General features: G+C 35.3%; 2 protein-coding genes, 1 long non-coding RNA gene and 2 pseudogenes across 5 annotated transcripts; 4 read left to right on the plus strand and 1 right to left on the minus strand.

Annotated features, from left to right (window-relative positions):
• Nucleotides 1–7,020: 7,020 nt before the first annotated feature.
• LOC148597451 (uncharacterized) lies at nucleotides 7,021–40,249 on the plus strand (annotated as a pseudogene). The gene is made up of 2 exons (XR_015918992.1): nucleotides 7,021–7,059; nucleotides 36,910–40,249. The product of XR_015918992.1 is annotated as an uncharacterized LOC148597451 (transcript).
• LOC148597452 (uncharacterized) lies at nucleotides 8,082–10,677 on the minus strand (annotated as a pseudogene).
• Nucleotides 30,667–53,040, plus strand: LOC148597453 (uncharacterized). Its single transcript, XR_015918993.1, has 4 exons — nucleotides 30,667–31,179; nucleotides 31,602–31,668; nucleotides 45,960–46,021; nucleotides 50,886–53,040. It is a non-coding gene; the product is annotated as an uncharacterized LOC148597453 (long non-coding RNA).
• Nucleotides 53,041–54,650: 1,610 nt separating this feature from the next.
• On the plus strand, nucleotides 54,651–67,993 carry LOC148597454 (atrial natriuretic peptide receptor 3-like). The gene is made up of 9 exons (XM_088563235.1): nucleotides 54,651–55,899; nucleotides 57,524–57,635; nucleotides 60,557–60,749; nucleotides 61,209–61,344; nucleotides 63,313–63,404; nucleotides 64,483–64,621; nucleotides 65,501–65,587; nucleotides 66,765–66,852; nucleotides 67,790–67,993. Exons 1-9 carry the CDS (start codon nucleotides 55,509–55,511, stop codon nucleotides 67,803–67,805), a joined length of 1,254 nt encoding a protein of 417 aa, XP_088419361.1. The 5' UTR covers nucleotides 54,651–55,508; the 3' UTR covers nucleotides 67,806–67,993.
• A 2,154-nt stretch (nucleotides 67,994–70,147) lies between these two features.
• LOC148597455 (atrial natriuretic peptide receptor 1-like) lies at nucleotides 70,148–107,607 on the plus strand. Of its 2 annotated transcripts, none has more exons than XR_015918938.1 (10): nucleotides 70,148–70,226; nucleotides 71,502–72,505; nucleotides 73,439–73,550; nucleotides 76,276–76,468; nucleotides 88,074–88,209; nucleotides 90,752–90,843; nucleotides 92,807–92,945; nucleotides 99,001–99,185; nucleotides 99,829–99,913; nucleotides 106,736–107,607. XR_015918938.1 is itself a non-coding variant. In XM_088563112.1 (10 exons), exons 2-10 carry the CDS (start codon nucleotides 71,830–71,832, stop codon nucleotides 106,749–106,751), a joined length of 1,530 nt encoding a protein of 509 aa, XP_088419238.1. In that variant the 5' UTR covers nucleotides 70,148–70,226; nucleotides 71,502–71,829; the 3' UTR covers nucleotides 106,752–107,607. The 2 variants fall into 2 exon arrangements, 1 of the variants encoding a protein (XP_088419238.1); XM_088563112.1 differs by having other exon boundaries at nucleotides 99,105–99,185.
• Nucleotides 107,608–109,495: the final 1,888 nt, after the last annotated feature.

Here is a 109,495-nt window from a genome sequence, read left to right on the forward strand (position 1 = left end):
ATATAAGTAGTTGGTGTGGAGGCAAAAAATGTAATTGCACTGCTTGCGAGTTTCAACCTGTGCTGTCTCGTGTCTGATTCCCCAGTTTCTGATCTGATCATGGTTTTATAATTTAATATGATATCTGAATTTTAATTATGTCTATAGCCTTATAAAGTGTGGTTCCCCTGACTTAAGGATCGGTATACAGAGTGGTGCTTACTGCCTGGTACTTGATCCTTCTGTCTGGAGCACCACATCTTTCTATGATTAGTATGTTTTACTACGTATTATTTATAATAACTATGTAATCTGTATGATGCCATGTATTGTTTTACTGTTTTGTACATTTTATAGTCGGTTAAAGAGCTCATAAGAGCTCGTGTTGATTTGTTAAAATGTATGTATGTGCCGACTCTAAATAAAGTTTACTTACTTTCTTACTACTTACTTGATAATTCTGTACTTTGAACCGCATCTTTTCTTTGTAGAAATCCTGAACCGAAAAATTTAAATTTATTGCGATCGGTCATCGTTCACAGATCAGTCATCAAACCGTCCAACAGATCCATAACACCGGTGATCGCATCACGTGACCAATTGGCAATAAATATATTTTACCGATTCCGTTGTTTTGTCCGTCAATTTAAACACATATTTACTTAGTGCAATATATTTAAACATCAAATATTTACTTTTCTTTTACATTTCTTTAATTAATTTTTACAATTTGTGCATTAAATCTCCTAAATGGTTCTATATTCGATTCGTTCGAATGCAAATTCTCAAGTTTACATGAACCGCTCAACGGTCACTTCACATAATGAAACTGAAATCAGATCGGTTACCGGTCATCAGGAATTGTATGTACAAGTAGATATAACATAAGTTCCATGCTGAAAATTTATTACATTTTGGTAATAAAAACAAATATTACTTAACCGTCTTTATCAACCAAAATAAAAAAAAGAACAAAAACAAAAAACAAAACAGAACAAGACAAAATCCGTTAAATAATCAGAATTTGTGTTGTATTTGAAAACAGGCAGTAACACTAAAATAACAATATACTATTACCACCCTTTCTCTATTTATCCACACACCTTCCTATTCAGCCGACCATGAAGAAATGTATGTATAAGTTTGTTTTTCGCTGAGCTTGACATAAAGTTTATTTTCTTCATTACATAGATATGTTGATTCCTGCTTTGCAAATATAACTGTCAATCAGATGGCAAGTTCACGGAAATTATTTTGTAGAGGCGAAGGTTAATGGGTCATACAGTGAAGGTTTTTTTTTAAACAAACCCCTTGGGAATGAAAATTAAGTGTTAAAGAAATTTGGTTTCTACGTGTTCAAAATGTATAAATTGTAATTAAAATCAGTCAATCCTTTTAATTAAGACAGATAATCGGTATAACCAGGGTTCGGTAAAGATATTTGTAACTGCAATCATTATCGCATAACTCGGATGCAATTGATTTCTTTGTTGTACTAAGCGAGATCTTTGCATGGAATATATCCCTTCAAAAGTTAGACAATATTACAGTAAAAGATATATATCTGTCTAACTCTGAATCTTCCGGTGGATACATGTTTTCTTTTCAATTTCATTTACTTAAAACATTTTTTTATTAATAATTTCCCCATAGAAAAGGCTATCCATTGTAAGATGCTTCCTGCGAAAATCATTGTACATTTTACAAGTTGATCAACTTTATGTGTACTTTTCTAGATGCTGTCCAGGTAAGAAGAACCTTAAGCACAACAATAAACTCATTTGTAAAGGATTTACTAAATTAGTTATAATATTTGGTATAATATTTATATACTTTGATATACCATTTATGAGGTAGTACTAAAATGAACACTGAATAAGCACGGTTTTTAAAGCGAAAACTCTAACCAGCATCATTAGAATCAAATACATAGTAAATTCTAATTCCAAAAAATGAATTTTAGTCACATTGATGCAGGGAGTTTAAAATGATATGTATACAGCAGAGGCATTGCAAATAACAAGTATTTCCCTATAGAATTTAGATATTCCTTATAACCTAACAATATGTAACTCATATTTTACCTGAGATAAGGTAACCAATTAAAATGGGCTGTCAAAAGTCTTCATTAAGTAATACACATTCGTAAATATTTCTACTTAAATTTTAATTTTATAATATGGTCTGTTTAACATGTAAGTGGACGAAGTTATTAGCTAGTCAGTCATGTCACTTATAATAAATTCTATCAGTACATTCGTCATAGTAGATCTGGTACGACGTGTCTGCAGCCGAGTTGTCCTAGATGTCGACTTTCAATATTTGTACCATGTGATGTGAAGCAGGTCACTTTGTGTCATACCAAATCACACCCTAATAGATTATTAGGTTATATATGTATGTTAATGTTTTACCGCCCTCAGGATTTAATCCTCTTTCGCTTTTTTTAGCAACAGCGTTTTGAGCAAAAATATGTAGCATTTAAATTTCGGATAAATATGCCAAAGAGCGTTATACGATGTCAATTCCTGCTTATTTGAGATACACTATCAAATTTGTACATAAAACAAAATTAAGTTCAATTCTCAAAGCATTCACAAACCAAATTATAGTGATATTTAAGTTTAAAACCTTTCCGAAAATATTTCGTTATGTGATTGTGATTTTTTAATAATAATAAACCCTTCCTGATCACTATGAGGTGTTTTTGAAGTTTGATAAAGAAGTATTTAAAATTTCATTCTTCGTGATAATCTTTCACGGAGGGGATGATTTGAAAAAAAAAATAACATAGAATTAATGTCCTATTAAGCTTTGTCATCTGTTGCTATATAAATTTTCCTAAAATATTATAACACAGGAAGGTGTATCTTCGACCCTGCTTTTTACCCTTTGACCTGAAGGACGTTCTTCTATGGAAACGCAAGTCACCTGATCGCAATCCTGTTTCCCCGTTTGCCAAATACTGATAACAGAGTGGTGTTGAAAAAGAAATTGTATCGAAACTATGCGCTAATTTTCTTGAATGAAATGTAGAAACTTTTAAGTAGAAAGAACACAATTTTACTACGTCTGCCATTTTTTTTTAAAGATAATACACTTATTTATTTCGCTCTTTATCCGTTTCTATTAATGTTGGGGGTTATCTGTTTAGACATTGCATACACTTTCAAAGGCTTTCACTCGATCGAACTCAAGAAGGATAGGCGCAAGCTCTAACTGCACGAAAAGCATTCTAGGGGTGCTAAGAAGATTCCTATTTGAGAAATTAAATGCTAATAAGAACTAAAAGGATGGACGAATCCAAAATTTGTAGAAAGGATTCGTTATTGTTTCATAAAAGAAAAGAAATATAAATCACTCATGGTTCTTACCTATAATCCATACATGAGTAATAAGATTCCAAAGATAACAAATTCCCGCCGCTCATGTGAACACGTCTACTGGATTTGCATCTCTACAAGGTATTAGTTGCCAAGTAACAGACGTTCATGTTATCATGGTTATAAAAAAGATGATTTTTTATCTAAGGTTTTATTTGTGGACCATCACAAAATTTATTTATGATACACGAGGAAAGGAAATCCGGAGAAAATTCAACAGTATGTAAGTCGAGAAGTAGTAGTCCTCGGAGGGAATGGCAAATTTAAAACTCCGAATGAGAATTTCGAGAATGGCTGTATAAGTCTTGCTGTGCTTTTTGATCGAGATAATTTCATTAAGGTTGATCAGACAACGGCAATAGTGAAAGTCAGCAACGGAATATTTCACTAGACTACAATAAGACGTATAAAGGTAAAGCGATAGATGAACTATTATTGAACGAGACTTATATGATGGAAAAACTTGTTGAGAAAAAAAGAGCATTTATTCGCCAAGAATGTTTTTAAACGAATACCGTCATTATAGCGGTCAAATCGGAAACTGTATTCCGTTAAAGAATGGTAAAAAAATCTCTTCTCCTGTAATATTTTAGTTAGATAAGTAACACGATGTCAATATACATATTCACGTTTAATTTTCTAGGGCAATATTCGATCTTTGTTTCTAAATTTCTATGCCCAAAGAGTAATGAAGAGAATGAAGGTTATAGCGGTGATCAAAAGAATGTAATCAAGGGACAAAGACCAGACATGGAAAACAGACATACACAACAAAGAACATAAAGTAACTAAAATCATACATACAAAGTAACAAAAGTAAATGAGCAACTCGGACTCCACTGAAAACTGGGAGCATGGACCAGCTGCACCAGTAGGGTAAGCGTCCTAAAAAGGAATTGATCTGAAGATATAGTTACTAAAATCATACCCACAAAGTAATTAGAGCAAATGAACAATTCGGACTCCACAAAAAAAAAAAAAAAATCAAAAAAAAAACTGGGAACATGGGAGCATGGACCAAACGCTCTGGTAGGGTTCGTGTCCTCTGCTTTTCTAGAAACACCGGCCGATTTGCTTATAAAAAGCCATCCCTTTCTTATCAATCGAAAAAACCAACATATAATGACAAGTTAATGCGATGTCAAGTACACCAAATCTTATATTTTAACCAACTGCATAGTAAACACACATAATTTATCTCAGATTTCAATACAAAATAAACAATCTTTCCTCAAATCTTTCAAATCCTGAACCAAACAATTATACAAAAGAAGGGGGGTATCTTCGTCAGGCCTTTTGGATATCTGGTGGTAAATTCCTATTCCAAAGCTTTACATTATTATGTTGTTCAAAACCAAAACCAGCTACAAGAAAAATCTGAAAAAGTCCCTAAATGACTCCCCTTACAATCGTACATTCATTTACTCAAAAAAGTGTTGATACACTTAATCAGACGGAATATTTTAATAAGACACAAGTCATCTGTGCCTAAAGTGCAAAAATATATGCTATTAAGCAATGTCGTGTGAACAAATGCATATGAACAAAAACAATGATCATACAAACGCAGATAACTAAAGATGTCTACAAAGGATTACGGTCTTATTTATGAATGACAATTATTACTTGTTATATTGCGTTTATACCCCATTACATGTTTATAAAACAAATTATTATTTTGACTATGTGGGTTAAAAAGTCATCAATATAATTATACATGTTTAATACATCTCCTATTAAAGTTCTAGATGCGTATCTTGGTCTTATGTAATTGCTTCTATATCTGTATCTGTCGTTAAAGTGATTTAAAGTTTACATCTCTTAGCAACAACCAAACTTGACCTACGGTCAGTGGATCAAGCATAAGCCAAATGTACTTTTCTTGAAGACAAAATTGATTGCGTACAATAGTATAAGTTTGTTTCAATATCATAATAAGAAATATCTATAAATATCATGACATCCTCCCTTCCCATCTTGAAAAGAAGCTTTCTTTTAATAGGACGAACAATACCAGATTTTGTGTCGATTTAATGTATGATAATATCACAAAAAATCTCTTGTTAAGTTGCATGTAGCTTTTGTTCCCACAGTCTGTTGACTTGTAAGTCAAAACGGAATTTTAGGACAATTTATTTGGAACGAATTTAGATATGACGTAGTTAAAAAGTAGAACTCACTAGAATACGCTAACTGCTTTTGTTCAAAGATACGATTTGTGCATAAATTATACTCGTAAGAGTAATCAAGGGAAACAAGGCTATAGCGGTAATCAAAAGAATGTATTCGAGGGGCAAAAACCAGACATAGAAAACAGACATACACGACAAAGAACATAAAGTAATTAAAATCATAATACGGCTATATATCGTAATCACCTTATTCGCCGTAATGTATGTCAGTCTACTTTTCTGTTACATATTTCTTATCTTCAATTGGAGAAAATACTTAGATATTTTGTATGTAGTTTTTTTCCATGATGACTTTTACATGTATCGTGTCTTCCCTTTCCGCGATTCTCGTTTAATTTTACTGTACGACTTTTTAACCTTTGTGGTTATGTATAAGGGAAATTGTCAGCTTCTATTGGAAGGTTTTTTAAGTGGTTTATTGCTTTTGTTTGATTACCTGTATCATAGCTACATTGTAAAAAATTCAAAGCCCTTGTATGGATTGTTTTTGAAATTTAGAATAGGAATATAATGGAAATAGCAAAAATGAAGGTCTTTGTCCTTGGATTACATTCTTTTGATTACTGCTAGAACCTTTGTTTCCTTCGGACTCCACTAAAACTGGGAGCAAGGACCAGGTGCACCGGTAGGGTAAGCGTCCTCTGCTTTTTATAGAAACACCCGCCGAGTTGCTCATAAAAAGTCAAGTCTGGGAAAGAGGAAAGGAAAACTATGACACAAATCAGTTTTAATGGCGCAGATGGATACACCGTAACGATCCACGAGTTCATGATGACGACCATAAAACTTTTGTAGTGATGACTTCAATATTGTAGCAAAATATTTGTTAGAATTCTAACGCAAAACAACAAGTCTGTGTAGTCTCGGCAAGCTCTTGCATAACTTATGAGTTGTGATATGAACACTCCATACGCAGGTGCTGAAGGGATGTTGCCACAGAAGAAAGAAAAGTTGACAATTTTGAATGAAAAGTCGTCACGTTTATCGTAAAGTTTGGTCAATAGTTTTCCTTTACCATCAATTTCTAAGTGTAGGTCAAGATATGAGGCTGACTTCACAGAGTCTAGTATCCTTTATCTCCTGTTTTTTTTTCTTTTGGTAGATGCGATGTATCAGATCCCCAAAATTAGGATTGTTTAAGGATAATACGTTATGTACATAACGGACACTGAGATTAAAGGATCTAGCGAAACGATATTCTTTCTTTCGGATCAGATCAGCCTTAAAAGAGTGAAGGAATAGGTCAGCAAGTAAAAGAGCAATTCCAATTGGAATGCCGACCGACTGTTGATAAATGCGTCCACCACACTGGAAGAGAGTAGTCAAAGGTACCAAGAATATATTTCAAGGACACAGACTAGACCAATAAATCAGGTTATATAGATTTATATAGATTTCTATTTATAGTAATATATATGAATATAATAGCGTTGTATGAACGGGCTTTGTCAGTCGTTTCTTTGGTTTGAAGTTTGACACAAGGATAGGAACAATGATATAATAAGGTACGCACAATCTGTAATTATAAAGACAAGGAAATGGGGTTTGATAATATTCTATTTTATACTGTTTCCAGCTTTATCTACTTGTATTTTCTAGAGTTCTCTGTAACCCTTCAAAGGAATTACTAATTGAAATACTGCTCATTAATAAATTTGCAAAATAATGAATAAGTTAGAAAGTGAGACCCGAATGAACGAATTTACGACATTCGTCATAGGCGAAAAGTACTTAACTATTCCTTAAGTATGATACCTTACTTTATCATTTGATACAGATTGCTGCAACAAAATATACATACATGTCATTCAAAAGTGTTCCGGTATTGCTTTCCAACTGAAAGAATGTTTCAGTTTAAACAAGGCCTATTGAACATTTTTGTGACAGATTTCTTAGCTTTCAATTTTTAACATTCATCTAAGTATCTTCAGTAAGACGCCACCCCCACTCGATTCGAATAATCCATGCAATGTAGAAAGCAAATGGGTATATTGTGTAAATACTACAAGAAACAACTCGATAGATTGTTCGGTAGCAATAATGTGCACCTATGGAGGACGCGCCAGTAGTAAATTTGTTTATATAACCACACAATTCCTTAAATTAACACATTAATTAACAAAAGTATTTTTGTGATGGCATAACCTTTATTTACGGTTATTAGCTGTAGTTTTTGGCCAAATATTAGAATGAAATGTAAACAAACCAAATTTTAGGTTTATTAGGGACAATTCGAAGAAGGGTGAAAAAGTCTAAGTCTGCGTCCATGAAAATATGTCAATATTTGACAAGAAGTATGAAGAATCAGTATCTACTGCTCTGTACTTTATCATGTTTATGCAGCCCTTTCAGGTACAGTCTGCAAATCATTTTTGTTCTATGGCATCCACCATTCCCTGCCCTGTCAGTTCACACAGAACAATCTTTTAAGTAAGGGACTTTTCTTAATGATATTCTCCCTGTACGTCGTCTTCAGTTTACCGGTACAATAATATTTTCTCTAGAAGTCACGTGTTCATTTGCAAAATTATCGATGATACATTGAATATATTGAACATATATTGGTCTTTGTGTTCTGTCGGTAGAGAATGTTAGAAGTTATGACAATTCTTTGAATGCCATTACAGGGTATTTGTTTCCAAACCTTATACGTTTTTCTATCATCATAATAGTGCGTAACCATCATGTCCGCGAGGTCAACTTCTCCCATGCTTTTCATTGTAGAAGTTAAGAACTTTTATCAAATGCATCCTGGACTGCTTTCTCTTTATTTGTAATATTCATCACGCACGTTCCCTGTACCCACATACCTAAACTTGACCTTCACGGGCGTAATTGTACTCTTCCTCACCTAGCTGCGTATTTTTGATCGTGGAATGTACATGTTTCTTTTTGTAAATCTATTTAAAAAATTTTGATGTTTGAAAGTTCGCGCTCAAATAGCATTGATGAAAAATGCTATCACAGACATTATGATAATATTTATGCAAATGACCACTTTTATTAAGTAAATATTTTACAACATGGGATCCTTTAGTTCTTCCCTGTCGTATACTGTCGAAAGTTTTACCGCGGTTCTTAATAAGGTAATCAATAAAGCCAATGGCTGCTTCCGTAAGCATCAATACCTTTACACCAAACTTGGCAATTTTGATGGTATGTACTGAAGCATGGATGTCCGTCCGCTAGTGCTGATCACACTTTCGTTGATAGACAGATTCTGGTCTAGTGTATAATGGTGTTGTGATTGTCGATTAAAAGAGTGATCAAGGGAGCCAATATTTTTGCGGAAATCAGTAGAATGTAATCATGGACCAAAGCCCAGACATGGAAAATGGACAAACACAACCAAAAACATAAAGTAACTAAAATTAAACATACAAAGTAAATGAGCAACTTGGACTCCCTTGAAAACTTGGAGCATAGGCCAGGTGTACCGGAAGGGTAAGTGTCTTCGGCTTTTTTCTAAAACATCCGCCGAGTTGCTCATAAACAAAGTCAAGTTCAGGATAGACGAAAGGGGAAAGGAATAGATCTATAAAAAAATTTTAAAAATTGAAATTTAATCGTTCGATTGTATTGTGGGTAGTTGCGGTCACGAATCTCTGCCTTATTAACCTAGTGGAAGAATTTTATTAATGATTGAAAACATTTCCGACTGAACATCAGTTGTAACCTGACGATCTCCTCACTCCGAAACTTGCTGTTCCAATATTCTTCAACAGAAGGCTTTTTAATCAATCCCAGAATCAACACCATGGCAATTCAACCTTTTATTTCCGATATTGTTGTTTTTTCCAACTCCAACCTATTTGTGCAACCGGGAAAAATGCCGAATCATCTCACGACTAGCAATGAACTCTCAAGCATATATGGATGAAATTTACATGTCCTTACTGGTCAAAAGCTAACTTTTCAACCGATCGTATTTGCATCTTTCATGGCGTGCATTATCATATTTTTCTTTGGATATATATTCTATTTTTATAGTTTATGTTTCTAATAAGTGCGTTCCCTATACATTGTTTGAAGGACAAGGGCGAATTTTTTAAACTTCAAATGATATTTAGATTTATATCTACAGGAACTCAAATAATGGAACATATCTTCAAATAACTGTTTAAACATAAAGTAACTAAAATCATACATACAAAGTAACAAAAGCAAATGTGCAACTCGGACTCCACTAAAAGCTGGGAGCATGAACCAGGTGCACCAGTAGGGTAAGCGTCCTCGGTTGTTCTAAAAACATCTGCCGAATTTCTCATAAAAAGTCAAGTCCGGGGAAGAAAAACGAGGAAATGAAAACTGTGACCATGAAATGAAAAAAGAAGATGGGTCACAAGGATAATAGGGTCGACAAATTTTGATTGCCACTGGAAATAGGGAGATGGGCAAGGTCGGGCAATTTAGCCTCCTGTAGCGGAGCGCAAAGGTTCCTACTCCTATCGAATACCACAGCAGGGTTCTTTAACGTGCGAGGAACGTGGCATCTTTCCAAACACGGTGCACCACTATGGTTTGCAGTCAGGTTTTCCGTATTATAGCCTGACAACCCCAACATGTAACAGGCCAGGGGTACCCCATTCCACCACCTGGGGCACACATCGCAGTTGCTTTGTGGGCAGAGCGCCCTAGCCACCGGCTAGGGTTCTGTGCACTATTTATTCGCCTTTTACGACAAGCTTAGCACTGCTGCAGGCTTATTCTTTTAACACCCGGACCTGCACGGGGCGACTGCAGTTGAATATAATACATTAAAAAAAATTGAGGTTTTTGAGACAGTGCCCTTGAAATGTTCATGTGCAAAGAACTATAATAAATAAAATGAAAAATCTTGATTCTGATGGTACAAAATATCAAATATCAAATTACATTTTTGAAAGGCAGGGTTTTTCTAACATGTTTGACATACACACTTGCTGATCCCTATACAGAGACTGACACTTATATGTAACAATATATCCACGAAAAATTATATTGACATGAGATGTATGAGATATTTCAAACACACTTCTGTTGTTAAATGCTCGGCTATTATAAAGAAAAAAAGTTTGTTAGTGTGTCTTATTTTTTAAATAGACCTACACGTTCAAATAGAGAACATGTACATTGTACTTCATCCTGTATAATTTACTTTTAAGGACCACATATGTATAAATGAAATACTAGTAAGTGTGTTATCTTAATTAGATAAAAATGATGTAAAAAATAATGTCATTTTAGTAAGATAAAAGGCCTCATTGTGAGTCAAAACATATTAATTTGGGCGCGTCAAAACAATAGCCTTTGCTTTATGTTCACGAATCAACGGCATTTCATTGTATCCATATAGTTTTATGGGAACATCCAGCAGTTCAATAAGCCGAATATTGAATACTTAATATGTATCTTTATGACCAGGTGTAGGTTTTAAACTGATATAAAACCACTGATAAGTCCGTATCTTGAACGGCATCTTTTCACGATACAAATCCTGAACCATATGTTTAAACTTACTGCGATCGGTCAGCGTTCACCGATGAGTCATCAAACCGTCCAATAGATCCATAACACCGGTAATCGCATCAAGTGACCAATAAGGTATTATATTCGATTTGTTCGAATGCAAATTCTCAAGTTTACATGAACCGGTCAACCGTCACTTGACATAATTAAGCTGAAAACAGATCGGTTACCGGTCATCAAGAACTGTATGTACAAGTAGTGTATTTCATAAGTTCCATGCTGAAAAATTTATTACATTTTGGTAAAAAAAAAATATTACTTAACCGTATTTCCAGGGTTTTCAGAGGTTATTCTATGCACGATTGTTTGTTGGGGTTTAGTGTCCCAGCAGCAATATTTCAGCTATATTCAGACAATGAACATGAAATTGATGATAAAATGAACATGAAATGATGGTGAAATGAAAAAGGGATGGGACACAAGGACAATGGAGTCGAATTTTGATTGCCATTGGAAATAGGGAGAGATGGGTAGGGTTGGGCAATTTAGCCTCCTGTGGCGGAGCCCTATGGTTCCTACTCCGGGGGAATACCACAGTAGGGTTCTTTAACGTGCAAGGAACGTGGCATCTTTCCTAACACGGTGCACCACTATGGTTTGCGGTCAGGTTTTCCGTATAATAGCCTGACAACGCCAGGGGTACCCCATTCCACCTCCTGGGGCACACAACCCAGTTGCTCTGTGGGCAGAGCGCCCTAGCCCCCTTGCTAGGGTTCTGAGCACTACTTAGTCGCCTTTTACGACAAGCTTTTAAAATTTAAAAAAATCATTCATAATTCAATGCAATATAAATTACATGCGTTACTAGGTATAGACCATTCGTTCAGTAAATTGGAATATTACAAAGTCCACGACACAAGAAGTTGATATCATTAAACAGCTTGATCAACTTAATGTGTACTTTTGTAGATGCTGTCCAGGTAAGAAAAACCTTACGCACAACAATAAACTCATTTGTGAAGGATTTACTAAATTAGATTTATAATATTTGCTATAATATTGATATACTTTGATGTACAATTTATGAGGTAGTTCGGGGTACTAAAATGACCACTGAATGAGCACGGATTTTAAAGCGTAAACTCTAACCAGCATCATTAGAATCAAATACATAGTAAATTCTAATTCCAAAAATGAATTGTAGTCTCATTGATCCAGGAATTTTAAAATGATATTAACAATATATGTATACAGCAGAGGCATTGCAAATTGCAAGTATTTCCCTATAAAATATAGATATTTCTTACAATCTAACAATATGTAACTTATATTGTCACCTGAGATAAGGTAACCAATTATATCTGGTACGACTTGTCTGCGGCCGAGTTGTCTCAGATGTCGACTTTCAATATTTGTACCATGTGATGTGAAGCAGGTCACTTTATGTCATACCAAACCACACCCTAATAGGTTATTAGGTTATATATGTATGTTAATGTTTTACCGCCCTCAGTTTTGTTTGTTGGGGTTTAACGTCCGAGCAGCAATATTTCAGCTATATTCAGACGATGAACATGAAATGGATGATAAAATGAACATGAAATGAAAATAAAAGGATGGGACACAAGGATAATAGGGTCGACAAATTTTGATTGCCACTGGAAAAAGGGTGATGGGTAAGGTAGGGCAATTTAGCCTCCTGTGGCGGAGCGCAAAGGTTCCTACTCCTATCGAATACCACAGCAGGGTTCTTTAACGTGCGAGGAACGTGGCATCTTTCCCAACACGGTGCACCACCATGGTTTGCGGTCAGGTTTTCCGTATTATAGCCTGACAACCCCAGCATGTAACACGCCAGGGGTACCCCATTCCACCACCTGGGGCACACATCCCAGTTGCTCTGTGGGCAGAGCATGAAATGATGGTGAAATGAAATATGGGATGGGACACAAGGACAATGGAGTCGAATTTTGATTGCCATTGGAAATAGGGAGAGATGGGTAGGGTTGGGCAATTTAGCCTCCTGTGGTGGAGCCCTATGGTTCCTACTCCGGGAGAATACCACAGTAGGGTTCTTTAACGTGCGAGGAACGTGGCATCTTTCCTAACAGCCCCGTGCAGGTCCGGGTGTTAAAAGAATAGGCCTGGAGCAGCGCTAAGCTTGTCGTAAAAGGCGACTAAATAAATTTCATTCATTTCATGTTCATTTTATCATCCATTTCATGTTCATCGTCTGAATATAGCTAAAATATTGCTGCTCGGACGTTAAACCCCAACAAACAAACAAACATTAATTTAGATGTATTTTGAACTTAATATCTGACCACACCGAACAATTCATACATACAATGTAACATAAGTAAATGAGCAACTCGGACTCCACTAAAAACTGGGAGCATGGATCAGATGCACCGGCAGGGTAAGCGTCCTCTGTTTTTCAAGAAACACCCGCCGAGTTGCTCATAAAAAGTCCAGGCCGGGTTAGACAAACGATGGAAGGAAAACTGACACGTTGATTAAAGCCCCGTGCAGGTCCGGGTGTTAAAAGAATAGGCCTGCAGCAGCGCTAAGCTTGTCGTAAAAGGCGACTAAATAGTGCTCAGAAACCTAGCCGGGGGCTAGGCGCTCTGCCCACAGAGCAACTGGGATGTGTGCCCCAGGTGGTGGAATGGGGTACCCCTGGCGTGTTACATGCTGGGGTTGTCAGGCTATAATACGGAAAACCTGACCGCAAACCATAGTGGTGCACCGTGTTGGGAACGATGCCTCGTTCCTCGCACGTTAAAGAACCCTGCTGTGGTATTCGATAGGAGTAGGAACCTTTGCGCTCCGCCACAGGAGGCTAAATTGCCCGACCTTACCTATGCCCCTTTTTCCAGTGGCAATCAAAATTTGTCGACCCTATTATCCTTGTGACCCATCCTTTTTTTTCATTTCATGTTCATTTTGTCATCCATTTCATGTTCATTGTCTGAATATAGCTGAAATATTGCTGCTCGGACGTTAAACCCCAACAAACAACAAACAAACACGTTGATTAAATCAGTTTGCATAGTGCAGATGGATAAACCATAACGATCTACGAGTTCATGATGACGACCATAAACTTCTGTAGTAATGACTTCAATGTTGAAGCAACATAACCCTGTTCCAGTATCCTATTTGTTAGAATTCTAGCGCGATACGAAAAGTCTGCTTAGTTTCGGCAAGCTCTGGCATAACGTATTCGTTGTGATATGAACACTCCATACGCAGGTGCTGAAGGGATGTTGCCACAGTTGAAAAGAAAGTTGACAATTCTGAATGAAAAGTCATCACGTTCGTCTCAAAAACTGGTCAATTATTTTTCCTTTACTATCGATATCTAAGTGTATGTCAAGATATGAGGCTGACATCACAGTATCTGTAGTATCCTTTATCTCAAGTTCTGTGGGCTAGATGCGATATATCATATCTTCGAAATTAGGATTGTTTTAAAATAATACGTAATCTATATAGCGGAAACTGAGATTTAAGGATCAAGCCAAACGATATTATTTCTTTCGAATCGGATCAGCTATAAAGTCAGCCTCATAAGAGTGAAGGAATAGGTCAGCAAGTAAAGGAGCACAATTTGTTTCCATTGGACTGCCAACCGTTTGTTGAAAAACACGTCCACCACACTGGACAAATATGTTGTCAATTAAAATTCCAGCATTTTGCAAACATCTTCCTATGTATATTTGGAAGATGATGTGGCATTATTTCTTACAAAGTATGATTGATTGATTAATTGTTTGGGTTTAACGCTTGAGCAGCACTAATTAAGCTATATTCAGGGAATGAACTTGACATGGGTGGTAAAATTTACATGAAATGATGATGAAATGAAAAATGGGATGGGACACGAGGATAATAGGATCGACAATTTTTTATTGCCACTAGACAAATGGAGGGATGGGTAGGGTCGGGCAATTTAGCATCCTGTGGCGGAGCGCAAAGGTTCCTACTCCATCTTCAAGGTTCTTTAACGTGCAAGGAACGTGACATATTTCCCAACACGCCAGGGATACCCCATTCCACCACCTGGGACACACAGCCCAGTTGCTCTGTGGGCAGAGCGCCCAACCCCTGCTATGGTTCTGAGCACTATTAAGTATTCTTGTACGATCAGTATAGTGCTGCTGTAGGATATTCTTTTGACAAATGGACCTGCACGGGACTATAAATTAAAGTATGAGGAACTCTACCTAGAATTATATATTTGTATCTAGGTGTACATTTAAAAAAAAACAAAAACCAACGATGTATTTTGTTTTAAGTCGAGATTTTAACTTAGTATGGAGAATAGAAGTATACAGTGTTGTAAAATCATAGAGCCCCGTGCAGGTCCGGGTGTTAAAAGAATAGGCCTGCAGCAGCGCTAAGCTTGTCATATAAGGCGACTAAATAGTGCTCAGAAACCTAGCCGGGGGCTAGGCGCTCTGCCCACAGAGCAACTGGGATGTGTGCCCCTGGCGTGTTACATGCTGGGATTGTCAGGCTATAATACGGAAAACCTGACCGCAAACCATAGTGGTGCACCGTGTTGGGAAAGATGCCACGTTCCTCGCACGTTAAAGAACCCTGCCGTGGTATTTGATAGGAGTAGGAACCTTTGCGCTCCGCCACAGGAGGCTAAATTGCCCGACGTTACCCATCCCCCCTTTTTCCAGTGGCAATCAAAATTTGTCGACCCTATTATCCTTGTGACCCATCCTTTCTTTTTTTCATTTCATGTTCATTTTATCATCCATTTCATGTTCATTGTCTGAATATAGCTGAAATATTGCTGCTCGGACGTTAAACCCCAACAACCAACCAACCAAAATCATAGATTTTAAAGCTATTGTATTTAGATAACAGTCTTAAACTGATTTTCTCCAAAAGATCTTTTGATTTTTTATGGTTCCACATTGCATTAACATCACTACGTGAGTGACAAATGTTGTGGTAGGACTGCACACCCTCTTTGACAGTTGTGAGTATAGAGGTTTTGAAAGAGTTTGGTAAAACGCCACACTGACAAAGATATTGTCGAATAAAAAAATTCCAGCGTTTTGAAAATATCTGTTCTTCGGTATAATTGGAAGATGAGTTGAAATTGTTTAAGTATAACAATTTTTTACTTAGTATTTCATATATATCTGTATCTAGGTGTACCGTCTTTTCAGCAGTAATAAAAATGTGTAGTGTTTTTGAGTCGGGATTTAAACTGAGTATGGAAAATAGATGTAAACATCATAGGTTTTGATGTAATTGTATTCTGTTGATAATTAACATGTATTGAGGGTTTCCAGAGGACGTTTCAAATGTTTCAGAATCCACATCGAAATAATACAACAACGGAAATAGTTAGCGCCGTGGTAGGACTAAAGGCACTGTTTAAAGCTCTGAGTATAGGAGTTAAAAGTCTTAAAAGAGGTTTACTGGTACATTTTGCAAAATTTAAAAGATGTTTCAAAAGAAAGGTCATTCTTTTGGAATGTTGGAGATCTTGAAGATACCGTCAGGTGTTCCCTTACAAAAGGTAAATTTCATGACGTTTTTAGGGACATGCTTGAAAAAGTTAAGAATGTAAAGTTAAAGGACATGATCAAAGATATTGAGAGAGACAATGACAAAATGATGCAAGAAAGTGATGGGCGTGAAGAAAGGAAGGAAATATGATATAACGCACCTTTTAAAAATGTAAATAGCACGGCATTCATGAATACGACATGATTAAATTAATCCATTCTATGATGAATTGCTCCGGCATGTGAGGGTGTTATGCTGAGCTATATCATCTTGTTAAGTTGTTAAATGTGATGGAATCAGCGACAAAAATGGACAATATTGGCAATAAAATTTTGAATAAGACTCTGCTGACAATCACTTTTTATTTTACTCTCTTTTCTTTTCTCAAGGATAAGATTTCTATGATTCAAACATTGACATGAAGAAAATGTTCATGTCATAGATAGTGGGTGAAATGTGGTGATGCCTTTAAACACATGGCTAATATCAGTTCAATGTTTGATCAACAATCTTTGTAGTACACGTTTAGTTTTGTAGATTGCAATGAATTAATTATTAAATTAAACAAACGCGGAAAGGATATAAAGTATATAAGACAAGAATCTGGATTAGAAGTAAGGCCGTCATATTAACAGCCATTATTTTTCTTTCGCTTTATATACAGTACCCTGTAAATACATACAGGTATGTAGTTTCATATAATATATATTTTCAAATCATCTTCCAAATATACAGGACCCGTGCAGGTCCGGGTGTTAAAAGAATAGGCCTGCAGCAGCGCTAAACTCGTCGTAAAAGCCGACTAAATAGTGCTCAGAACCCTAGCCGGGGGCTAGGGCGCTCTGCCCACAGAGCAACTGGGATGTGCCCCAGGTTGTGGAATGGGGTACCCCTGGCGTGTTACATGCTGGGGTTGTCAGGCTATAATACGGAAAACCTGACCGCAAACCATAGTGGTGCACCGTGTTGGGAAAGATACCACGTTCCTCGCACGTTAAAAAACCTTACTGTGGTATTCTCCCGGAGTAGGAACCATAGCGCTCCGCCACAGGAGGCTAAATTTCCCGACCCTACCCACCTCTCCCTATTTCCAGAGGCGATCAAAATTTGTTGATCCCACTGTCCTTGTGTCCCATCCCTTTTTCATTTCATCATGTCATGTTCATTTTATCATCAGTTTCATGTTCATCGTCTTAATATAGGTGAAATATTGCTGCTCGGACGTTAAACCCCAACAAACAAACAAAACCAAATATAGAGGAAGATGTTTACAAAATGCTGGAATTTTCAATCGACAACATATTCGTCCAGTGTGGTGGACGTGTTTTTCAACAAACGGTCGGCATTCCAATGGGAACAAATTGTTCTCCTTTACTTGTTGACCTGTTTCTTCACTCTTATGAGGCTGACTTTATAGCTGATGTGGTCAGAAAGAAAGAATACCGTTTGGCTAGATCCTGCAATCTCAGTTTCCGCTATGTTGATGACGTATTATCTTTAAACAATCCTAATTTCGGGGATTTGATACATCGCATCTACCCAAACGAACTTGAGATAAAGGATACTACAGACACTGTGAAGTCAGCCTCATATCTTGACCTACACTTAGAAATCGATGGTAAAGGAAAACTATTGACCAAACTTTACGACAAACGTGACTTTTCATTCAGAATTGTCAACTTTCCTTTCATCTGTGGCAGCATCCCTTCGGCTCCTGCGTATGGAGTGTTCATATCACAACTCGTACGTTATGCGAGAGCTTGCCGAAACTACGCAGACTTTTTGTATCGCGCTAAAACTCTAACTAATAGGCTTCTGGAACAGAGTTATGTTGCTACAAGATTGAAGTCATCACTACAGAAGTTTTATGGTCGTCATCATGAACTCGTGGATCGTTATGGTGTATCCATCTGCACCATGAAAACTGATTTATTCAACAGGTCATAGTTTTCCTTTCCTCGTTTGTCTACCCCGGACTTGACTTTTTATGAGCAACTCGCCGGGTGTTTCTAGAAAAGCAGAGGACGCTTACCCTACCGTTGCACCTGGTCCATGCTCCCAGTTTTTAATGGAGTCCAAGTTGCTCATTTACTTTTTATACTTTGTTTGCATGATTTTAGTTACTTTGTGTTCTTTGTTGTGTATGTCTGTTTTCCATGTCTCGTCTTTGTCCCTGGATTGCATTCTTTTGATTACCGCTAATAACCTAATAACTATTAACAAAAGATAAATGAAATGTGTTTTATTTATAAACAGTTCCTGCATCAATTAATTTAATGTTACAGGTGTACTTGATCTTTCTTGTATAAAACAACCATTATATTTGACGACTTGACCCTTCTTCTATAAAATAACCGTTATCCTGTACCGACTTTTACCCAGATTTAACACAGATGTTTCAAAATTGTCCAGCGAATGTGAAGTCTAGTCGAAATCCTGAAACATTTGCCTAGATCACTAACAGAATACATTTTTGTCTCAATTTTAAGGTCAGGAGCATACTGTTTTGAGAACCCTTCATTGGAGTGAACTGATATTTGATATATTGATCCAAGAATGTTGTCAAGAATATTTTTTCCCGATTTCAGTTTAAGTTTACTTCTGTCTGTAGCGTCAACTTTAATGCATCAAATAAATAGAAAATAACTTATAATGTAAAATGCAAATTTCGATATACCGTAAACGTGTTTCAATAAGTAACCATCAACATCGGCATTATAATCAAATATATAGAAAGATCTCAATCAAAAAACATAATTATATACACAAAGTACTGAAGACCAGAACTCTTGAAATAGGAAGCCAATCCATTACCAAAATATTATACCACGTGCAGTACAATAAATGAAATCCTTCAGTGTTTCAAGTATTTTAAGTTTTGTGCACATTTTGATAAATATGATAAATAAAATCTGATATAAATTAGTGCGAGACAAGTCTGATTACTGGGTTGGATAATAAAAGTCCCGGGTTGTTTTATTTTGTGATGTGAATTTTGAAAGTGTATTTTACTTTTTTTTTAAAAAATGTCTGTTGAAATCATTTAAAAATTACTTAAATATGATTTTCAAATGATTATAATGCCTTGAAAATCTTTCATTTAAAAGCACACTATTAACAAATCAAGGAAACCAAGGTTCTAGTGGAATCCTGGGACGACGACCCGGCATTGAAAACGGACACATACATGAAAGAATATAAAATAACGATAATAAGACGTACAATCACCAAAACACAACTCGGAATCTATTAAAAATTGGAAACATGGACCAGGTGTACCGGTAGGGTAAGCATCCTCTGCTTTTTCTAGGCACACCCGCTAAATTGCTTCTTAAAAACAAGTCCGGGAAAGACAAAGGAGAAAAGGAAAACTTTTTTCATGAAGCAGAAGGATACACCGAGCAAGATAATCCTCATCCAGAAGCAGAATTACAGAAAGTCTGCGTAGTAACGATAAGCTTTAATATTAATCCATACGCTAGTTCTCTATGTTCCCACAGATAAGAGGCTACTTGACAATGTGGAATCAAATGTCATCGCCTTTGTCATATGTTTTGGTAAATAGTTTCTTTTTCCGTCGATCTCTAAGTTCAGGTCAATATATATAAATTCACAGTGTCTGTAGTATCTTTATCTCAAGTTCGTTTCGGGCATATACGATGTATAAATCCCCAAATCTAACATTTTTAACGATAATACTTCATCTATACAGCAGAAACTGAGATCGGAGGATCTGGCTAAAAGATGTTACTTCCTTTGGATCGTATCAGCTAAAGAGTCAACCTCATAGAGTGAAGGAATAGGTCAGCAAGTAGGGGAGCATAATTTTATCCCGATTGGAATACCTACCGTTTGTTACAAAACACGCCTGCAACACTGACAAATAGTTTGTCGACCAAAAAAAAATCCAGCACTTTGGAAACATCTTTTCTTCGGTATATTTGGATTTGGATGTTTTTGAATCTTTTTTATTTAAAGTATAAGGAATTTCTAGCAAATACTAAATACACATCGGGATCTTGATGTACCGTCTATTTCAGAGTAACAAAGATGTATGATGTTTTTGAGTCAGGATTTTAACTGAGTATGGAAAATAGAAGTAAACATCATAGGGGCTTTGATGCAATTATATTCTGATAAAAAGAGGGTTTTCAGAGAGACTTTCTAATTTCCCCCCCCCCCCTGTGGATCGCTATCCTTGTCGTGGTAGGGGGGCTTGCGTGCCTCAGTGATCCTAAGAGCTATGCCAGCTGGAGTTTTTTTCTTCTGGTAGGGTTACCCATGCTGGAAAGGTCAAAGGTTAGAGGCCAGACTAAAGCGATCCTAACATCAACCGTGGGCCCGGTGTTTAAAATAAAAAGTGGGTTCACCTACTTGTTTGCCGTGAGTTGCAACCCGTGAGTTATTGGTGGGCGAGGAGGTCCTAGTGGATGAAGGTCGTATCTAGACTCCAGTCGTGACGTAACCCCCGTGTCATCGATGGCTGGATGATCGAGGATACGGCTGTATATGCCACTCGGCTCTTAGGTCATCTAAACGGGAGATCGGATGGACCCGGTTCGATCAATCGGCTGGTCACGCCATGCCCTTCATTTGTCCACCTGCTTTACTGATGGCATTTTGTTAAATCCAATGTTTCTAAGATTTTCAAAAGCTTACAAATGGTAAATGAAGAAGGCGGTGGCTCATGGGTCAATCGAGTAGTACGCTGTCTATGCGCCATTGATAGATACGCTCTGTTCGAGTATGTCGTCTCTGGAATCCCTGATGCTATCTGCTGGAAATCCGTAGAGTCCTAGCATCGCCCGTGTTGGCACTCGGTGGCGGGCGGGGAACAGAGACGATGAAACTTACTAAAACTTAACATGGCGACAAAAAACAACGGGGAGTCCAATGTTTCTTATTCAAAAAAAACGAAAAAGTGATGTCTGCAATTCTTCTGACGAAAGTGATAAAAACTGGCCAAGATTTATTGTAATTTCTGCAAAAGATAAAGACAAAAATGTTAATGACCTTTCTCCTTTTTTAATACAGAAAACTATCAAGGGTGTAGCTGGTGATGTTAAAGATACAAAGAAAATAAGATCAGGAATTTTAATTGAATGCCTCAGACCTGGCCAATCATCAAATTTGTTAAAATTAACCAGGATTGGTGACCTTGATGTGGTTTCATCTGCACACAAGTCACTAAATCAGTCACAGGGTGTCCTTAAATACCGGGGTCGAGACCTCGACGCCTTGACTGATGAAGAGATCTGTGAGGAAGTGAAATCACAAGGCGTTAAGTCAGTGAAAAGATTTACTTCTCGACGTGCAGATGCAACCACACCAATGAGAACAATCCTGTTAACATTTAGTTCCACTTCAGTGCCATCTCATGTCTACATTGGTCCATACAGGACAGCTGTCAGTCTGTATATTCCTAACCCACTTCGGTGTTTTAAATGCCAGAAGTTTGGGCATGGAAAGGGCCAGTGTAGAGGAAAACTGTTGTTTCCGATGCTCTGAAGAAGAACACGAGGGAATCGACTGCAGAAAAGATCTGAAATGCAGAAACTGTGAGGAAGCTCACATGTCATCATCTAAAGATTGCCCTCTTTATAAGAAAGAAAAAGATATTTTAAAGATAAAAACTGAAAACAAAATTTCATATAGTGAAGCTCGCCAGAAGTGGTCCCTTTCCAACAATTTTCTTGCATCTGGCAAAACATCTTATGCTAGTGTTGCAAATCGTGCTTGTCTGTCCTCGACTGTTGAGGTGCAGACGATCATGAGTTGGAAAGAGGATATCAATGGTCTTGCCAAACTGTTACTTCTAAATGTCCTCCATGGGAGCTTCCACATCCTTCTTTCATTTTTGATCTGCGTGAATATAAAAAGTCCGATACCAATCCTTTATTTTTACAACAAAATTTTTCTGAAATTAAAGCAAATTATCCGGATTTTTCGACGGTGTATACAGATGGCTCAAAAGATGGCGATAGCGTTGCATGTGCTGCTGTCCATGGTGACAGAACTGTAAGTGAACGGTTGCCATCGAGCGCTTCCATATTCACAGCTGAATCTCGAGCCATATTGTTAGCACTTAAATTGATTACTCAATCTAATCTGTCACAGTTTATTATTTGTTCTGACTCTTTGAGCTGTCTTTCGGCAATTAAGAATCACAAACTGAAAAACACTCTTATTTTACAAATTTTGTATTTTATTCATCGACTTCGGGAATTTGAAAAAGAGATTGTTTTTCTCTGGGTACCCAGTCATGTTGGTATTCAGGGGAATTCAGTTGTAGACAGGGTTGCAAAAAAGGCATTAAATGAAATAATAAAGGACGTTAGTTTGCCATACACCGATTTTAAACCTTTAATAAGGAAATATATTTTAAAGATGTGGCAGGACCGATGGGACGGTCTTGAACACAACAAACTCAATTCCATAAAACCCGATCTAGGCGTTCATCAATCCGGGTCGGGCAATCGCAATGAGCTAGTGGTCATGACTAGATGCCGCATTGGACATTCTAGATTTACACATGGCCATTTGCTTATTGGTGATCCTCCACCTGAGTGTATCCCATGTGATTGCCCTTTCTCTATCAAACATGTTCTTCTAGATTGTGTGGATTTTGCCAACACCAGGCAAAATTATTTTGACTGCGCCAATATGTTTGATTTGTTCAAGACCGTTTCATCTAAAAACATTATCGATTTCTTGCGGGACATCGGTTTATTTAATAAAATCTAAATTGGATACCTTCCTTAGTTTTTCAATACTTTAAATGTTTTATCGAATTTATGTTTCTATAAGTATTTTATGTCTTAGGTTCACCTTTTATATACCTTTTTATATGTAAATAGCTGCTTGTTTTAATTTCTTTTTTTATGAAGAGACTTTGATCGCTTTTAATATTTCCATTTCATTCAATGTTCTTGCCCCCCTGTGGATCGCTATCCTTGTCGTGGTAGGGGGGCTTGCGTGCCTCAGTGATCCTAAGAGCTATGCCAGCTGGAGTTTTTTCTCCTGGTAGGGTTACCCATGCTGGAAAGGTCAAAGGTTAGAGGCCAGACTAAAGCGATCCGAACATCGACCGTGGGCCCGGTGTTTAAAATAAAAAGTGGGTTCACCTACTTGTTTGCCGTGAGTTGCAACCCGTGAGTTATTGGTGGGCGAGGAGGTCCTAGTGGATGAAGGTCGTATCTAGACTCCAGTCGTGACGTAACCCCCGTGTCATCGATGGCTGGATGATCGAGGATACGGCTGTATATGCCACTCGGCTCTTAGGTCATCTAAACGGGAGATCGGATGGACCCGGTTCGATCAATCGGCTGGTCACGCCATGCCCTTCATTTGTCCACCTGCTTTACTGATGGCATTTTGTTAAATCCAATGTTTCTAAGATTTTCAAAAGCTTACAAATGGCAAATGAAGAAGGCGGTGGCTCATGGGTCAATCGAGTAGTACGCTGTCTATGCGCCATTGATAGATACGCTCTGTTCGAGTATGTCGTCTCTGGAATCCCTGATGCTATCTGCTGGAAATCCGTAGAGTCCTAGCATCGCCCGTGTTGGCACTCGGTGGCGGGTGGGGAACAGAGACGATGAAACTTACTAAAACTTAACATGGCGACAAAAAACAACGGGGAGTCCAATGTTTCTTATTAAAAAATAACGAAAAAGTGATGTCTGCAATTCTTCCGATGAAAGTGATAAAAACTGGCCAAGATTTATTGTAATTTCTGCAAAAGATAAAGACAAAAATGTTAATGAACTTTCTCCTTTTTTAATACAGAAAACTATCAAGGGTGTAGCTGGTGATGTTAAAGATACAAAGAAAATAAGATCAGGAATTTTAATTGAATGCCTCAGACCTGGCCAATCATCAAATTTGTTAAAATTAACCAGGATTGGTGACCTTGATGTGGTTTCATCTGCACACAAGTCACTAAATCAGTCACAGGGTGTCCTTAAATACCGGGGTCGAGACCTCGACGCCTTGACTGATGAAGAGATCTGTGAGGAAGTGAAATCACAAGGCGTTAAGTCAGTGAAAAGATTTACTTCTCGACGTGCAGATGCAACCACACCAATGAGAACAATCCTGTTAACATTTAGTTCCACTTCAGTGCCATCTCATGTCTACATTGGTCCATACAGGACAGCTGTCAGTCTGTATATTCCTAACCCACTTCGGTGTTTTAAATGCCAGAAGTTTGGGCATGGAAAGGGCCAGTGTAGAGGAAAACTGTTTTGTTTCCGATGCTCTGAAGAAGGACACGAGGGAATCGACTGCAGAAAAGATCTGAAATGCAGAAACTGTGAGGAAGCTCACATGTCATCATCTAAAGATTGCCCTCTTTATAAGAAAGAAAAAGATATTTTAAAGATAAAAACTGAAAACAAAATTTCATATAGTGAAGCTCGCCAGAAGTGGTCCCTTTCCAACAATTTTCTTGCATCTGGCAAAACATCTTATGCTAGTGTTGCAAAGCGTGCTTGTCTGTCCTCGACTGTTGAGGTGCAGACGATCATGAGTTGGAAAGAGGATATCAATGGTCTTGCCAAACTGCCCACTGAGGTATCCACCAAAATAATGAAACCATCCAAAAAATGTTTTGAGGAAATTAAAAAGGCCAGAGCTAAGAAATCTCACCATTGTTCCCAGACTCAGTCATCCCAAAATTCCGGATCATCTTCAAAATCATCTCCATCATCACAACAGTCATCGTCTTCCAAATCTCAACAGAAGAATGTCCAACCCCCAAAAAAGCTGGGGAATTTCCGTGTGGAGGACTTGGAGAAATCCAAGTCTAGGCGACAGATTGTGTCGCCTGTGGTGTCGGACTCGGATTCCGAATCTGACATGGAAACAACAGATCATGGACTTTGTCCAGGTGAAAACTGGCTGGGTCCCGACCTTGATCAGATTGACCAAACAGATCCTGTTGCCATGAAAAAATACAAGGAGCAATTCGAATTGACCTTAATGGTGGCACTCGTACTAGAAGGTCATCGAGTCGTGGTCGCGGATCCAAGTCAGAGAAAATATCCCCCATTCGTCACCCATAAAAATGGCCAAATTACTTCAATGGAATTGTCGAGGTTTAAAGGCTAATATTTTGGAATTAACTCTTCTTGTTCAGTCTATTTTACCAGTTGCATTATGTCTCCAGGAGACTCATTTAAAAGAAACGGATCAAATTTCCGTAAAAGGATATACAATGTATAGTACATTTGCTGAGGCAAATGAACGAGCTGCTGGTGGATCTACCATTTTTATTAGGGACAGAGTAATACATAGTTCAGTTCCTTTAACTACCGATCTACAAGCAGTGGCCGTTCGGTTATCCCTTGATAAAACCATAACCGTTTGTTCCATTTACATTCCCCCAAATTCAATTTTGTGCAGAAATAAATTAGTTGATGTGGTTAAGCAGTTGCCCAAACCATTTATTATTTTGGGTGACTTTAATGCTCATAATCCTTTATGGGGAAGTAATCATACGAATGATAAAGGTAAAAAAAGTTGAGGAGCTCCTTCAGCAAGAAGATTTGTGCATATTTAATGACGGATCTTCAACGTTCCTTCATTCAGGCAATGGATCGTATTCTTCTATTGATTTAAGCATTTGTGATCCTCTCGTACTTTCAGAGTTTACATGGCGAGTTCATGATGACTTGTGCGGGAGTGATAATTTTCCAATTATTTTGGAACATTTATCCTCCAAAACGGAGGAACGTCAACCTCGTTTTAAACTTGAGAAAGCAGATTGGGCTTCATTTGACGAATTACGATTAGAAACGATGAAGGATGTTGAAGATCCCATTTTATTATTTAATGAAAGACTGACATCAATTGCTAATAAAACAATACCTAAAACCTCGACAAATCCAAAAAGGCCTAGTAAACCATGGTTTACTGATGAGTGCGACAAAGCGATCGAAGAACGCAACAAGGCCCATCGCCGGTTTGACAAAAATCCTACACCAGCAAATCTGTCAAACTTCCGAATATTTCGAGCAAAAGCTCGACGTACATGTAAACAAGCCAGACGAACCTCTTGGAAAAATTTTGTTTCTAGTATTAAATCTCACACTCCCCTCAATAAAGTTTGGAATTTTATTAGAAAAGTAAAAGGAAAAAAATCGAATTCTTCAGTGAAACACCTTAAAGTTGGTAATACCACTCTAACCACCGAAAAAGATATCGCCAATAAGCTAGCTGAAACATTCGCTAAACATTCATCCTCAACTAACTACAAACCGGATTTTCAAAAAATTAAATCATCTGCAGAAAAGACAAAATTAAACTTCAAGTCAAATAATGCTGAATCCTACAACTCTCAATTTTCTATAGAGGAACTAAAATCGTCACTGGCTAAAGCCCACGATACAGCTAGTGGGCTAGATAATATTCACTATCAACTTTTGAAACATCTTCCTGATCCATCTCTACATATACTTCTTGCGTTAATGAACGAGATATGGACTTCTGGTAACGTCCCGTCCATCTGGAAAACGGCTTCAGTTGTCCCTATTCCAAAACCAGGAAAGGATCATACGGATCCTTCAAATTATCGCCCGATCGCATTGACAAGCTGCGTCTGCAAGGCTGTGGAACGAATGGTCAATGATCGCCTTGTGTGGTTCCTTGAGAAGCACAACTTACTCACTAATATTCAGTGTGGTTTTAGGCAAGGCAGAAGTACTCTTGACCATTTAGTCCGGTTTGAAACGCTCATCAGAAATGCATTTGCTAAAAAAGAACATGTTGTGTCGGTCTTTTTCGATTTAGAAAAAGCCTATGACACGACGTGGAAATATGGTATTTTAAAAGATATATTTGATATGGGGTTGAAAGGAAGACTTCCTCTGTTCTTGTCTAATTTTTTGTCAGATCGTCATTTTAATGTGAGGGTAAATTCGACTTTTTCTGAGGAGAAGGAACAGGAAATGGGTGTTCCTCAGGGAAGTATTCTTTCTGTCACTCTCTTCAGTACTAAAATTAATAGTTTAGCCCAAGTTTTGAAGGACAATATCGACGGTTCCTTGTATGTAGACGACTTTTTGATCTGCTACAGGGGACAAAATATGAGTAATATTGAAAGGCAGTTACAACTTTGCCTCAAAAGAATTGAGCAATGGGCTTTGGAGAATGGGTTTAAGTTTTCTACATCTAAAACTGTTGGTATGCACTTTTGTGGAAAGCGAAAGCTGCATCCGGACCCAGATCTCTTTCTTTATGGTAATAAAATCAAAATAGTAGAAGAAACAAAATTCCTTGGATTACTTTTTGATAGTAAACTTTCTTTTCTTCCCCATATCAAATTACTTAAATCTAGGTGTCTTAAGGCACTAGATATTTTAAAAATGGTGTCCAGTACCGATTGAGGTGCTGATACCTCAATTTTATTAAATTTATATAGATCTTTGGTTAGGTCTAAACTTGATTATGGATCTATTGTTTATGGTTCCGCCAAAAAATCTTACCTTAAAATTTTAGACGTTGTTCACCACCAGGGGTTGCGACTTTGCCTTGGTGCCTTCAGAACCTCTCCTATTGAGAGCCTTTATGCCGAGGCAAATGAACCATCCCTTGGAGACAGACGTTTGAAATTAGGTCTTCAATATGTAAGTAAACTTATGGCCTACCCAGATAGCCCTGCCTACGACTGTGTCATTAATCCTATTTATGTCGACATTTATCGAAAACATGAAAGCAAAACCCCTCCTTTTGGAATTCGAATAAAACCTCATTTGGAAGCAATTCATCTGGAGACCAATGCAGTGACACCTGTTGTTACTTCGAAATGCCCTCCATGGGAGCTTCCACATCCTTCTTTCATTTTTGATCTGCGTGAATATAAAAAGTCCGATACCAATCCTTTATTTTTACAACAAAAATTTTCTGAAATTAAAGCAAATTATCCGGATTTTTCGACGGTGTATACAGATGGCTCAAAAGATGGCGATAGCGTTGTATGTGCTGCTGTCCATGGTGACAGAACTGTAACTGAACGGTTGCCATCGAGCGCTTCCATATTCACAGCTGAAGCTAGAGCCATATTGTTAGCACTTAAATTGATTACTCAATCTTATCTGTCACAGTTTATTATTTGTTCTGACTCTTTGAGCTGTCTTTTGGCAATTAAGAATCACAAACTGAAAAACACTCTTATTTTACAAATTTTGTATTTTATTCATCGACTTCGGGAATTTGATAAAGAGATTGTTTTTCTCTGGGTACCCAGTCATGTTGGTATTCAGGGGAATTCAGTTGTAGACAGGGTTGCCAAAAAGGCATTAAATGAAGTAATAAAGGACGTTAGTTTGCCATTCACTGATTTTAAACCTTTATTAAGGAAATATATTTTAAAGATGTGGCAGGACCGTTGGGACGGTCTTGAACACAACAAACTCAATTCCATAAAACCCGATCTAGGCTTTCATCAATCCGGGTCGGGCAATCGCAAAGAGCAAGTGGTCATGACTAGATGCCGCATTGGACATTCTAGATTTACACATGGCCATTTGCTTATTGGTGAGCCTCCACCTGAGTGTATCCCATGTGATTGCCCTTTCTCTATCAAACATGTTCTTCTGGATTGTGTGGATTTTGCCAACACCAGGCAAAATTATTTTGACTGCGCCAATATGTTTGATTTGTTCAAGACCGTTTCATCTAAAAACATTATCGATTTCTTGCGGGACATCGGTTTATTTAATAAAATCTAAATTGGATACCTTCCTTGATTTTTCAATATTTTAAATGTTTTATCGAAGTTATGTTTCTATATGTATTTTATGTCTTAGGTTCACCTTTTATGTACCTTTTTATATGTAAATAGCTGTTTGTTTTAATTTCATTATTTTATGAAGAGACTTTGATCTTGCTTTTAATATTTTCCTTGCATTAAATGTTCTTGCCGTGATATGGCCCTGGTCGCCGAAACGGCAATAAACAACAACAATCAATCAATCAATCAATATTTTAAATGTTTTATCGAATTTATGTTTCTATATGTATTTTATGTCTTAGGTTCACCTTTTATGTACCTTTTTATATGTAAATAGCTGCTTGTTTTAATTTCATTATTTTATGAAGAGACTTTGATCTTAATTTTAATATTTTCCTTGCATTAAATGTTCTTGCCGTGATATGGCCCTGGTCGCCGAAACGGCAATAAACAACAACAATCAATCAATCAATCCGGATTTTTCGACGGTGTATACAGATGGCTCAAAAGATGGCGATAGCTTTGCATGTACTGCTGTCCATGGTGACAGAACTGTAACTGAGCGGTTGCCATCGAGCGCTTCCATATTCACAGCTGAAGCTCGAGCCATATTGTTAGCACTTAAATTGATTACTGAATCTAATCTGTCACAGTTTATTATTTGTTCTGACTCTTTGAGCTGTCTTTTGGCAATTAAGAATCACAAACTGAAAAACACTCTTATTTTACAAATTTTGTATTTTATTCATCGACTTCGGGAATTTGATAAAGAGATTGTTTTTCTCTGGGTACCCAGTCATGTTGGTATTCAGGGGAATTCAGTTGTAGACAGGGTTGCCAAAAAGGCATTAAATGAAATAATAAAGGACGTTAGTTTGCCATACACCGATTTTAAACCTTTAATAAGGAAATATATTTTAAAGATGTGGCAGGACCGTTGGGACGGTCTTGAACACAACAAACTCAATTCCATAAAACCCGATCTAGGCGTTCATCAATCCGGGTCGGGCAATCGCAAAGAGCAAGTGGTCATGACTAGATGCCGCATTGGACATTCTAGATTTACACATGGCCATTTGCTTGTTGGTGATCCTCCACCTCAGTGTATCCCATGTCATTGCCCTTTCTCTATCAAACATGTTCTTCTAGATTGTGTGGATTTTGCCAACACCAGGCAAAATTATTTTGACTGCGCCAATATGTTTGATTTGTTCAAGACCGTTTCATCTGAAAACATCGTCGATTTCTTGCGGGACATCGGTTTATTTAATAAAATCTAAATTGGATACCTTCCTTAATTTTTCAATATTTTAAATGTTTTATCGAATTTATGTTTCTATATCTATTTTATGTCTTAGGTTCACCTTTTATGTACCTTTTTATATGTAAATAGCTGCTTCTTTTTAATTTCATTATTTTATGAAGAGACTTTGATCTTAATTTTAATATTTTCCTTGCATTAAATGTTCTTGCCGTGATATGGCCCAGGTCGCCGAAACGGCAATAAACAGCAATAATCAATCAATCAATCACTAAACGCCAAGAATATTTACATTATTTTAGAGAAAGAATGACATGATGAAATATTAAATAAGGTTCTTTAACGTGCGAGGAACGTGGCATCTTTCCCACCACGGTGCACCACTATGGTTTGCGATCAGGTTTTCCGTATTATAGCCTGACAACCCCAGCATGTAACACGCCAGGGGTACCCCATTCCAGCACCTGGGGCACACATCCCAGTTGCTCTGTGGGCAGCGCGCCCTACCCCCTGGCTAGGGTTCTGAACACTAGTCGCCTTTTTACGACAAGCTTAGCGCTGCTGCAGGCCTATTCTTTTAACACCAGGACCTGCACGGGGCGGGTTTAAAGTTTGACACAAGGATAGGAACGATTATATAATAAGGTAAGCACAATCTGTAATTGTAAGGACAGGGCAACGGTGTTAGATAATATTTGATTTCAAACTGTTTCCAGCTTTTGCTATTAGTATTTTCTATGAGATTCTCGACAACCTTTAAAATGATTTACTATTTGAAATACCGGTCATTAGTTCCTTCCAAAAAAGTTGAGTAAGTTAGACCTTACTTTATTATTTGATAAAATATTTAAAGAAATGTTAAGTACTTGAGTACTGTTCACCTAAGACGCATTTTGTAAATTCAAACATTTCACTTGGATGTTATTCCTTTTCCCATTTATATTTGTTTTTTTGTTGTTCATTTATTTATCATACTTATAATAATATTTACAAACTTCGATATAGTAAGTAGTTTTGAAAGTGAAATTAATAATATATGCATACAGCAGAGGCATTGTAAATTACAGATATCTCCATATTAAATTGAGGGATTTCTTACAACTTAAAGAAGTGTCACTGACATCTCGACGTAAGGTAAGACAACCACTAATATTCATGTATATCAATATAGCAACATTTAAATTTAACCAAGCTTTGTTTAAAAACCAAGCAACCAGCTAATAAAGTGATACAAAGACAAGTCCTGATAAGAGGGGAAATTTTGGTTATTCTATAAATAATCGAAGTATTGACATACCTAGTCAATGAAGGCCTTCATACTTTGCTCTGTTCACATTCCAAATTATAAAAAAATGGATTGTATAATTTTCGAATAGAGAAAATTATTTTAAACCCCCACTCCGTTTTGTCTATGTGTCTGTGTTTCTGTGTTTCCATGACACCCTTTTCCGTCACAGGTAGCGATTACTCATCACATCTGCTTGAACGTTTAACACATTTATTGTGTAGTCATGCCATATAGTGATGTCCATTTTGGAAAAAAAGATCGACAACAAGTTCCTCTGGACGGAGGACTGTATATTTTTGACATTACATTTAGTTATGCCATGTAGTTTGATCATTTTATTTTTGAAAAAAATCGACAACAAATTCTTGTTTACTTATACCTAGGACTTTGTTTATTTTTTGTACTTAATATTTTGATTTCTTGTTAAAGTTTTCATTCATCTGTTAGCCACAAAGCTTTTTTTTGCTGCTTCAGCAATTTCACTTCATGCCATTTGCTTTTGCTTATTATTGGATGAACCAAATATTTTTACATGTATGTCTAAACGAACTTTAATTTTAAGGTTCGCCCAAAGTCATAAAAGGCCATTGTAGGCTTTTGCCCTTATGTGATTTAAAACTTTAATTTAAAGCTAGATACACCACAGTTGAATCCTGTCAATTTTGCTTTCTAAATTTAGCAAATGATAATAAAATCAGGCATCAAAACAGTAGTCCTATCAGCAGGTAGGACTTTCCGAGTACCAAAAGGCCAACTCTACTAAAATCCGACAAGGTAACGTTCCCGAGAAACTCAAAGGGTATCCCAACAATTTGTATCTTTCCGTACTTTTGAACTCCTTATACTTGTTCGATAGGTTAATCAGTTTGTTTGTTTGTTGGGGTTTACGTCCGAGCAGCAATATTTCAGCTATATTCAGACGATGAACATGAAATTGATGATAAAATGAACATGAAATGATGAAACGAAAAATGGATGGGACACAAGGACAATTGGGTCGACAAATTTTGATTGCCACTGGAAATAGGGAGAAGTGGGTAGGGTCGGGCAATTTATCCTCCTGTGGCGGAGCCCTATGGTTCCTACTCCGGGAGAATACCACAGTAAGGTTCTTTAACGTGCGATGAACGTGGCATCTTTCCCAACACGGTGCACCACTATGGTTTGCGATCAGGTTTTCCGTATTATAGCCTGACAACCCCAGCATGTAACACGCCAGGGGTACCCCATTCCACCACCTGGGGCACACATCCCAGTTGCTCTGTGGGCAGAGCGCCCTAGCCCCTGGCTAGCGTTCTGAGCACTATTTAGTCGCCTTTTACGACAAGCTTAGCGCTGCTGCAGGCCTATTTTTTTAACAACCGGACCTGGCGTGTTACATGCTGTTATCATCCACTTCATGTTCATCACCTGAATATAGCTGAAATATTGCTGCTCGGACGTTAAACCCCAACAAACAAACAAACAAACAAACGTTTTATTTGGACGTTATTCCTTTTAACCATTATTTTTTTGAAAATTTATTTATCATTCTTATTATCTTTAGATAAATGATATTTGAGTAATTGGATATAATGAGCAGTTTTGAATGTCTGAATTAATTATATATGCATACAGCAGAGGCATTGTAAATTACAAATACATTCCTATTAAACTTAGGTATTTCTTTACAGCCTTAAAAATATGGACATCTTTTCTTGATATTAGGCAACCACTTACATTAAAGGATATTAATGCAGTAAATATTCAATTTTAACGAAACCATTTTAAAGTATCAAGCATACTGTTATATATCATTTGGAATATAATGTCCATGAGTATATAAGCACTCCTATGGTGAGTTTAATAACAATGAAGGAAAATGCTGGTGGGATTTGCTCTTCAAACTCAACTTTCGTTTTACCTTATTATGCTGTATTTTTATCTAGTTTTTATTGGACATTTTCCTGCAATATTCCTGCGTTGTTTTGGTCCTGTAATTGTATTCTATGGTGAAAAATATCAAATTTACGATGGGAAAAGATAATAAATTCTATCATTTTATCTAAGCTCTTGGACGCGGTGGTATAATAAAATACGCTAAACCTGTTAACGTTGGGTGGTGCTCAAAACAAAAAAAAATTAAATAAAACAGGACCCAGATGCAGTACGTTTGATATTCGACATTCAAACTTTTCAATATCGAACTGAATATCAAACGGTAAAGTTGTACTGTTTGAATTTCGTTACAGGTTCAAACATGCTATTTTTGTTCGATATTCAATTTGATCATCCAAGCCGTTCTATATTCATTATAACCCGGAATTGAAAATATGATTGATTGATTGATTGATTGTTGGGGTTTAACGCCCGAGCAGCAATATTTCAGCTATATTCAGGTGATGAACATGAAGTGGATGATAACAGCATGTAACACGCCAGGGGTACCCCATTCCACCACCTGGGGCACACATCCCAGTTGCTCTGTGGGCATAGCGCCTTAGCCACCGGCTAAGGTTCTGAGCAATATTTAGTCGCCTTTTACGACAAGCTTATCGCTGCTGCAGGCCTATTCTTTTGACACCCGGACCTGCACGGGGCGGAATTGAAAATAAAAACAAATATCGAAAAGACAAAAACAAACGTTGACATTCATTTGATATTCATTCAGAGTTCACATTCTTTAGTTTGACCAGAAATTAATATCAAACGAATTTCAAACGGTGAAATATTACCGTTAGATATTCAGTTTTATACTTCGTATACCAAACATACTTGATATGGTTATAACAGGGGACGATATTGTCAATATTCATTAATAAAATTCCAAGTTGAAAAGGCGAACCAAAAGTTACTTATAGTTTCTTTGTATGTATTATTTTAGTTGTTATATGTTCTTTCTTGTGGTTGTCTGTTTTTAATGTCTGATCTTTGGATCTCCTGGATTATATTCTTTGGATTTTCACTGGAATCTTGGTTCCTCATGATTACTCTTAAAAACATCAATAGTGTAGTGGAACGAAAGCGAGAAATCTAGCATTAGTTTATAAATAATTAAAATACTAGAAATCTACGGTGAAGGTAATGTATAAACAACTGACGAAGATGAAGAGGTCACCACAGAAAAAAAAAAGTAAATCAGCACATAAGCAGTTATTAAATGTTTCTATCCTCTAGCGGAAATCAAAAGAATGTAATCTAGGACCAAAGACCAGACATGGAAAACAGACATATACAACAAAGAACATATAACAAATAAAATAAAACATACAAAGTAACAGAAATAAATTAACAACTAAAACTTCCACATTACATGTTTTTACGTAGAAAATAATAGCAGTGATAAGACCTATACCGCTACCACACTCTCTAAGGAAGAGATGGTGGAAAACCATAAATCTGTGCTATCCTCTTTTAGTCTCTCTACCAATAACGATGATTGTGATTTATAGTCCATTTCTGGATTCCTTACGTCCGCAAGAATCCATACAAACAACGTTTCATAGCTGGATTTGCACAATGTTCCACCAAACCTCTTTCAAAACTTTTAACTTCTATACTCACAACTGTCAAAGAGGTTCTACAATCCTACCACCATACTTGTTACTCTCGTAGTAGTATTAATACAATGTTGATCCTGAAAATTCGAAAGATCTTTTGGAGACAATCAGTTCAAGACTATTATCTGAATATAGTAGCATTAAAACCTATGATTTTTCAACACTGTAAACTTCTATTCCCCATACTTAGTTAAAGTTCCGACTTAACATCATTATACATCGTTGCTTTTTCCAAAAAAGATGGTACACCTAGATACACATATATAGTTCTTGGTAGCGATTCCTCATACTTTATTATAAATAATTTTGAATAATCTTCCAAATATACCGAGGAAATTGTTAACAAAATGCTGCAATTTTTAATCGACAACATATTTGTCCAGTGTGATGGACGTGTTTTTCAACAAACGGTCGGCATTCCAATGGGAACACATTGTGCTCCTTTACTTGCTGACCTTTTCCTTCAATCTTATGAGGCTGACTTTATAGCTGATCTAATCCGAAAGAAAGAATATCGTTTAGCTAGTTCCTTTAATCTCAGTTTTCGCTATATAGATTACGTATTATCTTTAAACAATCCTAATTTCGGGGATTTGATACATCGCATCTACCCCAAAGAGATAAAGGATAGTACAGACACTGTGAAGTTAGCCTCATATCTTGACCTACACCCCCGGCTAGGTTTCTGAGCACTATTTAGTCGCCTTATACGACAAGCTTAGCGCTGCTGCAGGCCTATTCTTTTGACACCCGGACCTGCACGGGGCACTTTAATTTTAGTGTCATAATTTGGCCTTACCTGAGAAGAAATATCCCTTCATCTCCTGCATATGGTGCTTATATTTCACAATTGATTCGCTACACTAGAGCAAGTACTAATTACTCTAATTTTCTTGAACGCCATAAATATCTGCGTAATAGACGCCTGAATCCGGGGTACGTGGAAATGCGTCTCTTACAAAATTCTTTTTAGATATCAGTCCTTAGTTGAAAAATACTCAGTTTCTTCTAAAACGATGAGAATTTTTTTTTGTTAAAATGTTCTTTGTGCTGATGTGACCGCTGATTTACCGATTATGACAAAAGCATGCAATAGCTTTTTAATCACCACTGGTATAGTCACGACGCAATGGAAGAGGACGTTTAAGTGCGCCGTCAAAACTAAATTTAACCAACCATTTCGTCTGAATTGCCTGTGCCAAGTCAGGACCAGTGCGGTATCAGCTGCTCTGGTGGTGTAATATCTATTTTGCCCAGATTTATTTTGGTCTTGACTTGATTAAGAATCGAATTAGTGTTCGGTACCTTTGTTTTTACCCTTATAGGAAAGAGTGAATATAATATGATCGGGAGTACCGACGTTTGCCCTATACATTTAGTTTACACTTCTTTATTAGGATGCAGTCACGTTTTCATCAATGACAGAACTGAAATAGATATGTATTGATACGGAACCATAAACGAGAAACTATTTCATAAATAGTAAAACAAAATCTCGCCTTTGTTAACATTAATCTTTTAATATGCTTTTTTGGTATATTTTTGTAGATGCTGCGGTCTATGTGTTTCAAAAATTTCATCAACTTTCCAGGATTTCATAATATAGAATTTAACAAAGGTAAACCAACTATTTTCCTAGGTGCAAACTCAACCGGAAAATCAAGCGTCAATGAGATGCTAAGGAGATGCTTAACTAATGATTTAAATGCATCGGTTTCCACCTTATCTACGTCTTTAGCGTCTTTTACATACCTGAAGAAAAAGAAGGTGCAAACTTGCACAAATTGGAGTTGGTTTGTTCAGGAGTTATTAAAACTCCAAGAAATAGACTCATTGCAAAGATAGTGTTGTGGAAAAAACACAATAGTGATGTCTCCAATTTATCAATATGTACACTAAAAATAAAAAACGGAAACAATGATGATGAACACACTAACATCGAAGATGACGAAATAATAAAACAAATACTAAGAAAAATTTTAAAGATGGATGAGAACCTAATAACTGCGTCTCCGGAGGAAGGTAAACAGATGCTTGAAAAGATAGAGTCAACGTATGTCGCGACACTACCTCTTAGATCTATTGGAGTTTGTCAATGGACTCGTAGTGATGATTTTCTTCTCAAAGACAAACATTACAAGATTGCCGTGAAACGTGCGCAGATCCTGCGAAAACTATTAGCCTATCCTGATGATAAAATTAACATGTCAAAAGCAAATGAAGTCTTCAAAAACATAACTTATCCTGCGAATTTCGAATTCAAGGTAAAAGAAAATGGAGAGCGAATCGAAGTACAGGATACGAAATCCGACAAAAGTTTCCACATACTTAAAAGCCCAGAAGGAGTGTTAGCAGCTAAGACATTTTCATTACTCATAGCTCTGAAAAACGTCTATACTTTATGTTTAGAAGAACCTGACAGAGGAATGCACCCACAATATGCGGAAAGGATTCGTAATTGGTTGGTGGCGGAAAGTAAAGATAAGACGCTTCTAATTGTGACCCATAACCCTTACATGATAAATACTATTGTTGCCGAGAATGCATTCGTCTTTTTCAGGCAACCAACCCACTATCTTGACAAAACGCCGTATGGCTTTGTATCTATTCAAGATATTAACCGCCAGATAACAGACGTAGATGAAATGAAGAAGGTGATTTTTGCATCGAATATCTTGTTTGTTGAAGGTAAAACAGACAAGATTATAATAGAAGGTATTTATGATTGGTACATGAAGAGGACGACGAATCTGAAGAACGTAAGCCGACAAATTGTAGTTCTTGGTGGGAAGCAAAATACGACTGTGCCAAGGAACTTTTGCAAACAAATCTTAATAAATTATGCTTGGCTCTTTGATCGGGATAAATATATACACCTGGACAAACGTACAAAGAAAATAAATGAAATTACATTCTCAAGTGCTTCACCAGATTACAGTGGATATATAGATAAATCAATAGATGATTTATTATCGAATGAAACTTGTATGAGTCAATTGTTTCAGGATGCTAAGAAAGAAAGAGCCTTCTTTTGGAAAAATGGTGAATTAGAAGATGCCATCAGGTGTTCTCTGACAGAGAATGCGTTTTGTGACATGTTTAGCAAAAAACCTCGAGATATAAAAAACAAAGAAATGAAGGATAAGATCAAATCGATCGATAGAGAAAACTTAGATAAATTGATTGGTTCACTTCTGGCAGATATCGGTAAAGAAGATGATACTAGTAAAAATGAGTTTTTTCGCTTTCATAAGTTCTTACAAGAAATGGAAGAAGCACCGATTGACAATACAAACAGCCAGACACACAGTACAGAAGACATGGATCACACAGAATTAAAGACGTTCATGGGGGAATGGCTAAAATTACCTGATGGTAATGCTGAGCTGTCTGGAATTGTTAAGGTTTTAGATGCAATGCAATCCTTAGATGATGCGCAATATATTGAGTTAGAACAGTACAACGGAAGGAAGACCATTAACATTTTGAAGAACTTCATAAAAGTCAATTTTTCGGTTATGTGCTTACTTCTTTTGACTAGGGGAATGTGGGAGCTTTTGTCGAAAGCATATATGTCTTAAAGATTTGTTTTGGAACTTTTTGTAAAGCGTTTTTGCTAATTCGACTAACAGAAGTTCATTGAAGACCTTAAACGAAAATACTTCTTTATATAAGTAACACATATTACTCACTAAATAAGTTGACTAAAGTGTTAAATGGGATAATTAGTACGGAATAAAGTTATGATATAGTTATCAAATCGTACAAGAGAGCATTTTGTGGTAGCATCATTGATTCGCTTATACGGTCTTAATAAAGAAACAGGTCCGGGTGTTAAATGAATAGGCCTGCAGCAGCGCTAAGCTTGTCGTAAAAGGCGACTAAATAGTGCTCAGAACCCTGAGCAACTGGGATGTGTGCCACAGATGGTGGAATGGCGTGTTACATGCTGGGGTTGTCAGGCTATAATACGGAAAACCTGACTGCCAGCCATAGTGGTGCACCGTGTTGGGAAAAATGCCACGTTCCTCGCACGTTAAAGAACCCTACTGTGGTATTCTCCCGGAGTAGGAACCATAAGGCTCCGCCACAGGAGGCTAAATTGCCCGACCCTACCCACTTCTCCCCATTTCCAGTGGCAATCAAAATTTGTCGACCCTATTGTCCTTGTATACCATCCCTTTTTCATTTCATCATCATTTCATGTTCATTTTATCATCAATTTCATGTTCATCGTCTGAATATAGCTGATATATTGCTGCTCGGACTTTAAACCCCAACAAACAAAGAAACAAACATACTACATGTATATTTAAAAACAGTTTTCGCCATGACATGGGTTGTGTCATAATTGTAGTATTTACGATGTACCAAACGGTGAGACTACATACGATGAGGACATAACGTTTTGTAGGTTTAAACTGGTCAAGAGCTGTCATGTCAATTAATTATTAGTCTATTGTGTGTGCATTTGCGTAACTATAATCAGTCTCTTTATTTCTGTTATGACAAGGGACTTAGACTTTTTTGAACGAATCTTAGGTGTGTTTTATTTCGTAATAATTTCTACTGTGGTCAAAGTTAAAAAGGGAGAGAGAAGTGGTCACGCCTAAGTACTTTAACCCCGCTGTATTTTTTGCGCCTGTCCCAAATAGGGCAGGAATTTCTATATGTAGTGTTATTATTTTTTTACTCTTAGGGTTACTTTTATGTTACTGGAGATTGTAGAGACAACTATTTTGTTGTATCTGTGTATAATGATGCTTTAGGGCAAGCTGTAGCATACCCCTTGTGAGGGTTTCCTCGTCCTTCATCGAAGACCCATGTGTGGTCTTGAGCTAATTCGCGAAAATTTAAACGCCGCAAAAATAAATACGTTTACAAAGTTCACCATATCCATTCTTGTTATATTAAGATGATATCATAAAATCTATTGTTTCAAATCTAATTTAGGACAAAGTTAAATCACAGTTAAAAGTACAGTTACCTATGAAATGAAAATCTAGTTTGAACACAGACATGTATTTGTCTTTCACCGCAACCAATGGTCATTGTTTTTATCATTTTTATAGTTAATCACAATTTACTCTTTTAAAAGAACATAATACATCTTAATTTGACCTAATCAAACTTTTTAGATGCATTTGGTGGTATTGAAAAGTCATAAAACGAAAGAAAATTAAACTGACAAATTTTTATTTTTATCTTTTTTTTTAAAGTCATTTGTGGATGATAATGCTTTTAAAAGAGAATGGTCACTATCCAATTCCTCAAGTTTAATTTGTTTTCTTAAAAATTTAAATCTTGCAATTCAGTCCGCTTATCAAAATATCTATGATTTGCCAGGAAGTCTTGTTAATTGAACATTACAATTGAAAAGAGTAATCAAGGGAACCAAGGTTATAGCGGTAATCAAAATAATGTAATCCAGGGACAAAGACCAGACATGGAAAACAGACATACAAAACAAAGAACATAAAGTAACTAAAATCATACATACAAAGTAACAAAAGTAAATTAGCAACTCGGACTCCACTAAAAACTGGGAGCATGGACCAGGTGCACCGGTAGGGTAAGCGTCCTCTGCTTTTCTAGAAACACCCGCCGAGTTGCTCATAAAAAGTCAAGTCCTGGGTAGACAAACGAGGAAAGGAAAACTAAAATCAAATGATCTAAAACAAATGATCAGTTAGATCAGAACTTAATATAAGCATTATATCGATAATAAGTAGTGTTGAAACAACACATACACCTGTCAGTCGTTGAAGTACACGAATATTGGTTACTTTATAGTTGAACGATACCTAAAATGCATTATTTTGTATTACAATGTACCTGTATATACAGAATATCACGTGCCAAATTCTGTTTCAAATGCTGCACCAACTCAAGACTGCTATGTCACTCAAAGGGTCACCGGCCTGCGGGATGATATAAGGTCAAGGTTCATACGGCATGTTATACAGATTTTGACACCTCTTGTTTATTTTATCATATAGCCCCGTGCAGGTCCGGGTGTTAAAAGAATAGGCCTGCAGCAGCGCTAAGCTTGTCGTATAAGGCGACTAAATAGTGCTCAGAACCCAGAGCAACTGGGATGTGTGCCACAGATGGTGGAATGGCGTGTTACATGCTGGGGTTGTCAGGCTATAATACGGAAAACCTGACTGCCAGCCATAGTGGTGCACCGTGTTGGGAAAGATGCCACGTTCCTCGCACGTTAAAGAACCCTGCTGTGGTATTCGATAGGAGTAGGAACCTTTGCGCTCCGCCACAGGAGGCTAAATTGCCCGACTTTACCCATCCCTCCTTTTAGCAATGGCCATCAAAGTTTGTCGACCCTATTGTCCTTGTGTCCCATCCTTTTTTTTCATTTCATGTTCATTGTCTGAATATAGCTGAAATATTGCTGCTCGGACGTTAAACCCCAACAAACAAGCATATACAACTGATATTTGTTTAAATAACTTTATATGATATATATGTTTCTCAATATGATTTTGTTGTTTTAACTTCTTGGACGGCTACATAACTTGCACACATTTTTTTATAAATCCTGATTGGTCGAAAATAATACTGTGACGTTTATAATGGTTTACTCCGACATTATTGGTGACGTCATAGATCATGTAGAAAAAGGTTTAATGACTCGTGAAAATTGATTATTGCCAATGTAACTTTCACTCATTATGAAATGTATTATTCTTATATGAAGTCCTTAAAAGGCTACGAGACCACATTTGCTGTTGATTTGCTATTGATATATGAGGACCACACGACTAATTGGGCGTGGCTTATGTGTGTATAAATCCATATTCATGAGTTCATGTGCGTATATACATTACTGCTCATCGTAAATCATGTATATAAACTCACGTTTGTTTTTTATTCATTTCTGTAGCGTGAATGAACATCAAATCCATATTCATGAGTTTATGTCGTTACACCTAGAACCTAAGAGGTTGGAATTCCGTCACTCAATAGATGGCAGAAATCAGTAAATAGCTTTGGAGTAAATTTAAGGGGCTAATGGAGACTTTGAGATGAAACATAAGTCAATATTGACGAAGCATGGCTGTAAAGGGTCATCGCTTCTTTCATAGGGTTAAAGTAACATTTCAGTGTAAGTGTTTGTAAGAATCAGACAAAATGGGAAAAATCAGAAACCCTACCGATGTGACAATGTAATATCACTCAACGATGCTTTCTCTGTTTGAAAAACTATTATTTGATTTCTGCATCACTGGCAGAAACATTTTAATAGAATCTTAGATAAATGAGGTTTTTGACACAATTATCTGCCCTTGAAATGTTCATGTTCAGTGCATTTCAATGAAATTGTAACTCAATGGTGCAGCATGATATTGAAAATCTTGTCTATTTGTCCTTGATTTTGATGGTGCAAATAGTCAAAATATACTATCAAAAATGATGGGCTTTTTCATACTATTTTTCACCGACTGCTTGATTCTTGCAGGGACTGACACCTAATACAATAGTAAAAGTTATGATTTAGAAAAGTTATATTATATTCTGTAAAAATCACACGTACACGGTAGCACTCGTCACGTGCCACGTACGCCACCATGTATGAAAACAAATATTATCAATAGTCAATGATTGAAACGTTTAACCTGTCGATGTGTGAACACTGTTACCTTATAATGCACACGACTATCGGTATCGCTCGGGGAAAACTAATGTGGCTTAAATAGTCCGTGGTAAAACAATAATAATCTTGAGTTTCCGTGATTAATGTTTTAAATAAAGCATTTTTTCGACATTATACTCACGTCTGAGTAACAAGCACCATGTTTACAAATATTACTCCTCAAAGCATTTTTAAAATGTTATTCACAATATTACATGTCTTTTCTTGTAGTTTATATATACATTGTACAATAGTATTTTTTTTATTAATTGTTTTTGGATTTCACTTACATTAAAAACCAGATTGTGTATCTTATTTGAGCTTTCAAGTTTAATTTGTGATTAAATAATACAACAGACATAAACTGTATATCTTTCTTTTATTATTTTCCCTTTTTATTGAATTCATGTCCGTGGTTTTAAAATATGTACATTTTTGGATTTCGAAGAAACAGTATATAGAAGTATGGTATCATGTTTTAATGAACATGAAAAAGATTTCTTAAGCATGCAAGGGGAGATAATTCAAATCTACATGTAAAAACTCGTGAATACAATTACTCAAAAAGCGTTGAATAGATTTCTATGGTGTTCATTCACGAGCACGTCTACAGGAATCTACTGTATGGTACAGTTTTGTTTTTTACAAATTGCTCTTCCATTGTATACTTTACTAAACCGATTATCAAAGATACTAGGCATGGTTGAATTGGAAAATCAAAGATTAGAAACTTCACCATTCCTCATTAAATGTTTAATTTGAGGGGCAATAATGTCTTAACTATTCTAAATGCTATATCTTTAATCGTGATTTCAATTTTTTAATGGAGTTCGAATTGATCATTTACTTTTGTTACTTTTTACGCATTAAATTTGTTATTTTAGTTTTGTATGTGTGTTGCTTTCCATGTCTGGTCTTTGTCTCCTAATTACATTCTTTTGATTTCCGCTAGAATCGGGGTTCCCTTGATTACTCTTTCAACAACAAAGAATTGATAATCCTTAAGCTGTTTCTTTTAAATAAAAGTCAAAATAGTTTGAAAGTCTTCCCGTTATATTGGTTTGACATTTAACTCCGATTCTCTTTTGTATCTTCCGATTGATGAATGATAAAGCTGTATCTAAAACAAGGTGTAATAAAAAATATCTTAGAGTTCGCTCCCCTTATAACTGCTAACATTATAGCGATTTGTTTATTGTGTATGGTTTAATAGCATAGTATGTTCTAACTTAATTACTGCAATCTGTAAGAATCAGGCAAAACTGAAAAAAAATGACTCATGCGCAGAAAATACATCATAATTTGATAATGTGGGCACATAGCTTGAGGTCTTTTGAAGTTAAATGGAAAGTTTGTTCGTCATGGAAGTGTCTGAGAATGCATATAAGCCAGTGCAGTTAAAAGAGAGTGATAGAGGAATACATTTTATATGATTATTTATTGCGAATTACTAATACTTAAAAAAGTGTAATTAAGGGAACCAAGGTTCTAGCGGTAATCAAAAGACAAAGACCAGACATGAAAAACAGACATACACAACATAAAGTAACTTAAGTAATACATACAAAGTAACAAAAGCAAATGAGCAATTCGGACTCAACTAAAAGCTGGGAGGATGGACCAGGTGCATCGGTAGGGTAAGCGTCCTCTGCTTTTCTAGAAACACCCGCCGAGTTGCTCATAAAAGGTCTAGTCAAGCGTAGTCAAAAAAGGAAAATCATGACACGTTGAAGAAATCAGTTTTCATAGCGCAGATGAATACACCATTACAAACCACGAGTTCATGACGACGACCATAAAACTTCTGTAGGGATGACTTCAATCTTGTAGCAACATAACCCTGTTCCAGAAGCCTATTTGTTAGAAGTCTAGCGCGAGTCTGCATAGTTTCGTCAAGTTCTGGCATAACGTATGAGTTGTGATATGAACATTCCGTATGCAGATGCTGAAGGGATGTTGCCAAAGATAAAAGGAAAGTTGACAATTCTGAATGAAAAGTCATCATGTTTGTCGTAAACTTTGGTCAATAATTTTCCTTTAGCATCGACTTCTAAGTGTAGGTCAAGATATGAAGCTGACCTCACAGTGTCTGTAGTATCCTTTATCTCAAGTTTTTTTGTGGTAGATGCGATGTATCAAATCCGCGAAATTAGGATTGTTTAAAGATAATACGTTATCTATATAGAAAAAAAGCATTTAAAATGCAGACATTTATCTAATTAACCAAACATTTTCAATTATGTCCCTAACATTACGGAATACAAATAATTGTTGATTGGTATCTACAATTCAATACATAATTCAAACTTTTTTTGCAAATTAAAATGCGCAATTTATTTAACCAGTTAACCGGAAGTACCAATTCAAAATTTTAACTGCATCTGCATAGGATTTCCAGGATTGTTCATCGGGTAGGTCATTCTGTTAACGTCAGTTTAGTCTCCTTCTCTCTTTTTAGGGTAAAGAAACTGTATAAAGTCCTTTCAATAGTATTTATAATAGTAATAACGAATGTCGGAACGAGCCATTTGCAATGTGGTGTTCAGAAGTCAGAGTGTATGGTTTGGAGGAACGGAATTCCAACCTCTAACTTGTAGGAGTAATCAAAACGATTATCAATATCAACAAAAAGAATTGTTAAATATTTTTAAACATTTAAGGTGAAGTACAATGTAGTCTTGCCTGTATTACATGCTGATTATCCATCGCATGTCACTTTCAGGTTCGTTGTAAACAGTCACACTCCGGGTAAAATATTGATGAGTTCAACTGTATAGACTAGTGGGATCTGCTTGGCATACCATCGGCTACATAGGAACGTGACCACTTAAACATTCCAAGTTCCACTTATTCAACCTCAGTAACATTCATAAACCATATTATGGTTCATACCTAACAATTATCAGGGTAATTTTTATAACGATAATATTTTATTGTTTGTTAATAGATCTGACGTTTCGTAGAGATGATGTTGGATCAGCATACTTTAGAATTTTGGTTTTAAGAAATGTAAGTCATCGAACATGCTTTCTCGAAATAACCGAGTCTGAATGTTTTAGATTTCGTACATGTTTTGATATAGATAATTATGTATTTTTTTTGTCGAGAACAATTGAAAATTAAGTCAATGGAGTTTTATGATATTGGTAAAAAAGTATTTAATTGACATTACTTTCATAATTTAAAATAAAGAAACAAGGAGTCACCTTAGTACTATATATACTTATAGAACATTTTTAGTCCAGTTTTCAAAATGCTTTATAACAGATATACATCGAAAATATGCAATACGCAATGATCAATACTTAATTGGGATCATAGCTTAAAAAATGGACTCATCGACTCGGGAAACATCCCTTGTAAAGCCGATTACCAAATAATATTACCATACTACAATCTTTATGATATGCACAGTATATGTAATTTTATTACTTAATTGTTAAAGACATTTAAGGGCGCTAAATCCCCAAAAAGCTGTCTGCAGTACATCGTTTTGTGTCTGACCTTTATTGGTGTCAAGAAATTCATAATTTTGAAGCTCAATCTTTAGGCGACATTATGCTGAACATTAATGGAACAAAAGAAAAAAAAACAGAACATTCCATACAACTTATAATTTACTCGTTTTTTGTAAAAATGACATCAATCATGTTTTTTTTTAATTCATTAGCAGGTGACACCCAATCGACCTTTTTGTTGTATTTCTAGTACACAATTTAAACAAAGTCAAACACAATAGTTTGGAAATCTTTAATTAGGGTTACATCTATCGGAAAGAAAGAAAGTATAACTTTTTGACAGTATGGTGGCATACGTACTTGGTTATGCGTCGGAGATATGGGGATCCAATTGTGGTCATGATATTGAAGTTATACATAATAGATTATGTCGTCATGTTTTAAAAGTTGGTAGATCTACTAATGGTGAATTAGGTCACTATCCTATGTATGTTATGAGACAATTTAGAATTCTATAACACTGCCCAAATAGTTTGTGTAATAACCTCCTATTACATTTATAAAATGTTATTAAAAATACCAACAGTGGTAAAATCAGCTGCTTGTATATAGTACGTCGTCATTTATCGTGTGGTACTGGTTTTAACAAAACTAGAGGATTGAGCTAAGTGTGGAAACAGTACTAAGTTGACGGATCAAAACAAAATGAGAAATCTTTGTAAAGAATCCAGGGTTATCTACCATACATCAATGATGTAAAGTTTTGTTAAAAATGTTTTACGTGCAGCGGTTTAAAAGGAGTTGACCATTATCCTTTTAGGGGTCTTGGTTTTGTTATGACTCAGAATTTTTTTTTATTTTGCCCACAGCGGGCACAAATATATACTTTTCTTACGCATTATTTGTTTCTTTTTTTAGTTCACTTTACTTATCTTTTTAATTATTCCTTACCAAATAATCTTTTCTCCAAAGTCATAATCGAAATACCCCCCCCCCACCCCGAAATGAAATGGTGCACCACTAAACAAAGTTTTATATCCTCATGCCAATGCAATTTTCTGAAAAAAATGGTTTAATCTGGAATTAAGACGCTGTTTTATTGGTCCCAGGTTTAATATGACCCAGGGATATGGGAGGAGCTGATGTTTTAGGACGACGATGATGACACCGACAAACGCAAAGAAAAGACTTTAAAAGTTGATATGGTCCGTCGAGGTAAAACAAACTTCATTAAAATATACTCCAAAACACAATCTGACAGCTCCATATATGTGTTGCGACAATGTCGTATTTTTGCAGCGATCTATTAGTTCAAAATTAGCAGTCTCTACCTGGAAACCTGCTGCTATAAGCTGGGTGTCATGAGGCTTCGTCCAAGTGTTCACTCCATGACCAGTTGGCAACAAAAGAGTAACCTTGACTTTTATTTTATAAAGAATTGTGCTTATATGCACGTTATTTGGGGCGTTTTTTGTCTTGTTTGAGAGTTTTAACGTTTTTTTCATTGTTGTAGACTTTCATACAACATCAAGAGACAGAAGAGGCATTAAAGCCCTGTGTCTTGATATCGGTTATGTTCAATGTATCGTGTGATTTTTTTCAGACACACATTCACTCCGTAACCACCCTTTTATATGTATATACAAATTGGATATGTTCGCTTGTATTTTTTTAATGGTTGAATTGGCAAGAAAAGTCGAAAGGGGAATTTCTAGAATTTGTTCGTCCTATTATTCTTCCAAATTTCCTGTTAGTTATCAAAGAATTACGCTCAATATGTAGGTTATCAAAATACTATAAACTTTTCAGACATGGTACTACATTCTTCTAGTAATTTTAAATGTGTGAAAATGTCATTTCCTGTTTGCTTATGATTGATAAAGCAGTCTTTTTTGTTTGTTTTTGGGTTGTTTTCTTTCGGAGGGGTGGGAGAGAAGGGCGAGTTGGGTTGAACACCCTTTAATTTTCTGAAAGTTCTGCTCCACCCAGTTCAAGGTTGCATGATATTTTTTTTAATTTTAATTAATTCAATATTTTACTCAAAACAATGGGTAGGGGATTTACCAGTCACGCCAGTTTACACATTAAAAGGGGAGGGGTCCGAGCTTCGGGCAATATGTTAACACATAGAAGGAGACGGTTTATTTTGATAAGTTATACGCCTTTCCATGTCTGGACAGTTTTGCACCTCAGAAAAATGGTAGATGTCTTTTAATTAAGAAAAGTATCAACGTTCAATACTCTTGTAACACATGTACACATATTCCGAACGGCGCGTCGATTGAGCATGCGCAAAGTCGTATTATAACACACGGACCAATGACGGTCTCCGAATAGGGATATTTTCAACAACAAAAAATTCGCGTTTTCTGTTGAAAAAGACAAATTTGGAAAGTACACAACGCTACATTTATACCTCATATAGAGGAGTTTAGGCTCAAAGAAACTGGTTTCTTTCTTTAATATTATAGATATGGTATCAGTAGTTGGGTGTATATTTTGTTATATCGATTGACATTATTAAGGATTTTTTTTTATATAAAACAGATTGTCTTCTGTAGAAAGATATGAGAAACTTGTTCTTTATATAAAAATCAAGTTATATGATTATTTAGATTATAGTTTTAATTCTAGTTTTTTTGACAAAACTAAGAAGTGGTGCACTTAAACTTACGATTGAGACAAACTGGAAAGTATATTAATTTGGATAGAGAAATGTTGGAATATGACCGTTTTTTTTTCCAGACCGCCCTGTAAAAGCGTGTGATAGATTGTCTATATCCAAGCGGGTATTCAATGTTGTTTTAACGTGAGAAACAGGATGAAATAAGGTTGCAACGTTGTACAGCCTATTTTTTAAACGTTGAAACAACGTTATGTATTTTGACCTTAAACTGTGTACGCTAAAACAACGTTGACAGTTGATTGTCTTGTTTCTACGTTGAAATTGCAACGGTGAAGCAACATTGAATATCGGTTGAATTGTTTAATTAATGTTGACTTTGCAACTATGAAACAACGTATAATCTTGAATGATATTGCAACGTTAAGGCAACGCTAAGTATTGGTTTACATGTTTAATGTTTACATTGCAACAGTGATGCAGTGTTGAATATTTCCCTAATTTCCCTAATTTCCCTAAACTCAATGTTGATACAATTTCAACGTTGATCAAGTCATGATCAACGTTGAAATTGTATCAACATTGAGTTTAGGGTGATATTGTTAATGTTAAATTAACAATTTGAATCAATATTTAGTTCAAGCTAATAATCAAAACTTTGAATTACCAAAGTTGATTCAACGTTGAAATCAAGTTAGGAAAGTGATGTTGAGTTTGCAACTAGAAATCAACATTTATCAGGTTGATTCTATCAACATTGAAGTCTGTTTTGAACTAAAGGTTTATGTTTCAATGTTGGATGTAAAATGTTGAATAAACGGTGTATTGATGTTGATGTCTCACTTGCAACATGAACATTATTTCAATTAAAAATTTCTAAAATTAAAAAAATGTATCATTGAACAGGTTTGTCCGATGACGAATACATCTAGATCTGTAGTTGAGGGCAATTGATTGTACTAAAATTACTATTTGTTTTTTAGCATTGTTTTGCATCTTTAATGTGTGCTCTTCTTCTTATCTTATTGAAATAAAAAATTATATTTTAAGTACTTCAATCACTAATTCATACTTTATTATCACGTACATTTGATATGACTGATTGGATAAATCAAATCTATCGTACACTAGTTGTGATTGTAAAATAATCTTGAAAATAGATGTGGTTATATCATTTATCTGATACTGAGCAGTCAGCTCCATATGATGTTTTACCAAGGATATTTGATAAAAACACTAATCATTTCAACAATGAAGACCAGTGGTCCTTTTCACAAAAAAAGTAAGTGTAAAATTAGTCGCAAGTTATGACATCATAGTAAATAAAAGTATTGTGACGTCATAACTAATGACTAATTTTAGTCATGATTTTTTGTGAAAAGGGCCACAGTACTTGAATTGTTATAAGGAAATAAAACATTAAATGTAAGTAAAATGTCTGTTATTTTAAATGAATCTTTCTCTGGTTTTTATGTTAATTTGCATCTATTTTGTTTAAGCAAATCTAAGATGAAGAGTACATTTTGAATTACATTGTTTATTCACACAGCGTGTATATACTTGTAGGTTCATAAATATTTGTTTGTATGAATGTAGTGCATTTAGTTACATATTTTATAGTTATATTTGCTCTGTGTTGCTTTTCAAATCAAATAATCATCAGGACTATAAATAGAAAGCTCCTTTATAATAGTATGTATTGATATTTTCATGTCATATAAAAATACTTTATTTATTTTATTATTTTTTTATCTATTTTTTCATTTTTATTTTGTTTTGTTTTGGTTTTTAGAGGGTTCCAATAATGGACGCAAATTCACAAGAGGCAGTCTAAATTTTTAATAAACGTCAATGATCGATAATTTTGAATAAAAATACATGAAAGATTAATGTGTAAACCATGTTGGTAGCTCAACCTTGAAACAGAGTTGACAGTTCAACTTTGAAGTGATGTTTAGGCAGCTCAACGTTGATCGAGATTCAAAACTCAACGCAGAAACAACATTGAGATTTTCAACGTAACTGTAACTAGCAAATGGAACCAAAATTCAACGTTTATTCAACGGGAAAAACTGTAAAAGAATAACATTGTTTCAACATTATTCAAATTTAAATTGCCTGTTATTATCTAATGATAATAAAACCTTATATCCTTATTACAACTAGCAGGACAAATGATGATTGGAGGCAAATGACACAACATTAATGTTCATCTATACTTTGATAACCTGACTTTAGAAATATTAAATATCAATTAACTAAAAATCTTCCATAGCATTCGTGTTTAATCATCCTATCACTACAATTTATATCAAGGACACTTAAACCAGTGATTCATATATAATTTGACAATTTGTGATGAATTAAATTGGTCACGGGGCATGGTTTTTTTTATACAAGACGTGTTGTTTGAAGCTATTTTAATGTCCGTCTAATTAAGCTTACATGTAAGTACATGAGGTTGTTCAGCCTGTTCATCTATTCTTTACATTCAGGTTTGTATCAATGTTAAAGACGTTTTATTTTTCAAAAGGTCTCTTAATGAAGTTTTGTATACATTTTATCGCAACATAGACCAAACTAGTAATTAGATAATATTGGCAAATATATGTGGAGTAGGACATCCGGGTTTTTAAGACACATTCCTCGTTTTGTGTTTGTTATATCATATGCATGATTGTCATTTTTTGGGGGTTGTTTTTAATTTTTTTCTTTAATTTAATTTTTTTCTACTTGATATGTTTATCCAAAATATTTCTTTTTTTAAACAAGTTTTTAATATTCTTTAAAGAAAAAATATTTTCATTAACAAGAAAAAAATGCATCTAATTTAAATGTATATTTTTTTTTGTTTTTATTGACACACAAAAAAACTCTTAGTGTTCCTTGAATTTTGATGCAATTGTTCATCATTGCGGGCCTTACAGCACCTTTCAAGATGAAGAACGGGAATAAAACCCATATATTATTCGCCTCGTGGAGGTCCGGGTGTCAAAAGAATAGGCCTGCAGCAGCGCTAAGCTTGTTGTAAAAGGCGACTAAACAGTTCTGAGATTCCTAGTCGGGGACTAGGGTGCTCTGCCGACAGAACAACTGGGTTGAGTGGAATGGGGTACCCCTGGCGTGATAAATGCTGGGGTTGTAAGGCTATAATACGGAAAATCTGACCGCAAACCATAGTGGTGCACCGTCTTGGGAAAGATGCCACGTTCCTCGCACTTTAAGGAACACTGCTGTGGTATTCGATAGCAGTAGGAACCTTTTGGATCGGCCACAGGAGGCTAAATTGCCCGACCCTACCCATCCCTCCCATTTTCTAGTGGCAATCAAAATTTGTTGACCCTATTATCCTTATGTACCATCCTTTTTTCCTTTGATTATCATTATTTCATGTTCATTTTATCATCCATTTCATGTTCACCGCCTGAATGTAGCTGAAATATTGCTGCTCGGGCGTTAAACACCAATAATCAATCAATCAATCAATCATATATTATTCTGACATGACATGCTTCAAAGCTATTCAGACCACACCCATTGCAAAAATTGACAAACACATGACCAAAATTTCGGGGAACACACAGGCTGTGTCTATTCATAAATCTGAAGAATCTAGTCCTATTTGAATCGTAACAAATCACTCGCTATCCCTCGGGATAAAACAATGTGACATAAATGGCCAGCCCGTGGTAAAACAATGATATACATGTCATACAGTTTCCGTGAACTATTTCCTTATTTTACCACTTATCATATGCACACTAAATCACTATCGCTTTGTTTATTAATGTAAGGACGGTGTAACCTGTAAGAGGACGAAGTTGAATACATCAATATTTTAATAGATTTACTGGCTGAAATGTTTACCATTGCTATTTTTCCTAACTCTTTACTTCGCGCTAAAATTTTGAGTTATTGTTCTTAATTTCTAGTGATATCTAACAATTTTTTAGCACCACCTGGTGGATAGCACTACTTTGAGTGTGACGACAATAACGGCCAACTTTTTAGGAGAAATTTTTTTCCTTTCTGCATCCGATGTTGTTTTCTAATGTAGCGGAAATGGCCGACTAATTCTGAAGTTCCTCAGCTGTGTACAGACAATTTGGTATATAACAAACAACACTAAATTCCTTACTTGATACAAACAATTATTTAGAGGAGATACATGAGCTACAGGAACTGTATCAAACATGCCTTCGATCCCTGGAAGCGATAAAAATACAATTTCTTGGGATCCTTGGAACCGATTGGCAGATCTCAGTGTGTAACGTTTAAATATTTGGTTCAGTTAACCACACCTGTCTTTGAAAAATGACTTTAACAAGACATTTATGGATTTATGATTGTGTCCATCTTTTGTGTTGTCTGTACAAGAAATGACCAAAATATGCCATAAAGTTACAGAAATAACCTTCAAAATTATTATCATGCCACATAATTTGTCAATATGGATACAGAAGTTGGTAGAATACGGGTCCCAAAAACTGCTATATACGACTTTTCACACTCCAGGAAGTCGTACACGTGCAGAAATTAAATTATATACTTGCCTCGCATGATACAAACTTTAAACGAAAAAAAAGCAAATCAGAGTAAGTACGGAAGCATCTTAAATTTTAGAGCATGTACTATTAGGACTCCCACGTGCACAAGGTAAATGCAAAATATTAACAGTTATGTAGTAAAAAATGAATCTCTGGAAGCGGTACATTATTACCGTTCGTACTTTTGGTTCCGTTAACAGGTCTGCACACCTTTCTTTTGAAAATGACTTTTAACCATACATTCATGGATTTATGTTGGTGTCCGTACTATACCACTCGATCTGTCTAAATTGATGCAGGAATCGGTAGTATACAATGTGTACGGTCCTAGTGGTACATTCGATTTATTTTTACAACTTCGGAAGCAGTACATTTACAGAAATTAACACTTGCCTTAAATGTTACACAAATGTAGCATATTCCGCCCCTTACTGTGCAAAATGCAGTCTGTGCGAAATACTTTGAAAGTTTGTCTGACATCTGGTCAAACACAGTGACAGCTTCTGTCTTACCTGACCGAAAAATGTAATCCTAACTACATGTATTTATGAGTCAATGGTAGAAAGACACATACAATGTATGCACGGAAATGTCTACCCCGGACTTGACTTTTTATGAGCAACTCGGCGGGTGTTTCTAGAAAAGCAGAGGACGCTTACCCTACCGGTGCACCAGGTCCATGCTCCCAGTTCTTAGTGGAGTCCGATTTGCTCATTTGCTTTTGTTGCCTTGTATGTATGATTTTAGTTACTTTATGTTCTTAGTTGTGTATGTCTGTTTTCCATGTCTGGTCTTTGTCCCTGGATTACATTCTTTTGATTACCGCTATAACCTTTGTTCCCTTGATTACTCTTCCAATTCCGAGATATAATGATTTTTTCAATGTAAAGAGATTATATATACTACACATTATTTGATTGTGAATTTTGAAAAAAAAAAAATAAAATTCACTAATTCTACCAGAGTTTACTATAATGGTAATACTGACATTTCTGGAATTGCTTTGTTAGCCTGATATTCTTTTTTATAGATACAAAATATTCTTGTTTTAAATGCCCGCTATACCGCGGTTGTACGTGTTTTTGTACGTTTTAATTCTGATAGATATATACATTGCATTAATAAAACCATATATTGTAAATATTAAAAATATTTAAAGCAGGATAAACATGCTATCGAAATAGTCAGCATCTTTTTAAAGATTATACATGTGTTTATCAAGATCTGTACTGTTCTAAAAATTCAAATGTACACCAAGAGCAAACAGTACAAATTAAAAAAAACAGTGTACTTCCTCCACATAGCTCCTACATTAACTGTACTTGTTTAAAAATAGAATCATCCCTTACATCTGAACATGGGTCAGAGAAATTGTGTGTAATCAATAATCAGCACGGCTAGTTCATGTCGTTTAATATTTACAACGGGAATTTGTGTGTAAAATTTTGATTGGAATATCATATGCTTGTGGATATTGATTTAGAAAGATCTACATACGATTTGGAAAACGAATTTATAAGAAGACAAGCCAATGCATTACATAATATTGATGAAAACAGTGGCATATTGAATGAACCGTCATGATTTACCACGTTGAGATCTCAGTTCTTACGTGTATAACCAATTTTGTTCTTGCTCTTACACTTGAGCCAGTTAAACTGGGTATAATTCTGCCTTCGAACCTAAAGTATCCGTTTGCAATCTCCCGGGTCAAACCAGGGATAGAAATTGCTATAGAAGTCGTGAAAGCATCGCAGATACTGCCTAAACATGATATACAATTATACCTAGGCGATTAAGACTGTTCGGGAACCATCGGGACTTCACGTGCAACTGAACTGCATGTGAGAAAGAAGGTGAATGTCTTCATGGGACCTTGTTGTGATTATGCTGTGGCGCCAGTCGGGCGTTTTGCATATTACTGGTCTACACCGCTTATCACTGCTGGTGCACCAGTAACAGATTTTGATGACAAATCGATTTACAAAACATTGACAAGAATCCATTATACTTATGGAAAAAATGTTCAATTTTTATGGGAAGTTACTCAACGATTTAACTGGTCAACAATAGCCCTTTTATCTAGTACATTTGAAAACTCAGAGAAAACGAAATCAAACTGTTACTTCACCCTAAACCCTATATTTCAAGAGTTCAAAAACAGGGGATACGAACCGAAACATAAAACATTTGATGAAAAATATACCAGCAGTGCTAATTACGAGTTACTGTTGTTGGAACTGTCAAAGCATGCGAGAGGTGAGTTAACGTAGAACTGTCAAGACAAGCGAGAGGTTTGTTTGTTTTATTTGTTGGGGTTTAACTTCCGAGCAGCAATATTTCAGCTATATTCAGGCGATGAACATGAAACTGGTGATAAAATGAACATGAAATGATAATGAAATGAAAAAGGGATGAGACACAAGGACAATGGGATCGACAAATTTTAATTGCCACTGGAAATAGGGAGAGGTGGATAGGGTCGGGCAATTTGGCCTCCTGTGGCGGAGCCCTATGGTTCCTACTCCGGGAGAATACCACAGTATGGTTCTTTAACGTGCGAGGAACGCGTGGCACCTTTCCCATCATGGTGCACCACTATGGTTTGCGGTCAGGTTTCCGTATTATAGCCTGGCAACTCCAGCATGTAACACGCCAGGGGTACCCCATTCCACCACCTGGGGAACACATCCCAGTTGCTCTGTGGGCAGAGCGCCCTAGCCCCCGGCTAGGGTTCTGAGCACTATTTAGTCGCTTTTTACGACAAGCTTAGCGCTGCTGCAGGCCTATTCTTTTAACACCCGGATCTGCACGGGGTGCAAGCGAGAGGTAAGTTCGCCTAGAAATGTCAAGACAAACCAGGGTTAATCTCACGTTAAACTGTCAAGCCAAGCGAAGGGTAAGTTCATGTAGAACTGTCAAGGTAAGCGAGAGGTAAGTATACGTAGAAATATCAAGACAAGTAAGAGTTAAAGTCACGTGAAACTGTCAAGGCAAGCAAGAGGTAGGGTCACTTGATATTGAAAAGACCTGCAAGTCGTTCTCACTTTAAATCTAATTTGTTTTTATTCAATTCTGTGCTGTATTTTAAGCAGACTAGAACAATTCAAGACGACGATTTCGAACATTAAGTAACACTACAGGTGTATATCTTTCATTATATACAGCGGCGTAAGATATTTTTTTGAAAAGTCAAGACAAACAAAATGAAAGTACACCTTTTGCAATAATCAGAAATCTAATTCAATTGCCCGGTCGTTTTGTTATAAAGAATAATTAATAAGTGAACTATAGCCAAGTTTAAAAGGTAAAAAAGTACTATATATACAAATAAAATATCAATAAAACGTATAAAAATAAAAGAAAATGAGCCCTTTATGTACATAAATTTCTTTTGTAAATGCAAGACTTAAACTAAGCTGTTATCCGACTGACAACTCACTTAATGACAGAGAACTAGCTTATACTTACATGTATACATGTTTACCTCCATAAGGATAGCACATTTAATATGATTAAAAACACAACTGAGCAAGAAACCATTCAAAACTCAGAATTTATAAATCCTACATGGAGCAAAATGTTGGAGAAGTATAGAAATGATAAAATGAAAAGTAGTGATATGATATAGTTTAGGCCTCAAAACTTTCTGCAAGAGGTCTGTGAAATGTGTCTCAGGCACGTGAGTTATCTGCAGTTATGTAAATGAGCAGAAGCAAGAAGCAGTAAGATGACTGTCATGACAGTTTTTTGTTATCAACAAATTCTCGCGATATTCTTCGGTTTTTATTTCCTTCGGGCGTTTTAGGTGTATCAACATGAATCTAACCCAAATGAAAATGAATGTATATACCATAATTGTTCACATTATTTTCTATTGCAGTAATAGTACTCTGTGGATCAGCTGATTCTGTCAGGGATATTTTGATAAAAGCTCACGAGCTTGGTTTTGATAATGGAGAATACGTGTTCCTTAACATCGACCTGACCAGTAGGCAAGTTCATGACAACTTCTGTTGTTGTTGTTGTTGTTGTTTTTGTGTTGTGTTGTATTTTTGTTTTATTTTTATGTTAGTATGCTTGTATTATGTGTTTTTTGCCGTAGAAGAGGTAGTCTCAAGTTTTTACAGTGATTAAACCATTCAAATACGTCACAAATTTACTATTTATAAGGCGGGTAGACTTTCCCCAGCACCCACAACCAATCCCCCCCCCGAACCAAGAGTAACCAGTTCAACCTATAGCATGAAAATATTACGACAAAACAGTTTGTTGAAACTAAGAAATTACATCATAATTATAGATTTTTACCAAAAGAGAGTAAATAACAAATACCAGTTTGGCGCGAACTTTAAACCCCGCCCTCTTTTTACAATGAACTACCGATACGCTCACCAGACAGTTGGTATATGATAGACCTTGTATGTAGATATATTCATATTTTGTATTTGACGCCCATTATTTCTTCTAGCTCGTGGAAAGTGTGAAGTGTATTTGGCGCGTTACATTATATTAAGGACTGTTTTCCATTTAAGTTAACTAAAGGAGCTTTCTGTAATATCTACGATTTAATTGACATTGGTTATGGAGATATTCATCAGTTAATTAGCGGGTTGGTTATACATTTTGTATATACCTTTACTTGTACGGTTGTAAAATATATTGGACTCCTTTTTTTTTCGATTTATTTAACGTGTCATACTTTTCATTTTTTTCTTTGTTTTTTACCCCGGACTTGACTTTTTATTAGCAGCTCGACGGGTGTTTCTAGAAAAACGGAGGGCACTTACCCTCCGGGTTCACTTGGCCAATGCTCCCTGTTTTTAGTGGAGTGTGAGTTGCTCATTTACTTTTGATACTCTGTACGTATTTATTTGGTTAGATCATGTTCTTTGTTGTGTGTTACTATTTTCTATGTCTGGTGTTTGTCCCTGGATTACATTCTTTTGATTTCCACTAGAATCGTGGTTCCCTTCATTACTCTTTGAAGCTGTATCTGATTTTAAGGTGTTCAACTTAAACCAAACATGTCGAAAATGCATTGTCAACATTATTTATTGCTAATGTTTGTCCTTTTCATCTAGTACATGATTCTCCTACAAATTAGCATGTTTAGTTGCCATAAAGGTATTTTTCCTTCAGGTTTGAATGAAATTTTGGTACTCTAAACTTGTTACTTGTAAAGTAGATAAGTTATGTCCTATATATCTCATGAAATATAAATGCAAACTATATTTTATTGTCCAGAACTTTGTGCTTAACCTACAAGATGTTCTTTCGCAGGAGTCATTTCTTAACACCGGACAGGTCCTATAACAGCTACGAATATTCAAGACTTATATCTTCTCATGGGTCCGCTAAAAATGTGAAGTTAGTGTTAAATTATATGGCTGGCGCTATCGTCTGTAGACACGTGGTCTTTATTGAATAACGTCAACATTAGTTAATCTTTATAAACTTATAAGTTAAGGGGTCAAAAGGGGTCACCTAATAAAATCAACATTTTTATATTTGGTCCGATTTAAGAGTCCTCATAAAAATACTCGCATATTTTGATTTCAAATGTCTCTTACGGTTTTTTAGGGATCGAAGGCAAAGGTCTTTGATAAGTACCTGTAAAGCAGGACTTATGTCACTTTTATTTTAATTTCAATTTTTGTTCAAAATTGTGGCCCTGAGTACTTATGCTTTTGAATAATCAAGGGAATGGAGGTTATATCGGTAATCAAACGAATCTAATCCAGGGACAAAGATCCAACATGGAAAACAGACACACAAGAAGTAACTAAAATCATACATACAATGTAACAAAAGCAAATGAGCAACTCGCACTCCACTAAAACCTGGAGCATGGATCAGGTAAACCGGTAGGGTAAGCGTCCTCTGCTTTTCTACAAACACCCGCTAAAGTATGTAAAAACAAGTATAGTGTCAAAACTTTGTCCAAGTGAACGGCAATCAACATGCTGCGGTCGTACCATGTTGCACTCTGCAAAGCTCCTTTGAAGAAGGCCACGGGGAAAAGAGATATTTATAGATTAATAATTATGTATACTTTCAATTACAAGAGTTATCTCCACCCCATAATCCACTCCATATAATAGTTTTGAGATGCGTCCAGATCGATGTCTTAGAAAATACCATCAGGGTTATTAAATATATAGATACTGAACCCACAGCTTTGTCGGGTGATCTTGAGGATGCTGTGTAGTTTTGTGCGCCTTAATTACGAAATAAAAATACATAAAAATTTGCTGCATAAATTACGTACAAATTTATAAATAGATTGTGAAACATATACATGTAGTGAGAAACGGGAAAGAAAAAGGCAGATTTGACATGCACCTCACTGTACGTTTAATACATTGTATCAGTCTTTGTAGCAGGTCAGTAGGGCTTGTACAGTTTAGGGAAATATTAATGTAATATAGAGTGGTTTAAAATTTTGGATTCAATATTTCTCATCAGAATAAAAAGCATTGTATATCACTAACCGAAAAATAGGAGTTGGTTGTTTAGCGTTCATTTCAATACATGATAAAAAGAAAAAATACACCATCGTATAACCCTTAATCACAAAAATGTCTTCAATAAATGTAAACACACCTATAAATAAGCCTTGAAATTCCCAGGCAATAAAAGTAATAAATCCAGGGTACATGTAGCAGAACGATGATATACTAAAAAGTCAAAACATCTCCTGACTGTGGGTAGGCGCATGTCTGCGGTGGGGTTAAGCTAGATTCATAAGGCCTTAACCATCCGTCTTTATTTTCAAATGTAAGGTCAAAAATGAACTGAAACAACAAATAAACACATCATAAAGTTTTCTCAGTAGTATATCCATTTCTTCTTCATGGAAAAGGCTTAGTTTAATATCACATGTAAATATTCTTATGTACAATTTTCATTACAGTATTGGTGACATAGAACGACCTTGGTATCGACCGCAAGAAGATGAAAGGAATAGAATGGCTCAGAGAGGATATGAGGCTTTAATGACCGTCTCGTTAAGAAAACCTGCAAGTAGAGAATACAACAGTTTCTCAATGGAGGTGAAGAAAAGAGCGAAACAAACCAACATTCAATCCCCGTTTGGGGAAGGAGAGGTACCCGTTTATTAATATACGTACGACCTGCCATGCATATAGTTTAGTGACGGATCCAGGGGGGTGCATGGGGTTATAGTTTCAGTATTTTTATTAGCATATAGTCTGTTAGCATTGTGTTTCGTTTGGCACTTGTTTTGTTTTTATTTGCCTGCTTCTCGTTTACTTTATTTCAATGTTTCCCTTATGTATTATGGCTGACAGTATAGTGTACTCATTTTCCAGATTTGTTATAACATAATAAAAGACCCTTTTATGGTCCATGTAAGTTGATGAGCATGCCCAGTACACTATTCTGCGTGGTAGCGCTTGCTAATTGGTAGTACAAATTTTAAATAATTTCCTCACAGGAAGTGTATACTGAGCATTATCTACCCCACAGGTAGCACAAAATGGTCTATTGATTACACGGTCGGCGTCGTTTTGTTCATAAAAATTAGAAACATTTTTCATTTACAGGTGAACTGTTTTGTGGGTGCTTTTCATGATGCCGTTATTATTTACGCTCTCGCTCTGAATGAGACATTATCAGCAAATAAGTCGATAACAGATGCCGATGAAATCACAAAACGGATCTGGAACAGAACATTCGATGGTAAGATACTATGAATTTATTCCACTTGGAACGGAACAGCTACATAAACAATGTAGGTCGGTTTATAAAGCTTTCGCATGTACTGTTCGTTTATCTGTACGGAGGTTTGTTCGCATGCTACATATTCATTTAGGTTCAGGTTGATTTCAAATGATTCAAAGAAAGCTGATTTAACCCATTGTATTGCAACTGAGTATCATCCGGTAACTTAACGAGAATGGATATGGTGAATATGTCAAAAAAGGAAAACTCCAAATCTATCAACAAAAATGCTGTTTATAGGGTTGTTAGATGCATTTATTTTACACAAGAATAAATAAAATAGTAGACAAATTAACCTGTTTGGGGTAGTATTTGAATACTCCGGCATAAAAAAAGCCAATATATTTACAACTTTTGATCATATTTGTTGTATATCATACCCTAATTACGTAGATCTTCTATTCAATGTCTTGTTACTTAGGAATAAGTTATGTACTTCCTGTCACATGACTACGTGGTTTCACGAGAATGGGTCCCTATTTAAGTACAAATCCATATACAATTCAGACATGGTAAAGTGATTCACGGTGTAGAAAATCCCACCAAACAAACTATGGTTTTTCATTCTACATATGCTATATTTTCACATTGCGATAATTATTCCTTTATTCAGATTTGAACTTTTGAGAAAATCATACATCTATCTCCCACAAAAATCAACCGAATCGAACAAAATCAAGAACACGAACTCTTGCACAATGTCTATTGCATGAATAGTATATTATCTCAAACTTACAACAACTAAATGAAAACTAAAACTTGTATTCTGATAACTAACTGTTTCTGAACAAGAAATAAAACTAAATTCGATGTGTTTTTGGCATGCATGAATCACCTGTCTGGTTTTTATAAAGATCGCTGTGTTAAGTTCAGTATCAAAATTAGAAAATATTTCTTTATAAAAAAACACTGATTTAACATGCCATATATCTACATACAAAATGTGTTCAGAAAACAATACATAGATAACTTTTCATTAAAATGTAGCGTTTTGAGATCCCATAAATAAACAATAAAATGCAGAAATATAAATATATTTTGCTGACCTTCAGAATGTTTTAGAGGGAATGTACAATGTGTATGCCTTCTCAGGATACATTGAACACCTATTATTTGTATAGTAGTTGCTTGTATATACTTATAACGAGAATGGGTATGGTAAATATGTCAAAGAGACAGCAATCCTAACGTGATGAAAAATGTCAGCTCAAGGCCACGCATGTGTCTTCGATGAACACCGAGGAAACCCTCACATTACAAGGCAGGCTTCAGCTGGCCCCAAAATAATATTATACACTGTTACAGCAAAATTGTTGCCCTTATAGAATCCAGCAACATAAAAGTAGACCGGAAGTGAAAACAAAACAAGACATACAGGACAAGAAATTCCTAACTTGGCACAGGCATAAAAATGCCACAGGGTTAGATACATATGTAGGCACTAAATTTTTGATAATGTCTCGAGCTGTTGGTGAGGGCATTATTCACTTTGAAGGCGAAATTACTTCCCAAGGGCAACCAATTTATCGACGGTGTTCTCTAAATTGCAGCTATTGTGTGGATTTCATTGATGAACCTGAAGTGAACAAAACCAGAAATGTACTAATTAAGGACAAAGTGAATGCAACGCTTTTTGGTCTTCAAACTCAAATTGAATGACGCCTAATATTGGAGTACGAAGTGGTGCAAAACAAAAACAACCGGAATTAAGACTGCAAGATAAAATGGCGGAATGTGGAATTAACGTCTTTTTCTACCAGAAACTCGGCGGTGAAACTCATAGAGTGAAGTGACATATCCGTTTTCAAACGTGTCGAGAAATGCTTTAATGAGTTCTTAAGAATGTTTGCACTTGTTGTAATACAATCTTTGCACTTCGACGCTGAATAACACATTTAATGAGATAAAATAATTTTTTTTTTTCAGGTATAACGGGAGACGTCAGCATTGATGCTAATGGTGATAGGGACACTGACTTTTCGTTGTGGGATATGAACCCAAAAACACTCAATTTTGAAGTAAGGTCTTTGCAAAGAAAATAGCTACCTTTGTCAAAATAAGATGTACATACAGAAGACCAAACTTGAATAAACCAATGATTTGTTTAAACTAGACATATTTTGAAGAATATTCATATTAATCAATGCATTTTAAACTTGTAAGTGTAAGAGATTGTAAGAATCAGGCAAAATCTGAAACATGCATGACAAAACACCACCGATCTGGCAATAAAATATCACTCAAGGATGCTTTATCTATTTCAAAAGACCATTATTTGATCTCTGCATAATTGGATTTGCGCAGAAAATTTTCAATAGAAGCTCAGAAAAATGTGGTTTTTGACAGAGTTGTCTGCCCTTGAATGTTCATTTCCAGTGCATTTCTAGGAAATGCAACACAATGGTCCAGCATTCAACATTGTAATACATTTTGATTTTGAACAGTACTACAACAATGTTTTCCAGTTGTTCACAAATTTTACCCACAGAATTTTCTTTCGTTCTATTTACGCCTCTGCCCAACCTGTATTTATCCATGTATATAATGTATAAACCCCCAATATGTACATGTAGATGTTACATACAAATTATGTTTCAAGTCATTTCGTTGTAACAGTTGATAATTTATCATATTTGTGCTGTTATAGTGTTGGGCATTGGAAATATTTCAAAGCTTATTTTGAATCTTTATGATAACTGACGACACAAGCTTGCATTCATATTCAACATCATTTATTATCGCCATTCAAGTTTTTGATACAAGTATATATATGTGCGTTAGGGTTATAATGAATTGACTGCCCAATGGACAATAGAGCCTTTTGTGCTAACGTTTGGGTAGTCGATGAGCATGCGTAGAGCATGCTCAATATACACTTCCGCGAGAAAAATTATTTTGTTCTTCCCAAGCTCTACCTTGCGGAAGTGTATATTGAGCATGCTCATCAACTTACCACAAAAGGGCCTATTATATTGTCGTCAACGATATAACTTATTTTTATAAGTAAAACACAACAAAAATAACAAGAAAAAAATGTAAAATGGAAAAGTTGTATGACCTAGGTGCGTCTGTATTGTATGTCCTTATATTTTCCAGGTTGTTGCTAATTACTTTGGAAAAGACAAGGAATACAAACCTGTTGCAGGAAAAACTATACATTGGGCGGGAGATAGAAAATCACCTCCTCCTGATACACCCAAGTGTGGATTCGATGGATCTAAATGTCTGAATAATAGTAAATATCCATTAAGGCCAGAGAAAAAAAGTTTTTGGGTTATATTATCTACCGTTTTTTTTTCTGCCTATCCTAGTACATTATATCGTGTCCCGCTAAACTAAGAATTTTAGTTGAGTACTGTTAGCATGTATTAAAGTCTAGATGTTTAGATAAAATAGATTTAAGACAGAAATGACTTAACTAACTACTTATTTTTCATTCAATATAACCTTAAACAGACAGATTTTTTTCTCTTGGCCTAATCAAAACCCCTGTGCGGAGATATTAATTAAGAATCTAACACCTGTCGTACAGTGCAAGATAGGGAAAACTTGACACCCGAGGATATGATTTAATCTTTCTCTAACAAAAGCTCAGCCGAGTTAATTACTACATCTTACCCAAATGATGCCTGAGATTTCCCAATCTTGCATTGGAAAAGAGGGTGCTTGATTCTTTTTCTCACTTCGAGTATGCGTTGTATCGAGATCTAAACATGCCATTGATTTGTTGGTCGAATGATTTATTTCCCCGCTCATAGGGGAACTGCTTTCAACTACATGTTTATTTGTATATCCGGTATATCTAAGACTGCCGAAGCTAATGACATTTTCAAACGGTCCTTTGTGGTAATTATTCTTGAAATGATTAACCGTGGTGGAGTCGGCGTATAACCTGTATTACAAAATTTACTCACCAGCACCCTTACTCCAACAACGCATGAGGTTGTCTGAAAAGCTATTTTCAGACGGTGCAGACCCAACGGCTCTAACATCTGACATGTTGAAAGCCACCGCCAATGTGAATAAGCGTACATGCAACATGTGTTTTAAAATAACAATAATAAAAATAACGACTTCATAATGACTTTAGTGTTATCATAATGTTTGTTTTCAGACACCACCTCAGAACTTGGTGTAGAAACATCAGTTTCAACAGACGCACCAAGGAGTGGGCTCAACGAATTTAAATGTCTTACAGAAAGTAAGTTTACACTAATAATCTTTAACGAAATACTAGTATTGGCAATAAAATTATGTTAAAGATAAACTTTGCTGTCAATTGTTTTAATTCATATCCTACCTAGAAGAATGAGTCAGTCTTTCAACATTGTCATGTGGTATTCACTAATGTACGTTGAAATATGAAGAGGGCATGATCACGCAGTATAACGCTCGCGTAAGAATGTTCAGTTCAATGAAATGACCACAATAGTTGCTACATAGAGTGAATTGTCGATAAATTGACTAGGGTTCGACACTAACAGTAGTCCGATAGTCCTGTGCCACCCAAATTTGAAAGAGGACTACCTAGACATTTTAACGGGAAGTCCTTTAGGCTACCTTAATTTATTCTTAAAATCTTACTATACCATATGACAGGGTGGCAAGATTATTTTGAGGACTACTTATAGTTGATTGATCAGAAAGTCCTTTGGGCAACCTAGCTAAAAAGTTAGTGTCAAACCCTGCATAGTTGGAAAGAGTGAATAACCAAAATATTATCACGAGTGCCGAAGAACGCTTAAATCCTCAACCATTCTCGGCACGAGTGATTATATTTTGGTTATTTACAATAACCAATTCATTATCCGATTTATTATATAGATTTTCTACAAAATTTATCGATATTTTCAATATGAACTTTGAATTATGTGATTGGCGGATTGTTGTATAGTTTTGGCGGGAGAAAGCGCAAGACTGAAATCACCGAATTTTTCACAGTGTGAATTAATTACACCGGGAACATTCGATAAAACACTATATAATAAATTGAGTTCAATATTGATATTGCAGTTTCCTGCTGCTTAGGGCATTATCAATGTTACCGGCAATATCAATGTCCCGTGGGCAGTAAAATTATCATGTAAATGCCCTCTAAATAAGTAACAGTTACTTTTACGTTGTACCATAGTATAATTATTGGTTTATGATTTACCTATATATCGTATGGACTTGGAGGTACAATAATAATGACTGTCTTAGTTCAGCGTTAACTCTGATTTCCACCAGGAAGTGTGCTGAAATTAACTAGAGATTCAATTTAATTTGTACAATATAACCCATGCATTTGATAATTCTGTTAAGCTGATATTTTTAATTACAATGTGTACTCAAACAATAGGATATGGATGCTTCATTATTTTCTTCCCCTATTTCAGAGCCGTTCCCTGAGTATAGTATACTTATTATCGTTCTGATGTCTTTGGTGTTGATAGGACTAGTGGCTGTCTTGGTTATTATTTATAGGTAAATCAGATGTGGTGTCAAATCATTCAAGTATAGTCATTTAAAAAATTGTGTGCGTAAACCAAATTAAAAAAAAATCAATTATTGGTTTAGTCCATATTGTGATGTATTCTGGATTTGATTTTGGTGACATATAGATTGTATAAGCTGAATAAAAAAATAGAACAAAACATGGCGTATTAGAACTCTTTCGACTCAAAAATGGCATAATTGTGGCCTTGTCCCATCATAAATTGTGTGTTGTTCAACATTGCTACTATATAGTGAAGCGTACACTTACAACGGTATGAAAGAGTAATCAATAGAACCGAGACTCTTGCGGAAATAAACAAAACGCAATCCAGGGACAAAGACCAGACATGGAAAACAGACACACACAACAAAGAACGTGAAATAACCAAAATAATATACAAACAAAGAAACAAAAGTAAATGAGCATCATGTAGCAACGCGATCCATAACATGTACATAGTTTTTCTTTGGTCAGTCTAGATATTCTAAAATAGGGTTTGCGTACTGGAAGTTTAAATTTGGTCTATAGACCCTTTTGTTGAACGTTGGTGAGCATGCTCAATATACACTTCCGCGAGGTAGGCATTGGGTAGAACAAAAGAATTTTCCTCGCGGAAGTGGATATTGAGCATGCTCTGCGCATGCTCATCGACTACCCCACCGTTAGCACAAAATGATCTATTGTCTTGACTGGCCAGTTGATGAAAAGGACAGTAAGCTCAGATTAAAGCGCAAAATAGAACGCACCATAGTAAGAAATAAAATATAAAGCATGTCAATCTCACTAAACGAGACCTACATGTATCAATTATTCAGTGCATAATTACATTAAACGCATGTAACAATGGTTTCTATTTTGTCATCAGGAAGAAGAGAAGATAAATGACCCAACGCATGTAACGATGGTTTCTATTTTTTTCATCAGGTGGAAGAGAAGATAAATGATCCAGGCTTGAATATTGAATTGAAATTTGCAGAAATTAAAGGAAGCCTAAAACTGGAAGATTTAATACAAAATTATGACTGGACTAGGAAATAAGTCTATAGAAAGTTTTGCTTTAATTAATTATTGGCTGACGTGAAAACAAATATGTACGTGTGAATACATCACAATATTAATAAAGTACAAAATGATATTGGCGGGCAACACAAAAAAATAGCAAAATCCGCCCTCCACATAGTAATATAGGGTATGGAGATAAACGATCAAAATAAAGAACTATTAGGAAAATTTTGAATATGGGAGGGTAGGTGGGAAAGTCATATCAATTCGAACAATGGTCACGTGGATTTCCTGTGGCGGGAAATCCTATTGTTGATTACTCAATCGTGAACCTAGACAACCAATCAAAAAACAATCTGAAATTGAAGTTTATTCCCATGTCAGCATAATTATTTGTTTTGATATACTGCCCTTTGAACTGTGTCAAGGCTACTTGTTGAATTCCATTATGATAGATTGTACAAGTGATATATATTGAATATTGCATGTCAAAATCTGTATCCCATGCAGTCTCAACCCGAGACTCCTACATCACCCCAAGGACCACCGGGCTCCGGGATGATATAGGTCAAGTGTTAATACAGGATATGATACAGATTTTGACATGTCATGTTCATTATATATTAATATGCTAAATGCAGATACTTCTTATTACCTTTGCATTTGTTTATTTTGTATTTATCATAAATTTCTGTGTTTATATTCTCTGTACCATTGTATTTTGGTTTTGGAGAAATAAAAATATATAGTAATTATATTGTATATTTTAATTATACTTCAAGTATTTTCCACGATAAAGGTCTAGGGGTGTTATATAGAATAGGCGATATAAGTCTAGAGGTGTGATACAGTGTATGGGATATAAGTGTAGAGGTGTGATACAGTGTATGGGATATAAGTGTAGAGGTGTGATACAGTGTATGCGATATAAGTCTAGAGGTGTGATACAGTGTGTGCGATATGTCTAGAGGTGTGATACAGTGTATGCGATATAAGTGTAGAGGTGTGATACAGTGTATGCGATATAAGTGTAGAGGTGTGAGATAGGGTATGCGATATAAGATAGACGATATAGGGTTTAAACAATCACTTACAATGAATATAAAAAAATATTTTTGAAGGTGGTAGACCTAGGGTAAGGAACATAACTCATGAAATCAGTGATATGTTTGTATTATATTCAGTTTCACCAAAACCTCTCAAGCTTTCGTTTGAAGCAGAATAAAATGAATCCAAGTTAATTAGACGCTTATATAAGATTGATGTAAAATGCTGAATACAAACGTTCCAAGGATTTTTAAGTGTTGTGTCCCTTACCCTAGGTCTACCTCCTTAAGCTAAATATATATGATATAACCCCGTATAGCCATAGAACAACAGTTTAGCACTTTAATGAAGTGTAAAGACAATGCAGACAATAGATTTTGACGTGTTACAACCTTCAAATTGAGAGAATAGTGAACAAATTGACTTTAGCAGTCTTCTTGTCTCCTATTGACAATTGTCTTTGAGAGTCTCCCTGTCTCCTATTGACAACTGTCTTTGGCAGCCCCCCTGTCTACTGTTGACAATTGTCTTTGACAGTCTCCTTGTCTCCAATTGGCAATTGTCATTTGCAGTCTTCTCGTCTCCTATTGACAATTGTCTTTGACAGTCTCCTTGTCTGGAAAAGATTTGATGAATTTTGTACAATTATTGTAGATTTCGTGTTTAAATCGAAATGCAAAGAATATTGTGCAGTACTACATGTAGCCACTTACATTGTACATGTATAATGAACTTGTCTTTCGTAAGGGAGCAACCATTTGATTTCTTGTATCAAATTTGGTGGATTATTTCGGTATCGTTTCTGTTCTTTTTTTTTTCCTACTAAAGTCCGTCCTGGATTTATCCGATTGCTCATCTTGGACTTTCTCATCCATTCATCATGTCTTTCCTTTTTATCTCAAATTTGATCTTAGCCCACTTGTCGCCCCACCCCGAATAAAGATCAAATGGTTATTCCTTAGTGTGTGTCACATCTCATTTATTAACAATCATTTGAACTTAATTCATATATTTTAATTTCGATAGGTACATATGTATAATGTAAAGTGGAGAGGTTGAAAAGGTCTTCTACAAGACTGGTAACATCACAAAACCTCGTTTTAACTAAACATATGAACTTTTTAAACTGCTTATTATAACAAACATATTTTGTTGTTGTATTATACTTCCGGGAGTACATGTAGCATATGAAATATGACTTAGCCATCGGTTTTACATCAAAAATCAATCGAGAACGAGACTCCGCACTTCTCAGCCTTTCTCGTTATATTTTATGAAGCGGAAATGGCCGACTAGTCCTGATTGATATACCGTAAGTAAGGGGCGTTTCCAGCCATCACACCTTCTACGTCTTTCTCATTAAAGATTAAAACAAAGCTATAATATTAAACGGAATCATAATGCAATTGGTCACTACTTTCTACATACTACCAACGGGTTACTACTAATTATACTGACACTCAGTCACTACTTCCTACAAACTGACAACAGATTACAACTTCCTTCACACTGACAGTTGATAACTACTTCTTACATACTGACAATCGGTCACTATTTCCTATACTCTAATAATTAGTTTCTACATACTGACAGTTAGTCACTACTACCTACATACTGACAATTAGTCACTACTACCAACATACTGACAATTAGTTTTTACTTTTTATACTGACAAATGATTACTACTTCCTACATACTGACAATTGGTTAATACCTCCTACAAACTGACAACTGGTTACTACTTTTTACATACTGGAAATTAGTTATTACTTATACTGCAATTGTTTACTATTTGCTACATACTTATAATAGGTTTTTCTTCCTACTTACTGACAATTGGTCACTACTTCCTATAAACTGTTAATTATATAGTATACATGTACTTACTATTATCTACTGACAATTGAATACTACTTCAAACGTAATGACACTCGGTTACTACTTCTTACATAATGACAAAATGTTACTATTTCTTGATGATAATTTCTTCCTCAATACTGACAATAGGTTACACTTTACTACTTACTGACAGTTCGTAACTTCGTCCTACATATATTGAAAATTGGTTACTTCGTAGTACATTTTTACAGTTGGTTAATTTCTTCTACGAACTAATACTATTGGAAACTACTTCCAGTATTTACTGACAATTCTTTACCACTAACTACATACTGACAATTGATTTCTATTTCCCTTTTACTGACACTAACAAAATAATATAAATTACTGATCTTAGCATAATGATGTATTCTCCAGTTTTGCATTTGGTTTATACATTTTATTTCGGCGGGAATATTAGATTGTACACTACACACAGTCTTCGAAAATTAAGTAAAAATAAACAACTCTCGACAGTAAAATAAATGCTTGCACATAACTCGTTGGTGACGACAGACGAACGTTTGAATATATGGCAATTGAAAATGAATGTAAACTTAATAATGTAAAACAACAATGTTGATTGAATGTGAAATAAATGTCTAGATAATGTCAAATGATTATCAAAAGATTACTCGGATGTTAAACAGATGTCGAATAACTTCATACTGCTACATACATTTTTTTTTCATTTTATATGTGTTATCAGCAATCAGCACGACTATACATTAATGTGTAGTGTATGTAAAACACTGCGGTGATATAATACTCGAGAATAAGTGATATAGTGTGTGAATTAACTGTCTATATGCTTTTGTACCTGATTCCTGTGGATATTGGTTCCAAACGAGGCTTAAAAGTTAACAAGTTAGCGTTTGCTGCATTACCATGCCATGTTAACCTGAACAACGGAAAGAGCTACAAAAATTAACAAAACAAAAGACGATTTCTTGGAGGAGAATCGTGTCAAGCCAACAAAAAGGTTGCTTATTAAATCAACAGAAGAGATTCTCTACGGAATTATCGAATGATCCGATATGCTGCATCACATTTTGAAATGTGTTATTATCCAAACGAATTTTGTTTTTGGTTTTACTCTTGAGCCAGTTAAACTTGGAATCATTCTTCCATCGGACTCGAAGTTTCCGTTTTCAATTTCCCGGGTAAAACCTGGTATAGATATTGCTATTGAATTTGTGAAAACATCACAGATTCTACCGAATCATGAAATACGAACTTACGTTCGTGATTCAAACTGTTCGGAAATCTATGGACCTTTACGTGCAATTGACCTATATATGAAAAAAGAAGCACATGTTTTCATAGGACCATTTTGTGTTTACGCGATGGCTCCGATCGCACGTTTTGCGCCAAGTTGGTCGATTCCAGTAATCACTGCAGGTGCGCATGTAAAAGCATTCGATGACAAATCATTATATAAAACATTGACGAGAATTCATTATACTTATGAAAAAAATGCGGATTTTCTATGGGAAATAACTAGAGTATTTAATTGGTCAACAATAGGACTTTTATATAGTGATTCTAAACAACCCGATGGAGGAAAATCCAATTACTTTTTCGCCATGGAACCTATATTTAGTATGTTCAAAAGCCGCGGATATAAAGTGAATCACAAATCATTTAAGGAGAGGTATTTCACCTATGTGAATTACGAGGAGATACTGGTCAAAATGTCGAAGCAAGCAAGAGGTAAGCTTACATGATACATTGTATCGGGAACACCTTTTTATGAAATATCAAAACTTTACGGTTTTCTTGTAATTGAAACTTTAAGATAAATGCCTTACGAATCATTAAGAGTAGTTTACAGTTCTTTACGAATGAAATAATCAATAAAGATTCGTGGACATAGGTGTAAAAAAAATTAATATTTCAAAATTTTAATATCTCCTTTCACGAATCGATTGGGAAGTCTGCGAATTTTTACGAGTTGCTAAGAGTTATTTACGGATGCGTAAAAATACGAATACTTGCCAATGGCTTCAAATTGATTATTCGTAAGGATTCGTAAAACATTTGTACATGTTTGTGAAAGAAATCTAATCAGCAAAATAATATCTATCACCGTTTATTCGATATCAATGTCATGTATCATAAGTCATCGACCACCATTTTGTTTTTCTGTTTTTTTGTTTTTGTTTTTGTTTTTGTTTGTTTTTGTTTTTGCTTTATTTTTTTGTTCGTTCCTTCTTATAATTATAACCAAGTCGTGAAAAAGAGGTTTTGCGACTCATTGTTTTTTTTTCTCCATTTATTTCATGATCAGTATTATCACGGAAGACGTATATAATGAGGGCTTTATTGTCTTCTATTCGTTTCTTCTCCTTTTAAAAATTTTTAATCGTTTTTCTTTCTACCCAATCTTAACATGAGAACGCGGAACGTGTTCTGAGAAATGGCTTTACCGATTGAACCAAAACTTTTATAAAATTGTCAAGCTCCACGCAGTGGTAGACGTTCATTTCTTATCTAACTAACATGTATAGACAGGCCTTTCGAAAGTCTCTGGCAATTAATATATATATTCATATTTAATGTCATCTTTTCCCGACTCTACAAGATGTTTGCATTTTTTGAGTGTCCCACGCAAACTTTAATTATATTTTATACTTTCTTTTATAGTAATAGTACTCTGTGCATCAGCTGATTCAGTCAGGGATATTTTGATAAAAGTTCACGAGCTAGGTTTTGATAATGGAGAATATGTGTTCCTTAACATCGACCTGTTGGGCAGGTAAGTAACTATTTTCATGGAGTAGCATAATCGAACTCGATTCCAGAGATTGTGTTAAATTTGAAAAGATTTGGTCGAAAGTGGTATAAGTGACTTTTAAAATACCACACTGTTAACAGACATGTGAGTGACGAACACCTTAATAACAGGCATTATGGACACTATACCGGTATATCCATATTTGTCACGTGGGGTATACAAAAAGTAATGATAAGTACGTTTTGTTATATTAAAAATAACAGAACTAATGGAGAAAGGAGAATTTACTCTTATTTATATACATGTAGTAAACAGCGATCGTGCAATGTTATCGTAATGTGACATATAATATTACAATGATCCGGAACTTATTAAATATATATACAATATTAGTGTATTACAGAAAAATATAGAAAGTATTTTGTAAGAGGCTAAGGAAATGGAAGTAACTGCGAGTACAAATAATGTTAATACAACTTAGTGCAAAATATATCAATATATAAAGTTATACTACAAGGAGTCTGCGTAGTATAGCGAAATTAAAAACAGATCACACCACATATCTGAACTATTATATAATTTTTTACAGTGTATATAAAGTCTCTACAAAATATAATAGCATATTTCATTTGGTTCGTAAATGTTAATTTTACAAATGGTTCGCAAATGTAATACAAAATTTTCGCAAACGTAGGATAAAAAAGTTCGCAAATGACACAGTCATTAATTACAAGAAGTTCGCAAATGTAGTGCTCCCTCACAGAGAAACTTTCAACTGATGAAACAATAAACCAAAAATACATCAGTCTAATTAAAATTAGACCTTGTGGTTTTTATATTTTTATGTGCTCCGGCGAAACAATAAAAATGGGAGTGGAAAATTTTGATTAGACTGAAAATATATCCACCGACTTTTTTTTTTGTGAAACTTTACTTAATTTGTACGTTCTGTTGATATGAGTTCCCTTTCGATTTTTTTTTTTTTTTTTTTTTTGAGTTACGAGACATTATTCATACAAAAATGGGATGATTTTCTGTTATCGCTCTGAAACTGAAAAAAAAATGTCCCTTGCAAAAATGCCCACTAAATTTTGACGAATTTCTAATTCATATTGATGTATACAGGCTTCCTTCGGAGTTTTGTAAACTTTAGATTTTACGATCACGAGTTACGGGATTTTATTAACACCTAGATAACGTCTGAAATCATTTTTGTATATGAATAAAGTACCGCAACTAAAAAACATATAAGCAAACATAAATATAAATAAAAATAAAACTACAAAGTTTCGTGAAAATCGCTGAGAGCGTTTTCATTTTATTGTGCTATTACATGGAAACTTCTTTTTACGAATGAAGTCCCATAACTTGAAAACCGGAAATCTGGAATTTATAATAATTGAAAAGAAAGCTTAAGTGTACATCAAAAGAAATAGACCTTCAGTCCTCTAGTTATAATAGTCTAAAAAATGCATAATATCTTTTTTCAAAATCACTTTCACCAAATGTCAAGTTTTTATTGCTCAAAGCACAACGGATTAGACAAAAGTGTATCACACTTAGGATGTCCGTTTGTCTGTCTGTGTAGTACAGTCAAACCTCGGTAGCTCGAACTCCAAGGGACCATGGAAATGTGTTCGAGTTATCGGGAGTTCGAGAAATAGAAGTTCGTATATTTCCGGATTTTTTCGGTGCCAGTCCGAGTTTGACTTTATCGTTAGAAATTGTCGAGTGTTCGAGAAATCCATGGTTATTTATATTGATTATATATAGGAGAAAATTTTGGTACTTTGAATTGTGTTCGAGAAATCCCGGGTGTTCGAGCCATCCGAGTTCGAGCGAGAGAAGTTCGACTGTATTTTATAAATCTGATTTGACTACTTCCATTCTGGCCAAAAATCTTATTCATTGTCTAACTTTTAAGTAGCAGTCTTTGTTCGAATTATGCAAATTCTGTAATACATGTATTAATACAGCCTAAAAAAGGCATGCATTTTTCTTTTTCCCTGGGTCTATACAAATGTATAATGAAAAGTGTCATCATTCATTCCAATCTGTCTGTTCTTATGAGATGATTAACATTGAAATTTCAATACTGTAAACGTATTGATTTTTGCGATTGCTTATTTTCGCGGAATCAGTCAAGTGAACATGTACGCGAATATCAACTTTCGCGGTTTAAAAAAATGATTAGTGTTATATAGTGTTAGAAATCAATTCCGCTGAATCAGATACAATTTTTCACGGATTTCTGTCCACCGCGAAAATAGCGAACATAAGTAAACCGCGAAATTTAGTACATTAATTTTACAGTAGTTTCCATTGTATTTTATTATCATTCATAGAGTTATTTCCCTTAATTAATTTTGATTCATATACTACATTATTTAAAATTTATGTCTCCTATGACCAGGGGTGATATGAAAAGCAACATGTTACTTCCTGTTTACAATAAATTTTGAAACAAAATATCAAAAATAAAAATATGTAGGCTTTCCAATCGAGAATCACATTTTGCATGATATTTAGCTTGAGCACTACTTAATCAGAATAAAATCCCGTACTGTTTCAAGCTTACTTTTGTTCCCATATCCGTCCCATCTGTTTAGGGCTCGGTATATGTCGGTGTATCTAGTTGCGCGTTACGAATCTTTTCATTTCAAGATATATAGACCCGCTTATTTCTTATCGTGTGGTAAAAGTCCATTTTGGTAATAAGAGTAAAACTTGTCGTTTTTCGTTACAGTAAAGATGAAATCGAACGGCCGTGGTACCGGTCGGGCGAAGAAGAACGGAATCGACTGGCGAAAAAAGCTTACGAGGCTGTACTGACTGTCACTTTACGAAAATCTACGAGTAGAGAGTACAAAAAGTTCTCAATGGAAGTGAAGAGAAGGGCGATGAAAAACAACATTAATTCCCCATTTGGGGAAGGAGAGGTATAATGTACAACCGACCAAGCACTTACCCTTTTTGTCAGTCCTTGTAAGAATCAGGCAGTACGTGAAATATGGTATAAAAAATCCATTATTTTGATAGTGATATATGACTATTTGCACCATCAGAATCAAGGAAAACAGACAAGATTTTCTATATCATCTTGACCATTGAGTTACATGTAATTTCATTGAAATGCACTGAAAATGAACATTTCGAGGACAGATAACTGTCAAAAAACCTCATTTTTCTAAGATTCTATTGAAAGGTTCCAGAGCAAATCCAATGATGCAGAGATCAAATAATGGTCTTTTCAAACAAAGAAAGCGCCATTGAGTGATATATTATTGTCAGATCGGTGGGGTTTTGACATCTATGTTTGTGATTTTTCCCATTTTGCCTGATTCTTACAAATACTTACACTTTATTGTTGTAAGGATCAAAGTGGGTCAAAACAAATATTTTCTAGTTTCCAGACAATAGCTTTGGTGTAAGTGTGTTGATCCCTATAGATTTGAAATGTCAGGTCCCATATACATGTACTACAAAACGACGGTTTTGAAAACTTATTTTCACGTAGTATTAGTTGCTTAATTTAAATGTCTTAAAATGTAATTTCATATTTCAAAGATCTTTGACCACTTCCATGACAACCAATATGACAGCTTATTCCTGTTTGAAAGACGCCAATGCTATTTGATCGGAACTACTCGGACATTTTCAAAAAGCAACTTCCGGTTGAAGAGATCGTGACGAATTCCTGCATTCTAAGTCGAACTCCGAACTGTTTGACCGATAAGGTTATAGATATATGGAATATCCGATTCCAACTGATAAAAATAACCAACAGAATAATGGCGAATGGCATGAAGTACATGTATACTTTATCAAAAAGAAAATTAGTCCTCTATGCTTCGCTTGCACTTCAGGTCAATGCCTTCCTCAATCATATTAACTCTCTGCGGGACAAATTTGCCATTCCGGAAACGGCAAATTTGACATGCTTAAAGAAAAGCGTAGTAGAATTTTTAGTAGCCTAAGCATACATGACATGCAGAGATGAAAAAAAACTATCAAGAAAACGTTATTGAGGATTCATGTCAGATTTCCCATGGGAAAATTACTTTTCCAGTAGGAAAATCTTGAGTTCCTATGATAAAATCACACATTTCCCATGGAAAGTGTAGTTTTTCTATGGGAACTTGTTTCCCATGGGATGATTCACTTTCCCATAAGAACTTTTGTTCCCATGGGAACTGTGGACTCTTCCCATGGGAAATCTGATAAGCTCTATTAATCATTCTAAAAATCCATTTTTTCTATAATTTCATAATTACAAATAACATTTGATTTCTTTAGATAAATTTGTTTTAATTAAGGGAGGTAATTTTGTTGCATTAAGCAAAGGAGAGATAATTTTGATGAAATATTACCCATCTTTTTTTAAAATATCACGACTTGATTGTATCTTTAAAACTTATACTATTTAAAAAAAATCCATTAAACCGTATCATGAGTTTTGAAAAAAAGAATAACAATTACAAAAATATTTTACAAGAAATTGAAACAAACCAATTATTTAATGTGTATTATTTCTTCGAACAGAAGTATTACTGTTTATGTAATATACCGTTATATACACTATATTTCGTTACCAAACGAGTCTATGTGTGTATTCTGCTAAATTATTCAGTATGAAATTGAAACAGTTTACTTCTACGACACGCAAAGGGGTGACCATCCATATTTAATTTATTAATAGTATATATAATGATGATTTTTAGTGTTAAAATAAATCATATAATTATGGTCGGAGAGTCCCATTCCCTTGAGAAAGTCATTCACTATAAGGGCACGACACGGCTTGGGTTTTGTTGCTGTTTTTTTTCTCTTCTTCAAAATTTACGACCCGATTAGTTTCCAACGAAATATGTTAGGTCTCAATTAATCTAATAATACAACTTAAAGAACAATTATATCCCCCCACAATATATTTATATATATTTATTTATTTTTGTTATATTTTTTTTCTAAAATCAAAAAATGTCATGATCAATGCCACGTAAAAATCTATAACGGTACATTTCATGTATGTTGGGCATCATATACATGTGACAGATTTTGTTGAATAAATGCGCTATTAATTATGAAAATTTGCAATTGAAAATAAATACATTGAAGTTCTAATATTTTCTCGTGGACGAATGCCACAAAACTTGAATTTTTTTTATGAACAAGAATGAATAAGAAATATATTTGTATATATTTTGCCAGAAGAGGTTTCCTTCTGAAAACACGAAAATAGTTATATGACCAAGGTATAAAAGCTATGTGACCTAACATACTAGCACATCACAATACACCTGTCTACCCGTGAAACCTAATTACACCTTAAAACACATGGAGTAGATACGTACGTGAATGTCGTAGAGCTTTTTGTTACATTTACTTCATGCTTTACTTTAATAGGGGTTATTATCAAATATATGTTCTTATATATATCATTACTCTGTTATTGAATCAGATGTAGATTTTGTTTTAGCCTCCTGTCCACATGCTTGCATGCACGTGCATGGACTTGTCTTAACCGTGTCATTGTCCGCATTTATGCAAATTTTAAGTGGCTTGAATTAACTTTATATCATTTTTATTTTTTTTTTAAATCTGCTTCGTTATGATTTACGTTTGCGTTGACTGCCATAAAAGATTAAGAGACTTGAGATATGCTCGTAGACTTTCAAATGTACAAACTGGCTTGTACAAGTATCATGTAGCACACTGTCTAAAGATGGCTTTGTTTGCAATAAATGTTGCAACGCATTCTATTCCTTGACGCGATCTGGCAAAGTTGGAAACACCATTTTGAAAACAAATACAAGTAAATCTTCCAATTCTCTTCCGATTTCCGCTTTTCAAGACCAAGTTCTAAGTATAACTTTCGGAGTGATGTAGTTTGTCTATGAATAGATATAACACGTGTCACCTCTATTTGAACACTTCCTTGTTAGTTGGGATCTTGTACAGTACAATTGTCCCAAACAGAGTCGGCTTACTCTGTATAGTAGGTTGATTAAAGATAAACAAATGGTCAATAATAATTGTTTATTTTGGCCATTTGTATGTTATTATAATAGAGTTGTAGGTGCATGGCTAATGTTCCTGCACTAGACACCATTGTTGAAAGCGCTTGCTAACCTTGTAAATGATAAGAATTACAAACACTTTTCTGATCACGAATAAAGCACCTATGTGACGCCCTCTTCATCAACACTTTATTAATTCAGATATTTATTGATATCAATAAATGATATAATAATAAGTTAATAAATATTTATTAACATATAAATAAATTGAACAATGTATTGATATCAATAATTAATTATCAACATGTTAATAAATATGTAATATTTATTGATTTCAATGAATTGGCATTTTTTGATATCAATAAATAATCCTAAATGTCAATAATTTATTTATTAATATCAATAAATGAATTGTGATATCAAAAACTAATTTATTGATATCAATAAACGGGGAATAAATTTCACAACAGCTTGCCATATATCTACAACAAACCAATTGGAATAGCGTATCAAAAAGTATAACAATCACCACACATACAAGTTTTTTCTCTCTCTTTTACAAAGTATGAGGCATCAATAACAAATGAAATTCACTAGTGTATCTTTCAACAGGCCATGTCTTGTAAAATAATCTGGTCTGAAAAGATCACCAACTGCTGCATAGCATATTCTTTGTATCTCCATGTAATTTATATGAGCTGTTTACTGCATATTCTTTTGATAATCCTGCAAAAATATTTTCTCTTTTATCACACATGAAAGTATAGTATAAGATAGTATGTTGACTAAATAACAAAGAAATAGGGAATCCACAGTAATATAGCTCTCTGTACAAAAAATAATAAAATCACGAGGCTAATTACCATTCGATTAAAAATAAAGAAATAACATGACACACTGTATTCTATATTACATTGACAAGGCTAACCCACTACGTTCCAACAGACATATTTTCTAGTATCTACACTAAGGCTGGTTATGAAACAAAATAGCTTCAAAGTTGCTGTATTAGTTTTGCCTCACTTTTATGTGTTTATCGTCCATACGAATTGTACATGTGAAATTCAGTATGCTTACAGTGAAAAAGCAATACTTCAGACAACAAAATATCAAATCATTAAATAGAACAACTGTTTTGACAAACAAGTCAGAGATGAATGGAAACTACCGAGTTTTACAGTTAACTATCTGTATCAGCTTTATAATACATCAGATTTCAAGTTGATTTTCAAGTTTTTTTCATTTCAGTATTTATTATGTGGAAAACGCAGGAAACTACTTTAAATCCATGTTATACACCTAAAGAAGAAAAAAAGGAGAAAAATTGAAAAAAACCAATGCATGTGTAACATTACAGTAGATATATACATTATATACTGTATATGTCAAAATCTGTATCACATATGGTATCAACCCTCGACCTATATCACCCCTTTGGCTGGTGGCCCTTGGGTGATATAGGAGTCTCTGGTTGATACTGCATGCGATACATATTTTGACATGTCATTTTCATTATATTCATCTTTTATATATTAAGATTTTTATTTGTGTGCTATCTTAGATTTATATACCAGTCCATGTAATAATGTATCGATTATCTCATTTTTTAAATTAAGAATGTGACTACATTGGGAAAGTATGATATAACAATTAGTTCATACTTTAGTCAAACTGCAGTATATAGACCTATTGGTTGCCGAAAAATATTCAGAGTATCTCAGCTGCACATGGTACATTTTAATTTGGGGCTATCATCTGGTTTGTATATGGCAATCAGCATCATGAACTTTTTGCTAAACTGTATACATGTTTAAGCGTAACATTATCAGGCATAGATCAAATGACAGGCATGTCACGCATACACCTCCTGAAATGGGCGGGGAATTGTGCAAGAAATCATAATTTTTCACAAATTGTACCACAAAAAAAAATTGTCTTTCCTCACTTCGATCTGCATTTAGTTCTATAAACACCCCCTCCCTTCTCCCCCTTCTAAAATCCTAGATCCACCCCTGAATATATTACTATTTTCTTACAAGTATACTGTAAATTAAAAAAATATCATGATGTCTAAGTCTCTCAATTTAAAGAATATGACAGACTTAAAATGGAAATAATAAAGACTTGCATTATGTTTGTTATCAGGTCAGCATAATTAGCACTATTTTCAATGGAGATTTGTTACATATTGGATGAAATCTGGCTTTCAATTCTACCATATATACTCAAAAGCTACTGTCCAAGTGCTTCCATACACAAATGATCATGTGCAGATTTGTCATAGAAATAAATTATTTCAGAGACATGCTTTTTTATCATTCAGTACACATAAAATAACTTCACTTTTTGCCGAGCAATATTTCAGTGTTAAAGTGCATCAGAAAAATAAGATTAAAACAACAAAAGCCTGGATTCATGTTCTATTAACGTCAGACATAACTGAAAAACATTTTCCAAAGAGAAGGAAAAAAATCCAAGTTTGAGTTAAGTAAAAGTTGGATGTTTATTTAATTTTGGGTTGTTTTTCCAAACTTGAAAGTTAATCTGATGCTTGACCACACACCTTTCCTTGGGTATGTTTTCTTTCGAGGCTAGAAATAATCAGGGATACACCAGCAAAGGCAGATCCAAAGGTAGACCCCAGGTGTGTCATCCCATGCCATGCAGCCCCCTTATGCTTGTAAAGTTTTGGCTATTATATAATAAATATCAAAATAATTAGAGCAATGACAGATCCAGATTGGGTGGAGGAAAACCCCATACGATTTGGGAAGGATTTCATGAAATCTCCCCACACCCCCCCCCCCCATTTTCAAATTTGATTCATGCCTCCTACCCCACCACCTGATGAATGCTCTACCCTTCTTATGTCAATCACCCCACCCCTATTCGTAATTTCTGAATCTCCCACTTCCCAGTAATACCCAGAAGGAAGGTAAGTTCAAACATGCAATGAAATGGCTGGTGACATAACTTTGTCCCATATAGAAAGAATAGGCTGGGATCAAGCTTAGACAAAAATAGTTCCATAACAGTTCATGCCAATAGATGACCGGAAGTCACTTTATATCACTATTTGCTAACTCACTTGATAATTATGTGCACCATTAATTGCATGGCTGGAGCGGGGATAACGGTTGCAAGGGAGTGAAACAGATAGACAAATTATCATAAATCCTTTAGTCTGACCAAGCGTTTGTTTGTTTGTTGTGGTTTAACGCCCGAGCAGCAATATTTCAGCTATATTCAGGCTATGAACATGAAGTGGATGATAAAATGATTATGAAATGATGATGAACTGAAAAATGGGATGGGACACAAGGATAATGGGGTCGACAAATTTTGATTGCCACTGGAAATAGGGGGAGGTGGGTAGGATCATGCAATTTAACCTCCTTTGGCGGAGCCCTATGGTTCCTACTCCTATCGAATACCACAGTAGGGTTCTTTAACGTGCAAGGAACGTGGCATCTTTCCCAACACGGTGCACTACTATGGTTTGCGGTCAGGTTTTCCGTATTATAGCCTGACAATCCCAGCTTGTAACACGCCTGGGGTACCCCATTCCACCACCTGGGGCACACAACCCAGTTGCTCTGTGGGCAGAGCGCCCTAGCCCCCGGCTAGGGTTCTGAGCACTATTTAGTCGCCTTTTACGACAAGCTTAGCGCTGCTGCAGGCTTATTCTTTTGACACCCAGACCTGCACGGGGCTCGGACCAAGCGTGCAATGTACATAAAATGCAAGGCGGATCGTGAAATTTTGAAATGAATGAGGTTCTGGCTATTATTTGACCATTTAGCACGAAATAAAAAATCACAACTGGAGTTTTCAGCCCAGAACCCTTTTTGAGTTGTGTTTGAGTTTTTTGGCAGCTACATCATTGGGATTTATAATTTTCACACAAAATAGCTTCCATTTTTATTATACATTTAGAATATCTAAAATTTAATGTAACTTTTGTGCAGATTTCAGTAGGCGCCTTGTAGAAAATCAGAGAATGTGACGAACGAGTGAATTATCCGGAATATGTGATGTGGCACCCATAAAAATTATATCTGACAGATACGAAGGTTTATCAATCGAAGATAGAATATGTTTTTATGATGAATGTGTTATGACCAAGTTTATAGAAAACGAAAACATATACCTGTATGCCCTTTATATACCAAATTACGCAATGAGTTATTTAACAGAGCTTGTGATATTTCTCTGGCATTACACAAGACATTACCTTCATACAGTTTGTACCTTCTTTGATAAACTAATTAGGAAGTTAAATATCTAGTATAATGTAAATGTATAAATTAACAGGTGATTTGAAGGGTTGCAATTTTCTCAACTGACACACGCGAAAACAAACAAGTGCACACAAGTGATAATTAGGATGTATGGCTTAAGGAAAAGAACGTAGGCCAGAAAGTCACAGGACAAAAAGTCTCAGTCTTGGTTTTAGTAAAAATTAGAACAAAAGGTCTTAGATAATTATATTTTTTGGAATTATCCACAAAATTATGTTATTTTATTGAATTTTATTCATTTTTTTTCTGTCTTGAATGCATATAAACAGATGTTCGAAACAAATGATTATATTAATTTAACGAGGAAAGTTCTGTTAAAAAATATTATATATTTAGAATGATTTAATAGATCGGGGTTCCGATCCTGGAACACTCTCTGGATCCGCCACTCTGTTATTAAAATTAATCAGAGGTATTGTATTACAGTACACAATTGAATGACACGTCCGTTAATAAACATGAAATATGTACCGACCATTACCCGAGACTTTAATCAACAAAATTAAACATGTGTGCACGTATTACAATAAAAATTCTAGCATTCCATTTGAAAGGGGTGTTTTTAAAATCATGATATATAAGTATGATAAAAAAAAGTTAGGATATGTGAGGGACTTAACACTCCATGGCTATACATGTATATGCATATGTGAGATTGGGCATAGTCAGCTTCTGACACATGGTTTTCAGACTAATTGATTACAAATACCATATCAACATATTCGGATACTTTACATGTTTTACACCCCATCGGAGTATAATAGTTTATTTACCAGGCGCAGATCCAGAGAATTTGGAAATGGGTTCCAAAACAAATGCTATTATCTACTCATTTTTGCCAGACGTTTGCATGGTTTTAGTAAAAATTTCGAACTAGAAAGGCATTTTGAAAAGATTTACATGGATTTTTGCTATATTCGTAAACTTTGGGCATGCAACCAAACTTTTCATACCATCAATACCTATAAAGTTGAATTTCAGTTTGCTTCTGATATACCCTAATATAAAATACTCCCATTTGGCTCCTCTCCATACCAATACACATTTTAACCATCTAACTTACTTCGAATTCTGAGTCCTTGGTACTACTATCTCACATTTAGCATTTATCTTCTGACTTTTCCAAATATTCCTCCTTGCTCATACTTACATTTTTTTCATCATTCTATCAATTTTTAAAGGAATTGTATACATTAATAAAACTAATTACAGGTTTATGATACATTGTAGTTCCTGTTTTATTTTATAAAATGTTAAAATAGTTCAAAAAGACTGGCACTGACCAAAAACTATCAACGTAAAATCAAGATTCATGATTCCTGTATGTACAGCCTCTTTGAAAACTATTGTCAAACGGGCGATACTCGCGAGTGGCGAAAAAGCCTTCGCTATTCATATAGAATAACTTAACTTTACACGTTGCTCCATTCCCCTTTCTTACATCACGTTCTCGGTTCTTGCATAACAACTAAGAGGAAAACGGCAATTTATTTGGTAACGATATTGACAGTTGAGAAAAGCATTTTGCGTAAATGGTTGATGTAACCTTGCAACCTTGTTAATCTAGACAAAAATTTATGAATTTTGTGGTCAAAACAAAACAAGCACTCTCATTAAGATAGCCGGTCTAAATGTTGAAATACCAACTACGATTTAGATTTTATTTGGTGTAAACTGCTCAAGGAATTTTGGTAATTATTTTACGAAGAGTAGGCATCGCATGTAAATGTGATTATAATTACTGTTGGTGAACTCCAGAGGGAGTGCAGACATTTCAACTAGTGCACCTTACAATCTATAGGATTTTTCAGCATAGTCTAGGATTTTTCGTTTTTTTTTCGGAAAACGGTCGTTTCGCCTGAAAATGTATAACATTAGTGTTATTTGCTATTCTTTGCAGATAAAATTTATTCAGTTTTTGGTTTTTTAATTTAGATTTCAAATAAAGAAAATTTATTACTCACTTTAAAACTGCACACAATTTTACTTCAGAGCAAACTTACAATAGAAATTTAAAACAAAATGACTGATAGATAAAGGATTCGTAACACTCTTAATGTCAACATGATGGAAAATATAATTTTTTTTTCAAAGTTTAAAAAGAAATGATTTAGTTCAGTTCTTTCGTGGAAAATTACTAGATAATGAGCAATAAATGGTTTCAATTTTTGAGTAACTACTGTGCATATATACTATCATGTTTGGACAGTACTGATTATTACACTTTATTGTGGGTTTAATCATCAAATAATGCATCAACCCTGGCCATTATTTTATTTTAAATAATAAAAAAACGTCTATTCTAAATGATCCAAAGAGAGAAATAAATATACTTTGGCTGAAACATCCACCTTTTCAAAATTTCTTGTTCGAAACGTCCAAGGCCTAAATTTCCTAGGCCGAAAAGTCCACTGGCCGAAATGTTCTACATTCAATAATTGAATTGAACGGTTTTTAAATATTTAATTTAGTACAATTGGAAATGAAATTCATGGTTCTTGAATGTTACGGGTGTCAAAAGAATTTGGCTGCAGCAGTGTCAAGCTTGTCGTAAAAGGCGGCTAAATAGTGCTCATAACCCTAGCCCCTGCTCTGCCCACAGACCAACTGGATTGTGTGCCTCAAGTGGTGGAATTGGGTACCTCTGGCGTGTTACATGCTGAGGTTGTCAGGCTATAATACGGAAAACCTGACCACAAACCATAGCGGCGCAACGTGTTGGGAAATATGCCACGTTCCTCGCAGGTTAAAGAACCCTACTGTGGTATTCTTCCGGAGTAGGAACCATAGGTTTCCGCCACAGGAGGCTAAATTGCCCGACCCTACCCACCTCTCCCGATTTCTAGTGGCAATCAAAATTTGTCGAACCCATTATCCTTGTGTCCCATCCCATTTTTCATTTCATTATCATTTCATGTCCGTTTTATCATCCATTTCATGTTCATCGCCTGAATATATCTGAAATATTGCTGCTCGGGCGTTAAACCCCAACAATCAATCAATCAATCAATCAATCAATCAATCAATCAATCAATCAATCTTAGGCTACTAAAGTACTACATGATCAGCAAAAACGAAAATCCTTTATCCTTTTCACTTTTCTTTAAGCATGTCAAATTTGCCGTTTCCGGAATGACAAATTTGTCCCGCAGAGAGTATATCATTAGGAAAACAATACGGAAGGTAAAATCTTTTAATGCTCCCGTAGAAATAATAATTAAATACACCTTTGATAATTTTTGACAGCTTTGATTTGAAACATTAGTCTTATAACCTTCTAATATGGTATTTGTTGTTATGATATGCGGTTTTAATTGTCCTTATACATTTTCCTAATTGCCATGATCTGAAATGTCTATCGGCCGAATTGTCTGGCATTCGTAAGAAATTATGGGTTGTCATGGTCCGAAATATCTTTGGGTCGGGTTGTCCGGCATAGGTGAACAAATGGTTCCTATAAACTGCGAAACGTCTAAAAAATTCTCTTATTTCATTTAGTTTCGTTTCATTCTTTTTCAATTTGTGTAGTTTTTTTTTTGTTTCTACTTCGTTTTGATTTATTTTGTTTCGAATCGTTTCGTCTGGATAATCTTTTTTATCGATTCTTTTCGTTTCGCTTTGTTTTGTTATTGTTTCGCAATTTTTAAGTACCCGAAAATTATCGGTAATACTGATTACGTCATTTTCGTAAACCTCTGGTCGCCATACTGCAGACTGTTATGGCCAACTCTTTCTTGGAAAAGCTTTCGATATATATTTAATCATCGAAACTAGCGAATATTTTCCGAGACTTGATTGGTTGTCGATCGCATTAACAAAGTATACGCAAATGAAGCTGCCATAATGCTATTTTTAAGCTCCTGAAACTGAAGATTCCAAATGGATATTGATGCTTTTTCTGGCCATAAGTATGCAGAACCCAGCTGATAATACAACCATTAACGCTCCCGACTATGACAAAAATTGTACAAACGAGCGCAAACCAAAAAAAAAACGAATTTTTAAATCGTTGAGACGATTTTATTTTTTTTCTCTTTGGCACGAAAAACTGTCGAAGTTCAGAATCTTAGAAAACTGTAAGGTTAATCATTATGCAAAGTAAGGGCCGTACATGTGTTTCCATTTTTTTTTATTCTAAATGCCAATCGGAGTGATTTTTCTCTCTATATTGTCAGGTCACCAGGTTAGTGTACATATCAAATAGCCGTATTTTTATTTTACAGGTGAACAGTTATATCGGTGCCTCCCATGACGCCATTATACTTTACGCTCTCGCTCTGAACGAGACTTTAGCCGCCAAAAAGTCGATAACAGATGGCGCTGAAATCACAAAACGGATGTGGAACAGGACATTCAAAGGTGAGGAAGTGACCCAATGGTAGGGATTGATCTGAGGGTAAGGAATGTCCTACATTGTTAAGATCGGAATTGATCTTAGGGTAGGGAGTGATCTAAGAGTAGGGGTTGACCCAAGGGTAAAGATTGTGCAGATCGGTAGTGATCTAAGAGTAGGGATTGGTCTAATGGTTTAGAGTGCTCTAAGGGTTGGGATTGGCCTACATGCTTGGGGGCGAGGATGATCTACATGTGAAGTGATCTATGGGTAGGATTGGTCTACAGTATGGATTGACGTAAGGATAGGGAGTTACCTAGATGTAGGGAAACGACCCAAGGGTTTGGAGTGACATAAGGGTATTAAGTTACCTAAGGGTAGAGCATGTTCTGTTGGTAGAACTATGTTATAATTCTAATATACGGGTATTCGGAATTCAAAAATTAGATACATTTTTCATCCTGATTTTTTTTTTTCACTTAGACATATCTATATCAATTCTTGTTATATTTGAAACTAAAACGGTGTGTTTCTTGTCTACTGGTGTAATTTAACAATTTCTACCGATCGAGGAAATGACATACAGGTGTTAGTTATTGACAGAAATTTTAATGGCAAACCATTACAACAGGATTAATGTCTTTCTGTGAATTTATTATAGGGAAAATTTTAAGGAAGGTTGAATTATCAAAATACTGAATTAAATGCAATTTATGAAATGGAAAGATTTTCCGCTTAATCCAAATAATTTCCCTTAGCTTATATATATATATGACCAGTTGCAATAGGAAGCACACATTGTGTTTTCAAATAATGTTCATTCATCTTAGATCACTAGTTTATTTACTGTTTTCTCATGTATGGATGTTTTGTAGTTTTCTGAAAATGGTAAGAATGAAATTCATTACATAAAAGCACTAAAGATTTGCAATTAAGGGAAATAACTCTCCGATCTGCTCGTATTTTACATGTAGTTGATTTGTTAGGAAAGTTTAATTGGACAAATATTCTGAGTCATCCACTTCTGATACAGAAAAAAATCCTTTTGCTTCCTGACGCCATAATAATTTGTGGGATAAAATTTACTGTGTGCCGCCCATATTATAGGACTGCCAGGTTTGTATATGGACAGTCTCTTAAATGTTTTTTTTGTATTGATTGTTAAACAATTACATTCCATAACACTGATTGTCACACATTCTGTCCGGAGCATTGGCATTCCATTACACTGAGTGTCACACATCCTGTCCGGTGCATTCACATTCCATGACACTGATTGTCACACATCCTGTCCGAAGCATTCACATTCCATGACACTGAGTGTCACACATCCTGTCCGGAGCATTCACATTCCACGACACTGATTGTCAAACATACTGTGCGGGGCATTCACATTCCATGACATTGTTTGTCACATATCCTGTCCGAAGCATTCACATTCCATGACACTGTTTGTCACTCAGCCTATCCGGAGCATTCACATTCCAAGACACTGATTATCACACAATCTGTCCGGAGCATTCACATTCCATGAAACTGTTTTGTCTTTTCTAACTTGATCCACACACAATGAAGTGCAAAGAATAACAATTTTACTGGCTGTAACAAAACAAAAGATCCAATAGGAGCATCAGGGGAAAGTGTAGGACAATTTGAACATGTCAAGAGATTTGAAATGAAAAACAAATTGGATAAACATTAACAAAAACAAATAAATATAAAACAGTATTTTTTCTTGCTCTTTTGTTTTCTAATATTTGATGCGTTTTATACCTAACTTTAGCATGCGAGGCTAGCTATAGACGTTCAGTCAAACCGGAAAAGGTATCAGACATGCCCGCAGATATTGGGTCTCAGGAAAGTGAAATCAAAGTGAAAGTAGCCTTTATATTGAATTTAAATTAAAATATGCCATTCAGAAAGAAAAGAAGAATCGTTTATAGTATCTAGACCCTGTACGCTGAATTATTTTTTAAAAAAGGACAACCGTTTAGCTATCCTACCTCGCCTATTTCAGCTATCGTCCCTTTTTCAATGATTTTGCAAACGTAAGAAAAATGTGTAAGTGCGATGCTCGATTGTACATGTAGGCTCTGCCTTACTCATATTAAATGTAGATGTAGCTACTCTTTCCATGCAGTGTTTGGACTCATTGTATAACATGACTTGGTTGTTATGTAATAAGTATAATTTTTGATACCCACAATACAATAATAGTTCGTGGATGACCTGGATTATTGTTGTGAACTTCAAAGTGTTTAAATGTAGAGCCCATGCAGAACTTCGATACATTATGGTGGTGACCCTTCACCACTACACATTTTTTGCTGATATATAGTTGCGGCTTCCATAAAAATGATTTAAAGGGAAACCGCCACTAGAAATCTATAATGTAATCGGGTAGGTTGTTGAGGTAACCTTCAAAATGATTTAGACGGAAATTATCACTAGACATCTATAATGCTTACTTCTGGATAGACTGCGTTGGTACATGTAACCTTCAGAACGATATAGCAATGCTTTGTTCTGAATAGATTGTGGACTTATAATACTCATCCTTTTTTTCAGGTATAACGGGGGATGTCAGTATTGATGCTAATGGTGATAGGAATTCTGATTTTTCACTGCTGGATATGAATCCAGTGACACATATGTTTGACGTAAGTTTATATGGTGTTTAATGTTGTACCAATACACCAGATTGTTCCAGTCTCTGATTTCATTTTTGTTGTTGTTGGAAACTTGAGAACTCGATTAATATGAGGACATACTGTACCAACGTAATGCTTTATTATACCTCCGCTGGACTTACATTTGTACAATATAGCTGATCTGATCCGAAAGAAGGAATATCGTTTTGTTAGATCCTTCAATCTCAGTTTCCGCTATATATATGACGTATTATCTTTAAACAATCCTAATTTCGGGGATTTGATACATCGCATCTATCCCCAAAGAACTTGAGATAAAGGATACTACAGACACTGTGAAGTCAGCCTCATATCTTGACCTACACTAATAAATCAGTGGTAAAGGAAAACTATTGACCAAACTTTACGACAAACGTGATGACTTTTCATTCAGAATTGTAAACTTTCCTTTCGTCTGTGGCAACATCCCTTCAGCACCTGCGTATGGAGTGTTCATATCACAACTCATGCGTTATGCCAGAGCTTGCCGAAACTACACAGACTTTTTTGTATCGCGCTAGAACTCATAGGCTTCTGGAACAGAGATATGTTGCTACAAGATTGAAATCATCACTACAGAAGTTTTATGGTCGTCATCATGAACTCATGGAACGTTATGGTGTATCCATCTGCACCATGAAACTGATTTATTCAACTGGTCAATGTTTTCCTTTCCTAATTTGGCTACCCCGGACTTGACTTTTTATGAGCAACGCGGCGGGTATTTCTGGAAAAGCAGAGGACGCTTACCCTACCGGTGCACCTTGTCCATGCTCCCAGTTTTTTGGTGGATTCCGAGTTGCTCATTTGCTTTTGTTACTTTGTATGTATGATTTTAGTTACTTTATGTTCTTTGTTGTGTATGTCTGTTTTCCATGTCTGGTCTTTGTCCCTGGATTAGATACTTTCGCTATAACCTTGGTTTCCTTGATAACTCATTCAAATATTCATGAACAAATGTATATAGTGGCCGTGAAGTCCGCCCTTCTGTTACACTTTTGATTTCTTGATAATACAGTGTAATTTTTTTTCATATCATGCAAAATAGTAACATAGTTCGTTTGCTTTTTTTATTGTATTAGGTAACAGTCATTTGTGTTTTATGGGGCTAGGAACAAATTTGAAGTAAATGAAGCATGCGCAGTTAGTACTTCGTCGAGGAAAATGCTTACAGGTTACAATCGCCTTCACAAAGGGTATATTCGCTTTTTCAGATTTACACCTCTGACACATTCAGTGTTAACACCCACACCTTTATGCAAATAATAATTAGTTGAGTACAGCGGAAACAACTTGGTACATTTGTAATGATTATGAGTAGTGCTCATGCCCAGTGATACAGGTTAAATCAGGAAGCATATACATGTAGGTTTGCGGGGGAGATCGACAGCGTTTAACCAATTTGTTATGGTGAAGTGTTGCTTTCACCTCCCTGAAGTACTAATTGAGCATGCGTAGAAAATGGCACGAATGGGTCTTTAGCTTCTAATGTTGATTTTCCTCCTTTGACCCAATCTACCTATAATAATGTAGTATTATCCTTTGGAAATTTAGGAAATTGAAAAACAAATCATCTTAATTTGAGCCTTATGTTTCCTGCTCCGGGAGAATACCACAGAAGGGTTTTTAGCGTCGATGAAATTGGCATCCTTGTTTTTGGTCCAGCTTCTTTGTCGTTGTGCTTATTCTAATCTTACTTACATATACCTATTATTAAGGGAAACAAAGCAAAGCTCAGTTCTAGAAATACCCTTCAGTTACTAGGATTTAGCTATAGTAAACATAGTATTTATTCTATAGCATAGTTCGCTTCGTCTCAGGAAAAAAATATGTATGTCGGCATCATATTTTTAAACAAAATCTGAGATCTGAGAAATGTTATTGTACCTGTTTTCTGTTTCCGTGCTGTATTGTATGCCCTTAACTTTTTTAGGTTGTTGCAAATTATTTTGGTGAAGACAAAGAATACCAACCTGTTACAGGAAAAAGTATATATTGGGTGGGAGATAAAACTTCACCTCCTCCTGATACACCCAAGTGTGGATTCGATGGATCTATGTGTCATCATAATAGTAAGTAATAATTCAATTTCCTGCGTAGAGGTTAATATATTGTGTTTCAAGTATCATTCCTCCTATTATTTGTTATGATATTTTTTTACAGTTGTACAGCTTGGTAAGGCACCGACCATTTATATATTTAGTGGGGGGGGGGGGCTGGGTTATTTTTGAAAAAAAATATTAATTTCACTTAATGAAAAAAAACATTTGCTGAGGCAAGACAAAAATAACATAGTTCATTAATGGTGAAAAAAAATGTTGTATTCTGTTTTTCTTTAAAAAAAGTTTAGATACAAAAAAATAAAAACAAAGAAAAGGAAAGGAGAGAAGAAAAATCACATGTTAAAGTATGTATGAAGAAAAATATGTAACAAATGTCTTTAATATTAACATTTTACGGTTTATAGTAGAAACATTCATGTTATAATGAGAAACTAAATGGATATCAATATCCGGAGACTTAAGTGATATCAATCTAGTATGTTAAACAAACAATTCGATAGATGCAAAAACTACACGAACTACCACTAAACATTATAACCAATTTAGATTTTATCTCCAATAGAGAAAAGATAAGAATACCATGTCGTCCGATTATTTCCCATTGTAGAAATTGCGTAGACTTCTTGACTATTTTTAGCTACCTATAGATAACGACCAAGGTGCTCGGAACTTTTACAATTTCTAAATGACATGAAATTTCCTGTGTACTTATGACATGACAAACATGTACACAAGCATGTTCAGTAATGAACTAATTCAGGCGGCTGAAATGAAAAAAAGAAGACTATGCTATATTTTTGAGCAATGAGAACTTACTTCTAATATTATAATTTGTTCTATAAAAATTAGTTCTAAATGCGATGTGCAATGAGGACAGTCCCTAGCCCTGACATATGCGACATACAAGCGTAAGAACTTATTAACTTTATGGTTGAAAAGTTCCCAAAAAGCACAACATAATTAGCTCCGAGATGATGGCTTTATTGTCTTTAATGTGTCTTTTGATCAACTTCAAGTGTTATTTAACATTGCTAATAAGAACCTGAACTACTCAAATATACTTATACGTTATCTAAGTCCTCAGTAAATTTCTTAGATAAAGTGCAATTAAATCCAAATAGAATAGGGTTAGACCTTACGACATTTAAGACTGAATAGTAGTCTAATGTGCCTACTACACAGTCTCAAAAGTTTAAATTCATTAAAAAGTTACTCGATTACAAAATATACAGCTTGTGCTGCCCACTAGCAGAGGCGTGGTCTCAGACTTAAAGTCAATAAAAAAATAATAAAAAAAAGTTGTTGATACCATACTATTCAACATTACACACAATCTCGTATTTGTTACGAAAGCACTGGTCTGATATAATTAATGACTCTGAATGCTCTAAACTATTAGAACCACCACTAAAGCAGACGCTGGTCAAACCTTTATAATGCACGTCTATCATGAACAGTTAAACTATAAATATTACTCAATAGCACTTTTTTCTGTTGAAGATAAAATCATCACATGTATATACCATTCTTTATATATGCATCTTTTACATAATACATTTAATTACGAAACTAATTAATATTTTCACTATATGACCTGAAGCCAATGCAACATTCGTGAAATATACTTATGATATGTGTATATATATTACAAAATACATTCGATTTCACTTAAGTATAATTTTTCATCAGCCGATGAAACTTTTCTCCCTGAAGACTGCATCAAAGATTGCAAGCTGGAGCGTGGAGACATTATAAGAAACCAGAAAAGCTGCCCAGGCTGCAATAAAAATGGAGCGCTACAACCTTGATATTTTGGAAAGAAGTTAGATGGACATCATCTGGAGCGGTCATGCTATTTTCAGGACAAACTCTACTGTACTCTGGACCACCGAACAAGGATGGCAACCATCAACATGGAGTAGAAATCTCACTCAACATGAAGACCAAATCATTACTAATCGAATGGAATCCTGTGAGTGAAAGATTTACCGTGGCAACATTTATGTCAAAGATACAAAACGTAACAGTCATTCAATACTACGCTCCTACCAACGTAGTAGAGGAAGAAGACAAAGAAGAGTTTTACAACCAGCTCCAAGCTACCCTAGATTGAACAATACTTGGGGCATCTTGATTGTAACGGGTGACATGAATGTCAAAGTTTGAAAAGATAACACCGGGAGAGAACTCATCATGGGGAAGTAATGAATTGGTAACATCAACGAAAATGGAGAACTCAGAATGCAGATTTTTGCTCCCAGAACAATCTGGTCATAGGAGGCATGACATTCCAACACCCTCACAAGGATTAACACAAAACAACCCGGTATCTCCAGAGATGAAAACTAGGAACAAGATATGCCACATTACAGTCGCCAGGAGATGCAAAAAGAGCATGACAGCTGTTAGAGGTTATCGAGGTGCTGATATAGCCTCCGATCATCAACTTGTGGCTAAATTTAAGATCAAGATAGCCATGGCAACTAGACCAGATTAGATTAGAAGCCGAAAGTATAACATAGGGAAGATGCGCAGTAGACAAGAATGGGAAAGAGTAAAATCCACATATACCACCACATGCCAAGAAGAACTGGGATTCTCAAAGAAGGAATGCAAGCCATGATTATCTGAGGATACAATCGAGACGACTGAGAAACGAAGGTCTGTCAAGATATAACTTAACCAGGTCAAGACAAGATTGCAGAACGAATGGTTGACGAGCGAACATATAAGCATTAGGTAAGAAGTAAAGAGAAAGGACTAGACAGGATAATAGAACCTACATCAATGAGCTCGCTTCAAAAGCAAAGAACGTAATGGACAGAAATGATACAAAAGCTGCGTACAGCATCACACGCCAACTGGCAGGTAGAAAACCAACACATCCAAACCAGTGAAAGACAAAGATGGTAATGTGATAACAAGCCTAGATCGACCACTTTTAAATGGAGAAGGTATGTCAGATGCTCCTGATCTACCTTCTGGAGAAGACTTTGATGTTTATACTGGTTCAGTTGCGAAAGATGAAATCATAAAAGCCCTACGAATATGGAAAGGATAAGTCCCAGGACCGGACCAAATTTCCACCTGAGGTCTTAAAGATCATCCCAGAAAAAACCTACAACATCTCGATTGATCGATTGATCTTTGGGGGTTAAACGCCCGAGCAACAATATTTCACTAATTCTTTTGACACTGGGACCTACACGGGGGCCCTACAGCACTTCGCATGAGCTGTTTGAAAACATCTGGGAAACAGTGGAAATCCCTGGGGAGTGGAGTTTATGCTACACCATTATGCTTCCAAAATGGCGACCTGAGCAACTGCCAAAAACTTAAGAGGTATTCAGCTACTCGCCAGATTCCGATGCGGTCGATCATGTATTGACCTAATTGCTACATTACGGGTCATCATCGAGGAGTAAATAGAATGACAATCAGCCCTCTACATAAACTTTGTGGACTTCAAGACGGCTATGGCATAGAAATACACTTTGGAAGGTACTAAGACACTGTAGAATCCCTGTCAAGTTGTAAAGATTATCCATGGACTCTACAAAAACACCAAATGCCAAGTCATCCACAATTCAACCCTCTCACCATCCTTCAATGAACATACAAGAAATGCGCCAAGGTTGTCTCCTGTCACCCCTTATTTTCTATATAAGTGTGCAAGAATTTTAATTTTAAAGATATAATAAACAATCGTGAATTTACTCATAGATTGCTTCTTGCCTAATTGATATATTTTGGAGTGCTAAAGGGCTATAGATTCTAGATTTGCCATGCATAATTGATTGTGACGTGGGCTGCTTCCCTGCACAAGTCCCAGACTTTCGGGCTATCGCAAGGGAAACTTTCCGGCCTGCACGAGCCTTAGACTTTTTCGTGCTTTGTATGGTTTGAAAAAAGAAGCGGCTCCTCATCAATTCCTGGCTACAGACAAAGCCATGTCTTGTTTAGGCCAAGTAAATTTAATCCAAACCTCACCAAAAATATGGAATGTTTGGGAGGTTTTTATTTTTATTTTTCTACTCCTTACCAGATATTTGTTGGCCTGATTATATCTTTTTGGCGTATAGACATGTTCTAAATCCATAGCCACATCAGTTTCAGAGAAGACACATTATTTTGGTGACCAAGATTTGTAAGATTTTTATATTATAGTGCCATTTTTAGAAGCAGGAGGGGATCTTAACCTATTAATTAATGTTATTAGGTCTTAACAAGATTTAAATATCTGATTATCTGAGTGAAAAAAAAAACTTCAAAAGAGCAGTAAAAAATATTTAGTAACATTGAAAATCCCAGCACCCCCCCCCCCAGTATAAAAATGGTTGGTGCCTAAAGTCATAATGGTTCCCCTAGAATACGAAGTTTGTTTGGTGTATTTGAATCATTCTGTGTGTCAATTCCGTTCATCTCTCCAAAAAAAATTTAAGCGCAGCTCATCCAATCGATGATATTTTAGGAAAGATTTAAGTATCAGTCTTTCTAAAAATCAGACAGGAGGTCATTCATGCATGTCAAAAACTAACCAATTTCAGTTTTATTTTTAGTTCAGAAACAGTTACTGGTCTCATTACCAGTCCTAGTTTTTCATTTGGTTGTTGCGCTTTTGAGATAAAAATCATATAGATTGTACATGAAATTGGAACTTTGCAGGAGTTATCGTTCTTGGATTGGCTTCATTTGGTTGATTTTAGTGGGAGATGAATGTATGATTTTCTTAAAAGTGCAGTTCTGAATGCAGAAAAGGTTGTTGTTATATGAAAGTATAGCTTTTGTAGAAAAAAGTACTATTTGCTTGGTTGTTTTTTCTACAACATGAATCACTTTACCATTGGCAGTGTCTGAACTTTATGTGGACTGGTACTTAATTAGACATTGTACATAAATGTTGGTGTGCTTGAAGAGAGATTTTACGCATGCCTATAAGGTGAGATACAAATGTAAACCAGCTAAACAAGCCGCCAAAAAGATTTGGATGAAACTTGATAGAAACGTTAGGTACCATGTCTAAATGACTGCCTGGAAGAGAAAATAATTCAACTTTCGGGTTATTACATTTTGAGTTCGATTTATGACAGTGGCTCTTCGTCCATGCATTCATGGTCTGGTAGCCTCTTCAGGCTAATCGTCCACACATCCGCTTTGCGTCAATAACATACGGAATCGTGTTAGAAACCGTCCGATTCGTTACGGAAACTTGTGCACAAATGTACGACTATTAAATGCTTTGCGAACTGTTATCTCATTTAATAAACTGGACAGTTTTCTATTCGCATTATATACTAATCAGGCTGCAAATTTGATAGAGGGAGCAAGCCTTTTATGCTTGAAAATGGACGGATTTATTTTGGTCTGAAACAGCTAGGAAACAAATTACAGAAGTTATGATGACTGGTGACATAGTCGGTGTATCGTCTTTACCAGATGTTTCAAAAATTTGTAATATAATCTTTGATGAAAATGTCAATATCCCATGTGTTAAAAAGTACTTCTGTGATAACGAATGGGATGTTATAAAACTTTTAGCTTCTACAAAATAGAACCAGTGTGAATGGACAAGTTTCCATGTATGGAGAAATTGCCTGACCAAAACTCACTTGATTTTTGATTGCTGTCTGGAATGACAGCATTATGATTTTAAATGTACCAGACTGAATCGTGTGTCAAAACAATCTTTCTGAATGTACGGTGCAATGATCGGACTGACATTTCCATTCCGTTGGGGTCGTTGTCTCTATTACATAAACACCATTTAATCTCGTTATACAAACATGTATATTTTTCAGTTTCGACATGCACATAATGCTTTCTGATTTCACAGCCCACAACAAAGTATGATTTTGCTATTATTATGTTCTTCATTTCTCCATGAACAGTGAATTGTGTAGTTATTGTTTTTTTTCCTGTTTTAGAACAGTCCACTGAATATATTACAGACATTGTTATGTATTCCGGTATAATCTTCAACAGTGCACCTAATAGTGATGTTAATGTTTCAACTTTCGAAGCAACCTACAGAGTATTGTAAATTCATTATGTTTTCCACTTTTAGAATCTTCCACTGAGTGCAGCATAGTCATTGTAATGTATAATGGTTTTAATGTTAGCAGTCCATAGAGTATGGTAAAGACACAACATGTATGTTTCCACTTTTAGATTCTTCCCCAGACGACGGTCAAGTGGTGTCACTTCCCAACGACAAGCTCAAAAACGGATCAGAAGAATGCTCCCCTGACAGTAAGTATACAATTTGTCAATATACTAGTTTATGCTTCATAATTCAATGTCATATACGCAGAGTAAAAACTCGCCTCCGTTTTGCGTTTTACACCACAATTTTGTGGTGCATGATTGTGGAAAAATCCGACTTTTTGTTTGGCAGAGTTTATACTTGCAAAGTACTTATAATCTCCGCAGACTTATAACCGCTTCCTGATTTACTAAATATCCCTCCTCTAGCCTATATGCTCTGCTATACAGGATGTGACAAAAGGGGCGCTTTGAATCAGGCCAATTCTTATCATGTGTCAAAGTTTTAATTGCAATCAAATTCTGGGTTGCATTAAGCTTGACTTTTTAATAGTGTGTACATGCTTGTCCAAGCTCTTCAGGGTTCTACCTCCGCGGTTGAAAAAAGGTTTAATTCCACACACAAACATTGTTGTGTAACCAATTTATAGACTCCATTGAAACTGATATTTGCAAAGTGTGGCTTTACACACACAGACAAACAAATTTCCTTACCGTTCAACCAACCTCTCATAGTCGTAATTTAAAGGTACATAGAACATTATAGCCAACATCATTTATTCGTTTAAAATCTGAATAAATTCGCAAAACTATCATGGAACAGTCATTGCGTTATTGTTTATTATTTCAGATCCGTTCCCAGATTACGGTATAGTTATAGTTGCTTTGGGATCGTTGATAGTTGTATTGATGTTGGCTGCTGTTTTCATATATTGGTTGGTACATTTTTTTGTATTTGTAAAGTTCTTGGTACTTAAAGTAGACAAATGTTTACTAATTCAGTAATTAGAATGAGGGAAAAGTACACATTTGCATACCTTTGATGAAACACCGAAACACCTTTGATGAAATTGTTTTTGACCTTTGATAATACTTAGTTTTATTTCAAAATGATAAGAATAAGTCAGATAACAGTCAATTGTTTATACATCTATATTTGATCAACCAGTTTTTAACATCCAAGAAGTGCATGTTTTTTGTCGACAATGATGAGCCCGCGATTGCGCAACACCAGGAAGCCCGTGGATATAAATTTGAAATCACAGCTTTTTTTCTCAAACATTGCACTTCGAAACCTTTTAATATATGGATTAGAACAAAAAACGCAAAAAAAGAGTAGAGGGTCACCGACCATCTAAGCTAGCTATCCCTTTAAAATATAGATCATTTTCCACATAATTCGCCCTAATTACACAAAGAGTGCATGGGTAATTCTTTCCTTTACTATCAAATGTGATAAAAGAAGATAGCAACTGAATTACGGAGTTCCATTAAATATTATTAATGAAGATCAGAAAAATGAAAAGAAAAAATGATATGTCATCGTGCTTTTAATAAAGATCTGTATGAAGTAATGGTTTTACGATAACAGACGATGTTCGGAAAACATGCGCATTACCCTGCCCAGAGAGCGCGAAATTTAAAATCCGCGAGTCTCCTTAATTGTTCTTTCAATATATTCGCCATCCATCTCGAATGAACTTTCCCATGTATTTCAGTGATACATCTTGTTGTCATGTGCACTTGATGTGTGATGGTTTGCGATCGCCAATATAGGCGTATTGTTCATCTCCATGTATTAAAAAAATTAACATCGTGAATAGACTCGTTATCAACCTTTAACCGTGGTGCTCTAAGCCTTGGCAACATTTTACGGCCTGGTATCCTTAAAAAAGTCTTGAATCCTTTTTTTCTAAAAGTCAAAATTTCAAGCAAGCTGATCGGTTGATACACGTATTTGAGCTGAGAAAAGATTTGCGGAATTCTCAATTTGAAATTTTATTGATATCAATAAATTGGGAATAAATTCAGCAGCTGCCACAACTCTTTGGACGTAACGTACGGTGTTGGTGTCATTTTTGGTAATGTGGAAATCGGCAAAATTTGACGTCTTTTTGTATATTGCGACGTAAATCGTTCTATAATTGTTACATGTTTAAAGAAGTGTGCTTATTTATTTTTTACATAACATAAAACACACGACATGTTTTATTATTTCATTATCCGATTCGATATTAATTTTTCATACGTTTTGGTCAATTGAAATGATCAGATTACATCCTGATACGGTAAATAGTTGGCATCAACCATATAAATATGATTTGAAAGAAATTTAATCCTATGAGAAAAATTTTGGGAATTATGAAAACAAATTTCGTGATGCGCTAAAAAAAAGTAAAACACCCTCACTAAAACAGAAAGCCAACAAACCTACAAGCAAAAGAAGTCAGTAGCAACCCCGGAAATCATATTGTGAAAGCGTATAAAGTGAATCTTTTCTATTTGATTTTATATCTTTAATGTAGGTGTTGATATTTCCGAATACGTGTACTCGTTTCGGAATTTTATAAGGTATGTTGCTAAACATTTCGAGAAAACAAAACCTTGGCAAATCTCCCTCTTTGAGAAAATTTGAGAGCAATTTCTCTCGTTTTTATTATACGACGAAAAAAACTTGCGGTCGTATAATGTTATGGCGCAGTCGTCGTCCGCGTGTCGTCGTGGTCTGGGGACACTTCGTTTCCGTGCGATAACTTTAGTTGTGGTTGACGAATTGTTCTGAAATGTTGATATGATTTTACCAACAACTAAGAAGATTCCTGTTTAATTTGGACTTTGTTGCCCCTGTCGCTTTAGAAAAAGGGACCAAAAGGATAAAAGTACGTATTTCATTAAAACCCATGCAGATTGTTTTTTTTTCCTATTTTAATTATTCTATTTTAATGTGTTCTTTATTTAATTCTATTAAACAAATGTACAGCAAATTTTTTGTGTTTGACACCGTTTTCAAGTTATAAGGGGTCAAAGTTTTTTTTTATTTTTGGTTCGATTTCGAAATTTTTTATTTCATTGTATTCTTTATTGGATTCCTCATTAATAATCCTGCCTACATTTTTCAATCCGATTTTAGATATCTCTTAGGGTTTTCGAGTTGTAAGGGGTAAAAAATCCACACCATAATAAATAATTATTTTGTTTTGTTTTTGGTCCAGTTTGAAAGAAAATTCAAAAATTGTTTGCAATATTTGTACAGCTTATTATATCTTATAGCTACAATAATTGTCCTGATGTAATTAGACGATCATGAAATACGTTGATTTTACAATATTTCACTAGCGAATGTGCAAGCGCGTGTCTACACATTTCAAAGTACTTCGATGCAGGCACGCTGATCCCGATTTCACTAGGACATCATTGCATATGAATAGGCAGGAGTGCGCGCAAAGGGGGTGGGGGGCGAAGGCTTTCTTTTTCCTGTTTTCTTTTCAACATTTCTTTCATTATTTTATCAGATTCGCTAAATCGTAATTTTTTTTATCCATTACGTCCACAGTCGTAATAATTTAATCTAGTATCGAAACTTTTCAATACTTTTTATTGTTTTTAATATTGGCGTTAAAAGAATTTTTACGTCGCAAAACAGAACGTTACTTTGGAAACGTAAAAAAATGCGCTTTGTGACATTTTTGTTAGACACGGTTTTACATACATACATACATACATTTGTTAAGCCAAAGAAAATAATGAAATGATAAAACCATAGTGAGGATGAATACATTTTTAAGTATATGAAGAAATCCACTCAACACCATTTGCCTTTTTGCACAATTCGTTCGAATTTCGCATGGTGTACGCGTGAATAAATAAAATATACAAATTTTAGATGTTGTGACATTAGACACAGACAAAATGCTGCACTTAGATAAATGTTCAATCAAGTACCATTATTTTTAGAACATACTATCTGCAGCATATATACATGTAAAACTCAAAATTTCATAGTTATTAGTTCACTCAAAGCTAACGAAAAAAGCTTTTGATAAAGACTGGGCAGCGCGCAACGTGTAGAAAAAAAAACGTCGGGAAAAAGACAACGTGACGTCACAACATACGTGCGTATTTATCTACTAATAGACAATAAAACTCATTATTTTTTAGAATAAACATGGCATTCTGAATATTTATACAGTCCTTTAATCGTGAATATACTTGGTAAAAATGCTATTCGTCGTTATATTTTACAACCGTAAGCAAGAAAGTAGCCAATGGTCAACGTCGAAAAAATTAAGATTTGACATAATTAAAATACGGACAAAAAGCCTTTTAACAAAAAGACCGATTGAACATTTTATATATATTTTCATTGGGGTTATGTAATAAATTGTCAATATAGTTAATAAGAGTACCGATTAAATAAAGCTGTTCGCATAACTTTAAAAAATGTCTAACATTTTGTCTTCAAATCGATTTCTTTCCATTTTACAATGTCCACATCAAAGGGGAGACATTTGTGATATTGTAATACGTTTTGATCGTATCATTACGTCACGAAAAATAAGACATCGTCTGCAGCACAAACTGCTCTTTCCAAAAAAAGTTTGTTTTATCAGAATACGCCAAGAAACAATTTGGATATATTGGTGAAATGGGAAGCAAGCATTTCTTAATGTTACCCGTCCACATATGAAAATGGACGTTCTTGTGATCGAATAATGCTTTCCCTCCAAAATTAACGGCATCTTTCAAAGATTTATGATTGTAATCATAAAACAACAACCATTTTCGAACACTTTAATATCTATATTGCCTTGGATAACTTCACATTCAAATAGCAATATTTTGGTTTTTGTAACAAGCCCCGGTTCAATCGAATATGACACCAACAACGTACGCGACGTCTTACTAAATTTATTTAAATATGTAAGTCTTTAAATCAGCGTGAAATTGTATTTTCTTAACACTGTCTTAACATTTTTGGAACACCCTTTTAGTATAAACGCTGATCTTACTAGTGCATCGAAACCATAGGTTTATGGTCGACGTCAGGGGAGGGTGTAACGTCCGGATCTCCCACGGACGATTGAGTCACATACATGTGTAACATCGATACCATATGATACATGCATGACCATGTATATATAAATGCGTTGAACCTTTCAATAGGAAATGATATGGTTAGTTCAATATTTTTATACTGTAATACTCTCTATTTCGTCCTTTTTCCAATAATACATGAAGATTTAATTACATGTAGTAAACACCAGACTGATACATGTATGTAACAGTCCCCCAAAGAGCCTCTGATTGGCCGAACATCGTAAACACTAACGCTTTTTCGAGACGATTGAACGCATTCTATTAAAAGGCGATGCAATTGCTCTACTTACAATTGTAAATAATTATCCCTGGTTGAACCCCGAATTCCCTCAGTATCAAGTAAACAGAAATATTTTAACTAAATCAAGGCCACTCTGAAATTAATACATGTCTGAACTATATAAATATGTATAAATAAATACACATTGAGTGCAAGTGCTAATGATGTGGATCGTGTACAGAACATTTCATTTTATTTCTGCTTGCGAATTGGATTAAATAGAATTATTTAACAAGATTAGTTTTAATGTATTTATTCGATTTCATCTGCTTTTTCGTCCCTGTATAAGAACATTATTCTATCGATGGCCGATCCAGAGAATCACCTAAGGGGCCCAAAAAAAATATATATATAATAACATAATAACGTCTAAAATGAACTGTCCCGTACTACCATACATCGTGTACTAAGTTACAGCCCTAGATTAATCCTACGAGGAGGAATGACCCGGCCAGCGAAAGCTATATTTTTATATAGCCTAGCTGGCCGAGTGGTCTAGGGCGCTGGACTTAGTGCAGGCGGTGTTGCCATAGATGTCACAGCGGTCCGGGTTCGAGTCCCGCGGAGGGAACAACCAAAAATTTGCATCGCAAATTTGACAGTTCTAACATCGTTGGAAATTTTTCAGACCTATATATATATACACACACACACACAATTACGATATTTTCCTGAATTTTCAATTTCATAAGCGGACGGCTTATGTGTTCGGCTGATACACAATGTCTATTAGTTCCATGAATGACTGTTTTGAATATATACAATGTACATGTAGCTTTGTATAAGAGAAACATTATAGACATGTATTAGTTATCCATAGAAACTGGTTCATTTACCGCAAACTTTCCAAGACTGTATTTTGCAAGAGGAAAAAAGGGGTTTAAGGTCAATGCATATCCAAATCTGTTATCTGAAAAAAATATATTAACATGACAAATATTTGGAAATTCTCTTAGTAATTTGTAAAAAAGGCTCTAAAAAGCAGGAATTAAGGAGGTAGACTTAGGGTAAGGGACACAAATCTCAAAAATCATTGGAACGTTTGTATTCAGCATTTTACGTCAATATTATGTAGGCATCTAATTAACTTGGATTCATTTTATTCCTGTTCAAACGAAAGCTGGAGAGCCTTTGGTGAAATTGAATATAATGCCAACATATCACTGATTTCATGAGTTATGTCCCTTACAACATATCACTGATTTCATGAGTTATGTCCCTTACAACATATCACTGATTTCATGAGTTATGTCCCTTACCCTAGGTCCACCTCCTTAAGGAGAGGAATGTGGTAAAACATAAAACAAGACTTAGTGTAGAACTTTAACTATTTCAAGACTTTAAATTAAAATTTATGCAAAGATCTGCCTATTTTCGGGGTATAAGAGCATTTACACTTATTTACCTTCACAGTTAGTAAAGAATTCAATTTTGACAGGTTTTTCTTCCGGCAGGGCATTGTTTCTTGGTATATACTACAGGCAGTTTTTTTATGCAAATGGAATTTTTCGTTTATATCGGCAAGAAATACAGAAGCATCAAAACATATTAAGATCAGTTTTGAGAAATCAAAATCGAGGTACATGACCCACGCGTGAACACCGGAAACTGAGACGATTTATATACGCAATGTAAACAACAAAACAATGTAGAGAATTGAATCTAATACAATAATATATAAAACTGGATAAGAAAACACAAGACAGCACGCAAAAAACAAAGCACTTGCAATATTAACTTCAACAACAAAAACGGTATTGACACACGTGGTCTGAAGGGTAAGCATGTCCTGCACCTGCTCGCAATTGATACAATTCAACTTAGCAGCAGTATACGAACAAACATGTATAAATCATACCATTACAGACTTACATACATTAGTGGAAAGAACTCGTGCGATTTATTTAATGCAGTTCTTGCTGCAATTTCGTTAAATTATTTATACAATAGGTACAAATGTAGAGGGCATAATCATGAAAAATTGACTGCTTATAGGATATACAGTGATATTGCCAGAGATGTTGATAATAGACCAGACCGCGGATGAAGGTCACTTCTCAAGGGTAGTCGATTTATTGAAAATGCCCTCTACATTTACACACATAAGCAACAGTGTCCCATGGTATTTATTTGATGGAAAATTTGAAGCGAACATTGCCATTTGCTCATGCCTCGGACATTATCACGTAGTAATACCCTTTTGACATTTAACGCATAAAAATGAATTTCACTAACCGTGCTTTAACCAGTAAGAAGAGGCCCTTTTCATCTGATATAAAATACTAATAAATAATGTCTGTGACATTCGTTCTGCATCGATTATTCTGTCTACATTTATATCGCTCAATTGTATTAAACTCTTGTGTCATCATGCTTGCAGGAAGAAGAGGAGATAAACCACTTTTTTCAATGTCAGAGGGGACGGTGTAGTGAATATGGAAGAGATACTCTCAGAATATACAGAATATACAGAATAAAAAGGGATGTTGAAAATCTGATGTCATTTGCTGTAATCAATTCTACATCGTGCAAGTGATATGATAAAGCTAGACATTTCAAAGAGTAATCAAGGGAACCAAGGTTATAGCGGTAATCAAAAGAATGTAATCCAGGGACAAAGACCAGACATGGAAAACAGACATACACAACAAAGAATATAAAGTAACTAAAATCATACATACATAGTAACAAAAGCAAATGAGCGACTCGGACTTCACTAAAAATGGGAGCATGGACCAGGTGCACCGGTAGGGTAAGCGTCCTCTGCTTTTCTAGAAACACCCGCCAAGTTGCTCATAAGAAGTCAAGTCCGGGGTAGACAAACGAGGAAAGGAAAACTATGACCCGTTGAATAAATCAGTTTTCATGGTGCTGATGGATACACAATAACGATCCACGAGTTCATGATGACGACCATAAAACTTCTGTAGTGACGACTTTAATCTTGTAGCAACATAACCCTGTTCCAGAAACCTATTTGTTAGAGTTCTAGCGCGATACAAAAAGTCTGCGTAGTTTAGGCAAAGAATTGCTAGTACCTGTATATTTGGAGAAGTTGACCTGCAAAGTAGATATTTGTATATGGAATGTGGAATGTTTCCTACACTGACATTGACATGAACGTTTGCTAGATATATCTTATTTTGTATTATTGTTTGTAACTCATGAAATTATGTAATCACTGTTATATTTTTAAAATATTACGTAACATACATGTATGATATTTAGTGATAAATTGTAGCATAGTTCAGAGTATGTGTGCTTTTTTTTTTCGACCGCCGACACTTAAATGATGTCTTATTATGGTTTGGCGCTGTCGTCATCTACCGTGTCGGGTTAGTTGCATGGGGATATGTTTTGAGGGAGGGGTGGCAGTAACCGTCTAGGAATTGGGGGCTTGATAGGGCTAGAAAACATGCATTTCTTTAGCTTTTGTAAAAATATTTGAATATCTGGTGATATGTACTACCGGGTTCAATACCACAAAGAGAAGGGTTTGGACTGATTTAGGTTGGACAGTTTTAATCCTTGTAGGGTTTAGTAGCTTAAAGCATCTAACTATTTAAGACACCAAAATAGTGTATGCATCTTTTTAAAATTTACCACAAGGTTCTGAACTTTTAAAGGCCAACAAATGATTTATTTTGTAGGTTATGGCCTGAACCATTTAGAATTAGGGATCATGTAATAATTGAATTCATTTATTAATGTTTTATGTGTCATCGGCATGCATATGCACTTTTTGGACAAAAAGATCCCGTGCAAAACAAAAAACAAAACAAAAACAAAACAAAACAAAACAAACTAACTAACATAAACTAGACATAAGGATGGCCCCATACTCACATCTACTGCATAATGTTTGGTTGTCAAAATTCATTTAAACATGTATGAGAAGATTGTTGTGTCTAAGAGACTCATTTGATGCCCCCGCATGTACTTTCTGATATATATAAAAGTCAATTTACACTTACGAGTTCTAGTTCTTTAGAATGGCGAAAATTTATGATCAGAGAAAGAAGTTGAAAATGTCCTGATTTGATAGCATTGGTCTACAGGAACAAACACTAAATCTAATATTGACCCACTCTAGTGTGTAGGATCTTCCACAAATTGTATATATATGTAACTTTCATGATTATTCAAAATTATTTACTACCTATCTTAAAAACTGTAGAAGGAAATATCCGGAATAGACATGTACCCCATTTCCTCAAAATGGTGACACAATGACTTAAGTCTACTATCCATGAAAATGTAAAATATTGATAGAAGTTAAAACCCTGATAATTTGCATAACTTCAATTCATATATAAGCATCTTGCGAAGTTATTACTTCCTAACCTAAATACTGAAGGAGGAGTTATCTGTCAAAATGGTGACAAAAATGTTCAACAAACTATAAAAATGTCAAATATTGATAGAAACCAAAACCTGATAATATGCACATCTTCAGTCTGTATATAATAGTTCTGAAAAGTATCAACTCTGTACGCTAAATACTGTAGGAGGAGTTAAGTAGAATAAGTATATACCATGAGCGGGACGGACGGACGCACAGACAGGGGTAAAATAATATCCCCCAACTGAGCGTGAGCGGTTTTTATCTAAATCACAATTATATTTTTCATGGTCTGAAATATAATGAGAGTGGTGGTATATTCTCAAAATGACCTCAATCTCAGAAGAAAAACATTAAGAAGCGATATTTATATAGTTAAAAAAAATAACCGAGCACATTCGTATTTGTCATTGTATTACATGTGTCAACTACGGTGAATATAGTGTATAATTTAGCATTTATAGAATTATAAATGCCTTTTTTGGCACGACCATTTTCCAGTAAGACAGAGTAATGGTTCTTAGTTGACTTACTGTTAGCCGTTAGGTGGCAGCGGTGTACTAATTAATTATTCATGAATTGTAGCCACTGTTTACTTGTAGTAAAAAGCATTATATTATTTTCGCAGGGTATGTAAGTCTCGTCATGTGATTCCGTGGTTTCACGTGAGTGGGTCCTAGTCTACCATTCAAATGTATTCAAATGCATAGAGATTTGTTATTTACAAAGCTTTGAGTTCAGTATTAAATGCAAAACATTTTTTTGTGTGCCGATGAAAAAAATGACAACTTTTTATTT

This window comes from Perna viridis, chromosome 15 (assembly GCF_037379345.1).
Source record: "Perna viridis isolate PV_CMFRI_1.1 ecotype Kerala chromosome 15, ASM3737934v1, whole genome shotgun sequence".
NCBI lineage: Eukaryota > Metazoa > Mollusca > Bivalvia > Mytilida > Mytilidae > Perna > Perna viridis.

Coding starts and splice junctions, on each gene's coding strand:
- LOC148597455 (XM_088563112.1), top strand. CDS start 71,830: ATGCTGCATCACATTTTGAAATGTGTTATTATCCAAACGAATTTTGTT. Junction 90,844..92,806: donor CAGTGACACATATGTTTGAC/GTAAGTTTATAT, acceptor TAACTTTTTTAG/GTTGTTGCAAATTATTTTGG. Junction 92,946..99,104: donor ATCTATGTGTCATCATAATA/GTAAGTAATAAT, acceptor TTCCACTTTTAG/ATTCTTCCCCAGACGACGGT.
- LOC148597454 (XM_088563235.1), top strand. CDS start 55,509: ATGGGACCTTGTTGTGATTATGCTGTGGCGCCAGTCGGGCGTTTTGCA. Junction 55,900..57,523: donor ACTGTCAAAGCATGCGAGAG/GTGAGTTAACGT, acceptor TTTCTATTGCAG/TAATAGTACTCTGTGGATCA. Junction 61,345..63,312: donor CTGGAACAGAACATTCGATG/GTAAGATACTAT, acceptor TTTTTTTTTCAG/GTATAACGGGAGACGTCAGC.